The sequence below is a fragment of the Ochotona princeps genome, chromosome 6 (assembly GCF_030435755.1).
Source record: "Ochotona princeps isolate mOchPri1 chromosome 6, mOchPri1.hap1, whole genome shotgun sequence".
Lineage (NCBI taxonomy): Eukaryota > Metazoa > Chordata > Mammalia > Lagomorpha > Ochotonidae > Ochotona > Ochotona princeps.
In genome coordinates, this window is record NC_080837.1 from 44,582,418 (window position 1) to 44,726,596 (window position 144,179).

At 36.3% G+C, this 144,179-nt stretch overlaps 13 protein-coding genes and 1 pseudogene across 13 annotated transcripts; 3 read left to right on the plus strand and 11 right to left on the minus strand.

The window, feature by feature from the left end:
- Window positions 1-14,358: 14,358 nt before the first annotated feature.
- On the plus strand, window positions 14,359-15,297 carry LOC101524002 (olfactory receptor 4F3/4F16/4F29-like). Its single transcript, XM_004584619.2, has one exon. The coding sequence runs from the start codon at window positions 14,359-14,361 to the stop codon at window positions 15,295-15,297; it is 939 nt and encodes a 312-aa protein (XP_004584676.2).
- A 3,701-nt stretch (window positions 15,298-18,998) lies between these two features.
- Window positions 18,999-21,802, plus strand: LOC131480478 (olfactory receptor 4F15-like; annotated as a pseudogene).
- A 1,579-nt stretch (window positions 21,803-23,381) lies between these two features.
- LOC101524236 (olfactory receptor 4K14-like) lies at window positions 23,382-24,323 on the minus strand. Its single transcript, XM_004584620.2, has one exon. It carries the CDS (start codon window positions 24,306-24,308, stop codon window positions 23,382-23,384), a length of 927 nt encoding a protein of 308 aa, XP_004584677.2. The 5' UTR covers window positions 24,309-24,323.
- Window positions 24,324-32,819: 8,496 nt separating this feature from the next.
- Window positions 32,820-33,746, minus strand: LOC105941807 (olfactory receptor 4K3-like). The gene has a single exon (XM_012926879.3). It carries the CDS (start codon window positions 33,741-33,743, stop codon window positions 32,820-32,822), a length of 924 nt encoding a protein of 307 aa, XP_012782333.2. The 5' UTR covers window positions 33,744-33,746.
- Window positions 33,747-41,178: 7,432 nt separating this feature from the next.
- Window positions 41,179-42,120, minus strand: LOC101518381 (olfactory receptor 4F17-like). Its single transcript, XM_036495571.2, has one exon. The coding sequence runs from the start codon at window positions 42,115-42,117 to the stop codon at window positions 41,179-41,181; it is 939 nt and encodes a 312-aa protein (XP_036351464.2). The 5' UTR covers window positions 42,118-42,120.
- A 10,861-nt stretch (window positions 42,121-52,981) lies between these two features.
- Window positions 52,982-53,926, minus strand: LOC101518139 (olfactory receptor 4K14-like). Its single transcript, XM_004584860.2, has one exon. The coding sequence runs from the start codon at window positions 53,924-53,926 to the stop codon at window positions 52,982-52,984; it is 945 nt and encodes a 314-aa protein (XP_004584917.2).
- Window positions 53,927-63,051: 9,125 nt separating this feature from the next.
- Window positions 63,052-63,987, minus strand: LOC101518621 (olfactory receptor 4L1-like). The gene has a single exon (XM_012926808.3). It carries the CDS (start codon window positions 63,985-63,987, stop codon window positions 63,052-63,054), a length of 936 nt encoding a protein of 311 aa, XP_012782262.3.
- A 6,198-nt stretch (window positions 63,988-70,185) lies between these two features.
- LOC101524475 (olfactory receptor 4N5) lies at window positions 70,186-71,137 on the minus strand. Its single transcript, XM_004584621.4, has one exon. It carries the CDS (start codon window positions 71,110-71,112, stop codon window positions 70,186-70,188), a length of 927 nt encoding a protein of 308 aa, XP_004584678.2. The 5' UTR covers window positions 71,113-71,137.
- Window positions 71,138-90,360: 19,223 nt separating this feature from the next.
- LOC101518866 (olfactory receptor 4K17) lies at window positions 90,361-91,308 on the minus strand. The gene has a single exon (XM_004584863.4). It carries the CDS (start codon window positions 91,306-91,308, stop codon window positions 90,361-90,363), a length of 948 nt encoding a protein of 315 aa, XP_004584920.4.
- Window positions 91,309-103,737: 12,429 nt separating this feature from the next.
- On the minus strand, window positions 103,738-104,694 carry LOC101519122 (olfactory receptor 4K13-like). Its single transcript, XM_004584864.3, has one exon. It carries the CDS (start codon window positions 104,689-104,691, stop codon window positions 103,738-103,740), a length of 954 nt encoding a protein of 317 aa, XP_004584921.2. The 5' UTR covers window positions 104,692-104,694.
- Window positions 104,695-111,281: 6,587 nt separating this feature from the next.
- Window positions 111,282-112,208, minus strand: LOC101519357 (olfactory receptor 4N5-like). The gene has a single exon (XM_004584865.2). The coding sequence runs from the start codon at window positions 112,206-112,208 to the stop codon at window positions 111,282-111,284; it is 927 nt and encodes a 308-aa protein (XP_004584922.1).
- Window positions 112,209-122,730: 10,522 nt separating this feature from the next.
- Window positions 122,731-123,669, minus strand: LOC101519604 (olfactory receptor 4L1). The gene has a single exon (XM_012926881.2). The coding sequence runs from the start codon at window positions 123,667-123,669 to the stop codon at window positions 122,731-122,733; it is 939 nt and encodes a 312-aa protein (XP_012782335.2).
- A 7,242-nt stretch (window positions 123,670-130,911) lies between these two features.
- On the minus strand, window positions 130,912-131,850 carry LOC101519855 (olfactory receptor 4K13-like). The gene has a single exon (XM_004584867.2). It carries the CDS (start codon window positions 131,848-131,850, stop codon window positions 130,912-130,914), a length of 939 nt encoding a protein of 312 aa, XP_004584924.2.
- Window positions 131,851-140,199: 8,349 nt separating this feature from the next.
- On the plus strand, window positions 140,200-141,138 carry LOC101520094 (olfactory receptor 4K13). Its single transcript, XM_004584868.2, has one exon. It carries the CDS (start codon window positions 140,200-140,202, stop codon window positions 141,136-141,138), a length of 939 nt encoding a protein of 312 aa, XP_004584925.2.
- The last annotated feature ends 3,041 nt before the right edge of the window (window positions 141,139-144,179 follow it).

Here is a 144,179-nt window from a genome sequence, read left to right on the forward strand (position 1 = left end):
AGCCTTATTATATCATGATATCACTTATTACTATTTCTTGATTACAGATATTCATAACTTCATCATAGCTAAGAATCAGCAAGAAAATATTTTTGTATTTTTCGTTATTCTATATACTTTTCATCAATTTTTATAATTATAATATCAATTAGTTTAATTTTACAACTGAAAAAGACAATTTAGTGAAAGGTGTAAGTCCAACATAGCAGTTAATCACACATCAACTAGAGTCAGGTTCCAGAACCAATGTTGCTCAGAGGAGTTTAGTTTGATTGAGAATATATGTGATTTCCACAAATAATTAAAAAATAGTAAAGTCTTCACTATGAATATATGGTCTAGGAAAAGGTAATTGCTGAAAGAAAAAAGTACAAATGACCAAACAGGTGTCTAAAAATATACTTGTATCTGTAATAATACTATTGCCTTGGTGATAATGACTCTTTTCCACTTACATTGTCTATGTTTCACTGTTGTATATTGTTGAAATTGTTATTGATATACAGAAATGTGGTCAGATACCAAGGATGTAAATAAAACCAAAATTAGTATGTATTAGATATAGCAGGGGACTTTATTTTCTTTTAGTCAAAGCAACAGGAGTTTATTGAACATTTTTTTCCTGGGTTCATTATTCTCTGCTGGGAAGTTCAGATGAAAATTTGATGGGTTCTGAATGCTGTACATTATACCAGAGTAACAAATTCCTATCCCTGTCTTCTCATCTTTTTACTTTGTTTAAAAGTTGCATTACTTTAGTTTAATTACAGAAGAGAGATTATTACTACCATGGCAATTCACATTCATAGCAATATTCATAATATGGTTATAATTAATTTTAAGGATGTCTAAAGGGTGAGAGACAGATATTCAGATTCCAAGAGTATGTGTAAAAGCCAGATGGCTTAAAGTCACACTTGTGAGCATGAGGATGTTCATTATTCATCTTCATCTTCAGTTTTTTGGTTTATTGTTCGGTATTTTAATTCACATTCAGTTAAACAAGTATATTTTGGATCTGTGATTCTAACTCAGCACTGTGTTATGCTTTGTGGGGTAACAGAAGTGGCATATAGGATTTTATATGCCAATAATTTTTTTAAATAAAAAATCTCTTTGGAAGTAGCAAAAACAAAAAAGCAACACATACTGAAGAGAATAACAAGTTAGGAAAATAAATATGAAAAGGAGACCATGCCTATGTTTAGTTTTTGAACTGTTGGATTTCAAGATCCTTTGAAAACCAGTCTGCGTTTTTGTCTTTCTGGATATCTTCCACACACCAGAAACTGTCACTTGCATTCTGTAGTCTTCCTTAGAACCCTGTGAAGTGGTCTTACTGTGAGTTGGACTCTCAGGGTAGCCAGTTAGGAGTGGCAGAGCTGAGACATAGCATGATTATTGCTAGAGTACATCCCAATATTCTCTTCTCCAGTATTCCTCCCTCTCTGATGTTAGCTTGCATTGTTTACAGTTCAGTTTCAAGAGCACAGTTTCATTTCCATGTAAGCACCGAGAGTTAAAACTTTTGAGAGCTTCTGCTCTGTACATTCTATCTGGTTTCTTCTTGCTCTTATCAACAATCAACTTTCTCTTATTGGGAAATTTCTGTTCATTACAGTTACACATTAGTATCCAAAATAGTCCCTTCAGGTGAAAACACCAATCGCTGAATCCACGAGAGCAATTCTTCCTGAACTAGGTCATCTAAGAATATGTAGGACCATAAAGAAAGCATTCCTTTGATGCTTATGAAACCCCAAAGCTCCATGATGTAGCTAGGAGGAAAAAGACCCTTGATATCTATGAGAACTGGAGAGTACTTCACAATGATGCTAATGAGTGTGTGTGAAAACAGCATCACAACTTTTTGGAATTGTTTTAAATATTATAGGTGAAGAAAAATAAGAAACAAGGATTCTAAATAGACTGCATCTTACCAGAGAGACATTGTATCTGAGTAGAGATTTTTCATGGATAAAGCATTGTCCACATTCTAGCTAGAGTCTGAAATGAAACTCATTGTTTGTCATCAAAGTTATCAGAACAAGATAATAATACTTTTCCTGCTGTGGCTGTCGTTCATTGGAGCATGAGGCGTGGGTACATCTGGAGAATGATCCCACAGGCAGGAACTGTTCAAGCTTCTTTTATCATGTTCCTCTGGGACTTTGTAGTTTTCAGTGTTTCTCTGAATTGAGACTATCACCCAGAGTGTGTCTTGTCATAGTCACAGAGAGGTGTGGTGGATAAACTTAGAAAGTCTCTGATGGTGAACATTCAGCACAGTTTGAAAACAAGCATTTTTTTTTTCAAAATTTTAAAAAAGGAAAACCTGGTTCTGCAACTGAGATGCCAATTCACATCCCAACAGAATCCAGATGGCTGTTTGAGTGGACAACAGATGCCCAGTAGTGAGAGACCCATGACAAGACAAAAAGCCTTGAGCTATTGTGTGGTTTTTTTTTTTTTTTTTTTTTTTAGAATCATAATTCCATGGCATTTATTTTCATTAGCAATGGCAACAACAGTTTTTTTTTTATTTTTAATTATTTTGCATTATGTGACAGTTTCATAGGCTCTGGGAATCTCCCCTCCCTCCCTCTCCCCTCCCCCCGGTGGATTCCTTCACCTTGATGCAGTATTACAGTTCAAATTCAATCAAGATTCTTTCATTGCAAACATATACCAAGCATAGAGTCCAGCTACTTATTGTCCAGATTGGTTGAACAGTTTCTTGGGGAGACCTTTTCTGGTCTGAAGTTTGAGCTGGCAGAATATCATCATAGTCAATTAAGAGTCCCAATATAACATCAACAGCAATTTGCAATGTTATGGAATTGACATGGTTTTGAGTAACCAGTGTATTAAAAAGAAAAAAAAAAAAAAAAGGAAAACAAGTCCTAGCCACAACCTATGATTAGCTCATTGACATTTCAATTTTAGTTCATATACAGAACTGGCTGCTCTATACCTTAAAATGGCCATAAGGCACCATTCAGCTGTTTCGTGTCCATTTCATCTTAGTATTTAGCCAGTTGTTGTGTTGAAGTAAAATTTTGCTGATCTTGGCAGATTTTAGGATAATCCAGACTGGCTTGTAACTCTAACAAGATATATGTCAACATTTTAGGTGCAGAACATTTTTTTTTTTGGGGGGGGGTGTGCAGGAAAATCCTCAACACCATGGTGAGGAGTAACTAATCTTTGTGACCCACCCAGCGAGGCATGAGCCAATCCATGCCAGCTCTTTCCTGTCAGATTTCAAGTTCTACTTTCTGTTGTTTATTTAATGGAGAATGGAGAAAACCTCAGGGGCTTGACAGTTTCCAACTCAAACCATGTTCTAGGTTTGAACATGTTAAGTAAAGATGCATTTGTCAATACCTTTCTAAATAATAGAGAAAATATTGCAAGTCTGCTTTTTATTTTCAAATTGTCATGTAAATTCACGTTTACAGTCAATACTATATCACTTTAGATTGTTTGAAAAGATACATAGAATTAAATAATCATGAGCAAACATATTAATAACATGTATGGTTTTAAATATACAAAGTATGGAACGATGTTTCAGTATCCAATTGAACCTATTATTCAATCTAATTTAAAAACACTTAGTTCTTGTTCAAAAGTAAAGAGATTTGGGATGGATTCTTGAGGTTTGAGAAGGTGATGAGGGACACAAATGGGATTATTGTAGTTGGAATTCACCAATTGGATTAGTGATGGGTCCATGGACCATCTAAAGTGAAAAGCAAGTAAAAGAAGGTCCTAGGTATCAAGACACAGCCTAGAAAAATTTCTGTGCAGAAGTATAAGTTGCCTGCATTTGGGCTTGCAAACTTCAAATAAAATGAGAAATAAACCATTTAGATCCCATTTTGTGGATATTCTGGACAATATGAGATTAACATTTATTGAAATATGGTAACTGCTTTGAAAAAAAATCTGTGTAATGTGAAGAGAGGTGTCAGCACATACCTTTACATCAGCTCCATGTATGCTCTTCCAGGAAGTTGGCTGTGAAGGTAGTGCTTCCTTATAGTCATTCCCTTCTGTCCTACTTCTTAAAGAACTTTCACAAAATAGAAATCCCACTACTTCTGAGTAATGGGAGACTGTGCTTTTCCTAAATAGTTGCATAAACTTCATGGTCACTGCCTTTTTGCCTGTATCCATGCATGCATGCATCATGTGTTTCAGGTTTATCAAGAAGAGATAAGACTAGAGGAGTCATAGCTTCAATTACATACCTGGTCAGTTGTAGAAGAGCTTCGTATTGCCCACTGAAGAAGTGGCAGGGAATAGACAATTCAGTAGTGCTTGTTCAAAACTGAAAGCCTCAGACATGCTGATCTGGGAAAACAAGCCATTACTTAGTAAGGGTCACTGGATTTACAATTTTTCTGAAGTCGTTTCAATGAAGTAGATGAAGCAGTTTTGAAGGTTTGCGCAATATGAACTCAGGACAGTTTGGTAAATCAATATTGCTGATGCTACATTGATAAACTCACTTAACAGATACTTTACATCTGCTAGTTGATAGTAACAACTATGAACCTTATCCCTATGTAATAGATAATAACAACTAATAATAATATGGCAGGTCTTATTATAACTAAATGATTACTGTAACTATCTTGAACATTACTTTATAATAATATTACCTTATAATAATATAAGACAGGTCTTATTTTAACTAAATGATTGCTCTACCTATCTTGAACATTACTGGGATAGTGAATTACTTATCTATCATAATGTGGATATTAAGAAACAAGTGGCTAGATCCAGAAGTACTGGGATGTTCTTGGCCAATGGACCAGCCACACTATGTGACTTTGATGATGAAAACATAAAATAATATTATGATGAGGTAGATCAGCTAATCAAGACAAGACAAATGAGGCATGGTAGCTACAACACATAAGCACACTCCAATAATTTGAGGAATTTCCTTCAGGATTTCTAGCATTTTTTAAGTATTTCTGGTGCTTGGCAAATCATAGCAGTGGCAGAGATCCTAGAAGCACAGATCATTAGTGCAAAAATAGGCAAACAGGATTGCATCAAGCTTCTGCATCCAATGGAAACAGTCAACAACGTGAAAAGGCAACTAATAGGGAGAAAATACTTGCAAATTTCCAATGATTGAGGATTAAATATACAGAATGCATAGAGAGATCAAGAAACTGAACAACAGTAAGATAAATAGTTCAGCTCAAAGGATGTGAACAGGCAATTTTCAAAGCATGAAATACAAATTGCCAACAGACACATAAAAAATGCTCAGGATCGTTAGCCATCAGGAAAATGTAAACAATAACACAATACGGTTTTATCTTATCAATTTCTAATTGCTATCATCTGAAAAATAAAGCCTTTAAAAATTATGACCTAATAATCCATTTATTTCTCTTATTTAATCAATTAATTAGTTAATTTTTATTCGATGGGAATATCTATAGAGAGGGGAGACAGAAAGAAAGATCCTCCATCTGCTGGTTCACTCTCCAAGTGGTCGCAATAGCTGGGACTGAGCTGATCTGGAGGCAGGAGCCAGGAGCTTCTTCTGGGTCTCCCACGTGGTTGCAGGGTCCAAAGGTTTTGGATCATTCTCTACTGCTTTCTCAGGCCACAGCAAGTAGCTGGATGGGGAGTGGAGCAGCTGGTATACAAATTGGCACCCATATGTGATCCTGGTGCTTGAAAGGGGAGGATTAGCCAATTGGGTCATCGCACTGAACCCTTAATAATTCTTTTAATGCAAGAATATGTAAAATTGGTAAAAATTTAGAATCAAAATAATAACCTTCATAGATTTGAAGGGATTTATCATATAAAATAATTTTATTGTTTAAGAAAATCTTCCAGGGTCACGATGATAATTAGTAGAAGGAAACCATTTAAAGTTAAACAGCCTGGATCAGAGAATTTGTGACCCTAGACACTATTTTGTGAAGAAAAAGATAAAACAGTAGTAATGAGACCAAGTAGTGGTATGTGGGATTGCTCTGAGAGCCACTAACTGCAATACTGAAATATATCTGAAATCGCAGAAAGATCCTAAATAACTGAAATCATCTTGAGCTAAAAGATAAAGCAGGAACATTACACTATCAAACTTTTTTTTTTATTGGAAAGAGAGATTTACAGAGAGAAGGAGAAACAGAGAAAGATTTTTTTTTAAGATTTATTTATTTTTATTACAAAGTCAGATATACAGAGAGGAGGAGAGACAGAAAGATCTTCCGTCTGATGATTCACTCCCCAAGTGAGCCGCAACGGCCGGTGCGCGCCGATCCGAAGCCGGGAACCAGGAACCTCTTCCAGGTCCCCCACACTGGTGCAGGGTCCCAGTGCTCTTGGCCATTCTCGACTGCTTTCCCAGGCCACAAGCAGGGAGCTGGATGGGAAGTGGCGCTGCCGGGATTAGAACCAGTGCCCATATGGGATCCCGGGGCTTTCAAGGTGAGGACTTTAGCCGCTAGGCCACGCCGCCGGGCCCTACACTGTCAAACTTTAACATGTATTCTAAAGCTGTGAAAACATTGCTGTATGGTTGAAACTATATATTCTGGATTCATATTCTGTACATACCTCTCTGTACACACACACACACACACACACACACACACATACACACGTAATCAATCGAACAGAGGAACAGAGACCATGTATATCCCAAATCTTCCTTATGTACAAAGAATAGAGACCATTGCATCTACAACAATTGATCTTTGACAAAATTGTGAAGGACATGATTTGGATAAAGGACAGTCTTTTAAAAATGGTATTAGGTAAACAAATATCAACATACAGAAGAATGAAAGTAGAGCCCTCTCTCTACAAAGAAAAATCTACATGTAAGACCAGGATCCTTCAAAGTAGCAGAAAATTACAGGGAAAACATTTAGTATGTTGAAATGGGCAAGGATTTTGGGGTTAGACTATAAAATTATAGGAAACAACAACAACAAAAAAAGAAAATGGAATTTCATTCAATTAAAAAGCTTCTGAAAATAAAGGGAAACAATTACCAGACTAAAGACTCGACCTAAAAATGGCAAAATATTTTCAAATCATATGTCTGATAAAGCATTAATATGCAGAAGTGTAAGGAACTAAACACAAAGGCCAAAAAAATTAAAATGGACAATAGATCTAAAAAGATATTTTTCTAGAAGATATTCAAATGACAACAAATATATTAAAAAAGAAGCAAAAGTAATTACCAGGGAAATGAAAGTAAAAACCACAGTGAAATAACAACTCATTTCTGTTAAATCAGGTATTATGAAAAAGACAACAGATAACAAATATTGACAATGATGTGGAGAAAAGAAATCCTTGCACACTGTTGGTGGGCATGCAAATTAGCACAACCATTGTGGAAAACAGTGTGGAGTTTCCTCAAAAAACTAAAGAACTGCCATTATGATTCACTGATCCCTCTGACTGGCATATATCCAAAAGAACTGAAGTAATTGTTAAGGAAACCTCTACTCTCTGTTTAGTGCAGAACTGTTCACACCTGCAGGAAATGAGAACCACCTAAGTATCCATCCACTGATGGATGGTTGAAGAAAAGGAGATAATATATACACAAACACTACTCATTCATGGAAAGGGTAACAGCTTGTGGTTAAAACAGCATGGATCAGACTGGAGGTCAATATGTTGACTGAAACAAGACCAGTATGGATAGGCAATTATCATGTGATCTCACTCATATGTGGAGACTAAGAAAGCAAGTCTCAGAGAAGTTAAAATGTTAAGTGTAGTCACCAGAGGCTGGGAAGAATAGGGGAAGGAACTGAAATAGGAAAGTTGACTAATAGGTACTAGTAAGATGCACAGAAATGACTTCAGTGGTCCAACCATCTAACTGTAAGTGCTGAGGCTGCTAGAAGAAAAAACAACTGAGACGTATGAATGATGATGGATTTGAAAATGACTCTGTATGGATAACACCAACATATAGCAGTTAAATTGGTAGTTAAATTGAACTATCCAAATAAAAAGTGTTTAATAAAAGACACTACATAAAAAAGAGAAAAGACAACCTATAGGATGGAAAGGGATATTTGCAGCAAAATGTCTAATAAAGGTATTATATCTAGAAAACTTTAGGATGTTTTAGAATCAAGAATAAAATGTAAATATTCAGTTAAATATGGGTGTTTCTCCACAGAATATATATGTGCATGTGTACACACACATACATGCATCTATGGTTATTTACCATATGAAACGATGCTCAATAGTGTTAGTCATGAAGGCAATGGAACAAAATACCACAATGTTATTCAAACACATTGAATAACTCTTTTCAAAACAGAGAAAAAAACCCCTCCAAAATGGAAAACAACAACAACAAAAAGAAAAATTGAAATTTTTCTGCACTGCTAGAATAGATGAAATACACATAATGAAACTCAATCTGAAATTTCTTGAAAAATCATCTTATCATCCTTGAACCCTACTGCTAGATATTTACCTAAGACAATTGAAAATGATTGCTTAAATAAGAACATGTATGCAAATGTTCCCAGTGGCAGCTTTCACTACAACGAAGGCAGAAACAAGCAGATGTTCAACAGTTGATGATTGAAAAACAGGGGTAGGGCCCAGCGCGATAGTGTAGCAGTTAAGGTCCTCACCTTGAATGCATCAGGGTCCCATATGGGTGCCAGTTCTAATCCCGGCCGCTCCACTTCCCATCCAGCTCCCTGCTTGTGGCCTGGGAAAGCAGTCGAGGACGGCCCAAAGCCTTGGGACCCTGCACCTGCGTGGGAGACCCGGAAGAGGCTCCTGGTTTCAGATCGGCTATGTTCCGGCTGCTGTGATCACTTGGGGAGTGAATCATCGGACAAAGATCTTCCTTTCTGTCCCTTCTACTCTCTGTACATCTGCCTTTCCAATAAAAAGAAATAAATCTTAAAAAAAAAAAAAAACCACAGGGGTAATGTATCCATTCAGGGGAATATTATTCAACCGTACAAAGGGAACTGATAAAACGAGTGGTGTGGATGAATCTTTTTACTACACACAGAAGAGAGCCAGACACTAAAGTTTACACACTATTTTGATTTCAGTCAAATGAAATATCAAGAGTAGATACATTCATAGAGTCAGAAAAAAGAGTTGTAAATTTCAAAGCCTAGGGAGAGAAAGAACTGGGGCATGACTATTGAGTGAATAAGGGGTAGTGATGAAAAAAATCTTAGAATTTCATGAAGATGATAGTTGAAAAATATTAGGAATGCACTAAATAAAACTGAACTGAATAACATCCTTAAAACCTTGTGAAGATCAACTTGTTATGTGAAATTTAACTTGATAGAAGAAATAATGTTAAAAACAAAAAAGAGGAGATATAGTTTGATAACACGAGTTAAGCTTTTAGTTATTCTAAAAACCTTGGGTTAGCACCTTTTCCATCAAGATCATTAATTTAGTTTTGATTTTTTTCTTTCCTTGATATTATGTAAAATATACTTTTAATTTAAAAAAATAGGTTACTATTAACCTACTAATTTTTCTCTGATATAAAGCCTTTCAGTTTTGGTATCATGTACAATTCAGACTAAAATTCAGTATAATGAAAATAGTTAATGGTGATTAAATTAGCAAAAATACATTTTATTAAACAGCATGTTGAAATTGAGCTCTTTCTTAAAAGATTTTTTTATTTTTATTGGAAAGTCAGATGTACAGAGAGGAGGAGAGACAGAGAGCTCTTCTGTCTGCTGATTCAGGAAATGGCTAGAGCTGAGCTGAGGCAAAGCCAGGATCTAAGAGCCTCTTCCTGGTCTTACATGCAGGTGCAGGGTCCCAAGGCTTTGGCCCGTCTTTGACTGCTTTCCCAGGCCACTGGATGGGAAGTGGAGCACCTGGGACATGAACTGGTGCCCATATGGGATCTAGGTGTGAGCAGATGAGGGCTTTAGCCACTAGGCTATGCCGGGCCCTGAAATTGAGGTCTCATAACATATAATGTTCAATACTAATGGCTAAGGATGTGAGACATTTATTCTACTTGTGTTTTTCATTTTCTAAAGATCTTTCAGGCATTTAGTCCGTTCAGTGTCAGCCATTACTAAATGAAAAGACCCCTGGACTGAATTTATGATTGGGAACAAGAATTGCTAATAATGTTAAATGAGTCACAACTTCATTTCCTCATTTTCTGTAGTAGAATATTGCATTTCCAGTCTTCCTAGTATAAATAAAAATATACCAAAAGATTCGGAAGAGTTAAAAGCTAACCAGCCTTATGAACTCTTATTTCTAACTCATTGCAATTGTTAAGAGGCCGACTGTTCTTGTGGTTACAACTATGGACTTCGAAATCAGAAAGTAACTGGGTATAAATACTTGACAGTATAGTATTCTTTACCAGTATATGTAATTATCATATCAAAGTAGGATTAAATATGGATAAATGAGAAAAAATGTTTTCCTCCGTGTTATATTAACATGCTTTCTGAACAATTCCATTAGGCTCTTATTTAATAAGCTTGTTCATAGCTCTTACTTATATTTCACTAATATTGACGTAAATTATTTTGCCAGTAGATAATAAAATATCAGAAGTTGATTTTCTTTGTCAACATGCTGTTGTTATGGTTTATGAGATGTAGTTCTTCATTCGAAAAACTTCCAATTTTCATTTCTCAACAAAAGTTCCATATTTTGTCTTGGTGAACATGTAATTCAAAAGTATTATTCCCATGGTACATAACCTGGGGACTCAGTTGTTGGCCACGGGCTTTCCTCCAAACCTACTGGTAGGTTGTTTGTTAGAGATGGAGCTGCTGTGAGATGTGTTAGCCATTTGGCATCAAAAAGAGAAGCATCACTGTAGATTCAGTAACATTGACAATACTGCTTTCTGGTATCCTCTGTGTGAGTGTGTGTGTGTGTGTGTGTTCAGGTAAGTGGAGGATAGAATCAAATACAATAGCTTACTGAATTTTTATGAATAAGTATGAATTGCGTAATACCTGTACCACAATATTCTCCGCCTGGTTCCATTTCAATTTCCTTTTCAACAAGCACTTCCTGGACATCCATCCACATAAATATTTCCGCCAAATGTTAACATTTTCATTGCTCCATCTGCTAGAAACGGGCAGTAGATAAGCTTTCAGAATGTTATTATTGTGCTGCATGTCCTGGGCAGAAGCACTAGGGATTGTAGGTAGTGAATAGGCGAGAGAAGCCCCAGGAAATGTGCAAGTTGTACCCAATGTTGCTTCCTTTGGAAGCTTAAAAAATGTTCCTAAGTAAAGGTTTTATTTATTTATCCACATTTTTCATGATATAATTCCATGAGTCTTTACACTAGTCCTCTCGCTTGCTTCTATCCTTCCCTATATTCTCACCTCCCTGCTTTTCTATGTCCCTTTTCTCTTTGGTCTTTTCATTGGGTTTCATTGACCTCTTTACTAGTTACAATCAGCTGGAGAAGAAATGAGTTACCTGTGGACACTTCAGTCTCATGGAATCAAGATATTGATCTTTTAATGAATAATAATGTTCTGATTCACTAATAACAATCCTATTGCATTGTATCAGATGAAGAAATTTTTATTAACAAGAATTTTTAGTTTCAGTATATGTGCTGCCAAAGTGAGCACTACAAGAATTTTTAAACAGTTTGGCTAAAAGAAGGGAAATACACAAGAACCATGCATTCTCTTTCAGGAAAAAAATGTCAGTATTTGCATCTTTTTTTTTGTTTGTTTTAAAACATTTTTGTTCATTTTTGCACAGTTGGATACAGATTGACTTCATTTTTTTCCTCCACAGCATGTTTAAAATGCACACATTTGCACTTTCAAATCATTTAGGAGATTTGGCTATAGGTCCTTCACGGATCACATCCATTGCCATTCACCTTCACCATTGCTCTTTTCTCTCTTGTTTAATAGCCTGTTTTCCTCTTAGGTATTTCTATCCAGCGTCCCTGTTGCAGGACCTTGTAGAATCACCCGTGCGGTGTTTCTTTCAAGCTAAAGCATCTGTTTGATGACTGTAACCCTCAGATGTTCAATCTGATAGATGTTCAATCCTGTATGTGTCCTGAATACCCTTAACATCAATTCTTGTCTTTAATGTTGGTAGTGCACCTGCCAGTCTCTGCTGCTCCTCTGCCGAGCAGGTACATCAGGAACCCAGGCAGGAGTGGAGTGGCATGGCAGGGAGGGGAGTGACAACACAATCACATCAATGGTGAAGGTCTGAAGGAAAATTTCGTGATTGAGTACAGGAGTGGAGAACCATTGTATTCAAGTTAGTTATGACGTAAGGATTAATGCCATTTGGTCAATAAAAAGGAAAGCAGTCTAGAAATTCTATTAAAGTAATCTATGAGCAAAATTTGTAAAGATATTAATATACTGACAGATCCCTGGAATGGATACTTTATTCAATTTTTATCAGTCATGGTATTAATATTATAATGCCATAATATTCAATTCATATGTGGAACAATCATCTATAATGTGTGGGTGAGTGAAGATAAAGCAATCTAGAAAATTACTTCAGGAAAAATAGCAGATTGAACTTGATAAAATTGATGACTTGTTTTGATCTACTGCAAAAAATTCATATAGTTCAATTAATAAATCCATATAAGTGTAATTAAGAATTTAATGATAAGAAATAGCTCCAACTTTCTAGTTCTTTTTCAGACACATTTAAAAAAAATGGGTTTGCTACAGATTTTATATTGCAATCTCTCTCTGTTCCAGTTTATTATATCTTCCATATATTGATTTTAATTTATAAATGAGATTCAGTGATTTCTCAACTTGTGATCAATATATATTTTAATTATTTATTATGGCTATTAATGCCATGTATTATTTTTCTTTTTATGTGAATAATTGCTTTAATCTTTAGTTTATCTATTTTTGATATACAGGTTAAAATTTTTAAGGTAGGATAATTGGAATGAGTAACATTTTTCATCTATGTTGTCTATTTTAAATATCCCCATCTGAAGAGGGGATACTATTTTTCATGAACATTATCAGCTCATTTGAATGTCTATGTTTATAGCCTCATTTACAATAACATTGACATTTTGTTAGGTTGTCAGTGGGAATGCACCTTTTATAATGTCTTTATTCATCCTATTTTAAATTGATTTATCATACTTCTTTCCTATATCTGTAGGGAAAATTTATAGCATATTAAGTATTTAATTTTATCTTATATTTTAACAGTTATTTTATAAGATGTTTATACATTTTTTATAATTCGTACATTTCTGCATAAAGTAACTATACATCTGTATAAATGTGAGCACTATCTTTGTAGCTACCTGTGTAGAATTATTTCTAGCTTAATATTTTGGACATTATCCATGCCTTATTTAATTATGTGTACACTTAGGAAATGCTTAGCTTTGCAACTTAATTTTTGTATGGACATTCCTTTACTTTCCTTCTTCAAAAAAATTTAACACTTAAAAATTTGAGACTTATTTACGTCAAGAGGCAAGCATCACTGTTTTCTTGTTTTACCTGATAAGACTTTACCCCGTTCACTTGATAAAGTTCTTCCTGAAAAGATAGTATAGGCTTTCTTTACTCCATTCTTAATATTGTAACTATTTTGAAAGAAAAAATTATCAGGCTAATGCTGTTAACCTTACAGTTTTTTGGTAAAAAGCAAAATCTCATCATAGACTCTAAGTCTGACCTTGCAATCCAGCCTGTTCTTAGCTGCTCATTGCTTGCTCATTGGCCTTTCTGATTCAGGGTGTTAACAAGCCAATTCCAAAATCTGTACTACTCAGTCTGCACGTCGTTTGTCACTCCCCTTAGTGGAAAGACATAAATTATATCATTACTATAGCACACACTTCCCCCCCTTGATTTAGGACTGTGGTTGAATGACTATACTATTGTAACAATACAGGGGAGATTGGTTGGTGGAAGGGTGAGGGGATGAGGCAAAAGTGAGGGTGAGAGGAAAATCCCTGAGCTTATGGAACTGTATCAGTAAAAATAAAAGTCTGTATATAAAAAAGAGTCATTCTAGTTAAAAACATAAGTTATCAAAATATATCTGTATTTTTGACTATGTGCTTAGCATTGCTCAAAGTCACAATCAATCTTTTACCTCAAAACTTCACATAGTTCCTGGCGAGTCTTAGATGATTGCTAGTGAATTTAGTGGATAACGTGTGCATGACTTTTCACAGCACTCTCTGCTCATATGAGATTTTTAACAAGAATTTGTAAATGATTGAAGTTTTCTTCTTTCAATATTGTTTATAATAAATTCTTTCTGCTATAATTTTGGTTTTGGTCTCGTAGGTGTCATCAGACAAAGCCAATGAAAGCGGTAAATTACACTGAGGTTTCTGAATTTGTGTTCCTGGGACTGTCTGCTTCCAGTCCTGCGCAGCATTTCTTCCTTGCCTTCTCCACTGTGTCTTACGTTGTAATCATTCTGGGGAATCTCCTGGTTGTGTCTGCAGTGATACTTGAGCCTCATTTACATTCTCCCATGTACTTCCTCTTAGGAAACCTCTCATTTATTGATTTATGTCTTTCAACATTAACAGTTCCTAAGATGCTTTCTGACCTTTCCTTTGGGAACAATACCATTTCATTCCAGGGATGTGTCACACAGATATTTGCCCTGCATGTTCTGGGTGGGTCTGAGATGGTGCTACTCATAGCCATGGCCCTGGACAGATATGTGGCCATATGCAAACCCCTCCACTACCTGAGCATCATGAACCCACGGATGTGCACTATGCTTCTGTCTGGAGCTTGGGTTATTGGTCTCCTTCACTCAGTGGCCCAGTTAGCTTTTGTTGTCCATTTACCATTTTGTGGTCCCAATGTGATTGATAGTTTTTACTGTGACCTTCCTCAGTTTATCAGACTTGCTTGTGCAGACACAGATAGAATGGAGTTCATGGTAACTGCCAATAGTGGGTTCATTTCCACTGGCACCTTCTTCTTACTGATTATCTCCTATATTTCCATCCTGGTCACTGTGTGGAAACGCTCCTCAGGTGGTTTGTCCAAGGCCCTCTCAACACTTTCAGCTCACATCATTGTGGTAATTCTGTTCTTTGGACCTTGCATCTTTGTCTACATGCGGCCATTTCCTACAGTGTCGGTGGATAAGTTTCTTGCCATATTGGACTTTATGATTACACCTATCCTGAATCCTGCCATATACACACTGAGGAATAAAGACATGAAGATGGCAATGAAGAGACTGAGCAATCAAGTATTAAGTCTGAGAAGAATCTCCTAAACAACTTGGAAGTTATGAAGTGCTGTGTGCTGAAAGTTATTCTGCAAACACCCATGTTTCAGAGTCATGCTGTCTGGAGATAACTAATACTTGAATTCAAAAACATTTGGTAGTTCATTCCAACTCAGTTACCAAAAATGTAACTAAATACTTCCTTGCTTTGAATAACCTTTATGTAGTTGTATGACTGTAAAATATTGAAAACGTACTTCTTTCATTTGTCCCACATTTTGATTTCTTCATTGACTAAATAGAATAGTTTTAAATTGCAGCCTCAGTGCCATGCTTTGCAGTTACTTTTGGTACATGTGGTTACATATTATCAGTTGTCACAATGTCCCAAAATATTTGAGTAAGGAGAATGATGGGTTCTATACACAGATAAATTTTTGGCAAGCAATATCTTTCACATTCTGGTCTGATCGGTTTGTCATTTTGTTTCCTTACTTTAAGCTATTATTCATTTTAATAACTGAACTCAGTTACATGATTATAAGTTTTGCATGTTTTTTGACTCAATAGGTTAAATATTGCTGATTAGTCACACACACAGAAAATTGAATCATGCAAAGCAGTAGTTTGGCAATTACTAATTACTAGTAATTAGTAAATGGGAAAAGTTAGTATTCCTCTCAAGTTTGAAGTGAACCTTGCTCCTAAATGTGGTATGAAAGGAAAAACTATAGTTTTAGAAATAGCACTCAAAAAAAAAAAAAAAAAAAGAAACATAGAAGCGAGGGACTTGATGGAGAAAAACCTATCTAAAATAAGGTCTTTGAGGTGCTGATCAATTTAAAATGATGCTAGAAACAGATACACTACAAAGATACAAAATGAACACTTTGGCCAAAAGTCCCTGATTATTCAGGAGCAAGTATATATAATGAAGAATACTTAGATGCTGATACTTCTCAAGGTTTTTGAAATATGACCCTAAGCTGTCACTGATTCTGGCCAAAGACAGACAAAACTACCGTATGTGGGGATCTAACGCAACATGCATCCCTGCTTTCAGACGAAAGAAGGATTCCCAATGAAACTGTTGGACAAGTGTAGACAATTGGGTGCTGGACTGTCTGACTTCGTCTGTACCAGCAATGTTGGGGTACACTTAAATAAGAGACTGATGGAATTACAATTCCTTATGAAGGATTATACGACCATAGTAAAATCGGGAAAATCAGTTGGGGGGTGGGAGTTTCGGGGGAAATCCCAGTCTCTATGAAATTGTAACACATAATTCAAAAATTCAAAAAATATATATAAAAAACCATGTGGTAAAATTCCATCCTAAGTTACAGGCCTTTAAACCTGCAAACCAGTATCGGAAAAGAGCACCCTGAGTCAGAAACCCAAAATCCCAAAACAGCAATGATGAAGACTATTGGGCTTAAAACCAAAAAACTCCCTTAACACAGCGCCAGATATGAAAGGACAAAAATCATTTCAGAAAGGAAGAATCAGTTACAAGATTGCCCAAAGAAATGCAATGGTCCACATTGTAATAAAGCCTAAACTTTGAAAAGAACCAAAAAATTTGGACCTAATTAAGGAAGAGGTAAAATGGATTGAGAGTGAAAGTTGCATAGAAGCAGGCAAATGAATAATTTTAAAGTGAGGCAATTTAATAAAACGATTATTTAAAACTTTATTATTGGTTCCAAAATAAAAGAAATTAATCAAAGTCTACATATTCAAGCAAGTTGAAATATACTTGCAAATATTTGAGAAACTGACTTCAGTGGGTCAATTATAAGATATATTCTGATAAAATTATTAGATATTTAAAACAAATATTTTGAGGCTTCTAGAAAATGTTCAAATATCCAGGTTAGAGAGAAAGTCAAGTTCACATCTGATTTTCTGATAATAATGTACAGAAAACAAGAATTAATGAAACCACATTTCAAGAGACTCCAACAAATATGATGAGAGATAAAATTTCACATACAGTCAATATGTTATGCATTTATTCCTGGAGTATAAAAACAGTCTTTCAAGTGTGCAAGCTTCTGTGGAAGCACTACGTAAGGAATCCATTACAGGACAAGCTGGTGCCTACCAAAAGTTATTTAGAAAAGTCGCAAACTGGTGGTCAGAATTTAATTAGACAAACCAAATGTATCTGCACATAAAAAACAGTATTTAACTGTTAATCGACAAACAGAACACATTAAATCTTTTGTTATTACTTATTTATATTGGAAACATAGAAGGAGAGAGCCCGGCGGCGTAGCCTAGTGGCTAAAGTCCTCTCCTTGAACGCCCCGGGATCCCATATGGGCGCCGGTTCTAATCCTGGTGACCCTGCTTCCCATCCAGCTTCCTGCTTGTGGCCTGGGAAAGCAGTCGAGGACGGCCCAATGCATTGGGACCCTGCACCCGCATGGGAGACCCGGAAGAGGTTCCTGGTTCCCGGCTTTGGATCGGGGCAGCACCGGCCATTGTGGCTCACTTGGGGAGTGAATCATCGGATGGAAGATTTTACTCTCTGTCTCTCCTCTTCTCTGTATATCTGACTTTGTAATAAAATAAATCTTAAAAAAAAAAAAAAGAAACATAGAAGGAGAGACAGAGAGAAAAATCTTCCATCTTCTGGTTAGATGGTGAGAACTCCAACGTGGGCCCAGGGTGTCAAGGCTTTGGGCCATCTTCTGCTTTCCAAGGCCACAAGAGGAGAGCTAGATGGGAAATGGAACAGATGGACATTAACTGGCACTCATATGGGATCTCACCACTTGCAAGGTGAGGATTTAGCCATTGAGCTATTGCACTGTCCCTGAATACATCTAATTTTTTTAATGAGAAGTGAGGAAGAGCATGTTTATTTACTAATCAGTAGTAAGTATGTGCTGGAAGATATTTAGAAAAAGATCTGGTAACTTAAATAATGCAAATGTGTGTGTGTGTGTGTTTTCTAAATGGAAACTAAGGGCATTACAGAAAGGTAAATACTTATAAAGATTTAAATGAAACTATGAAACTAATAGCTAAAAATATGGTAAATATTTCATGACATGGGCATAATGTTTACTGCCAATCTTGCCACTTCAAGCATGATGAAATATCTCCAGAATCCATTGGCTGATATAGTCTGCCCTACAGTCTCTGTTTGCCCAGATATTCACTGCCAACGCTTGGTTGGGGTAGATGATCAATTTGTTTTGTCTTCCATCCTCTGTTGTGGTACCAGGTGTCCTATGCAGACTCCAATGTATTGCAATATCCTCCATGTGTATCTGCATATGCTGTCCACTGCACTGTCTAAGCTACTGAGGAGGACCGACTCTGACACATGCATGCAATGGTCAGACCATTGAACCTGCAATTCTCTCCATGTAACTTGGAGTTTTGAGTCCAGCAATTCAGTTGAGGGGATACCCATAGAAACTTCATCTGTTGTGACCCCAGAACTGATTCTTGCATGTGTTTGTCAATACAGGGTCTGGCACAGTCCATCACTCCAATTTTTTCTATGTCTTTGCTATTATAGACTGTGCTGCTGTAAATATAGGATTACAGATCCCCTTCTCATATGCAGATTTCATTTACTTTGAGTGTATTCCTAGGAGCAGGATAGCTGGGTCATATGGCTGTTTTATTTGCAGTTTTCTAAGAACTCTCCACACTGATTTCCATAGAAATTGTACTAGCCTGCACTCCCACTAGCAGTGAAGGAGGGTAACTTTTCCCCCACATCCATGCCAGCAGGTGTTGTAAGTAGAGTTCTGAAGGTAGGCCAGTCTCACTGGAGTTAGGTGGAGCCTCAATATGTTTTTCATTTGTATCTCCCTGATGGTTAGGAGCCTGAGCATCTGAACATCTTTTCGTATGTCATTTAGTCTTTTGAGTTTGTTTTTTTGAAATATGTCAGTTTATTTCCTTCGCCCATTTCCTCACAGATTTGTTTTTTTAACCATCCCTGGATTTCTGAAGCTCTTTGTAAATCCTGGATATTAGTTCCCTATCACTTGTGTAGTGTGCAAAGATTTTCTCCCATTCTGTTGGTTGCTTTTTCACTTTGTTAATTGTTTCCTTTGCTGTACTGAAGCTTTCTAGTTTGCTGTAGTCACAGTAGTTTATTTTGTCTTTGCCTGTTCTTTCGGCGTCTTTTCTAAGAAGTCTTTCCGCACTTCTATTTGTTTAGGAGTGCTTCCTATGTTTTCCTTTAATAGTTTGATGATTTCTGGGTGTACATTTAGATCCCTGATCCATTAAGACCTGATTTTTGTATAATGTGACATTATCAAAATGTCGATATTAGCAGAGATATATACAGATTCAATGCAATCCCAACCAAAATCCCAACAGTATTCTTCTCAGAAATAGATAAGAAGATACAAAAGTTCATCTGGAAACACAAAAGACCACAAATAGCCAAAGCTATCCTGAAGAATAAAAACGAAGCAGTAGAAATCACAATTCCAGACCACAACACATACTACAAGGCAGTGGTCATCAAAACAGTCTGGTACTGGTACAGAAACAGAGAAGAAAATCAATGGAACAGAATAGAAACACCTGAAGGGAGCCCACACATGTATAACCAACTAATGTTTGACAAGAAAACTGAAAACAATTCAGGGAAAAGCCTGGTCTCTTCAACAAATGCTGTTGGGACAATTGGATAGTAGCTTGCAGAATTAAGAAGCAAAGCCCTCATCTGGCATCATTCTATTTTAAAGATTTAGTATTTTGCTGATAACTATGAGCATTATTATTGACTTTTTCTTATTTTGTGCACAGTGTTCATGTTTTTGCTTAAACTGAGCTTATTATTACACCTAACATTTATTTTCATGTTAAGATGTTAATATGTAAGAATTAAATTTTGGGGTCTGAAAATATCATTACTTTTGCGTGAATTATGCATCTGGGTATATGATTACAAAGATCTTTCTCACATAAAGAATTGTCTAAAATTTATCTGTACTTTTTGATTTTCCATTTACTTTTTATTTTCAAAAGATATATTTACTTGAAAGGTAGAGTTACACAGAGAGAAAAAAATTATTTTTTGGGCCCAGTGGTGTGGCCTAGTGGCTAAAGTCATCGCCTTGAACGCCGCAGGATCCCATATGGGTGCCAGTTCTAATCCCGGCTGCTCCAATTCCCATCCATCTCCCTGCTTGTTGCCTGGGAAAGCAGTCTAGGACGGCCCAAAGCTTTGGGACCCTGCACCCGTGTGGGAGACCCGGAAGAGGTTCCTGGTTCCTGGCTTCGGATCGGGGCAGCACCTGCCTTTGGGCTCTCTTGGGGAGTGACTCATCAGACGGAAGATCTTCCTCTTTGTCTCTCCTCTCTGTATATCTGACTTTGTAATAAAAACAAATAAATCTTAAAAAAAAGAAAAAAATCATTTTTATTACTTTTTCTAAGTTAAAAAATTAAATCTAATTTTGTCAATTTTGTTCAGGTGTCAACATCATGTATTGATAAATTTATTCCATGTGGACCTTACAGAATCCTGGCTAATCTCTCTCTACTGGATTATTTTATTACATTCCTCACTTTGAAGATATTATGCATTTGTAAAAGTAGAACTATGATTATTCCACTTTGGTTCCTCAGTGACATGCTATGCTGCAGGATTCTCCCTTGATGGCAGCTGTCCTGGAATCTCCTGGTTGTGTCTGCAGTGATACTTGAGCCTCATTTACATTCTCCCATGTACTTCCTTTTAGGAAACCTCTCATTTATTGATTTATGTCTTTCAACATTAACAGTTCCTAAGATGCTTTCTGATCTTTCCTTTGGGAACAATACCATTTCATTCCAGGGATGTGTCACACAGATATTTGCCCTGCATGTTCTGGGTGGGTCTGAGATGGTGCTACTCATAGCCATGGCCCTGGACAGATATGTGGCCATATGCAAACCCCTCCACTACCTGAGCATCATGAACCCACGGATGTGCACTATGCTTCTGTCTGGAGCTTGGGTTATTGGTCTCCTTCACTCAGTGGCCCAGTTAGCTTTTGTTGTCCATTTGCCATTTTGTGGTCCTAATGAGATTGGTAGTTTTTACTGTGACCTTCCTCAGTTTATCAGACTTGCTTGTGCAGACACAGATAGAATGGAGTTCATGGTAACTGCCAATAGTGGGTTCATTTCCACTGGCACCTTCTTCTTACTGATTATCTCCTATATTTCCATCCTGGTCACTGTATGGAAACATTCGTCAGGTGGTTTGTCCAAGGCCCTCTCAACACTTTCAGCTCACATCATTGTGGTAATTCTGTTCTTTGGACCTTGCATCTTTGTTTATGTGTGGCCATTTCCCGTAACATTGGCAAATAAGTTTCTTGCCATTTTATGATTATGATTTTGACTTTATGATTATGCTCATCCTCAATCCTGCCATTTATACCTTCAGGAACAAAGACATTGAAAAAGACAATGAAGAGACAGAGCAATCAAGTCCTGAGTTTGAGGAAGAACTAAATAATACATGAAAGTGCAAGTCATTCAGTGTATTTTCAAGCTGCTCCAATATCATAGATGATTTTATATTCATATAAATTCAAGAATAAGATGACAGCCACACAAATTGTTTGATATATACACCATCATATGGATTAAGTATATGACTTGTATATGGAAGCTTAGATATTTATAGGGAATCATGAATATTTATATCCAAAATTTGTAATTTATGACATGTTTCAATCTTTATTTTAAAATTATCTTAAATTCTTTATGACATTTCAATACAGCTAGTACACATTGTATATGTATTGTTTATTTTTAGTTGTCCATAGATTCCCTTTAAAATTTATCAGAGTATCAAAGTCACATAATCATAATCAATAGAAATAATTTATTCTATTAACAGATTGAAAGAATTATAACAAAATGATTGCTCATTGCCATACTTTACATGCACAATCTTTATTTATATTATAAATAATTTATTTATTCAAAAGAAAATATCCTTAGGTTCCATGTTGAGTTACCTGTGTTCAGTACTTATGATTTGTTTTGTAAAATATTTTGAACTGTCAATATAAATAATGATTTACATTTTAAGCTTTTTTGCATAGTTAACTTTTTTGTATCATTCAGATTGGAATATTGGTTATGACGTTACTTTGAATTATCGCATTAATCCTATTCACACAATGTTTGGTAAGTGAGTTATAGTCTCACAGCACACCTATAGAAAGGTGGTGCAAAAACATACATTGCTCAAAGTGTGGCCTCAGGTTTTAAGTCATCTAGATTGAAAGTATTAGCTTAGAGGTAATTTACTGCCCAGAATAACTTGGAGCTTACATTAATTTCCTATAGCATTTTTGCTTGCTACAAAGTGAAGAAATGTAATCCAAAGCCAACAGACCTTAACATTATAAGAATGGGAAGGAAAAAAATTTGTGAACATGTAATAAAGTATAATAGTGAGAAGAGTTTCTTCTGCTACTTTATCTTTATTCCAAAGTGTAGGGGATGAAGAGAGCTGAACAGGTATTTTCAATATACCATTCTGTACTCAATAGATCAGCCTCTCCTGGGTGATGACACATGCATTCAAACCACTGAATGCAGTGGTTTGACACTGTTGCTTCATTTATGTTGACATAAAACAAAATTCCTGGTCAGCAGAAATTTGCTACCTAATAACGTAATGGCAAATTAGGCATTATTTAAACTCATGAAAGGTGATGTAACCTGAAGGTACATATGGTTAGTAAAACATCTGCATATTAATAATACACATTTCTATCTTGTTTTCCGGGGAAAGAACCCTTCAACACAGGAAAAAAATATTTTTCTTAAATTGAAAATGAGAACCAGCTATGGTGATTTGGGTTTTCACTTAATGCTATTAAAGACACAGAAGATAATTTTGATGAAACTTCCATAAACAAGCACCATTACTGTTTGGACTTTAGAGAAACATTTCAAATTTTCTTAGTTGATTGGAAATGTCAAAATTCACTGACTTAAAACTAATCCTATTTCTATATATTAAGCCAGGAAAAAAGGTACTTATAAAGCAAGCCCTCTGAATTATCAATTATTTCGTAAGAACAATATACAGGGAATTTGAATCTTACATGCTGGGATCTAGGTGTTAATATTCACTATGATTCCATGTAATAGTTTCTAAATCTATTCATAGCATATTGCATATCTTTATTTCTCAAGGTATAGATGCCTGGATTTAGGAGAGGTGTAATAACTGAATAGAACACAGCAAGAAATTTGTCTACCCAGGTGATACTGAGTGGCCACACATAGATGAAGATGCAGGGTCCAAAGAAGAGCACCACCACAGTGATGTGGGCAGTGCAGGTAGAGAGGGCCTTGGATGCTCCAGTTTTAGAGCTTTTGTAGACAGTGAGAAGAATATATGTGTAGGATATCAGCAATAGAATAAAGCAGGTCATAGCCAGAACTCCACTGTCACCATTCATTAAAATCTCCAAGTTAGAGGAATCCATGCAAGCTAGCTTGATTACCAGTGGTATATCACAGAAGAAGCTATCTATTTCCTTGGGGCCACAGAAAGGCAGCTGCACAATTACAGCCATTTGGCTCAGGGCATGCACAAAGCCAATGGTCCAGGCAATCACCACCAACCCAGTGCACTTTTGCAGGCTCATAATAGTAGCATAATGGAGAGGTTTGCAGATGGCCACGTAACGGTCGTAGGCCATAACTACTAGAAGCACCATCTCACCCCCTCCAACAAAATGCACAAACAGGATCTGGCACATGCAGCCTCCAAAGGAAATGGTCTTGCTCTCCCTGAGGAAGTCTGTGATCATCTTAGGAGTGGTGACTGAGGAAAGCCACATGTCGACAAAGGACAGATTGGCCAACAGGAAGTACATGGGGGAGTGGAGATGTGAGTCAGTGATGATTAAGATTACGATGAAAACATTTCCAGACACGATGAGCAGATAAAGCATCAAAAATATCACAAAGAGTAAGGCTTGAGTGTTCCATGACTGGCAAAGTCCCAGAAGCACGAATTCTGACACTATAGACTGATTTCCTAAATCCATATTAGTTGGTGTGTTCTTTAAAATAACCTAGAAATAAAGATAGATTATTAGTTAGGTGGGACTTAATTTTTAGAGTTTTGCACTAAAAGCTGCATCTAGGAGAGAGAAAAATAAATGGGAAGAGAAACATGGAATACCAATATATAGTATTGTGCTCCAAAGAGATGCTAATTGGTTACGACTGATTTTTCTAGAAATAGAGCTTGAGGTGGGAATGTTAATAAAGTGACTGAGACTTTAGGAAAAAGGAGTGAGGAAGCAGGTAAAAGGCTGAAAAAAAAAAAACCCACAAGTTTGTCAGGAAGTCAGGAAATTAGCTTCAGTTCTGAATCCAGTAAGAATGTGGTGAAGTACCACCAACATTACATTAAATTACAAAAATATAGGTAGGAAGATGATAGTAAGGTGATGTTGAATTCCCCTACAAATGCCCTGATACAATATGACTGTTTTCTTAGCCATGCATAAAGATTTCTGCAAGGTTCAGTTGAATTTTTACTGTAATAAAATCATAAAATTAAATGCTTAGCTTATTCTAAAATATGAGATAATAGATCATACAGTAGCATCATTTTCTTCAAGAAGATTTTTGATTTTCTTCTACATTTCTTCAGTGACACATTAGTCATTCACTAGCATGTTATTTAACTTCATGGTGTTGTTAATTTCTTTTTTCTTCCTGTTGTTGATTTTTAAAATTTCGTTTTATGACAGTTTCATAGGCTCTGGATTTCCCCCAATCCCTCCCAAGCCTTCCCCCCATGTTGTATTCCTCCACATTGTTGTAGTGGAACAGTTCATATCCAGTCATAGTTCCTTCATTGCGGGCGTGTACCGTACATAGAGTCCAGCGTCCTATTGTCAAGATAAATTCAATAGTTTTATTGGGAGACCTTCTCCATTCTGAAAGTAGAGCTGGCAGAATATCATCCCCTCCAATGTAAAGCTACAACACAACATCAATAAGAATTTTTATGGAGTTAATTGACATGGTATTGAGTAACCAATATGTTAGAAAATGCAAGTGGTTTTTCATTTAAGGGGATGTGTAGTAACTGTGTAATGGAGACTTTCTTATCTAGTAACATGTTATTTAACTTCATGGTGTTGTAAATTTCTATTTTTCTTCCTATGGTTGATTTTGTATTGTGGCTTTTCATTTAAGGGGATGTACAGTAACTGTGTAATGGAAGCTATCATATCCACATATGAGGATAAAATGCAGTATGCATCTCTACTTCCAGAATAAAGATGGACATCCAAAGAAATTGTTTACCATATGACAATAGAATGCTGGACTCTGTCATTGTCCATGCCCACAATAATGGACATTTGACTGTGTATGAGGAACTATACTGCAGTAACGATACAGGGGAACTCAGTGGGTGGGGGAGGGAATTGGGGAGGAGATAAGGGAAATCCTACGGTTTATGGAATTGTATCATAAAATAATAATAATAATAATAATAATAATGTAAGCAAACAAAATAAAAAAGAATGATATGAGATAATAATTCAGAAAGAAATTAGGCAGAAGGATATAACATATATGTGATAGAATGAGACAAAGCCTGATGCAGTTTTCTGGTAATTCACTGGTGAGGTAACAGAGCATGAGCTATGTACATGGGTTTCTTTAGCCACATGGAGTCCCTGGCTCCTGACCCCCAACTACAGACTGACCCAGCTTCAGCTTTTGTGGGCATTTGTGAAGCTATTCACCAGATAGCAGCTTGCTCACCTTCTCTTTCTCTCTCCATCTCTGTCTCTCCCTCACTTGCTGGGTCCTGTCTGTCAACTGGATAAGTATGTCTTAGAAAAGCTTAGTTATCATCACTCATTTACATCCGCTTAGATTGATGGTTTTATAAAAGGAGAATTATTCTGAATATTGAAAAGATAATTTCTCGTTTTCATTTCTCTTTTATTAACTATCTCTCTTCTTGTTATTTCACTTTTTAAATCTAGTAAATTGTGTTTTGAAATCTCTAAAGCAGTGCCAAAGACTGTTGGGGATGGAAACAGTTACTACATAATGGACACGACTTTCTTCTTGCTTTATGTTAGAATTCAGAGGTATAGATTATAAACAGAAGCAGTTTTCTTTAAGAAATTAGGTAAAGCATATTTTCTGCAAAAAAGGAGATGTAGGATAAAATTTCAAATATTGAATACATGTCCTCCATATTGAGGACATGCCCAATCTCTTGTTTTCCAAGAAATCAACATTTTTACCCTTTACTTTTAGTTTTGCTCTTGCCAGGAGAGGTTATAAAATTTTAAGAAGAACTACAAGAGGCAATGGGGCATCTCATTTATGCACCTCTGAAATGCTTACTTTTAACTCAAAATTTTTACAAACTTGACTAGTCATTCTGGGATCAATGGAGTTGAAAAGTTAGGGAAATTATATATGTGGAATTTCCATTTTAGGAGATGTAGCACAAGGAATAGTAATATAATGATGCCGCCTATGATCACAAGCTACAAAAAGACAAATATTGCATGGTCTCACTTTATATGTACACATACAAATAGAGGTGGGGGAGGGAATGGGAAGATGTGGGTTCAAGAATCCAAAGTGTCAGGCAGGAGGAATTAAAGTTTTTTGATCTAAGGCACAGCAAGGTGACTCTGTAAATACATAGTATTAAGTACTTTAACATGACTAAGAGTGAAAATTGAAATGTCTCACTAACAGTAAGACATTATGCAAGAGAGACATTTCAAATAGCAAATAAGAGCAAACTCTGCAAAGTTCATAGAAAAATACAATTCATGAAAAATTGCTGAAATTTATGCATAGAATTCAGTAGTAGACATTTCTGTGGACTTTCTGAGGTCCCTCTCAATTATCATAATATTGGATTGTACCCTAGATTATATACAATTATTATGTATCAATTGAGAAGAAACAAACACGACAGCAAAACGTTTTCCCCTTTTAAGTACAGTATCTCCCCGTGAAATTTTTTTTGTAATAATAACTTTAAATGTTTAAAAATTATCTTGAAGACAGTCACAAAGTAATGAAGTGATGTATTCAAACCGTGCTTCTTGAAGATCAGATGCTCTTTCTTGCCTTCTGACGTGTGCTTGAGACCACATTGATTGTGGAGTGCAGACAGGAACTGTGGAAGCACTTCCCCTCAGCCACACATATATTGAACACTTGAAGATGTCCCTTGGGTGAAATTTTCATACTCGATGTTAAGGGAAAAACAAGAATAATGGGATACTTTTACTTCGAATATCTCCTGGAGACTTTGTGAAGAGTGATATCAAATGGGCAACGTACTGGAATACCGAATGCGGAGACAAGAGAAACCTCAATACATCAGTCCAGCTAGAATTACTGTAGTTTAAAAACATGATCACTGTAAGTGATGAGGAGATGTTGTCTGGGATATTAAACTGAAACTTGATCTCTTGCATTCTTAGTCCAGATTTTTTTTTTTTAAAAAGTTCACTTATGTTTTTTGGAAAGGCAGATTTTTTTTTAACCGAGATAAAGAGAGACAGAGAGTAAGAATGTCCAGCGGCTGATTCACTCCCCAAATGGCCACAATGACCAGAGATGAACTGATTTGAAACCAGGGACTAGCAGTTCCTTGGAGTCTCCCACATGGGTTCTGGGTCCCAACATGGGTTTGGGCCATCTTCTGTTGCTTTCTCAGGCCACAAGCAAGGAGCTGGAAGAGGATTAGAGCAGCCGGGCCATGCACTATCCCACCATGAACGGGATATCAACACTTGTAGAGGAGGTTAGCTGATTGAGTCAGTGTGCCAGTCCCTCATTTCAGATTTCTAATTTCAGCTGTGAGCCAAATCATATTCTGGTATGAAACAGGAACATTTGTCAAAATTTGCTCTATAATTATAAAGACTAGTGTATTTTAAGGCTATCTAAATAGATGAATGATATTAGATAACTGATTTTCAAAAATATTATCAGTGTTAAACACTAAGATAAATTTATTAATTTATTTTTTTCTATTTAAAAGCAGGACTTTGGGCCTGGTACAACAACTCAATTGGCTAATAATCCTCGCCTTACACACCCTGTGATCCCATATGGGTGCCAGTTTGTGTCTCAGCTGCTCTACTTCCCGTCCAGCTCCATGCTTGTTGCCTGGGAAAGCAGTTAAGGATGAGCCAAAACTTGGAACCTTGAACCCGTGTGGAAAGTCTGGAAGAAGTTTCTGACTCCTGGCTTTGGATTGGCTCAGCTGAGATTTTTAAGACACTTCTATTATGAAACATTTGACACATAATTAACTGTTCATATTTAAGCGTACACACATATACACCCATGGATTGGCCATCACCAGCAAGACAGTGAGCAAATGCTGCAAACACATTCTCCTTTCCCAACAACTAATTTGTATTGGGTTACTATTACCAATTTGTACATTTTAGAATTTATATAAACTATGTATAGTGGTGTGTGCTCTTACTTCATTGGTTGGGATGGTCTGGCATTTTCACTTTGTATACTAAGATTGATATTTAGCATATTGTGTACATCAGTAACGGTTTTCTTTTTATTGCTGGATAGTATTCCACTGTGTGTTCATGCATATCCACTCATTCACTGAAAGGCCTGAGTTTTGGTGAACACGTATAGATCTGTTGTAGTTGTTATAAACATCTGTTTTCAGATTACTGACCAGGCATTAACTGTTGATTCTTTTAAAATAACACCAAGCAGCACAACAGCTGAACTCTAAACTGAGTGGTATTGTTTTTTTCAAGAAACCATTAACATGTCCTTCAAGATGACATGATTTGGCACTCTCACCAGTAATAAGATTTCTCTATCCTCTATAGAAAGCTCTATATCCTTGCAAGCATTTAATGTTATCAATGATCTAGATTTTTGCTGCTTTAATTTGTTCATAATGGGATCACATTGCTGTTTTGGTTTTCATTTCTACAGTGACAAAGGATGTTCTATTATTTTCATGCACTTATTTTCCAACTGTATATTTCTTTTGGTGCAATATCTAACAAAGTCTGTTTTCTAGTAAGGTTGCTTTCTTATTTTGAAGTTGAGGGGTTCCCTGTGGAATATTTAGGATAACATTTCTTATAATTATTGTGTGTGTGTGTGTGTGTGTGCCCTTTCTCCCTGTCACTGTCTTCTCATGATCTCAGTATTATCTTTTATAGATGGATTATTAAAATTTTGCTGAAGTTCAGCATATAGATCTTTGTTTCATGTATTTTGTGTTTACTGTTGTACCTAAAAAGTTACTACCAAGCTCAAAGCTACATATATTTCTAACATTTTCTAGTTTTAGATTTGTGTTTGTGATTTATTTGAGTTCTTGTGATGGATTTTAAGTCTGGGAGTGTATTCCTTTTTTTTTTGCTTGTGGATGTTTATTTTTTTCAGCATCTTTTGATGAAGAGATTCAACTCTTATATTATATTTGGCCCTTTGTCAAAAAACAGTGTCTGACTGTATTTCTATCTATATATTGGCTCTGTTCCATGCCATTGACTTCTGTATCTGCTCTTTTTCCAGTGTGATATACTAATTATCTAGTGTTATAGTAAGTTTAGAATAGAGTAATGGTTGTCCTTTGACATTTTTTGTTTGTCTCTTTTTATTTATTGTCTTTGTGTGTTTTGATACTTAAAATACACTAATAAATGGATTGCAGTTGGATATATATCTATGAGGGTTGTTTGCTGTATTCTTGCTTTGTTATCTTATGGATTACTTAGATTTTGAGTTAACATTTTTAATTGTAAGACAATACAATCCATGTTTTTCCCTTTTACACCATTTACTCAGAAAATTTGAAAAAGCTATGCAAAAAGCACTAATACTCAAATTGAACTATTGAAGAGGTTCATATAAAGATGCTTAGTATTCTGAGTAGGAACGTTAACCTAAAACGAACGAAGAATAAGACATAATGGTTGAATTTGTGTACACGTGAGGATGAGTTACTTCACAATCAAAGGACAGGCAAACAGTTGATTGCTAGCCTAAAATACTATTAACAAGCAGGTATGCATTTGGGTTTGCACTTAGACTGCACACTCATAAATCTGCACTATATAATCCAGTTAGACTGAAATGTATGCTATTTCTTGCAGTTATTTTTATTTGTAATATAGATACTCCGTTATTTTATCCTGGGTTTGTGGTATTCTTTTACCATAATTGTTAGGAGTTAATTTCCTGTTATGTTGGTCAAAATCACTGAATAGATGAGCAGACTTGGAAATCAAGGTGAACTCCAAGCATTACACAAAGAAAAAAACACAAGTGTGTTACCCTGAAAAAATTTAATTTGTATTTTTGAATCTCATAAAAGCATTTTAGGTAAGACATATAACAGAAGGTTAAGAATTGTAAGTCAAGTGCTGTAATAGCATTGTTTATCCCGCCAATTTTTGTGTTTTTTGATTCCACATTTAAATACATAAAAATCACACATGTGCCATATTTTTGTATTAGAAATTTAATGTTGATTGTTACAACTAAATTGCAATATGCTTAGTAGACTTAATTCTAGAAGAAGAAAAATACATATAATGTGTGGGGACAGACTCTTGCCCTCAGCAGCCCAGGTGCCTTTGTGCTGTATCTGAGTGCCCAAGATCGGCTGCCCAGCTTCCTGCTTCCTGAAAATGTTGACCTTGAAAGCAGCCACAATGACCCAGTGTTGGATTTCTTCCACTCATGTGTGATCCCAGTTTTGCCTCCCAGGTTTGACCTACACACAGGGATTTGAGGAATAACTAGCAAATAGGAGCTTTCTCTATAAGTCTTTGAAAACTTTATTTATGATCTTAAACCTGGAATTTTTTTAATGTTAGAGTTATACAGCATCACCAATTAATTTAATAAAAAGAATTTAGAAATCCATTAGATTGGAGAATACTGTATGATTACTAATGCTAGAATTTCTTTTTTCAAAATATTTCTTTTAATACTTACAAATTTTAAATTTGAAAACATCTCTATATTTAATTATTTGAAAGTCAGAGAAATGGGGACAGAAAGACAACTTTCATGTGCTCCAAATGCTCCAAATGCTTGCAACAGAGGGGCTTGACTATGATTAGGTCAGGATCATAAATTAAGTCTTGGTACAAAAGCGTGTGAGCCCACCTGCTGCCTCCCAGGTTGTACATCATCAGGAAGTTGAATGGGATAGTAGGTCTGACATGTGAATTCAGCACTCCAGTATGGGTTGTAGGTACCCCAAGTATTAACTTCTATGTCAAACACTCACACCACAATCAGCAAAATGTGATGTCTCATTTGAAGCATGGATACAAATGTGTACTGATGAACTCAGAGAAGGTAATACTTGCTTCTCTTCGTCATTATGTTGTGGATGGTGCCTTGAAGCTTCTCTAACATTCCAAATGCATGTACTTTAGTGAACATAGACAAATAAGTGACATGCATGTTTGAACACCAGTATCCACTGACGACTTGTTAAGATATAATATATAATTATTATATAATTATAATATATAATTATTATATTATATATTATATATTATATTATATAATTATAATATATAATTATATAATTATTCACTACGTTTTTTTTGAATTTAGATCTAATGACATAGATATTCTAGTATCATACTTAAACATGTAGTCTTCAATATTTGACCTCAAAAATAATAAATTTCAGGAATTTAGATCCACACAATAGTATTAACTTACAGAGCAAGTTTAGACCTTGAGTCTGAAATAATTACATCATAAGTATTAGGTTTTATATTATTTTTTCCTCTTATTCAGCTAGATCAAAGCTAACGGCCATCTCCGTAGTTATTCCCTGTATAATTTGTCATTTTTATTTCATCATGTTTCAATTACCCCCCTTGCCTATTTCCATTAATATTTGGGTAAGATTAGCTTAATAAGATAAAATACAGGATCCAGTGTGTTGGCTTACTGCTAAATCCTTGCCTTGCATGCACAGGAATTCCATGTGGGCACTGGTTCATGTCGCAGCTGCTTCACTTCCATTCCAGCTCCTGCCTATGGCCTGGGAAAGCAGTAGAGGATGCCCCAAAGCTTTGGGACCTTGTGCCTTCGTGGGAGACCTGGAAAAACTCCTGGCTCCTGGCTCCTGGCGGCAGATCAGCGCAGCTCCAGCCTTTACAGTCACTTGAGGAGGGAGCCAGTGCATGGCAGATCTTTCTGTGTCTTCTTCTCTCTGTGGATCTGCTGTTCTAACAGAAATAGACAGATTTTAAGAAAGCAAAAGTTTTTAAAAAGATAAATTGATTTTTGATGAAATACAAAAGCAAAACTTGAAGGTGATGTCAATGTTACAAAAGTGTTCTCCCTAAGGAACAAGGAAGAAAATTGCAGGAAAATTCACAAGATGCTTTTCAATGGGATGGTTGCATATTTTTGCTAAAATATTTAGATATCATTTAACATGGAATAAGACATGGGAAAGCTGATTGGATAACTTTCAAATAATCAAAGAAACATTAGGTCTCTAGACAGTTGTGTTTTCCCTAGAAATACATGTAGCTTCTGAATCTCTTCATAGCGTTTCTCATCTCTTTATTTCTTAGAGTATAAATAATTGGATTCAAGAGCGGTGTGAACACAGAGTAAAACACAGCAAGAAATTTGTCAATCCAGGTGATGCTGAGTGGCCACACATAAAGGAAGATGCAGGGCCCAAAGAAGAGCACCACCACAGTGATGTGGGCAGTGCAGGTAGAGAGGGCCTTGGATGCTCCAGTTTTAGAGTTTTTGCAGACAGTGAGAAGAATGTATGTGTAGGATATCAACAAAAGGACAAAGGAAGTAATGGCCACAAACCCACAGTTGATATTCATAAAAATGTTTAAATTACGGGTATCCGTGCAGGCAAGCTTGATTACCAGTGGTCTGTCACAGAAAAAGCTATCTATTTCCTTGGGTCCACAGAAGGGTAACTGTACAATAAACACAATTTGACTGAGGGCATGCACAAAGCCAATGGTCCAGGCAGTCACCACCAACCCAGTACACCTTTGCAGACTCATAATGGTAGTGTAATGGAGAGGTTTGCAGATGGCCACATAGCGGTCATAGGCCATAACTACTAGAAGCACCATCTCAAGTGCAGCAATGCATTGGGCAAAGAAGATCTGGCACATGCAGCCTCCAAAGGAAATGGTCTTGCTCTTCTTCAGGAGGCCTGTGATCATCTTAGGAGTGGTGTTAGAAGAAAGCCACATGTCAACGAAGGATAGATTGGCCAACAGGAAGTACATGGGATAGTGGAGATGAGGGTCAGTGATGATTAAGATCACAATGACAATGTTTCCAGATACAATGATGATGTAAAGTGTGGAAAATACCATGAAGAGTAAGGCCTGAATATTCAAGGAATGGAAGAGCCCCAGAAGTACAAATTCTGACACCATGGACTGATTTCGATGATCCATTTGATTTAGCTGTGTCCTCTACAGTCACCTGGATATGACAGATTATCTGTTAGTGGGATGACAAGGAAGCATTAATTTTTAGGGTATAGTGTACACATTGAAAGTTAACATCTATCTAATGAATGTAAAGAATAGCTGTAAACAGAAATTTTGAACAAATGAAAGCTGCACTGCTCTTGATTCCAGGTACCCCAAGTATTAACTTACAATTGCCTATGATTGATTCTAAAAGAAGTCAAGGCTGAGATGAGCTTGCATTGTCCCCTGCACAAACAGGAGATGAAGAAGCCAGGACCATGTAAAAAGGAGGGCTCTTCGATTCATCTGTTTGGAAAACCTGCACAATCTGAACTTTTTCTTAAAGCAGTTTTTCTTACCAACACTCAAAAGCTTCCAATGCCTAATTCTGTACCTGTTGAATAAATGATAGAAAAGAAACTAGTAGTAAAATAAGGACTCCAACTGTGCTTGACATGAATTTGCTCATTGATAATATGTACATTCCTATGGGAAAACTCACAAAAGAATAATGTTAATCAGTTTTCCTTTTGCTAATATTTCATAGTATCAGTGGACTGACTGAGTACACAAAGGAACTTCAAACATAATTGAAATGTTTATGTTAATGGAAAATTTTTGGAATGCACACATGATTCTTTTGTAATGTGCCTTTTCTGTGAGTATTTTGAAATTATACAATTATTCTATTATTTTTAAACCAATATTTAGGAGAATTATGGGATAATCATAAATTTTTATTTGCAAATGCAGGCTGAGAACGTATTCTACTAGTATCTGACCTTGTTATCCCCAGCTAACACTATTTCTGTATTTGTTCTCTCATTTGTAAAAAAGTACATTCAAATCGACAGATGAGAAGGTAAATCAGAACACACAAAAATGCATTTAGAACTCAGTGGATCATAATATTGTTTTCTCCTGGATTAACTATGATTAATTTAAAAGAATACTGTTTTTAAGCTCATTGGAGATAATAGTGTACATCTGAATATTTTTGATCAGCAAGTTTTGTATGACACATTTTCTTTAAAACAGTTACTGGGAGCGTTCCTCTAAATTAACATACACACACTCAGCCATCTTACAGAACGTATGATGCAAGAAGCATGTTGTGCTTGCTGTTTGTTTTCTAAGAAGTTAAAACAACTTTTCCATCTTCCTTTTCTTAAGTAAAGTTACTAATATTTAAATGGGGCCAAAGAGGCCATAGAGCATTCTTTTAAAGAATTGTTGCAATTCTCACTTGTAACACAAAAACTATTCTCTTAGGAGTGTGAAGATGTGAAACAAACATTGCATGTCTTCCACATGCGGTGTGTTTCCATATATACTTTTCTCTTTAAATACCACCAAATTGTCTGAGACCATCCCTATTTGTATTTTACTATGAGATGCACGTTCTCAGATAATTGAACAGATTTATTGAGATATTCATTTGGTGAGGTAAATGGGGAGAAAGTGCCCCACTCACTCAAGCTACCTTCCTTTATTTTTAGGTATGTGTTTTCCTCCCTTGAGCATGTATTTCTATTGTGACTTAGACATGTTCTTCCCCAAAAGAAACACAGAACACAAAGAATATTTTTAGCCAAATGTAATGCAAAATAAAAGCACAGGATTAGCAGAATTAGTATTCTACAGTCTACTTGAAACTCATGCTAGTTTGAATTTGGGAAAATTCTATCACTCTTTCTTAACCTTGCATTCTTCAGATATTAAGTAGAGAGAATGACAAACTGGAAACTCTGCTAATGAACTTCTATTTACTTACCTCATTTAGTTAACTACCAATCTCCATCCCTTCTGTAAAATACGCAAAGTGATGACCAAAAACAATTTTTTGTGATGATATATGCATTTATGCATGGCTTAATGAATTTTTTTAAACTTAGGAAATATGAATATGCAGATAGTTTCCTATAATATTATCAGTTCTTATTATCATGTTTACTCTTCTTTTTTTTCTGTCTATATAGTTTATATTACGTGCAGTGCTCTCCTGATGTGAAAGATTTTTGTCTTAAATGAGAAGACTCGTTTGATCAGGCACCACTTATTTCAGATGGCCACTAAAGGACTCCAGTCTCCCAAGGTGGACCTGAACGAAGTTTTTAGAGAGTGTATTTTGATGGTGATTGCACTGGTGCTGAAGATCATAGAAAATCCAGGAAGAAAAGACAGGAAGAAAAAAAATCTCAGAATATTTTTCTGAAAATGCCAAAACCTAAACAAGTCATTTTTAATGCCATGAAAAATAGACATGTGTGAAATGTATCCATAGAAACATTTTAAAGAATCATCTGAAAGAAGAGAATCAGAGAGGTGGAATGACTTACTAAGCACAAATTTCTTTAAGATCAGATTCCCTTAGTCTGGTCTTGTGGTGTGTGCCTTAGATATGTCCTTTGCTGTGCCCTGTCCCTCAGCCTCACATATATTCACAACCTGAGGTGATCCCTTGGGTCAAATTATCCAACAGGACTGAACAGATATTGCTGAACAGAACAAGAATCATGGAAATAATTATCTTGGTCATCTCTTTGGGACTTCTTTGTTGTTAAGAATAATTCCAATCATTGCATCTTTTGGAAAACTGAATAGGAAAAGAAAATCTCATGTGAATTGTTCCAGCACTAAACAATTGATTAAAAAATTTTTTTTGATGATAGTACTAAAGATACAGCTTCTATAATTCTATATGCATTACCTGATTTTGAGTTACATAATGCAATCAATGAGTATTTCAGTTTTATGTGTGGAAGAAATTGTGTCCTGTTATTGATATAAAATCACCAAGGAACCCTCTGATATTGAGGGAGTATCCTCATGCATGCCTTTGCTGTCCAAGTAGCAGTAAATTCATTTATTGTCTTGTTTCCATATAATTTCTTTTTTAAGCTGATTTTTATTATTTTCCATAATGTAGTTTTGTAAGTATAGGCATTCCCCTTTGCTCTTTCTGTTTCCTTGTTTTCCCCTCACACCATTTATCTCTGATATTATTACAGAAAATATTATTTCTGGTTAACTGGGATTCTGGGTTTTAAATTATTAATGTAACTTTACACTTTAAATAAGAGGAGTGATGGGTATTTATAACATATTTACTATATTTTAATCTGTTCATTGTTTTCTGTAGTGATTGTGCTAATGGACACTTGCAGAAGGATTCCCTCTTCTCCAAATCCTTACCATCACTTCCATAGTTTTGATAATATCCAATCTAACTGTAGTGAGGTGATATCTCATTTGGCTTTTATTTGCATTTCCCTGATTATTAGTGGATGATAGTGAATGATTTTTAAAATATCTTTTTGGCCATTTGTTTGCCATCTTTTGAGAGATTTTTTAAAGTCTACTATCCATTTGTGTGTATTCCTTGGTGCGTGTATGTTTGCTATTGAGTTGCTTAAACCTCTTCTATATCAGTTATTAATCCTTTGTCAGGTATATACCAGGGAAACATCTTGTCCAACTGTATAGGTTGTCTCTCCAGTCTGGTGAATAGCCAGAGCACAGAGAACTTTCAGGGCAGTAAAACCACTTGAATATCACATGATTATATATATGTCCAAACTCATCAGAATGTAAACCCTACTGAAAGTTAGCATCCTTGTTTAAAATAAATCAGGGGGGGAGGCCTTGTGCACAGTGAGTTATGCCATTGTCCTACAATGCCAGCAACCCATCTGTGTAGTTGCTCAAGTGCTGGCAGCTCGAGTTGTAATACAGCTTCTTGCTAATGCAACTGGGAAAGCAGAAGGAGATGGTTCCAAGTACTTGGGCCTCTGCTCCATGTGGCCGATCTGGATCCAGTTCTGGGTGGTTGGTTCATCCTGACCTCTCTATGGTTGCTGATGCCATTTGGAAGTGAATGAATGAATGGAATATCTTTTTTTCTTTTCCTATAAAATTCAAGTGAATAAATGAATTCTTTAAGAAAACAAGATCAGTTGGCTGCACATTTGTGTGTTTACTTCCAGTGACTCTATTCTGTTCTGCCTGTCTATGGATTTTTTTTTTTTTTTGGTCAGTGCCATCCTAAGTAATGTAGCATACTGTATTCTACTTGTTCTTTCTGCTCAGCATTGCTTTGTATATTAGAGTACTTCTGGTTTCATACACAGTTTAGTAGCACTTTTTCTACTGCTGTGAAAATGTCTTTATTGCTTTTATTGGGATTATATTAAATTTGTAATTTGGGGGTTTAATTTTTTTAGGGTGTTGGTTCTTTCATTCAGTGAACACAGATTTTTTTATTTGTTTGTGTTATTTTGACTTTCACCCGTTGATGATTTATAGTCTTCGTTGTTGAAATCTTTCATATCTTTTGATTTTTTGTTTTTACGAATTTTAGTTTATTGGTAGCTGGTAGATGTAAGATTAGATTCCTGACTTCTTTTTTCAAGAGCTCATTGTGGTGTATAACAATGCTGTTGATTTTTTGCATGTTGACTTTATATTTTGTGACAATGACCAATTTACATTTTGTTATTTCTGATCACTTCTTGGTACAGTCTTGGGGGTTTCCTATATATGAAATTATATCATCTAATACCACTGACAATTGTCTTATTTTAAAATTTTTATTTGAAAGGCAGTTTTATAGACAGAAGGAGAAAGAGAGAGAAATCTTCCATCTGCTGCTACACTCCCCAAATTGCTGTGATAGCCAGAGTTGAGTTGAACCTAAGCTGGGAGATAAGAGCTTCACAGGTTTTTCCACAGGGTTGCAAGGTTCCAAGGACTTAGACGACCCTCCAATGCTTTCCCAGGCCATAAGCAGGGTTCTGAATTGGAAGTAGAACTACTGAGACACGTACTGGGGCCAACATGCTTTGCCAGTGCTGCAGACACAGGATTAGCCTGTTGAGTCACTGCACTGCCCCTTCCTCCCAGCCAATAACAGTTACACATTTCCTCTCCTTCCCTTCCCTTCCCTTCCCTTCCCTTCCCTTCCCTTCCCTTCCCTTCCCTTCCCTTCCCTTCCCTTCCCTTCCCTTCCCTTCTTTCTTTCATTATCTCTCTCTCTCTTTTTCTTCTTTCTTCCTTCTCTTTTGTAAAGCCTAGTTGCTAAAGCTAGGACTCCAGTATGTGGTAAAAGTGTTCATCCTTGACTTCTTCAGAACTTAGAAAGATAAAGCTTCATATTTTCCCCATTAAATATAATGTTAACAGTTTTGTAAAATATGGTCTCTATTATGGTGAGGTATGTTCTTTATTCAGGATTTTTTTTTTAATCATGAATTCGTGTTGAATTTCTCAAAATGCTTTTTTTCTGCATGTTTTGATGTGGTATATCACATCTATTATTTTGTGCAGATTGAGCAATTCTTACATTCCTAGAATGAATCCCCTTGATTGCAGTGAATAACTTTAAAGTTATTGCTATTTTATTTACTGGCATTTGTTGAATATTTTCACATCTATGTTCATCAACAATATTAGTCCATGTATTTTTTTAAAAGATTTTTTAAAATTTTTTATTACAAAGTCAGATACACAGAGAGGAGGAGAGACAGAGAGGAAGATCTTCCGTCCGATGATTCACTCCCCAAGTGAGCTGCAACGGGCCGATCCGATGCCGGGAACCAGGAACCTCTTCCAGGTCTCCCACGTGGGTGCAGTGTCCCAATGCATTGGGCCGTCCTAGACTGCTTTCCCAGGCCACAGGCAGGGAGCTGGATGGGAAGTGGAGCTGCCGGGATTAGAACCGGCGCCCATATGGGATCCCGGGGCGTTCAAGGCTAGGACTTTAGCCGCTAGGCCACGCCACCGGGCCCCAGTCCATGTATTTTTAATTGTTGTATACTTGATGGCTTTAACACCAAGGTAAAATGTTTGTCCTCAATGAGTTCAGAAGAATTCTTTCTTCTACTTTTTGAAATAATTTTTTAAAGAATTGGCATCAAATCTTTAAATGTTTGGCAGAATTTGGTGGCTGAACCATCTGGTCTTTAGTCTTTACTCTTTCCTTTGGTAGGAAACTGTTTTTTCAGTCTATTGTTTTTATAATATTAATCATCATGTCTTAATTTTCACCTCTGACTTTAAATATTTGAAATTTTTTCTTGCATTTTACTTAGTTGAACTCAAAGTTCAGTTACCTTTATTCTTGTTTCAGTGAACCAGCTTTTCAGTTTTTTGCTATTTTTTTGCAGTCTTTATGTCATATTTTTGTGCTCATCGTTTTATTAATTCTTTTTTTCTTATCTATTTGGGATTCTATTTGTCCATGTTTTTGTAGTTTTCTGAGTAGAACAATAAATTATTTGTTTGGGAACTTTCTGCGTTTTTGATGCATGCATTGCTTGCTACAGATTTAGTCAGACTAATTATTAATATTAATTTTGCTATATTTCTTATATTTTTATGCTGTATTTACACCTGCATTGATTTTAAGAATTACATATTTATTTCTTGGTTTCTTCCTTGATTCATTGGTTGCTTCATTGATTCATTCACTGGTTGCTCAGTTCATGTGTTTATACAACGTTGCTTTTGGTAAAATAATTTATTGTACAGAAATATAAATGCATTATTGAGTTACAACCAATTAATTCATTTGAGCAAAAACATACCTGATTGTCTAAAACAGCAGGATCTAACAGAATGGTGAAATGGCATGTTGACTATGACTTTTATTAAAAACAAGATTTTCATTCTCTTGATATGGGAGTGAAGATGTAAGAGCTTAAGCTCCTGTTTATGTACCTATTTAAGTACAACAAAGTTTTTGTTTCTCATACCTATAACTTTAAGCTCTATTGTACTGGATGTCTTGTTGCCAAGGAAGGATTTCTTTCATAATAATAAAGATTAACTAGAGCCAGTGAAACTGAGACAACCAAAGGTTTAGCATTAAGTTTCATTTATTTGCTTTTGTACATTTGTTGAATTAATGGAATTCAAGAAGCCTCCACATTTATTGCCTTTGGAGCCTAACATTTTCTTTAATTCTCTTTTCTGTTTATCAGTAGAATAGGATACAAAATTAAAGAAAAAATAATATTGTTGTTTCTTGACAAACTAGATGAAAGTTTTGAGGAGAACTGCTAATGCTAGAGAAATATGTATTTCCAAGATTGTTCTGTGAAAGTTCAAGAGAAATTAAATAAAATGTTTTTCAGCAGGATAGAAGTTTATCTTTATGTATGAAAAAAAACCAGGAAGCATAAAGAAGTTAGAGCCTCCTTTAATTCTGTTGAAAGCATAAAAAGACTAAGGGACAATTTTCCTGTGGAAGACTGATGGATTTCTAGGCAGTAAATATTTCCTTAGAGTCATGTATTAGCATCTAAACCTCTTCATAGGATTTCTAATTTCTTTAGTTCTCAGAGCATAAATAATCAGATATTAACTAACTGAGCTAATTGTAAAATTCTCTTACAAATGATTGCTAGATTTCTTGGCCCTAAGTGTATTCCTTAGAGTCTATGTGACAGCTACTAAATCTCTTCATAGCGCTTCTCATCTCCTTATTTCTCAGAGTGTAAATAATTGGATTCAAGAGCGGTGTAAATACAGAATAAAACACAGCAAGAAATTTGTCAATCCAGGTGATGTTAAGTGGCCACACATAGATGAAGATGCAGGGCCCAAAGAAGAGCACCACCACAGTGATGTGGGCAGTGCAGGTAGAGAGGGCCTTGGATGCTCCAGTTTTAGAGTTTTTGCAGACAGTGAGAAGAATGTATGTGTAGGATATCAACAAAAGGACAAAGGAAGTAATGGCCACAAACCCACAGTTGATATTCATAAAAATGTTTAAATTACGGGTATCCGTGCAGGCAAGCTTGATTACCAGTGGTCTGTCACAGAAAAAGCTATCTATTTCCTTGGGTTCACAGAAGGGTAACTGTACAATAAACACAATTTGACTGAGGGCATGCACAAAGCCAATGGTCCAGGCAGTCACCACCAACCCAGTGCACTTTTGCAGGCTCATAATGGTAGTGTAATGGAGAGGTTTGCAGATGGCCACATAGCGGTCATAGGCCATAACTACTAGAAGCACCATCTCGCCTCCTCCAACAAAATGCACAAACAGGATCTGGCACATGCAGCCTCCAAAGGAAATGGTCTTGCTCTCCCTGAGGAAGTCTGTGATCATCTTAGGAGTGGTGACCGAGGAAAGCCACATGTCGACAAAGGACAGATTGGCCAACAGGAAGTACATGGGGGAGTGGAGATGTGAGTCAGTGATGATTAAGATTACGATGAAAACATTTCCAGACACGATGAGCAGATAAAGCATCAAAAATATCACAAAGAGTAAGGCTTGAGTGTTCCATGACTGGCAAAGTCCCAGAAGCACGAATTCTGACACCATGGACTGATTTCCTAAATCCATTTTATTCAGTTTATCCTCTAATAGTAACTGCGTATGACATTATTAGTGGGCTGAGAAAGAAGACTCAAATTTGGAATTTATGCTTCACAGCGGAATTCAGCAGTCAAATATGAAAGTATCATGAATAATTTTGAAAAGACGTCTTGTTCAATAAAGTTATATAATTATGGTAGAATCTCCAAACAACAGAATGGGAGATAAGATTATTATGTAAATCAAACAAAAATGGAATAATGGAAGCAGGACTATAGGAATATATTAAGAAGACTTTGTACTACCCTAGAGAATAGATTCAGTCCACTCGTGTTTAAATAAGAATCTAGGTGGAACACCAACAGCATCCGCTGTAAGTCGCTTGAATCAGGTCAATTACAGTAGTCCCATGTCGGCAGTGTTTCACATTTCTAGGTGTCAGATACAGGTATTCAATTGCAGCTTGAAAATATTAGTATTTGCTTTGACTGTTTTGATGAGAGAGAAAGAGAAAGAAGAGAGATTATAATTACATAACTTTCATTTTAGTGAGTTTTATTAGTTTTTAAGTTTTTACTATCGGCTAGTATTAATCATCACTGTTCCATTTTATATATGAAATCGTAACAGAGGTATATGGAGAATAAAATATTACTGGTATTGATGGGGATAGTGGGATATAGTCCCAGATAACTGGTATTACTTAGCAAACTGAATGAATATTACAGCACAATACTAATGACATTATATCATTATGATTTCTCTGTGGTGTGCGTAGTCCTTCAACTCTTCATTATCCTCTTCTATGATGCATTTTAAAATCAAACCTTTGTTTTACTCCCTCGATAATATATGACATTGTTTTATGAGAAACTATGAAGAAGGTCATTTAATACATACCTGACATAACTAGTTGGATGAAAACAATATATGTGTATTGATCTAGTAGAGAATGGACATGAGGTTAAAGCTACATGATTTCTAATTATTCAACTTCGGGTATAATAATCATATTGCTCATACTGATCTTGTAATTAAAATTGAAAATTCTTCTTGAGGTAAATATTGGTAAGAAAATTGTTAATTTTTCTGTTTTGACTTTGCCTTTGTTATTTTCCTCTCTTGGCGTTATTTAAATTTTCATTTGTTTCCTTTTTTACTTTGAAATCTCCAGAGTGTCTCCCAGGAGAGCAGACGAACAATGAAGACTATGACTTCATCATGAGCATGGTTTTCCCTTTTCCTTACAATAAGAAATCAGAAGAATTTTTAAGGGCAATAAGAATAAAAGCTCTTTGGAAATACAAGCTTGCTATTGCTAAGGGGATAGACAATATTCCACAATGTACAAATAAACATTCTCCCTAATAGAAAAGATTTACCTAATTTCTAAAGAAAATATTTTGATATTACTCACAATATATCCATGTTTGTATTCATCAGAGCACAGATGTTTACATCAGAATGTTTGCAACAGTGTAATGACAGAACAAAACATTGCAAGAAATCTGTCTACCCAAGTGGTTCTAATCAGGCACACATAAGATGATGAGGCAGGACCTAAAGACTATCAACAGTGCTGTGGGAAGTGCAGGCAGAGAGGAATCTGGGATGGAGGAGTGTGGGAACTTGAGCAATCTAATCTTTGTTTTAAAACTCACTCTTTTTCTTATTAGTACAAACTTCTCTGGGAGAAGATTTTAATAACAACGTCCATATGTATTGAATGGCAGAGTTATTGGAAAGTCGAATTCCTCAAATGTGTTTGAGATAGATTTGGTAAAAGAAGAACATATGCATTCCTAGGAAAAAAATCCACAAAAAAGAAGTTTGGTATTCATTAACACTGCATAATAATAGCTGATTATTACATGACGATGTTTCAAAAAGTTTGTGGCAAATAGAATTAAAATATGAAACCAACCAATTACTCTACTAGTATTAACTATTATTTAGAAGAACTAATATGACCATGAACTTTTAGTTTAAATGTAGGCTGAAAATTTATTGTTGCTAATATTTCACCTGAAAGTAAAGCTATGTCTTCCTCTACTATTTCTTTTATAAAACAGTACATTTGAATGAATGAATTTGAAGGTGAATCAGAACACATAGTACTCACTTAGAATTCTGTGAATAGCAGTTAATATTATGTATTCTCTCTTGCATTAATTAGAGCTTATTTAAAAGGAGCAACTTTTCAAGCTTGCAAAACATAAAATTATATAGCCGAGAACTTTCTCTAAGCAAATGATACACGATAAAACTTTCTTTAAAATCCCTCCAGGCACATTACCGTACATATACGCAATCATACTATGGGATGTATAGTTCAAGCAATATGTCAATACCTGATACTTGCTATCTAGAAAGTTAATAACATTGTCACTCTCTTTGGAAATCCTTTATTTTGGAAAATTGTGTTACTCTTTTAGAGCATGAAAATATGAAGTAAAACATTCACTCTATCCATAGGCAATATGTTTCTGTAAGTTTTTTTTTCTATAACACTCAACCTGAAAATATCCTCATTATTTGTATTTTATAGAGACTCTCCTCAGAGAATATGATAGATTACCCGGGAGATCCAATGGATGGTAAACAGGGAATAGGTGCTAGATTTCTCCCTCCTCACCCATGCTATATTCTTTTGTCTCAGATATGCACTGTAATTGGCACTTATTTGGTAATACACCTTCTCACTCAAAATATAGCCCCTTTTGCTTATATTTTAAAGTTATATTGTACAACATACATTGCTGTCTAGTAGGCAGATGAGATCAAAGTCTTAAATGACAGGGAAAAATTCACAAGTGGAAAGTTGTGCAGGTCGAGTAGCCATCAAAGGACTTGGATTTCCCAAAGTAGACCGTAGAGCATCTCCGAGGCCATGTATTTTTGTGGCATTGCACCAATGTTGGAGATTCAAGAAATTCCATGAGGAAAAGGATAGGAAGAGAAAATCTTAGAACTGTTCATTGGAAATGCCAGAAAGTAAAGAAATCATTCTTAATTACCAAAATATGTGTGAAAAAGATCCATAGAAAGATTTTAAGAATCATTTCAGGGCCCGGCATGGTGGCCTGCTGATTATAGTCCTCACCTTGCATGCACTGGGATCCCATACGGGTGCCGGTTCCTGTCCCGGCTGCTCCACTTCCTTTCCGGCTCCCTGTTTGCGGCTGGGGAAAGCAGTAGAGGATGGCCCAAAAGCCTTGGGACCCTGCACTGCGCGGGAGACCTGGAAGAATCTCTAGGCTCTTGGAATGAAATTGCCTCAGCTGCAGCCAAGGTAGCCACCTGGGAAGTGAACCAGCGGATGGAAGATCTTTCTGTCTCTCCTCTCTGTAAATCTGACTTTCAAATAAAAATAAATAAATGTTTAAGGAAAAAAAGAGAATCATCTGAAAGAAACAAATGTGGAATGTCTTAGTAAGCACAAAGTTTCTTCTTTCATTTTGTCTTCTGATGTGTGCTTGAGACATGTCCCTGCTGAGTGAAGGTAGTGTCTGTGGAAGCACTTTCCTTCAGCCTGAACTATATTCAGCGCCTGAAGAGGTCCCTGGGGTGAAATTACCCAACAGGACTGAATGGATCTTGCTGAACAGAGCAAGGTTCATGGAGAAAATTATCTTGGTCATTTCTCTGGGATTTATTTGTTAAGAATAATTGCAATCATGGCATCTTCTGGAAATCAGAATAGAAAGAGAAGAAAATCTCCTACGAAGCAGTCTAGCATTAAATAATTGTTGTTTTAAAAAACATTCTTCTGATGATAAGTCCCTTAAGCAATTAGATGGGCTAATATGCAGACAGGGCCAGGTCCCTGGGGTGATGAAAAAAAAGGGGAATGTCTTTAATAGTGTGCAAGATACTTGCTCCTCCCAGAAGTTGTCTTTTGGGATGTAAAATAGCAATTCCACTCCTCTGGTTTTCCAGTCTTATCAATATACCAAGGAAGTAGTGATTTCATCCTTTTGAGCTTTGCTCATCATGAGAATAGGTAAAAGTTATTGATGCCACCTTCCAATGGTTTTTGTTTTTTCATGGGCAGACAAGTCAGGATTGCAATTCCACCCTTTTCATGGGGTTTGTCCCTAACTTCAGATTGTTAGCAGCTCTTTTATATCTTTTCCCCCTAAATTTTGGTTAAGAGATTCCTCTTAGACTAAATTTTTCCATCTTTCTCTTTTAAAGACTCCCACTTGCAGACCACTGTGGCAGAAGTCTTCTGAGTCAATGAATCTTGCTTTTGCTCACTACTCTAACAGAAATTCTTTTTTCATGTGAGACAAGAACCAACACAGTCTGTCTCCTTTGAGTTGCTTTCCCCATAAGGGCACTAAGGCTATAGCTTGTGAAAATCAGATGTGTTAAATTATCTTGAGCCACTTAATGAAATTCAGTTGACATTTCAGTTTCAGTTGCAAAAGTAATCAATTGCTGTTGGCGTGGTATAAAACCACCAACAAATCCCCTGAGATTGTTGGAGTATCCCAGTTCATGTCACGGTTGTCCAAATGGATAGAAAATCTTTATTAGTTTACTGTTTTATTTCAGTAAAGTTTCTTATTAAATGGAGTTCCAGACAATTATGCATTAGGTATTCAATGATCAGTATATCTTGATTTTAAAATAACAACACTGATGTTAGTTTATAATATGTTTAAAGTACTTTTTAGTGTAGATTTTTAATACTATGGAAGAATGAAGTATAATTCAGTGTACAATTTGCTCACTCTTGACCTATGTGTGCAACCTTGAAAAGTTCATCACTTTCAAGAGAGTGAAGACATGCCTCTAGCCCTAAGCACACTTTGTTGCTGGGTGTGAGAGAGATCATGCCAGCAAGTCTAGGATGTAGTAAGGAGTCTTTGTTATTACCCAAGCTTGGTGATGCAGCACCCATCACTTTAGGATGTTTAGAGTCACACCCTCTTAATTACTAGCTGTAGGTACTAGGCAACCATACATCTGATGATATAGAAATTAGCAAGTGAAAAGTCACAGTGGCAATCCAGTCTGAATAAGAACCCTGAGAAGAAATCATCATTACTGTGAAATCCATCCATTAAACTGTAGACCTACGTTTCAGCTTCCCCAGCAATATAAAATATCCTAGGATATTTGTGCAGTGAACAATCTGGACATGGAGGAGTGACTTGAACATTGGTCTTGAAGACCCCTGCTGTTTTGGACTTGGTACCATTTTAAATAACTTCTTCCCCTATGTCTCAACTTCCCTAAGATTCATGTACCGTTTAGGTTCAAATTTTGTTGCCTGCCAATCCACTGTAATATCATAACACTGTTCCCACAACTCTGCTGGAACCTCATGGCAGCATACCTGATGCCCTATCCACCAATCCCTTATGGCCCCCTGACACCTGCCCTTGGCCATAAGAAGGCACACTCCCACGTGTGTGTCCCTCTTCTTTTTGCTCCCCCTCCCTTTTCCATTGGATCCCCCTCCTGCCAGGATGATAGAAGATGTGTCTCTTCCTCTCTCTGCCTTAGTTCCCATCCCTGTGGCCTGGCCATCATCCCACAAGTCTTGCTGTGTCTGGTGATTTGGGTTTGTGGAAGCAAACTGAAAAGAGCTAACACTGAAACTGAAAAAAAAAAAAAACCTGAAAAGAGATAAATGCCAAAAAGAGCTAACAGGACACATTTACAAAACTGCAACCATTCCTCTTTCCCTGCATTCTCTGCCCACATTACTCTCTTAGAACTCATGAAATGTACACAAATTGGAAATACAAACCATTTTAGCATTTGCATCTTTGTTGACTTGCCCAAGCAATGAACAGAGGGTGAGGAATATAAAAATACATGATCCATATTCAGGAGTTACCCATGTCCTCAGAGTCTGTTTGAGGAAAGTAAGAGACTAAGTGGTACTGGGGAGACCAAGAGTCAGAATGTGAGAGCAATGGAAGCACAGGACCCTCCCCACCATGGGCCTTTATGGGATTTGAGAGGGGAGTGGTTACACAACAATGTATACTGCCCCCTCTCAGGTTTCAGGTGATGATAGGGAAGCATCATTTGACTCACAGTTGGTCAGAAAGGATTACATAGGTGGGGGAGGTGTGGCTTCCAAACTTGTGACTCTGAACTAGCTGCCTAAATCCATAACAACTTGCCCATTGATAATCATTATTTTCTTTCACAGTCTACCCTTCTGGGACAACCTCTGGTATATTTTTAAATGGTTTTATTTATTTAAAAATCAGAGTTACAGAGGGCAGGGGAGAGTCTGTGTGAGAGACAGAGAGAACTTTCATATGCTAGCTTCATTCCCCAAAGAGCCACTTGGCCAGGGCTGTACCAGGCTGAAGCCAGGAGCCAGAAACTTCATCCAGGACTCCCACCTAGGTGAAGAGCCAAGTAATTGATCCATTCTATGCTGCTTTTCCAGGTGCACTAGCTGAAACATGGACCAGAAATGGGGCAGCCTAGACTGCCCGTAAAGTGATGTTAACATTATAGATGGCAGCTTAATCTGCTACACCATGGTGTTTTTCTAACACTCTAACATTTTGCAATGCCTTCTGTTAGCTGAATTTTCTAGAAACTTACAATAAACAGAATCATTCATATGTGTTTTTCTTTCTTGGTTTCTTGCATAAAAGTATTCAAATTCATCCTTTTAGATACAGTATGTAACAGTGTTCCCATGGTTATATAGATGTACAACTCTCCCATTATTGATACTGTACACTGCAGTGGGCTGTTTTTTATTGATCTTGACACACAACTGTCATTTGATGGTTTTCCTCAGGGTTCTCTCTATTCTATGTCTATGAATTTGGGCAAATATACAATCACATGTCTCCACCATTTTGATATCATATCAAGTTGAACTTGATTAAGACTTCTCTGTGTTTTACCTATCCAGTCCCACTCTTTTGATTGAAAACACCTGGTAAACACTAACATTTCTAATGTCTCAATCATTTTGTTTTATCCACAATAAATAAGGTTGGAATCAAGCTATGTAGCATTCTGACTGACTTCTTCTTTGTAATACACACTTGATATTTCTGTGCCTTTTCATGACATACTTTGTCTTTGTTATTGAAGAATTGTCTGGATGTTCTACACATTTACCCATTCAAACACTAAAGGACATCTACTTGCATCTACTTGCTTTTAGGCAGTTACAAAGAAAGTTTTAAATGTCCATGCATAGCTTTAAATGCATTTTGATAAATATAACAAACTATTATTACTGTAGTATAAGCATAAGGTTACAAAGTTTTCATTCTTCTGTCCTTTCAGAGTAATAAGAAAATTGGCACAAATAGTACTTAACACTCATGTATCCCTTCTATGAATAAATAGTGTTATAAAGATAGTTGTTAGGCACAAAGTGTTTCTTAAGAGTTGGATTTAAGGTGACCATACAAGGAAGACCAAAGCTTCCCTCCTCTTCCATCAAGAAAACTGAAAACAGCTTCCTCTTCATGGGAGTAACTAAGGATGATTACCTAAGGGGATTAAGAGAGCAGTGGGAACACAGTAGGGCACTAGTAGGAGCAAAACAGAATAGAAAGAGAAGAGAACAAAGCCAAGCTAATGGTGTCTGAAATCCAGGACCCATAGCTGGATTGTGGCAGGGAATATGGGATGCATATGAGCAGGAAAGCATCAGCAGAGATTATCTGAATGAGTCTCTTCTCTGGGCAACCCTGGTAAGAAAACCATCATCCATAGTCAAGCCATTCAGCAAGTAGAGCTCCCTGGATAATTAAGAGCACTTTGGCTTCTTAAAGAAGAATCTGTGCTGCTCTGTCCACTTTTCAGAATAAGGGATGCTGTGGTAAAGTGCTGTCATGAGGGGAGTCACTATTTCAATCCACATGATGCCAGGAGACAGAAAGGCTTACCTGTCTTCTTCCCAGGAGCTTTGAGGACACTCCTGCCTGTGAGCTGGGCAAACTGAGTCCCAGAGGCCCAGTTGTACAACAGAGATGTCAGTGGCTCCAGTACCCAAGCCCACAGTGCTCTGCACCTCAATGGACAGTGGGATGAAGTGACTGTGACACACTCCAGGACTATGGAAATAGGGGAGGCTGCCCTGTCAGAATTGGGATCACACTCTTCCCTACTGTTTCATATCCTACTTACTCAAAACATTGCATATTGCTGCTGGAACTTAAGAGTATGACGGCTCAATCTGAATGTGAAGGAAGGAAGATCAACAAAATGTCTAAGAATTTGGAAGAATGACTGTAACTCAAAGAGATATAAATGAATAGAGATAATCAAATAAATGAAATTTGAAAAATCAGTATTTGAAATAGATAACAAATTAATAAATCAGTATATGAAATGCAAAGAGCAAAGAGCAGGGACATTAAAAATGACCCAAACAGAAATATTAGAAATGAAGAGAATACTGTGTCATAAGAAACACAATAAAAAACCTTAACAACAGACTTGATGAAGCAAAGAAGGAATGTCTAATTTAGGAAAAGTGCCTTTTAAAATATTTCTTTATATGCTAAATGAAAATGTAAAAGAAAATGAGAAAAATGAAAATAGTGCTTGGAATTTCCATGATACTGTAAAACCATATGATGTAACAATATTGGGGGTGTTGATTTCGTGAGTTCTGGGAGTGGGGCTTGAGTTGCCTGGCACTGGTTCTTGGGCCCACCTGCAAGAATATGTCCTCTTCGGTAAAAAAAGGCAGAGCAATGGATTCAGACCCTGAAGTCCATGGAGACTATGGCATCCCATTTGGTGCCATAGCATAAGAAGGAGAACAGAACAAATTGGACAACTACTCTAGCTAAATGATGACAAAACAAAAAAATCTGGGGGAATGGGGATTGAGGTTGACTGTGTCAGCCAATGGACCTTGGGAGGGCTGCATCATTCTTGGATTGGCAAAATTGACAGCATTTCAGAACTATTCAAACCACCTGGTCAGAACCCTCGGAACATTCACACATGGGGATCCTGGGTTGATATTGGGTGGAGGTTCCCCATCCCTGGGTACTAGGACAATTGGGAGGCCAGGGGTGGGTGGTTTCTCTCTTTATCTCTTCCATTCCCCCAGAAAAAAGAATAAATAGCAAATTTGGAAGCAACGATTTCACCCACTTTTCCCTAATCCTTGATCCTTCCTACTGTGATCAAATATGTAAGCATCATGAAAAATTAAAAAAAATAAAAATTCTAAGAACTATGTAATGTAACAATATTGGGAATTCCTGAAGGGATAAAAAACTAATGATTTGAAAAATCTACTCAATGAAATAATGGCAGAAAACTTCCCAATTTTTGAGAAATATTTGGACTTTTAAATAGAAGAAGGACATAGAACCCCACATGGCTGTGATCAGAAAAGTTCCTCACTAGGACACAATATGGTCGGGTTGTATATACTACATATAGAAACAGAGAAAGACAGCATTACAAACAATATGAATGTAAAAAATTTACTAGTAAAAGAACAAAAACATAGTTAAAACAAACAGTAGTCATTTTTGTGGAAAAATGACAGCTCCAAGTCATTACCTGCCATAATAACCTTTAGTACCCAAAAGCTAAATTTCCCAATTAAAAGATGCAGACAGATTGAATTAAGAATATAAGACTTAATAAGAACCTATTCGGCCCAGCGACGTGGCCTAGCAGTTAAAGTCCTCGCCTTGTATGCGCCGGGATTCCATATGGATACCGGTTCTAATCCCGGCAGCTCCACTTACCATCCAGTTCCCTGCTTGTGGCTTGGGAAAGCAGTGGGGGATGGCCCAAAGCTTTGGAACCCTGCACCTGCGTGGGAGACCTGGAAGAGGTTCCAGGTTCCCGGCTTTGGATCGGCACAGTACCGGCGGTTGCGGTCACTTGGGGAGTGAATCATCGGATGGAAGATCTTCCTCTCTGTCTCTCCTCCTCTATGTATATCTGACTTTGTAATAAAAATAAACAAATCTTTAAAAAAAAAAGAACCTATTTACTTAAAGCCAGCTAATCTTTAAAAAATGTGCTAAGATAATTCCCTGTTTCTTCAACAAATGGTGTTTGACAAATTGGATTCACACATGCTTGAGTTTTCCTTCTTTTTTCAGTTTAGGAAAGAAATAAACTGTTACATTGGAAAAACTTAATTAGCAATCTTGTGTCTTATTTGCTCATTCACAATTTGGAGCTAACCAAAAAGCACAAAAGAGTTTAGTTAAATAGTTTGGTCAATAAATGGTATGATTATTTGACTAGAATAGTTGATCTCTGGTGTGTATTAGATATAATATTTGATCTTCATTATATACTAATCATTGAAAATGTTAAGTATGACAGCTTCATAGTTAACCATGTGAAAGATGATCTTCATTCTAAGTTAACTATGTAAACTATGGTCTTCACTCTATACTATAGTGTGTAACACAAATAAAAAATCAAAGATTAAATTTTAGTAGTAAGACTGAGACAAACAGAAAAAGTAGCAGATGTTTTAATTTAGTTTTTTACATCTGTTGAATGAATGAACTCCAAGCAAAAGTAGCCTCCATGGTGATTCTGCAGTTCACTGCTTCGATTTATTCTTTCAAAAAATTTTCCACTTGATTGTCCCTAGTATATTTGAAAAACGGGTGACTTTAAAAAAAAAAAAAGAATCCCACTTCCTCTTGAAAACTGATACAGAGGAATTCTGACAGAAGCTGCCAATATTACAGCAACAGTTTCTTCAAAGTTAGATAGAACATTAAAGAGAAATAAAAATGCTATCCTGCAGGTAAGATGCATGCTTTTGTAAAAACAAAACAAATCAGAACAGAACAAAAAGCAACAAGATCACTCAGATTTTTTTGAATCTAATTGAAGGCATAGAAAGACTAACAGAGGGATAATTCCACAGGAAATAAGGATTCTGTTCTCAGCAAGGAGTATTTCCCTTAGGAACCATGTAGTATCTTCTGAACCTCTTCATAGCATTTTTCATCTCCTTATTTCTCAGAGTATAAATAATTGGATTCAAGAGCGGTGTGATAACTGAGTAAAACACAGCCAGGAATTTGTCCATCCAGGTGATGTTGAGTGGCCACACATAGATGAAGAGGCAGGGTCCGAAGAAGAGCACCACCACAGTGATGTGGGCAGTGCAGGTAGAGAGGGCCTTGGATGCTCCAGTCTTAGAGCTTCGGTGAACATTGAGAAGAATATACGTGTAGGATATCAGGAGCAGAATAAAACATGTTACAGCCACAACTCCACAGTCAACATTCATTAAAATTTTCAAGTTAGAGGAATCCATGCAGGCAAGATTGATCACCAATGGTCTATCACAGAAGAAACTGTCTATTTCTCTGGGGCCACAGAAGGGCAGCTGTACAAGTACAATAATTTGACTCATGGCATGCACAAAGCCAACAGTCCAGCCAGTCACCACCAACCCAATGCACTTTTGCAGGTTCATTACAGTGGAGTAGCGGAGTGGTTTACAGATTGCTACATAGCGATCGTAGGCCATTATCACCAGTATTACCATCTCAAGTCCTGCAATGAAGTGTGAAAAGAAGATCTGGGACATGCACCCTCCAAAGGAAATTGTCTTATTTTCTCTGAGAATGTCTGTGATCATCCTGGGTGTGGTGTTTGAGGAGAGCCACATGTCAACAAAAGAAAGGTTGGCCAAAAAGAAGTACATGGGGGAGTGGAGGTGGGAGTCAGTGATGACCAAGGTCATGATGGCAATATTTCCAGATATGATAAATATGTAAATCATCAAAAATATCACAAAGAGTATAATCTGAATGTTCCATGTATGACAAAGTCCCAGAAGCACAAATTCTGACACTGCAGACTGATTACCATGATCCATGTTATATTCAGTGTGTCTGCTGAGTTAACCTAGAGAAAAGGAAATGTACTAGTCAGTGGGATGAAAAAGAGGGCTTACTATTTTTTTAAGATGCATTTATTTGAAAGGCAGCAAAGGGAGAAAAGAAAAGAGAGATAGGAGAGAGATTGCTTTTCCATCTTCTCATTCATTGTCCCAGTGACTGCAACAGGCAGGTGTATGTTTCAGCCGTGCTGAAACGAGAAAGCAGGGATTCAGCCTGTTCTCCCACATGGCTGGCGGGGACCTAATCACGTCCACCATTTGTCTGCTGCCTTCCTAGTTAACAATAGCAGGAAGTTGGATTTGTAGTGGGGTAGCTGGAACTGGAATTGGCACTCTGATGTAGGGTTGCTCTTGTCACATCTGTGGCTGAACCTATTGTTCCACAACACTGCCCCCCAACTTAATTGTTCCTATAATTGACATTTAGCATGTGTTTGTGAGAGAAAACAACAATCATGAAGAGAAGCGCTGCCCAAATGTACTTAGCACTATTTCTCTAATTCTAACAGATTGCCGAATATTGGATTTCAAAGTTTAGACAGCAATATGCATTTTTGCATTTGTATTGGTAGAAATTATTGAAGTGAATAAAGATGAAAGAAAGTCAGCTGAAAATTTTTAATCTTTTTAAAAGATAGAAACCAGTTTCACTTTGCCAATCCAATGAGAAGAATCTGGGGGAGGATTAATAAGCAATAATTATCCCAAATTTAAAAATAGGCAATTTGTTTAGGAAGACAAATATGAAATAACAGATGACATGATACAGCATTAGAGACCCTCTTTACTATATATAAAATAATTTCTTCAGTCCTCATTTGAGCTTCTGTAGTATATCATAAAATGAAATTTTTAGCATTTCCCTGTAAAAGACATAATGGGACTTAAGGAGAGAAACTACATTGTAACTAATATAAAAGATTTAATGGAAAATTCATTCATAGAAGTGCATGGCTTCCAAAAAAGTTGCACCAACTGCCCCTTATATTTAAATCCCCTTTTCTATAAGCTTTTATTAAAAAGACATTTATTTTTATTTGATAATCAGGTTTACAGAGAGAAAGAGAGACAGAGAAAGAGCTACTAATCACTGGTTTACTCCCTGAGTGGCTGCAATGGTCAGAGCTGAGCTGAGCTGAAGCCAGGAGTCCAGTAGTCCAGGAGCTTCTGGATATCCTACACAGGTGCAGAGTCCCAAGGCTTTGGTCCATTCTCTGCTGTTCTTCTGGGTGACAAGCACAGAGCTGGATGGGAAGTGTAGCAGCTCTGACATGTACTGGGGCCCATATGGGATCTCAGCACTTGAAGGGGGAGGATTAGCCAGCTGAGCCAGCATGCCAAGCCCTTCTATGAACTTTTAAAATCACCTTTAAATGACAGGCGTACACCTGATTTTGCATTCAAGTCGTCATGTCAATATATTTATGAAATGGGGGACTTCCAAATGCTCATAAGGAATGGTGTTAAAACACAAGCTTATTAGGTGCATGAAGGGAAATGTCTAGTAATTTGATGCTAAACATTGAGTGTGATACCATACAAACACCAAGTCCTACAGCAGGATGCCAGATATATTACACATTTCTGAGAATATCTTGTGCAATATGATGGAAATAACAGTAAAATATAACAAAACAAAGGGATTAGGGAAAATGTAATGTGTGTGTGTGAAACTGACATCTTGAGATCTGATTATTGTTTATAGTGCTTATCAATATGTCGAGTGACGGTGGTCTTTCTACTTTCTACCTAATGAATTCTTCATTTAGAGGAGGATTAAGCTTGTAATTGAAAGGTAAATTCAAAGTATATGATTGAAAAAATTAATAGAAAAGCAAGAAAGGAAAGAGGAGGATTTATATGAAATATTGTTATTAAAGCTGTATATATATAAAATACACTAAATCTGTTCTTTTTACATAAAATTCTTTTTAAAAAAAGGAGTGACAAGTCATGTGGAAAGAGATGAAGGTAAAACACTATTCAAGCATGGATTTTGATTTGCTGAACTCTGAATGTTATCATCTTAGAATCCAAATTTTTCAATGAAAAATATTTACCTTCATTTAAATGTATGGATTCTGGGAAAGATCCAGGGTTTAGAATAGTTTTAACATATTCTGATCAAACATTATGTGCTTGTCTATTTATCTATTATTATTCTGTTTTCAAGATAAGAATAGATTACATACCTGGGTAGGCAAAGTACATCTTGGAGTGCTACTGCTGAGATTAAGTAGAAAAGAAATGCTCACGCTTTATGGAAAAGATCCTGATGTGACCATCAATATGTTCTTGTTCCTTGAGAAACTGGAACAACTTGACTTTTTTTGGAACTTCTTCCCAGAATTGTAAGTTTTTCTAGGAGAAGTTATCAATGACTAATTTTATACCTGTTGAACCACAGACAGAGGATAGCTAATAGGTAAACAGGGGCTTCAGCTGTGGCTGGGAATGGAATTTATTAAAGAATGAATTCATATATTTCCAGGAGGAACTAACCAATAAGAAATGAAAATGCTTTCTTATTAGTTTTGAAATTGTTAATATTTGACATATTAGCTGCCCAATGATATCACACTCTCAATGTTAAACAATACTAGGACAACTAAGGATAACAACCCAGATTTTAAATTATTTACATGTAGGTTGGAATCTTACTTTGTGCTTATTGACCCTGTGTCCTCAAGAATATCTTACAGCATCCATATCCTTACTAATAGATGTACTGTGAAAGTGAGTTAAGCATACAGGGAGAAAAGCGTATATGGGTCTAATGTTGTGCCAGTAGCTAAGTTGTTGTCTGGAATGATGACATTTCATATAGGAGTGTTGATTTGAGATCTGGCTGTTTTGCTTCTGATTCAGCTGCTGGCCAATATGCATGAGAAGACAACAGAAGATGGTCCAGGCACTTGGACCACTGTCACTCACACAGGCACTCTGGATGAAATTCCCAGCTTCAATCTGTAGCCCGGATCAGAAATAGTAAGCTACTATGGTCATTTGGGGAATGAGCCAGCTCCTTCAGTACTCAGTGGGTAGTAACAAATGCTAATTTTCTTCTTTTCGTCAAATGAAATCTTGCAGCATTAGGCTTTATGAAGCTTATTGGAAACAGTTTTATAGAAAAACTGAGAGCTTTGCCTGCAAGATAAATACAATTAACTTTATTTAAAATACCCATTAGTATTTTCTCTAAATCAACATACACCTACTTAGAGATCTATAAGATGTACAAATGCAAACATCACATTAGATGTGATGCTTACTTTACAGGAGTTTAACATTTTCACCTGTCATATTGTCCTTCTCAGGGGGAGTTATTAATATTTTAAGAGAATCTACAAGAAACATTAGGACAATCAATCAAAGCACATTCAGAATCCTCAAGCAATCAATGGGAGAATTATCACAAAAGGACTAATGTTCATTCTCCGATTGGGGAAACTGAAAGATTAGAGAAGACAGGTTGAGCTACTAAATGTGTTCATCTCACGCTACATGCAGAAAATGATAAAATGTGTTCATCTCACGCTACATGCAGTGATCTCCAGCATATTGTTTTTATAATAGGCCTAATATTATAAGTGATTCTCAACATTAATGTTTTTACACAGATAAATTTTGACTCATACTTTTTAATACATTGCCTAAGGGAAATTCTCAAAGGTACACAGAAAGTACAAATTACTCTCACTAACTTGTTCTGTCTTGCTTTGTTTTCAGATATATTTTTTAATCCCAATTCTGTAGTAATATTACTTCCTATTCAGTAGCAAATCGTTTTACTTGTTCTCATATGGCAAAAGTTTTTTTTTTTTTGCTGTGCAATTTTGATTCTGAAAGCATCTCTGAGGCAATGCATTCATTTCATAAGTGTACTGTTATTAATAAGATAGAAATGCCAGGAGGAATAAGAGAGGAGAGAAAAAATACTAATAGTTTTGCTTGAAATACTAAACAAACATATTGTATATATGTACAATAGTCCAGAGACATATTCTAAAAATTTGTTCAAGAATAGTATGAGAGTGGTGAGATGACTTACTAAACATTAAATTTCTTGAAGAGCAGATTTTCGCTTAGTCTTCTCTTGTGATATGTTCTTGAAACATGCCCATTTTTGGATGGAGACAGTGTCTGTGAAAGAACTTTCCCTTAGCCTGACTTATATTCACCATCTGAAGAGGTCCCTAGGGTGGAATTTTTCCTATGCTGTTCTCTGAAAAGAGCAAGAATTGTGGAAATAATTAGCCTTGGACATCTCATGGGGATTTTCTTAAGGATAACATAAAATGTTCATATTCGGAAAATTGGATCAGGGAAATAAGAAACTTCATATGTATCAGGCAGACATTGAACATTGAGGAAAGTTATGTTATTTGGTGATCAGCACATATCAGGGGATATGTATTCTGCAATATTGATCTTTGATCTTGATTTATATAATCAGATTAATTAATATTTTGAGTTACATAGGAAGGGATATTGTGATTGGTGAGAATTGAAGACACCATCAAAACCCTGGTAGTAGTGTTGGAGTGTGTTAATGCATGTCATGACCATCCAAAGAGGCAAGAGATCTTGGCCAGTTCCCTGACTTACTTCCATATAGCTTGTGATTAACCGAGGACCCAGAAATTAAGCACCATATGTTAAAATTATTTTCTTTAGATAATCACAAGAACAAGAATCTTGATGTTAGCTTAAAATAAATTTGCTATTTTTGAAATCTTAGGTTTTAAAATACCTCTATTGTGGCACAGCCCACAAGTGCTAAATTTTCTGTATTTAATTATTTGCTTAGTTAGTTTTGATCTATGTATGCATGTGTAAAAGGTTCACAGCCAAGAGAGTTAACACTGGTTTCAGCCCTAAGGCCACTTGTCCCTAAATCAACACTCTTTCCCTTCCCTCTACACATCTACTTTCCTACACAACTGATTTTTGGCATTATTTTCTATTTGTCACATTTACTAGTTTTATGCAAATAGAACTAAGTATCTTTGCTATTTTTTGAACTTTTTTCTTTCATTCAATTGCAAATATTTTTTTAAAGTTTTTTTTCATGGTATAATTCCATAGGCTCAGTTATTTCCCCTACCATCCTCCCCATTTACCATTCCCCCCACTGTTTCCCCCTATATTATTACATTAGCATAGTCCTTAAGCAATAGTCACATACTCATCATTCTATTTTAGTGTATCATGACATAGTAGTTATAAACAATGGTACAGAGTGCAGCATCCTATTGTCAAGATATATTTGACAGTTTCATTGGGAATCCCTCTTTCATTCAGGAGTAGAGATGAATATTTTACTGTTATCTTCACTTCTTGGTATGCTATAAGTTCTCTCTGATATAAGGCAACCTTCATGCAAAATATAAAACCAATCTTTCTCTCTTTCTCTCTCTCTATATATATGCATGTATATATATATATATTCATCTAGAAGAACTATATAGAGGAGGGAAGAATAGAATAGTTTCATATTTATCATGCTGCTAGTATCAATGATGCATTCCTTTATATTCCTCAGGGTATTACATTGTATGTGCATAATCAGTTATGTTACCCATTTATCTACTGAGAGACATTTGAACTGATTCCAGATTTTTACTATTAGAAATAAAGATACATTCACATTTGTGTACCAATCTCTGTATGAACTTATATTTAAATGTATTAACACTTATTTGTGCTCAAGAATATGATATTTCTAGGTATATAAATTTTCTGTATACCCTTATGAAACTAGAATAACTGCTGTTTTTTTTTTAAGGTTGATCATACCAAACTGGTTAAAGAAGGTCCTAAAGTTTGGTGTAATTTATTTCTTATTAGTTCTTGAGGGAAGATAGTGAAGTTTTCTTTGAGCTAACTTTATAATATTAAACAGATATGCTAAGCTATTAAGAATTTTTGCAATGAAGAAATGTTGGATGCTGTTGAATATATTATGCACAGATGACATTATGAATTTTGTTATTTACTATGTTGGTGTGATTTATGATATTTATTTATCTGAAAACATTGAAACATCTTTCCACTTGATCATAATTTATGATATTTTTGGTGTGTTACTCAGTTCAGTCATTGAAAAGCTTGCATTCATAAGATGATAAATGCATGTGCTTACTTTTTGCATCCATTTCCCTTGTTTTTCTTGTTTGAGCACTGTTAGGTTGCCATGTTGAATAAAAGCAGCTCTTTATCCCTGCTACTGGTACATAAGAAAGCAATATTTCAGTAATTGTGATTTGTAAGTACTTACTTTCCTTAGCTAACTTGATAATATCAAACAGACTTATATTGAAAACTCATTAAAATTTGTCATTTATTGAGCTGAATGAAAACAGTCACTTGTTCTATGTTATTCAGATTATTGTCTTCACTGAATGAATACAGATGATTAGTTTTGTATTTCATTTTCTTTCAGCCACAACTTCTAAAATTTCTCTTAAAATCTTAAGATATTTCTTGATTATTAACTACTAGTTTGTGATTATGATCAAAAGTTATACATTATGGACTGATCTTCTCTTATTCACTTTCCTTCACGGTGACCACATAGTCTTGTTAAAAAAAATCAGTGGCAGATATTTTTGCCCACTGGTTAAAATAAAAGCATCCAATATTCGTGTGCCTGGATTCTACTCATTACACCAGCTTCTAATGTTCATTTTCTGTCTTTACAGGCTTTTGGAGCATGTGGTGGCTCAGACAGTTGGACCCCTGCCATCCAATGGGATGTTTGGATTGACTTCCTGCCTCCTGGTTTTGGTTCCACAGTAGCCACAGCCAACCTCTGACACCTGTGACTATTTCGGGAGTTAACCAACAGAAGGGCGTACAGTGTCTTTTCTCTCTCTCCTTCCCTCTCTCTCTCTCTCTCTCTCTCTCTCTCTCTCTCTCTCTCTCTCTCTCTGTCATCCTCTCTCATCTTTCCATGGAGATCAACAGCGTCGCCTCTAATCCAACAAGTAAAATAGGTTCAAAGACCATTTGGAAACACCCAGCAAAGTTCACAGTCGTTTTAGGAATGACAAAGACAAAAGGGTCCCAGTGTTGGGATGCCTGGGTTATATGGAATTCTAATTTCAATCCCATGTCCCATAGAGAAAGACACAGCACAAGTGGCAATTCTCACATTAGATTCAATTTGTCATTGTAAAGTTGACATCATTGAATTTATTAAATTTTACAACTACATATTAGCTACAGTTTTCACTAGATGTCCATGTATGATCCACTAAAATCATTGGTTTTGTCAATGTTTGACTTGCTTTGGCTGCTGCTAATGCTATTCTGATTACTTGGTGAAGTTGTAATTGGTAGATCACTGCAATTAACCTGGAAAAGGATGATTTTTTCCTTTCTATATGTCGTAAGAGAGACGGATCATGTCAAAAAAAACCCTTGAATAGGAGGTAGAAACACTATTCACACAGAAAAGGAAGTCAAGTTGAAAGTCACTAATTATGTGCATCAGTGAAGTTGATGTGCAAAGGGTCAACATGATATTTGGAAAGAAAACTGACATAATGATGGGGGATTGAGAAGAAGTGGAGACTCCAAAAATCAATTCATTTTTCACTCTGAATTCCAGTTTATTTTTAAGTTATGATGGCTAGGTTTCTTTTCAATCTTTTAGTGTTGTTCAATCACAATGCAGATGGATTTTTCTCTTACTGTACCTGTTCATAGCCTTTGTGTATTTATCATTCCAGACCCAGTTCAAGGTGTTTTTTGCTTACTAGTTACATTGATGTTTGGATCAACTCAAATAAAAGCATCAGACAAAGCAAGTATGATAAAAGTTTCTTTGTGTTATAGTTTCTCCTAGTACTTTGTGTGGTATGATTCTTCTGGGTTGTGTGAGTCTTTGTGCAAGGTTCTTATTATAATTATACTCCTAAATGCTTGTAATACTGGTAATTCCTCTATACTGGTTCTTGTGCAAAAAGCACTTCTGCTCTGTTCTACTGTGAATACTCTGTTTTGAAGCTTTAAATTGCACAAAAACTTTTGAGACAGATTGGTTTCTTAGAATTAATCACAGAGAAATTGTTATACGGGTTCTGTAAAATCCTCATAGTAATTTCTCTGTGTACAAAAATTCAAAGCAGTGAAAAGTCCTGCAGTTAGCTTGGCTTTTGTAAATGTATTATAAGACATTTCAGGATATAATATTACACCTTCAATGTATATTGTTTGAAAAATTTATTATACACATAAGCAATAGATGTCACATTGTATTTATTATTAAAGATTTATTTATGTATTCCTGGAAAGTCAGATCTATAGCAAGAAGGAAAGACAGAGTGAAAGATCTTCTGTCTGCTGGTTTCCTCCCCAAGTGGCTGCAATGGCTGGGGCTGAGCTGATCCGAAGCCAGGGGCCAGGGGTCTTACAAATTTACGTGCTGTTCCAGGGTCCCAAAGGTTTTGGGTCATGCTCTTACTGCCTTCTCAGACCACAAGGAGGGAGCTGGATGAGATGTGGAGCAGTCAAGACATGAACTAGTGTAATTATGGGATCCAGGGCACACAAGGTGAGCACTTTGGGCACTAGGCTAACACCCTGTGCCTGATATGATATTATTTTAAGACAAAATAGCAAAGTTATGTACAGTAAAAAGCAGTTCATAAATAAGAAGTATATGTGGAAATATGTGAATATCAAATGTATGTATTTTTTATTGTTGGGCACCATTTCAAGTACCAATGGAGATCTATTTTTATATATTGTATTTGAACTGTAGCAAAAAAACATGAGTTTATAATATAATTTGATATGATGCTCAGGGGTCCTAAACGTATTGATGGTCAGATTTAAAAGTCTGGGCTTTTTCTCTAGTTAGCACAGGATTCATATTTCATGTAAAACAGTGATGGAGAAGATTTAGAAAGAAATTTATCCTTTAAAAACAAACATAAAAATACCATGGAGGGACAGTGATGGAAACATAATCATTATAATTTCAATGTACAATATGATTGCTTATAAAAATCAACAATAGGACAAATGTAACCTGACTTCGCCTGGCATATCACTTGGGTGAGTTTGCATGAAATTATTTATCATTACATTTGTCAGAAGAACTGCCAGGAGCTGACATGTCGGCTCCTCAGTCGACCCATGGCAGCATTCATCTCCCGATTCCTCAGGGTGTAAATAATGGGATTCAATAAGGGTGTAACAACTGAGTAAAACACAGAAAGAAACTTATCAACTGAAAAGCTGTTAAAAGGCCAAGCATAAATGAAGATGCACGGTCCAAAGAAAAGTGTGACCACCGTGATATGAGCAGACAGTGTGGACAAAGCCTTGGAGAGTCCAGCAGAGGATCGACGCCACACGGTCCCCAGAATGATAGTGTAGGATATGAGTAAGAGAATGAAGCAAATGAAGGACAGTAGTCCACTGTCAGCAATCACCAGCAACTCCAACACATAGGTCTCAGTGCAGGCCAGCTTTAGAACGAGAGGAAGGTCACAAAATACATCATCTATCACATTGGGGCCACAGAAGGGCAAGGTGACAGTGAAGACCATCTGGCTCATAGTATGCACAAAGCCAACAGTCCATGACAGCAGCAGAGATCCCTTGAGCACTCGGCGGTTCATGATGGCTGTGTAGTGGAGGGGTTTGCATATTGCAATGTACCGATCCACGGCCATAGCAATCAGAAGAGTCATCTCCGTGCCCCCTAAAAAGTGAAGGAAGAACATCTGAGCCATACATCCCCCCAAGGAGATGGTTTTGTGCTCCTTGAAGAAATCCATGATCATCTTAGGGGTTGTGACTGTGGAAATAAACATATCGAGGAAGGAGAGATTTCCAAGAAGGAAGTACATGGGTATTGAATGCAGGTGCGAGTCAAAAGTAACGATGACCACAATGAGGATGTTTCCTGCTAAGATTGCTGTGTAGGCCAACAAAAATATGAAGAAAAAGCAAATTGCCAGTTCCCAAGTGCTGGTGAGTCCCAACAAAACAAACTCAGATATCATTGAGCTATTGCTCATGCTTGTCTAGTAGGAGTTCACGGCAAGTTGTAAAAACGAAGATAATCTGGAGAAAGTGATGAACCTGTGACAGTTTGAAGATATGGACATACAGAAAGTGAATATTTGATTCAACAGATTTGATAAGATGTGTATTTATATGCTGGAGACCAGCTCCAGCCAAGTTCGGAGCTCTGGAAGGGTGCGTGGAGTTGGAGATAAAGACAGACATTGTCACTTGATGACCTCTTGCAACAGTTCAAGAAGCTGTCCTTTTTTATGTATTCAGGCACTTCACAAGCTTCTATACAAACAACTAATTGTTCTATTTTTACTTCAAGACTAAGGGAGCATGTATAGACATTTGGTCATTCTGTCTGCACTTCAGAGCTAAGCAGGTGCCCCTAAAGATAATTCTGCAAAATGTTGTATTCATATTCTTCAAAGCAAGCTATTATTCATTCTTCAGTAGTAATCATGGAGTGACAGCCAGTACTCCAAGGCCAAGGCACATGCGGTTACCTGCTTCAGTAATACATTCCTACCACATTTCTGTTTCTACAATTTATCCATTATTTAATGGGAAAAATAGGTTACAAGGGAAAAAATGTAAAAATCCAAGGCAAAAGTTTCTAAACCCCATAAACAATGAAACAATAATTAAAAGCATAGTTCTTTAATAAAAGCATCCTTAATTCCTCTAGCTAAAAATTATAAGAGCGGCTAAAACAATTACATTTTCTATGTTCCAAAGAAATTGCAAAGACAGGCTAGCCTTTGATATAGCAATAACTATATTTATTGCCATAGTAGTTTCAGCTCTTACTCCCATCACTTGCATTACTATTTAGGATCTTATCAAGCCCTTTCCCAGAAGGTGTGCTACATGTCTGGGCCAGATTCTGAGGCAATGGTTAAGTATCCAATAAGGTGTCCAAAAATGGCATGGGTTTAATTGTGCTCCCGTGTGTAAATTGTCAAAGGCCCACTCACCAAGACAGTATCAGCAACATTAACATCGGTTGCAAAAAACATCTCACAGGGGCAAGCAACAATGCCTCAATAGATTACAGAATTCTAAGTGGGGTGCTTGAGTGTCCATGCAACCAGGAGTGAAACAGCATCAAGGCAGTCCGAGAGAAATCTGCCAGGCCCTGCCAAAAAGCTGGAAGCTCCCCTTGGCTCTGCCAAACAGGGGAGCTGTTCTCTTCATAACTTCATGTCATCTACACCTACTGCAGAGACCCCAGCATTTATGAAAGACATATTTTATCTGTTTAATGAAAGTGACATTGACAACACTACATTTTTTTCAGTTATAAAAGCACAAAGTGAGAAACTCTTTACGAGAGTATTCATGTATAATTTGCAGGCATAAATTGTGCCATCACATGTATTCTTCTTCCACTTTGAGTTCATGAAATTAAGAACCATAAACTTGACTTGCTGAAAAGGTAAAATGAGTTAAATCAATACTGCTAGTGAAATCATTCTGTTCAAGTGACTAAAAACATGTTTACTGAAATTGTTATTGCCTAGTATTTGTTATTTTCTTTTTCCAACATTTCACGTACTCAGAGATACTTGTGTAAGTTAAATTATACATTCAGCTCAGAAAATTAACAATGCTTTTCTTCTGTCAGTTATATTCTTACCACCATTGTCACCCCTAAAGACTATTTACCAATTTCACTTACTCCTGAAATTTTTAACTTGCCTGTTGTCATACGTTCTTACCCTCCTTGTCACAAATGATAGGGAGATGAAGCTCCCCGGAAGTGTTTGGTGATAACACAAGTGTGTGCTTTTGTGTGTATGTGGGGGGTGGTGGGGGTGGCTGGGAGGAGGAGCAGTGCTGTGTTGTGAATGGTGCTTTGGTTCCTGAGTGCCTGACTTCCGTTGTGGAGTCATTGGTTATGTTCCAGAATCTCTTGCTCCTGGGAGCCTGGCTAGATTTCTTTCTTTGGCCATAATTACAATTTATAATTACAATCTTTACAATTCAGCAGGTAAAATGTATAATTTGAGTAGCACACCATAGTTGTTATTTGTGTTTTTAAGATATTATATGAGCATATTTCTTCATGTTAAAAGTATTCTTAATCAAAATCTGTATGTTTAATTAAAAAGCATATTTCAAAAGAGTGTAACTATGTATACTTAATTCTACAATGAGGTGCATTGGAATCTGGCATACTAGATATAACCATTCATTCTGACAACACTCATGTACCATCAAAACGAACAATGTTTTTACATGTGCATTTTTCCATAGGCAGAGCTAAAGCTGTTGGACTAACAAGAGTTATCGGGGCCAATCTTGTGCCTGACCAAGAAATATTTTTGCCTGCAGTGTCGGCATCCCACATGGAGGTGTTTGTATCCTGGGAGTTCCACTCCCCATCCAGCTCTCTGTTCATGATTTGGAAAAGCATTAATGACCTTGAACCCTTATACTCATGTGGGGTCTCAGATAAAGTGTTGACTTTGGATCGACTTTGGACCAGCTCAACAGTGGCTATTGTGGCCATTGGGGGAGTTATCAATGGATATATTGCATTCTCTCTCTCTTTCATTCTTTCTTTGTCTCTTCTTCAGTGTGTAAGTCTGCATTTCAAATACAAATAAATAGTTCTTTTAAAAACAGAGTTCTTTATAACTGAAGCCAGTATTGATTTCCTAATGGAATCTGAAAGGCATATACTAAATGGCTCTGAATTTAGATGCACAATACTAGTTAATAGAAATGGATTTCATCATGTGTGGTTTACTCTAACAGGTGGTGCATAGTTTTAAATAGGATTAATGGCTTGTGACTGTGGATATAGTTAAAGATAAGAATTATTCCACTAGTTAAATTCTGGTTGTTGCTTGTGAAATAAATAACCAGTCATATGTCTAATCTTGTGTATTTATATCCAGTAACCAATACATTTTACATTTCCACAGATAATCAAATATATATGGCAATGTATAGCATATATATGCCATATATTCATATATACACATATACATACTTATTATATATACATAAATACATAAACACATGTAAATAACAATATATGAGGTAAACAACATAAATATATGTTTATATATATGACATGCCAGTTTATGTATGTGGAAATCAATGCACAACAGAAATTTTCTAAAGTTAAAAAATGTGCAGTTACTATTTAACCATGAATTTTCACTGTGTTTTCTTCAATGAAAGTGAGGCATATATTGATTTGATAATTGAAATATAAAGTTTAGGTTGCACTAAGGAAATTTTCCAAAGAGCCAAGAAACTAACATAAACATTTGCTTAATTGAAATAATACAGCTGTGCAATTAATATCAGTGCTATGAGTGGTTTCTTCTACTATGTAATTAAAATTAATAAAATGGAAGTTGTTTTTGATGGAGAGAAAAGGATCAATTTAGTAAAAGAGGAATTAGTAGCGTTAAAGGGCTATAAAACTTATCAGCACAATACAGATTTGTACTGAAAAACAATTCAGGACTGCTTTGCTGAAAAGAAGTTTAAAAGAAGTTAAAGGAAATAATTTTGATTAATCAGTTATCTCACAGGGCATTCCATATTTTATGCATTAATGTACTCAATATAGGATAATATAAGCTGATGAAAGAAATTAATATTTAAAGAAAATAAGTAATGCCTTCCCTTCCCCAAACCTGAGAATTTATTAGACTAATGTCAGAGGTATCACAGATGCTAATGTAGCTAAGGAGAAAGCAAATGTCCACCAATTCACCATCTTCTAAACAATTCTTTATTTCTCTGCCTGTTGGTTGAATCATACCTTTGGCCCAGGAACGTGGATGGCATTTACTTAAACTTCACAGGTAGCTCTTGTTTTTTTTTTTTTTTTATTTTTTGCTGCAGCCAGATACATAGGTCCACATTCTAAATTGTCTTTACACTTTATCTCATCCTCAGAAAAATGTAATTTTAATCCAGTGAAAAGTTATATATGAAACATCTTATCATTAACTAAAGCACACCATTATATCACACCCTAAGTACCCTCTTTGAACTTACCAGTTCTGGTTGAGGAGTCATCTCTCAAAGACACATAGACACAATGAGATTCTGAATATAAAATGGTGATCTTTAGGAAAACCCCTAGTGGTCAGTGGCAGGTGAGAAAAAAAGAAAGAAAAAAGTGGAGCCACAAAAATATACATGCCGTTCAGGATGGTGATCCACTCCAGGGGAATCATTAAAATGAATGCGTTGGTTTTCCCTCGAGTTCAGAACAAGGACTTACTCTCTCATTATTTGAGCAGATCAAGGATTCACCAAGTGTATCAGCTAAGTGAACTTTCTCTGGAATGTCATTGCTCTGGAAAGTGCCAGCTGAAGTCGTCTACTTGGTGGGCCCTTCTACAGGAAATAAACATATCATGGGTGGTGGACTAGAGGAAATTATGCTTCTCTCTTTTTATTGCAAGAATATTAATATAGCCAATATGTTGTTAATGGCTGTTTGATTCAAGTAAAGGTAGTATAAATGCTTTCTTCATTGAGCAAAGTTTTCAAGAAAGTTCACTGATTACTTCACGATTGCCCTCAACAGGCAGGGCTGGGCACGATGACTTCAGAATCCCAGAACCACACTGTGATCTGTCACACAGATGGTAGGGACCCAAGTACTTGAGCCATCAGCTGCTGCCTTCCACGTCCTGCCTCACAAGGAAACTGGATCGGAAGCAGAGCAGTCAGGACTTAAGACAGGCTTTGCAACATAGGATGCCTGAATTCATCAAGGACACAATGAACGCCTTGCCTCATTTAGAAATGGCAAAGTTGCATGAAAGTGATAATGTTGAGTAGCTATTTGGTCAAAATTCTGCGATGAGGCTGACATGGTGGTTAATTATGCCCCTATTTTCCTCAAATCCCATGATTTGGGGAGTCTAATTGGGAAGAGAAAGAACACAGTCATCAATCTGCAGAATGTCTGACTCACGCGTACAGGGAACGCTAGGATTACCCATGGCTGGAAGACATGACCTTGTCTAGAGGGACAAAAGAAGTCATGGTCTTATGGCAGACCAGGTATGGGGTCGATATTAGTTATATTTTCTCCGTTAATGAAGTTACCACAACCATGGAGGCTTCTTTGGCAAGTGTTTTTTCAGACCATTCTGTAGGTGCACTGAAGCCAGTACTCTTCTTATTCAGTTGGCATGAGAAGAGCATTCTTTGTTTTTAGGTGTGTGAGTGTGGTGCATTTGATTTGGGTCTTTGTAGGTTGTGGGGTGAGTTCAGTTCAGTCTGGGTCTAGCATTGACTTCTCTGTCCTCTCCTGGCTGCAGCTGAAAGGTGCTGGCTGTTATGGATCCTGTGTTCTTTGGTCTTGGTTCCCAGCCATTTCAAACATGGAACTGCAAGATGAAAGTGTTGCTTTACTTGATGTACCCTGTTGTCTTTTTGCTCTTGTATGCTTTTACAAAAAGCATTTTTGAAAAAGCATTTCACCTAACTGCAGTGAGATCAACCTATAATCAGATATCTGCTAACAATACCTGCTGGTGTAAACAGACATCCTCTTTCACTATTGGTGGGAGTGAAGGCTAGTGTAGCCACCATGGAAGTCAGTACATAGAGTGCTAAGACGATTGAAAAAGCCATCTTCTGTATGATCCAGCTACCCTAATTCTGGGAATATATCCAAAGAAAGTGAAATCTTCATATGAGAAGGTGACCTGTGACTTTCCATACTCATTAAATAAACCAACAGGTACTACTCTTCCTTTTGGTCATCCCGGGTATCAACACATAATATCTTTGAGGCCTTGTTCAAATCTTCCTTTGTCTTGTATTTTTATGCTTAGATAATTGCATTGTTCCTTCAAATCATCTTGGCATCAGCTGACCATTACTGAACAAGACATATCTTGGTCACCAACAATAGCTTCTCTTTTCTCAATTGATCTCTACCATATCACAATTTCGAATGGATTTACAACACTATCTTTATCTGAAATTAAGGGTTTTTAACTAACAATTTAACTTGCTTTATTCATTTAAATGTAATCCTTAGCAAAGTATAGTCTTACCTGTCTCCTCATATAATAGTGCTTCAAAATGAGAAAATACTTGATAAATACAGCACCTGACAAATCATTGTTTTGGTGTTTGAATGACAAAATTATGTAATGGATTCCAAAAGGGCTTTCTTTTTTCTTTACTTATTGATTTGTTTTTCTCATTCAGAAAACTATATGCTGACTCAAAAACTTCCTCATGGAGACTTTCACTTCATGGTTGCGAAGTGTATATATCACAGGATTCATTAAAGGAAAGATGACTGTGTGGAAAAGAGAAACCACTTTGTCAGCTGGGAAAGCCCGGAAGGGGCGAGTGTAGATAAAAATGGCAGGACCAAACATGAGGAACACGATGATGATGTGTGTGGTGCATGTGGAGACAGCCTTGCTTTTCCCTTCAGAGGAGTGGCCCTTCACACGGCACAGGATGACAGCGTAGGAAGCCAGAAGCCCCAGGAAGCACAGGAGGGTGAGCAGCCCACTGTTGGAGACCATCAGTAGCTCCACTACAAAGGTATCCGTGCAGGCCAGCTTGATGACCTGTGGGACGTCACAGAAGAAGTTATCCAGCCTGTTGGGGCCACAGAAAGGCAAGTGCAGGATTAGGGCCACTTGCACAATGGAGTGGGCAAAGCCCCCAATCCATAGGGCCAACAGTAATGCATAACAGACGCTGGGCTTCATGAGGGTCGAATAGTGTAACGGCCGGCAGATGGCGATGTAGCGGTCGAAGGCCATCACCACAAGAAGAAACATCTCTCCAGCTCCCAGGAAGTGCAGGAAAAAGAGCTGAGTGATGCAGCCTCTGTAGGAGATGACCTTCTTCTCAGAGAGGAAGTCCACCAGCATCCTGGGAGCCACGATGAAGGAGTAGGACGCATCCAGGAAGGCCAAGTTGCCCAGGAAGAAGTAAAGGGGGGCAGAGAGTCCTGGGTCCGATCTTATGGTGAGGATGATGAGGAAATTCCCAGGAAGGATAATGAGGTAGAAAATGAAGACCAGCACAAAGACGAGGAGTTGAATATCGTGAGACTGCGTCAGACCAAGGAGGATGAACTCTGTCACCATTGTGCTGTTCTCTGCCTCCATCACTTCTCAATCTACTGAAAATAAAAGCAAACATTAGACTTTGCAATTATCTTTCTACCAGTTTCATAACTCCAACTCAAATAAAAGCAGTATTTGCTACAATCAATGCTAAGAAAAAATAGCTGATAGCCCAAACTCTGCTGTATCTGAGTTATCTCTTTTTATTATCTCCTCTCCTTATTCCTCACCAAGGCAATGTTCTTTCAGCTACATTTTTATTTAACTATCTGCTTCTGTATAACTATATAAGTTTCTTAGCTTCTGTAGGACTTTGAATTGTTTTATTTGTGATTTATTAGATGTTTTCCAGTCTGGCAAACTGTAAACATTTATCACAATTGAGATTTCATATTTGTGCGTTGAGTACCAACTCACTCTAATTGTTTGATTAAGAGTGGTGGTTTTGTTCAGCTCTCCATCTTCATAGAAAAAAAGTTTCTGTAATTGCCTCTGTGCTTTGATTCTTATGTAATCGTTAGTTCTTAGCTGTTTCGTGTTTGTTAATATGTACATTGTGAGTTGACCATCACATTCTTTTACTTTGTTACACTTGTACATTTCCATTACAATCTGGTCACTAAAATCTTAAGCAAGATCTACATATTTCAATTAGCTTACAGATCGCTAGTTACATATCTGGCTGGATCACAATTTTTTAAACTGTTCTATATCCTGTTCTTGCTTTCAAATTAATACCCACTGTTAATTATTCATTATATATTGTTAACATATTTGATTCCTAAATCTCAGAATTTTAGTCAAGTTAACCCTCCCCGTCAATACTTTTATGTGACACAAAACTTACCACAGCACACAAAATGTTTTGAGTGTCTCAAGTACAAAGGGGAGCAGTATAAATAATAAATTTGACATATAGAACATAATACTTTGTTACATTCGTTTGAGAACTAGGAGAATAGGGTAGCTGTAATTAATTTTCAAATTTGCCTTTTTTTCTTCTAGGTTCTTGTTAGAGAAAAACAGGTATATATTTCTCCACTGAAGTTGATTAGGAAATTATTAATTAGTGTTTTATCAATTGGAGGTACTTTAGGCACTCTAGCTACTAATCATGACTTTTTTGTACAAATATTTATCTCTTTTGGCTAAACTTTTTCTAAGTAATAGTTTTCTTCATATTGAAGGAATTACAAGTTAAATGTTAGTCTGCATACTAATCACCATAGCAGGATGTGCTTCCTCTAAGCTCTTCTTAGGCGATGTGCATGTTGATAATCTATTAGGAAGCAAGACAATAGTTGCTCTTCTGTAATTCTGAATAATGTTTAAAATTTTTCTGTTTTATTGTTTAATTTTATACTAATTGTGCATTTATTAATAAATACCCATGCATTGTGAAATAGAGCTTGTTTATGTATTAGAGCAATTCAAATGATGAAATACTTTTAATGAGCACAAGTTATTAAAGTATGTCACATAAATATCACCCTTAATTTTTGATTACATGTGATACCGATTTATTACGTGTCCTTTGCATACAGTGAAATTTATTTTGGCAATGTAAAGTAATAAAGTACTGATACCTGTAACAACAGGAATGAAACTGAAAAACATTATCCTTGAAAAGAGGATAGTCACAAAATACTACATAACACATGACTGTTTATGCAGCATGTTCTAAAAAAGTTAATATATACAACCAAAAAGAATGGTGCTGATTGCTTAGACCTAGATGTGAGATCTAGACTGATATGCAAATGAGATCTTTTTACCTTGATAAAAACTTCTAGAATTATAACGTCTCTATTCTTGCTAACATCTGTAAGTATGTGTAAGACCATTGAATTGTGATCTATATTGTATGACTTTCCTACCCATATCTATATCTAAACTGGATCTACATTTTAAATAATTGTACTAAGTATGGATGAGGGATATTAGAGGAAAATAAATTCCCTATTGAAAATTGACAAAAATTATGACCAGCATCATATAAAAGAAGAGCTAAGAAGAAATAAAGAAAACCAGGTTTAAGGTCCTTAAAGAGGTCATGTCAAATTCAGGCAATGCTATGACAGTTTGTTGCTTATCAGTGAGAACATCACAACATTTGTTTTTTTGTGGATACTAATGTTTGTATCTAGAGGCCAATTGTTATGGAGGGAGTACTTGCAATACATGAGTACAGAATTGTACAGATACATTGTACATTTTACACAGTCACATGTATGAATATGGGCATAATGAGTCTAAGCAAAGTAAAATGGGAAAAATATTTTTGATGCCTTTAAAATTAGCTTAAGAGATTCACTCTAATTTTGTCTATTTAGACAAATATTGGCCTTCAAATTCCTATCTTGTCCTGCCCAAACAAACGTTTGCTCCCTCTCTTGCTACATTTTGTGCATTCCAGATACTCACCTGCAGTTAATTATCTTACATGTCTTTAGGTTTACAAGTCCAAGACAGAATGAGAACCTCGTCCACTCTTCCTTTTACTTTCTATTGTCCATCTCTATTCTCAGTACATAACACATGGAGTCCCATTCTCTTTATGGTCTCTGATTTATTTCCCTCTCTCTCCTATTCTCATTACTGTGTTTTCTTTTCCAGTTATTCTGACATTGTGCTCATCATAGAGGCAGATGGGCATTAGATGGATATTCCCTCATACAAAGAGAGCTCCTGTAGAAAAGGCCCCAAATTGTGTATCACAAGCACAAAGATCTGTTACAACTGAGAAGACAGAGAAGTACTGTTAGTGTATGCTGCACGAGGAACCCAAGTGTTTCTCCATCAATAATTTTCCTTACTGTTCCATGCAATGCCAGACTGGCACTGAAGGTGCACAGTTCAAGAGGGTTCCCTTGTCCCTCCTGTTTGTTAGAGCATGGATACGCAAGCACCTGCAGTAAACCTGCATGATTGGAGTGTAGCTTGCTACCAAATCAGTTCTGGAAGTCTTTGTCCAGCCTGATAACCATCCTAGCAACTTTCATAACACTTGATTCTTTCTATTAATTCCCAGAGAATAAATAACTTACTTGTTCTAAGGTAAAATGAGGACAGTAGGTGCTTACCAAGTGTTTTCTGCCAATGAGGTTTTCAGCATACTGAAAATGCTTTCCTCACCATTGGTGGTAACTTTCTTCCTAAGTACTATCTTCTAAGAATTTAATATCTGAACCATTTATTAATTACTTCATGTACTTTATTTATTTCCAGCTCATTTTGATACAAAGTGATGTGTCATTGCACTCTGTAATAGATAAATGATTTGGAAATTATTATACCTAGTTAAGTTATTGTAATACATCAGTAATTAGGTCATCATATAAACTAAAACAAATCATTTAATCATTTAAAATATGTATTTTCATCTATGAAAGAGAAACAGCAGTCTTATTCTTCATAATTTATGGTATTGAGATAAAATAAGGAGCAAATGAGATGACTAGCAACTAATCCATGCCAACTTCAACTAAACTAAGAAAGAATACAAGACTGAAAATGACATCCAGACACTGTATCACTGCTTTGTTGTTTATTCCAGGAGAAATAACAATTGATTCAGATGAGAGGTAAGAACTCATGGATACCATCAGAACAGTCCCTGTAAAGGTTTTCTTATTATGTAAATCAGGCAGAGTTTGAGAATTAAGTTCTCCTTACCTAAAAATTGTTACCTGTAGGTCTTAGATTGCTATATGCAAGCATCACATGCAAGAGAAGAAACTCAAGCTAGCTGAGTGTACAGTTCAGATCTGCAAGCCTGGGAAGCTGATGAACTTTGTCTCGGAAACTCAGTCCTCACTTTCGGACTTGCAGATTCTGATTTCTTCTTTCCATTTCCCAAAATAGGCTCAGGCCTGGGAGAAAAATCAGTTACTGGCTTAAGCTGCAGGTTAAAATCCAGATGATCAAGTTCCCAAAATAATGAATGTTTGAGCTTTTAAAAAAATAATAATGGGATTAAAATTTCAGCATTTAAGGAATAACTCTAGACATCAGACCTGGTGCGGGATTCATTTGATAGACAGGGTTGAAGATGCTATATATCATTACTGGGTGTAAAACTTACCTTTCTTCTTTTTCTGAAACATTATTTATTAACTCTTTTCATGAATTTCAAGGCATCAGAAATCCCAATACAAATAGGATGATTTTTAAAATTTTACCTCTTTTTTTCTCTCTATTTTAAAAAAGAATGATCAAAATTTCACCTTGCCAAAAGTCCGATACTGCTTTTGAACTAGTGGCTATCTTGTTTTTTTCTTATGCAAATAACTAATCATTTTATTATTGCGCCTCAAATATATGGTCTCAGGTTGGGATGTCACAGACTATGGAATTTGCTCTATTAATTAGTGGTTCAGTAGAGAATGTGCTTTGGGGATTTTTAACTACACTAAACCTGCTGAATACTGCCTATGGGAATTAGTGTAATGTCCACTAGCATTAGACAAGCAAAAGGACAAGAATATTTTAAGGGTTTGATAATGAAAGCATGTGCCAGCCAAGGTCCCATTGAGCCATGCTAGCTAGGGTTGTCGCTTGACATTTTATAGGGACGCTTGTGAGTGACAGGTTTATTAGGCAAAATGAGAGTATCAAATCTGAGAAAGTTATTTTAGATCTTGTTATACATTAATATCAATGAAGAGAAGTTACTTATGTTTAATAGGAAGTTAAATAGTGAGAGTAATCAACAGTAAGCATATGTTGATGCATAAGTAAGGAATATATTATTTCAGGAAAAGATTATTCAGGAAGAGTTTTAATTACTTTGAGATTTTTGTGTTATATTTTAGATCATTTGCTTTAGAAATTTGTCCTAAATAAAATGAGATACTCATGTGAACTTTGTAATTATAGCTACTGACTTTTTGCATACTTGGTTCCTGTTTCCTGCTGTAGCAAAATGAAGACTTTGCATTTTTACTTAAAGAATAATTAACAGAAGAAAAATATTTATGCAAGAAGAATCCACACAAATTTGCTTTTGTTTATACCTTAAAAAGGTACCACTCCTTCATGTTAAAATTAAAATAATAAAATTGAATCCTACAAAAGAAATACAATGCAGAGACAAGTAGATTTTTATTCAAGTAGATGTCCCAGTAAAGTTGAATGTATGTTGGTTGTTCTACGTGAATGTATTTGCACAATAAATTCCCAGAGAGACAGTTAGAAATAAAGATAACTGGTAAGGAGATAACAGAATAAACAAAAGGAAAGGCCCATATTAAAAAGTCGGAGGAAATATGAAGAGAAAGCAGAGTGATGGCCACAGAAACACACGTTTCAAAGCGTCTTGTAGACAGGCACAGCAGAAACAGGGAAGGGAAGAAGAGACCAACCTATGGAAATGAAGATTGGTTTTGATTTTGTTCGTGTTCATTTTCGTGCACAGTTGAGACTTTCAAGATGTCACTTCTTGAAATACCTCAGTGTTTTAGAATCAGTTGAAAGTGATTTTGAGATTTGCAGTAGCCCACAGTGAGTCTCTGCCTTCTGGTAAGAAAGCATTTTCATCTTAGCTAATTATACAGCATTGAAATGAGAGACAAGACTGAAAGAGGAAAGGGATGCTATTTTAGTTTAGATGGTTATTAGATTTCTTTCTGAGGTTATAAGAGACTGAGGTTTCAGTGACTAGGGAACTCCTAGGAGGGAATATAAAGAATGAGAACAAAAATCCTGGAAAAGGACAGAGCTGGTGCATTAAAGACGAGAAAGGAGGTCTGGTGTTGAAGGAATGGAGGGCTTTAACGAGAAAAAGCATTAGACCACATCGGAGAGATAGGAAGATGTTGTGTGGAGTATGACATTTGGTCATGATTCACAATGTACCATTTGTAACAATGGGGTTGCATCAGAAGGTCACTCCAACCACTGGAAAGACAATGGATATGAGGGAGGAAAGCACAGAAATAAGAAGAGCTTGGAAATTTTATGGTACCAGGCACAAAAAATGTTGGGAGCTTTCCTGGTGAGATTGGGAGAAGAATAAGCTAGCAGGAATAGAAAAGAGAACTTGAAATATTCCTGAGACACTTGGATTTCATGATTGACACGATGTTTGACCAGCAGAATCAAGAATAACTCCTAAGATTTTAGATAAAATAGCTACATATAGTAGTGTAATTTAAGTACAACATCATGACATAGACAAGGTGAAGTGAGTAGAAAGCAACTTCTACTTCAAATACGCATTTAATTTCTCATAGAAAATCAGTTTTAAGAGTTAGGCATATTTAAATAATAAATATATATATTCAATATACATATTGAATATCTTCCTAAGTGATCTTCCCATGACCTGTATGACAAAAATAGGAACTAGAAATTATTTTGAATTTTAAGAGCACAAAATTTATATGTGTTCAACCTTTTTAAATTTTTACTGAATAATAACATCAAATATTTTTATTGGGTAGATTAATCAGTTCTGAAGTATCTATTTCTCTTGGTATATTTAAATCTAGCTAATTAACACATACATTGCTTCACATAATTATCTCCATGGTGTTGTCATTGTGGTTCAATATATTAAGCCAGTGTTTGCAACATCATCATCCCATACTTGAATGCCAACTCCAGTCTTGGCTGCTCTTTGATTATCCAGCTTCTTGCTAATGCTCTAGGGAAGGGAGGGCAAGATGATCCCAGTATTTGGACTAAAATGCCTTTCCTGGTTCATGACTTCATCCTGGGTTATTCCTGGCTGTTGTAATCATCAACAGAGTGAATTAGCAAATGTAAAACTCTCTCTGTGTGTCTTTCTCTTCCTTTTTTGTCATTCATCCTTTCAAATAAATGAATATATTTTTAAAGTATATAATTTTTGGCCAGCATGGTGACATACCAAGCTAATCCCTGCTTGCAGCATTCCATATGGATTCCAAAACATGTCCTGGCTGCTCCAAGTCTGAACAAGCTTCCTGCCTATGGCCCTGGAGAGCAAAGGAGGATGGTTCAAATCCTTAGTCCTCTGTACCCACATGGGAAACCTGGAGGATGCACCTGCTCCTGGCTTCATTAGATCAGCTCCAGGTGCTACAGCCATTTGGGTAGTGAACCAGCAGATGTGATATTCTCTCTCTCTCTCTCTCTCTCTTTCTCGCTCCCTCTCTCTCTCTCTCCATCCCTACCTTTGTAACTTTGACTTTCAATAAATCCATCTTGTGAAAAAAAATGTATAATTTGCCAATATTTAGTCCAATTCTGTAGACTACCTCTTCACTGTGCTTTTATTTCTGCTGTGTGGACATTTTAATTTGACATATCATTTGTCCATTTTGACTTTATTGTTTGTGCTGTTGATGTCTTACCTTCTAAATTCTTGTCCAGACCAATGCTATTAAACATTTCCTCTATATTTTCCTTTAGTAGCTATATCACATTAAATAAAAGGGAAAAAAACGACATGAACATTTCAGTAGAAAGAAAAAGTATTTTTGTCCACTTCACAGCTCACACTTGAAATATACCGTATTTGGGTATATTTGGCTTGGCTGGGTCTCCTCAGAAACAGTGGTGCTACCTTCAGCAGCTCCTCCAGCACAGCGGCTTTCATTATGTAGGTGATCCAGAAAGCAGCGAGATATGTGGGTCCAAAGTTCAAGCCCAGTAGATACAGAAAAAGTATTTTTGTCCACTTCACAGCTCACACTTGAAGTATACCTTATGTAATGTGTTGCACCTCATTTCTACATTGTTTCTTGGAAAAATTATCATGTTAAGCTCTGTTATCATTGCACAGTAAGGTAACCCTCTTCCTATAGTGCTGGCATCCCAAATGGGCACTGATTCACATTCTGGATGCTCCACCTTCCATCCAACTTCCTGCTGATGAACTGGGAAAGCAGCTGAGGGTGATTTAAGTATTTGGGTATCTGCACGCGTGTGGGAGACCTGGAGAAGGCTCCAAGCTCCTGCTTTATGATTGGCTTGTTCCTACCATTGCAACCATTAATGGATGGAAGATGCCTCTCTCTCTCTCTCCTTCTCTCTGTAACTCTGTATTTCAAAAAAACAATTAAAGCCTAAGCATTTGTTATATTAATATTTAAAGTTTTCCCACTTCTTTATTTTCTTCTTACTATTTGATTTGTGAAAATATCAGTTGAAAATCTTTATCCTAATTAGAAACATTACAGCCTGTATAAATTTTAATGTTTCAATCTATTCTACAATAAATAAATCTAAATATGTGCATTTGTATCTGAAGGTAAATTTCCAGAAAGGAAAGTCAAGGGTCAATGTTAGTTTCTATGACAGCATGCACATGGTATTTCTCCTGTATGCTGCTCATAGTTTTTTGCAATAAAATGAGCAAACCTTACCTAAAAAGCTTACATGGAGGTGTTTTTTCAGACATGTATGGACCTACTGACCACCATAAAGATAAAGATGTCTATGTGCACCTCATCAGGACATTCTCTTGAAACTCTTTCAGCCAGCTACAGCCCTAGAAGTGATCACTACTCTTACCCTTGTCAACATTGACTGGATTGCGTATTTCTGAAAGCAAAGTAAATAAGAATATGTGTTGTGCTTGGCTTTTTAAATTAAGTATCACACTTTTCAGATTCATCTATGCTTAATTCTCAAAATACTCCATTGTAAGCATGTGAAGCAATTGATAAGTCTGCCATCCTCCCATTAACATGAATAAAGCTAACAAGAACATTTTAAAAAGATTTTTTAATTTACATTTATTGGAAAGGTGAATTTTACAGAGGGAGAAGGAGACACAGAGACAGAGGTCTTCCATCCACTGGTATACTCCCCAAATTGCAACAATGGCCAGAACCAACATGATGCAAAGCTGGGAGCCAGGAGCTTCTTCCGGGTCTTCTACGTGGGTGCAGGACCCGAGGCCTTGGGCCATTTTCCTCTGCATTCCTAGGTCATAAGCAGAAAGCTGGACAGGAAGAGGAGCAGCCAGGATGTGAAATGGTGCCCATATGTGATGCCAGCTTTGCAGGCAGACGATTAATGAACCATCATCCAGACTCCAACAACAACATTCTAACTCATTTTCAGAGGACATTTTCTGCCAAATTTCTTATGATCACAAAAGTTAAATAGTTAGAACATATAGTAAGAACATATTTAAGTGTTTGGGAAATGACTGTATTATTTGATAGTGATTGTAATATTTTGCATGCTTACTACCAAAAAAAGAATCGGCAGATAATAATTATGCAAATTTATGGGGAATCATGGAGCATTTCAATGAATGTGTACAGCGTGTGGTGATCAAAGCAATAACATTTCCTCTTTTTTGATATTACTGTTTTATTGGAGCCTTAGGATTCTTTAATTTGTTCACAAATTATATAAATTATATGGCACTATGGTCACCTCAGTGTTGTGTAATACAAGAAATTTACGCTCTAATTTTGTACCCGTTATCCAAACTCCCCCTTATAGTACCCTGAATGCATTTGGGATGGCTGTCTCAAAGCAACATTTAACTTCCCTTATAATATCTGATTCCCTCTCTTGCTCAGACCTGTAACCAGTCTGTGCATTCCCCCCACCTTTTTACCACATTCACCAATTCCAACACCAGATTTATAGCCAACACCACACGAATTTCCTGTCTTCCACCAAAACTGACCATTTTTCCTGGATCCATAATCTTACTGCTCTCATTCACTATCATTTCCAAAAATTTTAGTATTTTTATATTTACCATCACTCCAGTTGTTTTTAAAACCAAAACTACCTCTTTCACAGTAACTGTCACAACCTCTTCCTCCACCTGGGATTGTGTACTTTAGCCTATTGCCACTATATATATATTTTAAAGGTTTATGTATTTGTTTGGAATTCAGAGTTATGGTGATGACTGGAGAGAGAGAAGGAAAGGGAGAAAGCAAAATGTTTTCCTCTGCAATGTTCTCCCAGTCACCTCTCTCTGCCAGACTTGTTTTCACATAAAAAAAAGTAAGTCCTACTCTCTCTCTTTCTGGCATTGGGGACAGCGGATCAAGTTGCCACCTGTGACACCAGCAACACACTTGGGTGTCGGCTTGAGTCCCAGCCGCTCCACTTCTGATTCAGCTCCCTGCCTACATTCCTGGGAAGACAACAGAGGGTGTCCCAGGCATTGATCTCCAGCTCCCAATGTGGGAGATCTAGGTAAAGTTTCATTCTCTTGGCTTTAACCTGGCTCAAATCTGGCTGCTACAGACATTTGAGTCGTGAACCACTGGATAGAAAATCTCTCTCTCTCTCTCTCTCTCTCTCTCTCTCTCTCTCTCCTTCACTTGAGGAAAGAAAAATTCAGCTTCATGGGCCCAGCATGGCAGCACAGTGGCTAAAGTCCTCGCCTTGCATACATCAGGATCCCATATGGACATCGGTTCTATTCCTGGTAATCCTGCTTCCCATCCAGCTTCCTGCTTGTGGCTGGGAAAGCAGTCGAGGATGGTCCAAGGCCTTGGGACCCTGCATCCACGTGGGAGACCTGGAAGAGGCTCCTGGCTCCTGGCTTCAGATTGGCTCAGCTCTGGCCATTGTGGTCGCTTGTGGAGTGAACCATCGGATGGAAGATCTTCCTCTCTCTCTCTTCTCCTCTCTGTATATCTGACTTTGCGACAAAAATACAATAACTCTACGAAAAAGAATATAGCTCTACACAGTCATAATGAAACATTTCTTTCTATGATGAATACATTTTTCAGTTCAGTGGGAGCATTGATACTTGTAGAGAAAGACAGGTATTCTACACTGTGCTCCAAATTATAGAAAGGACATTTGTTGAAATTTAGTAACAATAAAGAAGAAAGGATTAAGTAGTAAGGACTTTATTATACATCATAATTTATTTCATGAACATAGTAAATGTAAAATGCTATTAATTACAGTGCATTTTTAACATGAGGCCAAATTAAATATACGACAACAAAGATTCAATGGAGAAGAGAATATTAAAAATATAAAAACAAATAGCAAGACACTAATTAAGCTCAGCCTGACTAGAATTTTTCCCCTTAGGCCATCTTTGACCTTGGAGAATATAATTACACAGTGGCTATAAGAACTTGTGGCTTACATGAAATTCCTCTTGAGAATAATAGAAGTGTTAAAGAAACAAAGAGAGATGCTGCTCCTTAATAATTAGTATCATTTCAACATTTTGCTATTTTTTCTCATATTGTCAGTGCTGTTGAGAGGACACCATCCCTAATACTATTTTACATCACTGTGGGTTTTTTTGTTTTGTACCAACCTGCTTTTAATTCTTTTCATTGGGTGAGAAATGATTTACAAAGGTTAAGAAACACAAGTCTCAAATGCTCTGTGACAAAATCATTATTAAGAAACAAAATATATTTTTCAAATTATAAAGTTTCCTTGAACTCCTTTGCAGTGCCTATCATCAGAATCATTATTCTCATAATTATTATAATTATTACTATTCTCATAATTCTCATTTCTATCACAAAATGCTAATCTTATCAATTCCTGAATTTTATGCTAATAAAAATTCACATTTACTCTGCCCTTCCCTGAAGAGTTACTTACATGATAAGAAGACTAAGAAGAGACAAGAGATATTCAATTAAGTTACTGTTGGATGCTTTACCTGTAACAAAGGAACAATTATGATGAACAGGATAATGTTATGTCTAGGACTGGTTAAACTGAAAAGTTAGGGAAAGAGACTAAGAGTATGAAACTCCTTCCACCAGTTCACATCATCTTGTCACCTTAGGTAATGGGTACAAATCTTTTTTCTACTGTAATGCAACTTATCACTTGGTGTGTAACTCTTTTAACTTGTATATATTAAAAATTGTACATAGTTCTGTCTCCCGTATGAGAAACAGTACTTCTTAAATGAGAGGTGCTTTTTCAAAATCACTTATTTTATTTGAATGGGAAAAAGAGTTAGAGAAAGAGAGAGAGAAAGAGAGAGAGAGAGAAAGAGAGAGAGAGAGAGATCCCCCTTGGTAGCGGCAAGGAACAGCATGCTTGAGGCCCTATCTGCAGCCCATTCCTGCAGCAGGCAGACACTTAAGCAGGGCAGTGGAATGCTAAACACAGCCTGGATGACCCAGGCACTCTGAAAAGGGAGGGAGCTGGAGTTGGGTATTCCACGCAGTGTATATAGAGCTGTGCTAAGAGCTTATCCTGAGAAGTACCATTTTAAGAAGGGCAACTGGAGAACATTTAGAAAATTGTTAGTTCCCTAAGCAGTGTGTTATGGTGGTTGATTGCATTGTTATTATTAAGATTGAAGAAACTCCAGTAGAAATAAGACTGATGAGCTGAAATGACTTCTGAAGAAATAAAAAATGAAAAATCCATCTTCAACTTCAAATTGGTGAGTCTCCACGAAACATTTCAAGAATTTTATTCTATGAAATATTTTTTAAGAATCACCCTAAAGAAGAGATTCCGAGAGGTGAGATGACTTACTAAATACAACGTTCCTCTGAGATCAGCTTCTCCTTTGATTTCGCCTTCTGATGTGTGTTTGAGATGATCCACGATTGGGTGGTGATGGTCTGTGGACCTGCTTTCCCTCAGGTGTGTATACGCCCCACCTGAAGTGATCCCACGGCGACATTAACCCAGGCAGCCTATCTTCTGAACAGAACGAGGGCAATGGGAATAACCTGCCTTGACCATCTCTTGGGAAGTTCTCAGGGTGACATCGTCTGTTACATAGGAAGCAAAAACTTTGGATAAATCAACCAGAATTAAATATTTGTGAAATATTTGTAAGACTTAAAGTATTATTCTCTATTTGACATGTAACAGCATGCTTTGTGCAACCTTCAATTGTAACTTGTCTTATAAAATCAGATTCAATTAAGGATTTAATCCTGGTTACAAGAAAAATCGTATTCTACCAGTGTAAAACAAATTTATGAATGGGTATCAAGTTTATCTAAGTAGGTAGATATTCTTGGTGACCTTACCTATTTTTTCAACATTATATATTATAATCTGAAGTATCAACAGGTGCGCATTGTGTATAAATAATCAAAAAAGTCTCCGATTTTTAAAAGAGTAATATTTATAGAATTATTTTGATTTCTTAGTTTGATTTAGTTGTTCTGCAAATGACTTATAATAAAATGCCCATTATTTAGAATATATACATAATAAATTTGATACATGTATGTAACCATATAAGGATCATCATAATAAGTATTTAGCATATGCATGTGTCCTCAAAGTTCCCATGTTCTTTGAAACTCACTCTTTCCAGCTGGCATGGATTGGCTCATGCCTCGCTGGGTGGGTCACAAAGATTAGTTACTCCTCACCATGGTGTTGAGGATTTTCCTGCACACCCCGCCCCCCCCAAAAAAATGTTCTGCACCTAAAATGTTGACATATATCTTGTTAGAGTTACAAGCCAGTCTGGATTATCCTAAAATCTGCCAAGATCAGCAAAATTTTACTTCAACACAACAACTGGCTAAATACCAAGATGAAATGGACACGAAACAGCTGAATGGTGCCTTATGGCCATTTTAAGGTACAGAGCAGCCGGTCCTGTATATGAACTAAAATTGAAATGTCAATGAGCTAATCATAGGTGGTGGCTAGGACTTGTTTTCCTTTTTTTTTTTTTTTTCTTTTTAATACACTGGTTACTCAAAACCATGTCAATTCCATAACATTGCAAATTGCTGTTGATGTTATATTGGGACTCTTAATTGACTGTGATGATATTCTGCCAGCTCAAACTTCAGACCAGAAAAGGTCTCCCCAAGAAACTGTTCAACCCATCTGGACAATAAGTAGCTGGACTCTATGCTTGGTATATGTTTGCAATGAAAGAATCTTGATTGAATTTGAACTGTAATACTGCATCAAGGTGGAGGAATCCACCGGGGGGAGGGGAGAGGGAGGGAGGGGGGGATTCCCAGAGCCTATGAAACTGTCACATAATGCAAAATAATTAACAATAAAAAAAAAAAAAGAAACTCACTCTTTCCTTTCCCACCACACATTCTTCCCACCTTCATAGCAGCTAGTTTCTTTTCTGTTACAGTTTATTAGTTCACACAATTTAGAATTTTACATGAAGCCAATCAAGTAGTGCTCTCTCCCTCTCTCCATTAGTTGGCTTCTTCTACCACATAATTATTTTGATACCTGCTGTACTTTGTGCATTTCTTCTAACTGGGGAGTAGTATTCTATTGTATGTGTGTAGCCCAGGTGAGTAATGTAATGAGGGATATGTGGTTTATTAGTTTGGGACTAATACAAATATTTGTGAACATTCATGCGCACAGACACCTGTTTGAATTTAAATTTATTGAAACTTTTTTTGGCCCAAAATATGCTCTAATTTTGCAAAATTCTTATGTGTGCCTAAAAGGAATATTTTGACATTTATCTGTTTTCTACAAATGTCAATTATATCAAACTGGATTTTAGTATACTTCCTGGTTGTTACATCTTTGATGATATTTTTGATGTACTTTCATCAGTTATTGAGAGTGATATATTGAAGACTTGGATTACATTTTGTCTGTTTTTCATGTATTTTTATTTCAGATCATCACAGCTGTGATATTAAGGATACAGGTAATAACTAAAATGGTCATAGCCTCCTGATTTTTGATTTCTTTTTCCAGTGTGGAATTGCCTTCTTTATCTCTGGTAGTATTATTTTCCTTGTGGCATATTTTACTTTAAATATAATTAGTATAATTTATATTATTTTTTATCTCATGAGAGATTTTTGAATTTTCACAGATTTCTACTTTTTGAAAAAATAAATATGAATTTCAAAATGTTGTTTTTAGATGTTTTAATTTTTATTGGAAAGGCAGATATACAGAGAGGAGGAGAGCCAGAGAGGAAGATCTTCCATTTGATGGTTCACTCCCCAAGTGGCTGCAATGGCTGGAGTTGAGCTGATCCGAAGCCAGGAGCCAGGAGCCTCTTCCATGTCTCCCACACCAGTGCAGGTACCCAAAGTTTTGGGCCATCTTCCACTGCTTTCCCAGGCCACCAACAGGGAGCTGGATGGGAAGCAGGGCAGCCAGGAATAGAACCGGCACCCATATGGGATCCAGGTATGTTCAAGGTGAAGACTTTTGCTACTAGGCTACTGTGCCGGGCCCCTCAAGATGCTTTGAATCACAATTAAGTTACCATTTAACTGGATTTTTTATGAATTTTTTAAAATACTTGAATACAGTATCACTAAGCAATTAATTTGGAGTTCAATAACATAGGTAACCAGGATCTATACAACTTTAGAAACAATTCATATTTAACTTTTTGTAAGACAGATGTGAACACATGTTAAAATGAAAAAGAAATGTAAACTAAATAATAAAATCTGCCATAAACTCTTAAAATAAGAGATCAAGCCAACACAGCAGGATTCATGATCAGTATACAAAAGACCATCACTTTTGCATCAGTGACCATGAATATTCAGAATTTGACATTATAAACATAATATCATTTACAGTGGCCTTCATTTACAATGTTTTACATATATAATATATCTGATGAATGATTATTTCCAAAATACACAAAAAACTCAACACTCAGCAATCCAAAAATAAGTCACTTGGTTTTAAAATGAATAAAAGATGACAGGCAGTGCAATGCAGCTGTTATGACCCTGCTTGGTCATAAATTGTTGCTTCTGATTCCAGTTCCTGCTGATTTACATACTGAGAGATAGGAGTTGATGTTTCAAGCATTGGAGTCCCAGTCACCCATTTTGGTGACTTTTTTTTTTTTTAATTCTGGGATTCTGCCTTTGGCCTGATCCAGCGTTAGCTGTTGAGGGGCTAATGCTAAGTGAACAGTAGGAAAATGATCCTTAGTTCTGTCTATATTTTTTCTCTCTCTTTTTCTCTCTACCTTTCAAATATAATAAGATTTCAAAAAGAAAAGACTTTAAAGAGAATGAAGAAAAGACCTTAAAAGAATGCTCCACAAAATAAACACACTTATGGAAACGGAACTTATGAAAATATGTTCTATGTTTTAAATAATCATGAAAATACAAATAAAAATGAGATGCCTTGTACATCTACTGGAATGATCAAAATCCAAAATGGTGAAAACACCAGATGCTTGCTGAGAATGTGAGGAAACAGAAAAACCGACTTTTGGCCGATGAGAATGAACAAAGATCAATCACGTTGGAGGACAGTTTGTCAGCTTCTTACAAAATTAAAGGTAATCTTACTTTAAGACCAAGCCATTGTGCTTCACTCAAGTTCACATGAAAACCTTCCCATTGTTATGTAAAGTAGCTTGTTTATAGTTGTAAAACAAAAAAATAAGATATCTTTATTTGATGAATTAATAAGTAAACTGAAGATGTGTAAAAACTGTACTATAATTTTGCATCTTCTCGTTTTTCTTCACTGGCAGTCTTAAGCACAGCAATCTGTTGTGATGCTGGACAGCAGCAGATACACGCAGCTCACAGCCAACCAAATGAGCATGAGCTCACAGCCAACCAAGTGAATGTGAGCTCACAGCCAACCAAGTGAACTTGAGCTCACGGCCAACCAAGTGAGCATTAGCTCACGGCCAACCAAGTAAGTGTGAGCTCACAGCCAACCAAATGAGCATGAGTTCACAGCCAACCAAGTGAACGTGAGCTCACAGCCAACCAAGTAAGTGTGAGCTCACAGCCAAAAGTGAGCGTTAGCTCACGGCCAACCAAGTAAGTGTGAGCTCACTTGGTTGACTGAGCGTGAGCTCACAGCCAACCAAGTGAGCATGAACTCACAGCCAACCAAGTGAACATGAGCTCACAGCCAACCAAGTGAGCGTGAACTCACAGCTGAGTGAGCATGAGTTTAGCCAGTCAATGCTTCAATGCACTGTACTGTGAAGCTATAATGTCCAGTACTATAGTTGCATTAGATAAATTTGAATTTGTGCTGCTTTTAATTTTTACAATGGATTGATGGCATGTAGCCTAAATGTAAGTTGAAGGGCATCCATATAAGACACCTGTTCTTTTGCTTTCATGAGTTAATGGGTTGTTTCTGTATCTTAGCAATTTAAATAGTAAACATGGGCTTGAGCACATCTCTTTGTTTTTCTGATTTAGTTCTCTTTAGAAATATCTAGTGATTGCGTAATCTACACCATCTATCATAAGTTGGGTCATGTTCTACACTTCAATCCGTAAAACTGGAGCTCAGAAACAGCATTATGTCATGACCAGATGATACAGAAGAGGATAAAGGAGAGAGGAGAAGGAGGGTTGATCCCTTATGCTTCCAAATCTATATTGTGAAAAATTAGAAATACACTCATTTTATATAAATTGAAAGAATAAACAATAAAGCAAAGATAATGTTATCTCAAAAATTTAAAAGGACATGAAGAAGAATTAAAAGAAAAAAGAAAAGGAGGAAAAGAACAGAAAATAGGGAGACAGATTGTGGAGGCAAAGGGAGGAAGAAGAAAGAAGGAAGGGAATCTCATTGTATTCTTAGAATTGTATCTGTGAATTACATTGAATTTGTGAAAAACTAACATTTACTGAGTGTCTATATTTTACATTCTATTTTAAAATTTTTGATTATGTGTAATGCTTGCATGGTTTAGGGGTGCAATGCCATGTCTCAATATCTACGCATAATTTAAAGCAGTAACTCCAGGCAATGAACCATTCCATTCCTTATCAGCCCTTTCTTACAGTTCTTTATATAGACTATAATACTTCGTTGTGAATCATTGTCACACTAAGATGCTGGAAACACCAGAACCTGTTATGGTCCCTCTTCCATGCCTTGGAACCCATTATCCAATCTTATGCCTTTCACTTTCCTCCACATTTCCCAGATTCTGGCAATCACCATTTTGAATTCAATAGATAACAAACACTAATATTGTTTTAAGCTTCCTAATATGAGAGGTAGCATGTATTATTTGTTCTGCTGTGTTAAGTGTGGCTGCAGTGTCCAAAGGCTTTTAGCCGTCCTCTACTGCTTTCCCAAGCCACAAGCAGGGAGCTAGATGGGAAGTGGAGCAGCTGGGACATGAACTGGTGCCCTTATGGGATCTGCACTTGGAGATGGAGGATTAGCCAACTGAGCAATCAAGTCAAGCCCTAATCCAGCATTTACTCCTGTGTAGTTAATTACTTTATATTTGATTTTAACTCATTTTCCCCATTAGCATTTGAGTGGAAAACTATACCAAAGGTATGGCTATTGATTAATTTTAAATACCATTATGAATTGTATCAGATATGTGTATCTGTAGCCTGGACCACCTTTTAAAATTAAAGGCTCTATGTCAACTATCACATAACTAGGAAAACATACAATTTGGAGGGTGTCTGCTGATATAGAATAGGAAAAATTATATAGAAATGAAACATATCTTGTAATTTATTGTTTTAGTTCTTGCTTATACTCCTCAGGAGTGTTATCTTTTATAGATTTTTTGTTGGATACTATGGTTAGAGAAGTAGTAAACCTTTGATTATGGAGTGAATTGAAATTATATTTTTTGTAAAACTAAAGAAAAAAGGAAGGAAGGAGGGGTATTGAGGGAATGAAAGTGGGAGAGAGGTATGGCTATCTTATAATATCACTTATAAGAAACATTAGATCTGTTAATTTTGTATTAATGAAAAATAAAAGATAAACCAATGCTCTGATGTGTCGACCTATTTTGTAGGATTGAAAATGAAGTGAGGCTTTTGGACCATAAGAATGTCCATTAACATCCATGCACAAGCTTCTAAATCACTTCCTAGCATTTTTCATCTCTTTATTTCTCAGGGTAAGGATGGCTAGATTTAGAAAATATGTTGAAACAGAGTAAAACATGGTGAGACATTTGTCTGCCCAAGTGATGTGGAAAGCCCACATATACATGGAGATACATGGCACAAAGTAGAGCATCACCACATGATGCGGGCAGCGCAGGTAGAGAGGGCCTTGGTGCACCAGCTTTAGGGCTTTGTCAGACAGTGAGAAGTACCCATGTGTAGTATATTAGGAGCAGAATAAAATATGTTATAGCAGCAACCTCACTGTCAGAATTTGTTAAAATGTCCAAATTGCAGGAATCCATGCAAACCAGCTTGACTGCCAGTAGTAAATTGTTTCCACATTTGTTTCAAAATGTTTATTTTTTTAAAAAGTATTTTGAAATAGCTAAGGTACTGTTTAATATTGGACTTCTACCGTCTTGACGAATTTTGTTTGACTTCCTCTGCATTGATCCAACCACCCTTTTTGGAAAGGATACTTAAAAGTTTTTTAAGTATCCTGTGTTTCTCAATGACCTTTTTAAGCCTAAGTATCACTTCTAGGCTTCACGAAGGCTCTCCACAGTTTCCTCATGGCTATCTTCATTTCTTTGTTTCGCAGACTGTAAATAAGAGGATTCAAAATAGGGGTGATGACAGTGTAAAAAACAGACAGGAACTTATCCACAGAGTGGTTGCCGGAGGGCCATATATAAATGATGATACATGGGCCGAAGAAGAGAATCACTACTGTGATGTGAGCAGCCAGTGTTGAACGGGCTTTGGAGTGCCCAGCAGAAGAGTGCCTCCTAATGGTTGTGAAGATTCGACTGTAAGAAACAAGCAAAACGAAGAAGCAGCTCAGGGATATCACTCCACTGTTTGCAACAATGACTATCCGCACACTATAGGTGTCTACGCAGGCAAGTCTGGAAAGCAGAGGGAGATCACAGAAAATGCTGTCCATCACATTGGGACCACAGAAAGGCAAATTCACAGCAAAGGGTATCTGAAGGCCCGAGTGAAGAAAACCTAAGAACCATGAAATCAATACAAGGAAAACACACACTTTCTTGTTCATGATGACTGTGTAGTGCAGAGGCTTACAGATGGCCACATATCTGTCATAAGCCATGGAAACCAGCAGTATCATTTCAACTACACCCAGTAAGTGAAGAAGAAATATCTGAGTGAAACAGCCAGCAAAAGAAATTGTCTTATGATTTTTGACTAAGTTTGCAATCATCTTAGGGGTGGCGAAGGAAGCAAGGGTCATATCCACAAATGAGAGATTAGCAAGGAGAAAATACATGGGAGTGTGCAGATTTGGGGTGCAAGTCACTGTGATCACAATGAAAAGGTTTCCAACAATTGTAGCCACATAGATAACCAAAAAGAGTGCAAAGAGAAGAAATTGAGTATCTTGGGAGTTACTGAATCCCAGTAAGATGAATTCTGATACTTGAGACTGATTTAGTACTTCTGTGAACTCCATCGTAGGTTTGTTCTCAGATCCCTATGGAAAGAATACAGAGATCATTCATATAAGATATTAAGGAGCTTTCTCATTACTTTGGCTCACACAATAATTTTCTTAAACGTTGAAATTCAGTGATAGCCTGCATTACTTCTTTTTTTAATATTTATTTTTATTGGAAAGGCAGATGTACAGAGAAGAGAAGAAACAGAGAGGAAGATCTTTGCTCTACTGATTCACTTCTCCAGTGGCTGCAACGGCTGGAGCTGTGCCGATCTGAAGCCAGGAGCCAGGAGCCTCTTCTGGGTCTCCCACGCAGGTGCAGGGTCCCAAGGCTTTGGGCCGTCCTCCACTGCTTTCCTAGGCCACAAGCAGGGAGCTGGATGGGAAGCGGGCTGCTGGATTAGAACTGGTGCCCATATGGGATCCCAGTGCATTCAAGGCGAGGACTTTAGACACTAGACCATGGCACTGGGAATGCCTTCATTACATCTAAGAAGGAATCAGATAGTTCATAGGGGACTTCTAACCCTAGTTTTTAAATAACAGCCTACTCACATGTCAAGTTTCTCTCAAGCCAAACATGAGCTCAAGAGGGGCATTTGCCTCATCTTCATAGGTCAAAAGAGACCCTATGATCTTTAGGTGGTTTGTGTTTTTGTGGGCTGCAATGTGGCTTAATTTGAAATCCTTGGAGAGCAAAAGGGGTTGGCAGAAACTCCTTAAAACAGTGACGCTTGCAGCGAGTGGTCTTCCTAACTGTAATCCCCAGAGTTTTGAAAAGTGCTGCATCTTAGCAGACATAGAGATGCATGTGGATAAGAGTGTGTGAACTTGAGAGTGAAGCAGACTGCTCTCTACCAGAACTAGAGTGGATGTCTGCTCCTCCCTCTTAGACTTTCCTACCTTTCTTCCAGATGTGAGTGTCAGTGCCAACCGCCTTCTGTGACTGAAGTCCACATTGCTACTGTAGTTTCATAGGCCTCTAAAATGCAGACAATGCAGAAGTGATTGGCTCAGCTGTCAAAAGGTCACTTAGGGCATCTGCAACCCATATTACAGTGCCTGATTTTGAGTACTTATCTGTTCCCGATTTCAGCTTCTTACTACGAGCACACCAGAAGGCAGTGGATATTGGCTCACAAAGTTGGTTCTTAGCCACCACGTGTTAGACCGGGATGGAGTTTCTGGGATCCTAGGGTAAGCCTGGCTCAGTCCTGCCTGCTGCATGCCATAATGGATGGAAGTGCTCACTGTCTCTGCCTTTCAAATAAATGAAAATATATTTTTAAGATTACAAAAATTTGAAGTCAGTCAAGATTAAATAGCATGGATGTATATTCTGAATATTCTGAATCTTAGGGTCCTTGAAATAACAGTAAAAATTATTCTAACAAGGACACATATAGTGGAAGAAAAAAGAAACATCTGTGAACTTAAGTGACATCATTTGTGATATCGCAAAGCCTTTATCCCCACTTTCAGCTCACATGTCACTTTTTAGTTGTAGTTATAAAATTATATCCCATCAACATATCATAGATTGCCATTCATATGCTGGTCATAGTCTTCACTAGGCCTCCATTCATATTCTTGTACAGCATCACAGACCTGTACTTGATGAAAGACAGCTTTGCTGACTCTCCCAAGCTTAGGCTGCTGTTCGAAGAGGTAGAATGCTGTGTTCCAATATGGGGAATGATACTGTGTGTGTGTGTGTGTGTGTGTGTGTGTGTGTGAGTGACAGAGAGAGGACTCAAAAAACCAATATGAATCAACATTACACACAAAAAAACCAGGTTGGAGGTCATGAATTCTGTGTTTCTGTTACTGAAGATGGGAGGAGTGAGTGTGATGTTTGGAAACACTGTTGAATAGGGTTGGGAGCCTGAACATAAAAGTCAATGCTGCCTCCAATAACGGGCACATCTTTGCTTCTGGCTATTATCTTCACAGTCGGCAAGACAAGGTGGTCGTGCCCAAGCTCCTTTCAAGTCCAAACTTACTGAGTCTATTAATAATTGATTTGTTATTATAGTTTGAGTATATTTATTCTAGCCATGTTTCAAGTTTTTTCCTTATATTCTAGCTACCTTGATTTTAACCTTGATTAAATACAAATATCAGATACAACTTTCTGACAGATTATCTTGAAAGAGTTCTGTAATATCTTTCCTATATGCCCTTGCACCATTTTGTGTGCAGATGCTTATATCATTTGGTGGTTAATTGTGCTGGTTCTCCCTGTCTATGTTTCAGAAACTTTAAAATGTATAGAGCCTTTAAGACAGTTTTACTTTTGAGAATTTACCATAAAGACATGATTATGTGTGTACAATAAAATAGTCACAATAACAACACATGAAAATCCGGAGTGTTCTAAATGTCACACAATTTAGGCTTACTTTCTCAAATAACTTGCAGGAAATAATAGAGTGTAATTTTGCACCTTTGAGAAGCAGTATTTAAACATATAGATAGGATTGTGTTATGTCTCAGTGAATCAACCTCCTGCTGTAATAGCAGCAGCTCAAACGAGAGCCAATGTGAGTCCATGCTGCTCTGTTTCCAATACAGCTTTCTGCTAATGTGCTTTGCAGGCAGCAGAGGGTTGCCCAAGTGTCTGTGTCCCTGCTATAGTAGACCTGCTGAACTAGCCCTGGCCATTGCTGTGTTTAGGATAGTGATTCAGCTGATGAAAAATCTGCCCCTCTAATTGTACCTCTTTCAAATAAATAAATGAATGAATAAATAAATAAGAACAAGAAAGAATTCACATTTTCAAATGGAAATAAATTTATTACATTACATTATTAATTATCTGATTTTATAAACATTAAGTGCACATATTGATATGTACCATGTCAAATTTTCATATTTTTACAAATATTGGGCAATGGTTCAGGTAAATGTTATATCAATGGTCTTTACCACTAACTCCTATTTTTTTCTTATGCAATCACTTTACTGAATTATAATTTAGGAATCAATTTCAGTGTTTTTAGAGAAACTGAAATCGTGAGTGAGACGATTGAGGATGTTTCAGGGTGAAAGGATAAGATAGCACATTGGGCACAGCAGGAACAGAATTAAGATTCTCATAACAATGAAAATGCAAGTGCATAATACATTGATGTAATATCAGAATAAACTAAACAGAAACAAAGTCCTTTTCAATGAAGTATGAAGTAAAAATTAGATATGTGAAACAATCAAGTTTATAACTTCTAAAAGAGTATCTACAAAGTTGACTAAATCTAAATGTAACACATAAAACCTAATTTTCTAGAGAAAAATGGTAAAAACATATACTTGAATTTGCATTAGGTGAGTACTTTAAAACACAACTCCCAAAGCTTCTTTCACTTCTTCCGTACCATCAGACTGTGAGGGAGGCATAAACTGAGACAGCTGATGTTTTAGAACACTTAGGGAAAAAAACTATGAAAAATATATCATTTGTAGAATAGCCATGCAATTTACTGCAAAATAGTGCTGTGTTAGAACCAAATCATAGTATATAACTCTGAAATTTTTCAACTACAGAATTTGTCATTTTTAAAGTCTTCCTGTTACACTGAGTTTGTTTTTGCAAGTATGGGCAAATGTAGTTGTGCAAAATAAGCTCAGGGACTTATATTTACACATCTAACTTTCTGATAAATACAGAAATTCATTTTTCACCTGTGAAAAATATGTCAGCATTATTTTCCTGTTTTACTCAGATTCAGAAGGACAATTGGCAATTAATAAAGAATTACTGGAAAGCCATGGATCTTGTCATTTAAGCTTTTGATATTAAGTTTTTGTCACTAAGTTTCATTATCTGGAGGGTTTAACGACAATAATAATAAAAAGGGAGATGGACACAAGAACTTTTGTACTGATAACTACTTTTTATGTTAGTCTTCCAAATAGCTATGTTGTGTTACAAAAACTAATGATTATGACTTGAAGTTGAACAATTTGCTTGCAATGGTTTGTGGAAATATTTAACACAACATCCAACATAAGGAAGGCACACAATTAATTTTAGGTTTATTGTTAATTATCTCACTACTATCTTACTGAAGTTCACACAAGTAAAGTGTTGGCATTCAAACTTAGGACTTCATAAAATCAGAATTAAGTGATTAAATTCTCATAAGCCTGGTGTTAATTTCAGCATCTTCTTGGGCACCACTATACTTTCTTAAATTCTATAAGCTTTAAGAGTAAAATTAGTAATGAATAGAATTATTAATTAATGGCTATATGACTAGACAAAAATGTTGAATAATTGAATAAGTTGCACTATTGTCCTTCTCATGCTGAGTCATTCTTTAATACTGCTTGTTACTCTGAGGCAAATTATTGCATGACTTAACATGTGATTTCTCTTTCATGTGAGATGGATATTATGCCATATTCCTTTCCCCTTTACTCACAAAAATTATACTCTACTCTGACAGCGATTACAATGACAAAGTGGATTGAAAACGTAACTTTTAACATTTAACTGAATTTGACAACAGCAGAATAACACAGTCAACCACTGAGAACACATACCAGGTCTAGAACACTTACGCATAATGGAGCTAAATGATGCTTTCTTTATTCTTTTACAGTACTCATATTTTTAGCCATGAACTTGGAAATTAAATACATTTCTATTCTATCTAATCATTTGAACTTTTGGGGAAAAAAGCTCTCAGAGTTAGGATGTTGCCCACAGTTTTTACACATTTCTTGTACAACTGCAAATTCACCTCTACTTTCCTGCTGTGCCACAGCAGAAGTACTAGGGCATCTGAGATGTTTATGAAAAAGTCATGCTGTCAAAAACCATGTGTGGCTTTAAAAACTTTGGAATAAAGTAAATTTATTTTTAGATTATATTTTTGGTGAAATTTTAAAAACACCATTCATAGCCAGTTTTTAAAGTCTCGAGTTGCTATCATCTCACGTCGATTGAATCTCTAACTTATATTAATACTGGTTAGAATTAAAATGCTGAATTTGCTCTGCTCTCCTTCCTCTGCTATGGTACCAGTTGTCTTTAGGCTCCAATGGACTGCCACATATTCCGTGTTCATCTGGTATCCTGTGCACTCTGCATCCAAGCCATTGAGTCCCAGTTCTGACACATGCCCTCCACAGTCAGAACACAGATCCTGTGATTCTCCCCATGGTTGGATTCTGAGTGCAGTGGTTTAGATCACTCTGTTTGAAGTGATCCCAGACATGAATCTTTTGTGCACTAACTAACACAGGATTTGGCTCTGTATGTTTCCCACATCAGCCTACGCACATACTAATAGCTTCAATTGCTGGGTCAATTCTGTCTCCAGCCCCATCTCTCATGTAAATCAATAGATACTGTGGCCCAGCCCAGCCTAACCATGCTTACCACACACCTCATGTACACCAGTGGGTGTGCAGCCTAGTTCGAGCGACCCCCCCATTCAACTCCACTAGGCCTGCCCTCATACCCATCCACATGTGCTTGCCAATTTGTACAGCAACCCTGTCTAGTCTGTCTCAAGTCCTATTCTGCTCTTGTACATGTCAATGAGTGTTGAACCCTAGCTTACCCCAACCAACTCCACTATCCAGGCTACATTCATGCTGGTAAGTGTCACCACCTGTCTAAATAGGCCTGCCCATGTCCTGGTTTTCATGCTCACCGGTGGAAGTTGCAACCCATCAGAGAGGACCACAGTTTGTCTTTTGATGACCGATTTATTTCACTTAATATAATGTTTTACAGTTTCATCCATTTTGCTCCTAATGATGGCCCTTCATTGTGCTATGCCTGAGTAATATTTCCTTGTGTATGTATATCGCATTTTTCTTATCCATTCATTTGGTGATGAATAATGCCTTGTTTGATTCACTATCTTGGCTACTGTGAACAGTACTGCAATAAACAGGTATCAATTTGATAACATTGATTCTATCCCTTTTGGACATAAATTCAGGAGTGAAATTCCTAGATCAAATGACAGTTGAGTTTCCAGCTTTTAGAGAAATTTCCATACTATTTTTCATAATAGCTGTGTTTATTTATATTCCCAGAAATTGTGTATAAGAATTCTTTCTCAGCATCCTTGCTAGCATTTGTCATTGTTGTTCTGACAACAACCACTCTAAAAGGCATGTAGTGACATCTTATTGTGGTACTGACAGTGATATTTTTGCATTTTGGCCACCTATGTTAAGAACTGTCTGTTCAGATCATTTTCTGTGACTGCATTGGTTTGTTGTTGTTTCTGTTTCACTGAACTTTTTGAAGTCACCTGATGTTTTGCAAACCTCTGGAGAAGCATTCACACATTTTAGGTTTAAGAACTTGAAGCTGGTGCTCCTGTTTCTTTCAATTTAGGTTGTTGACTATACATTTTCTTTAGTTGCTAGTCCAGATGCTAAGGCTTAATCTATATATTTTCTTTGAAAATACCAGTGCTTTCCAGGTCTACAACCCTATCATTATTATATGATTCTGAACACAGTATTTTGCGCTGACTAGAAACATCTGTGGATTTTTGACTCCGTTCTAGTAACATGCCTTTAGAGTCTCAATCCTCTGTTAACCCTGAACTACGACAACATCTCTTCTCACTGGAGAGAAGAACTAGACATGGTTGTATTTTCTAAATTCTTTATTCTTCCAAGCTTCTTAGCAAAACTCTAAAATCAGTAATTCGATTTATAGCACTTTATCATCTGGAGTAATTAAAGCTGAATCAACAACAAACAATAAATACACATTTCAACAAGTAGTAAATGGGTCATTTTTATTTTTAAGATGTTGTATTAGCATGAAAAACTAGTACATTTTTTGTGACCCAGAGTGAAATATTTAAACACACATAGAATAAATCTATCAAATCAAGCAACTACCTTTGCATTTTCACATCATTTCTTTTTGATTAGAGCATAATATCTCTGGAAACCATGGCATAGATGTACAATTGAATATTCTTATGCTTACAATGAATGAAAACCTGCTTTAGTAACAAAGCAGATGCAACTATATAATAAATGAATTAAAGCAGACATAGGGGCAAGAATATTCGTTTACTTTCACATGTGAAAATTTCAAAAAAAATCTGAACTTGTAATGGAGATTACTAGGGGCTTTTAAGGATGTGGGAAAGAAGGTGTTTAAGGAGGTAGGGGGAGGGATAATGGGTACCAAACCTCAATGCCTATTTTAATGGAATTATTTAGCAAATTCTAGGTCACCACAGAAAACTTCTAGAAATAATGGTTTTAGAAAATGTAAATCTGTATTAAAAAGAAGTGCGTATGTTCAGATCAGTGAATCATCCTCTTTCAACTTTCCTTCAATATCTATTTGAATGCAATCTCTTTGGAGCCTCTTCTAACAACTGGATTCAGAAAGAGGATTTTGGTGCTCCTATGGAGCTGCACACATAATATATGCTGCAATTTCTATCTATTTCCAAGATTGTGAATTACTTACTTATTATTGTCATCTAAGCATCCAGCATACCTCATGATCCAGAACGGAGATCTCTTTATGAAAAAAATCACTAATTGAGACTGTTGCTTGTCACATCTCATAGTAGTATATTCATGAAAAGAATTTGTTATTCTCAAAGCTGTAAGCTTAAATCATTTTTGGCACAATTTCACATCTTTTAATATTTTCCTCAACTTTAGCCCGCAGCACTGCTACATGGCTGATTACACCAATTTTATCTTCAGATTTGCCAGATTGTGTGATCTGTAACATACAAATGCAGTGAGCTGTTAGAATAATAGTATCTTCTTACCTGTTTAGAAAAAGCAAAAGCAAGGAGTTTCAGTGTGGACATATCTAGATGAGCGCATGCCTTCTGAATTCATAGTTCTGCATCAAAGAACATGTCACTAACGTATATGAATTCCAGCCTGAGGATCTCCTTATATAGTCGCTCTTAGAATTAGGTAGTGTCCAATATGTGTCAGAAAACTGGAAATTCTAAATAAGTGGTTATCATGGGAATTCTGTCTGGTGAGGGAATAAAGCTTCAGGTTTGCAAAGTATTGGTGTGATGTGTCAGCATCCATGATACATCCAACACGACAGGTGAATTCCTCCCATTAGGGAGATCACAGAGGTCCTCACAGCTCACATGTTGCCTTCTTTTTATCCCATCTTGTCTCACATATATCACATACCTAGATATCACATGGCACCTTTTAATTGTTTAAATTTTTTCTATGTCGGTTATCAATAAAAAACAAGAGTAGGGGTTTATCCTAGCGATCCAGGTACCAGCTAGGATGCTCCAGTTCCGTATCAGAACACCTTGCTCAATGTCGCCAAAACATGTGATTCAAGCTTTTTGTTCATTCAGATCATGCAAGACAGCAATAATACAACTAATTGAGTTTTTGTGATCCAAGTAGGAAACTTGCACTGAGTTTCCAAATGCTGACTTTGGTCTTGTCTCAGCCGTTGTGGACATTTGCAAATGTATCAGAGAATGGGAATTTGTTATATTACACTGTGTCTGTCTCTATTTCTCTGTATGTCTGTTTCACTGTGTTTGTATCTCAAATTAGAAAATTAAAAATAAGGATTTTTCCATGAACTTTCTGAAGTTTTCTCACAGATATACTCATACAAGCTTTTATTTTTCCTTTTCTCTGTCCTCTGTGTGGACTTAGGAGCAATGATAAAGTAAAAGTAGCCTCAACTAATTCCAAAGTTTTGATATCAAATAATGGTTATCCATTGCCAGGAACCAGTAATTTTAAGAGAAATGGCTAAGTTTAGGCTAGAATGAGGGAAGTAAAAAGAAGTTTACAGCATCTTTTCATCTGAGAAAGTAAATTTCTGGATTAAAATAAGACTTTTGACATGCCAAACTGAAGGACGCACACTATGTAAATGTAGAGCAATCTGAATAAAACATTAATCATGGAGACTTTTTCTAAACTATTTATTTACATATTCAAAAGAGTTACAGAGAGAGGGAAAGTGAAGGAGGAGAGAGAGAGATAGAAAGAGAGATGAATATTATATATATATATATATATATATATATATATATATATATATATGGAGAGAGAGAGAGAGAGAGAGAGAGAGAGAGAGAAAGGGAGAGAGAGAGAGGAGAGAGAGAGCTTTCAACTCCTGGTTCACTCCACAAATAGCCAGAATGGCTTAGCCTGTATGAGACCAAAATCAGGTGTCTGGAATTCCATCCATGTCTCCCATATGGGTGGCAGGGGCCAAGTTCTTGGGCCATTATCTGCTGCTTTTCCAGGAATATAAACAAACAGCAGGATGAGAAGTGGAGTAGCTGAGGCTTGAACTAGTGCTTATATGGAATGCTTGTATTATAGGCAGGGCTTAACCCATGGAGCCACAAAACTGGGTATTTATGAATTTCAGTGCATTCTGTAACAGATGAACCTACTCGTTAATTCCACTTTCTATGAGCTTTTATTAGTCCCCCTGCATGTATGTGTGTACATGATCTAGGATATAGCCACAGATGAAGTGAGATAAATAGGCAGACATAGACTAGAAATATAATTATCAAACAAAACAATGGCAAAAGGGCAGATTAAAGTGGGGATGTTGCCAGGAACAATAGTTATTTCTTCTTTTCCTCCTCCTCCTCCTCCTTCTTCTTTTACTTCGTCTCCTCATCCTCTTCCTCCTCCTCCTGTTTTAGCAAATATTCCTCCTTCATTCAAAAGAGAGTTTTCTTCTTCTTTTTTTTTTTAACTTAAAGGAAAACTGTTTGATAAGCAGTTATTACTTGGCAGTTCACATAGAATGAGACAAGCAGAACCTGGCATGGAAAGGAGAGTCCTGTCATGGGCAGCCGAGCCTCTTCTGGGTCCTGTGAGTGGAGCCAAAGCCTCCGAATCTGCAATGCACAACCTGGGACGAGCGGCTAATGCTGACGATCTGAACATGGTCACACCACATACGGACAAAACAGGGATGGTCTTGGGCACCCACAGTGCTGTGTACCATGTCAGAGGGCAGGTATTCTCTTAGTGACTTGTCAACCCTTAAACAGCCTTTGATGACAAACTAGCAGTGCCAATAAAAACAATATCTTTAAAAGAATTCTTTACTGAAGTTATTTATGCCATAATATGCCTCATTGTTTTCTTAAATGTAGAAGTTAAAAATATAATATGTGCATTTTTATGCCAGATTTGATAAGCATGGCTTGCACAAAACTTTCCAGAATGAAGTAGCCATGCTATAAAAGACATGATCTAAGATCAAATTAAAGTAGGATCACAATACTGAGAAAGGGTGAGGAAGATAGGAAGGGAACTAACACAAGTAGGTTTTGTTTTTTCATTGTTATTCTTTTTTAAAAGACTTTATTTTATTTATTTGCCAGGCAAGATTACATAAAGAGGGAGAAAGAATAGGCACAGAGATAGATCTTTCATCCTTTGGTTCATTTCCAGAATGGCCACAATAGCTGGAGTTTGGCCAGACTGAAGCCAGGAGCTGGAAACTTAATCTATGCATCCAGAGTCCCAAGGATTTGAATCATTTCTGCTCTTTTCCTGGCAGGTTATCAGGGAGGTGGCCAGAAATGGAGCAGCCAGCACGTGAACTTATGCCCATGTGGGATGCTGCCATTGTAGGCAGCTTAACTTGTTAGACACAAATCCGTCCCTTTGATTATAGGTTTTGTATTTGCCTTAAGGAATGATTCATTGTGAAGGTTTTTGTTTTTTCTCTTGATTTTAAGATTTGCTTATCTGAAAGGCAAGGGTTGCAGAGAGAGAAGTAATGACAGATTCGTTCATCCTCTAATTCACTCTCACATAGATGGCCACAATGACCAGAGCTGGGCTGTGACAAAGCCAGGAGACAGGCGCTTAGTCTCCCATGTGGGTAGCTGGACCACAGGGACTTGGTCTTTCTTTTATTGCTTTCCCAGATCATTAAGCAGGACCTGAATTGGAAGTGGGGCAGCCAGGACTTGAATTTGCCAAATTTCACTGAACTCACTACGTATTTAATAAGTCCAGAAGACCTGAAACAATGAACTAAATTCCTTTGTTTTCACTTTAGACACAATTTACAGGTATTGTCACCTGAAGAGAATAGAACTGTATCAAACTCTAAATATATGAATCTCATCCTTTCTATGCTCAACTTTCTTTAATGGTTTGAGGCTTGTGACTTCTAGTATCTTTTCTTCTGTAAAAATATCAGCATTAAACTTGCTCCTTTTAATTCATTGGTCTCCTTCATAAATTGTTGATTTTCTTGTCCTACAGTTTCATTTCCACAGCTTTGTTTGTAAAACCTCATATGCATTAACTTTATCAGTAAGTGACAATTTTATGAAGATTTTTCAATGGTATTGGAAATTAGGATTTGTGAAACATTTTAAACTTAGTAACCTCAATGGACTAATCATTCCTTTACTTGTAAATAAGTATTTCATATGTTTCCATTAGTATCCAAATAGGTTTCTCAGAATTCAAAACCTATTAACATATTAAAAATAAAAAGATTCAGTGGGGTAGGTATTGTAGTACTGTAGGTTAAGCCACTGGTTGTAAAGTGCCCCCTGAAGTTTTGGTTGTTTCCTTTCCATCCTACTTTTTGCTATGCATCCAGGGAAGAAGCAGATGATGGCTCAACTGTTCAGACCCCTGCCACTCAAATGAAAGATCCAAATGAAACTCCTTCCTGGCTTTGGCCTGGCCCAGCCCTTATTGTCGAGGATATTTGGGGAGCAAGCTACAGGAGGAAGTTGTCTCTCTCTTTTAGTTTCTTTCTTTTCTCTCCATTCAAATATTTTGCCTTTCAAGTAGATGAAAAAAAAATTATTAGAAAAAATGCGCCCTTGTTAATTGATTTTCCCATACCAAACAGCGTGGTTTGGTCAATGCTCTTATAAGTGAACTCAGTCATTCACCAATAATCTTTTTAAAATAGCTGCTAGGTACCAGATTCTTTTTCAAAGTACATTATACATTGGGCAGGAGAATCAGTTTCTACAGAAATTATGGAGGGAGAAAGGGACTATAGTTCCTTCTATTGCCTTTGTCTGAACTGAAATCCTAATCTAAAAGTCCCAGATATTCTGAATCAATACACCTTAGCTGAAACATAAGTTTAGAAAAAAAACATTTCTGCTAAACACCATCTTCTGTTTTGTCATATTTTCCTGTTTTCCTTTGTAATAGAGTAGAATATTATATAAATTTTACACAAAAGCATGTCTATATATTTAAGGTATAATATAGCAGGATACATAATATATACATCCATTTTTAGACATTTTATCTGTGCTACATGTAATTTACATTAAATGTTAAATTAAAAATTCTTAATAACTCCAAATATTTCAGGAAATAACATTTATATTTATTTTAACATTTTAATTTTTAATTATGTAAACAAATATTGACTCCAATCTAAAAATAACAGAATATACAAACAAAAAGATGAAATTACAAGCAGTATTTAAGAGACCATCCAGAACCAACATGCTGGCTGCTGAGTCTCTTTATGGCTGACTTCATTTCCTGATTCCTTAGTGTATAAATAATTGGATTAAGGAGAGGAGTGAGTATGGAGTAAAAAACAGAAAGAAACTTATTTATGGAATAACTACTGAATGGAAAAGCATAAATGAGGATAGCTGGGCCAAAGAAGAGAGTGACTACTGTAATGTGGGCAGACAGAGTGGACACAGCCTTGGAGGATGCGCTGGAGGAATGCTGCCAAATGGTGGCCAGCATGAAGATGTAGGATACGAGCAACAGAACAAAGCAGATTAGGGACAGGAGCCCACTGTCCGCAATCACCAGGAGCTCCAGGATGTAGGTCTCAGTGCATGCAAGCTTGATGACCAGAGGAAGGTCACAGAAAATGCTGTCCACAACATTGGGGCCACAGAAAGGCAAACCCACTGTGAAAACCATTTGACTTGTAGTGTGAATGAACCCAATTGTCCAGGAGAGCAGTAGAAGCACAAGAAGCACTCTGCGGTTCATGATGGTCTTGTAGTGCAAGGGCTTACATATGGCAACATACCTGTCAATGGCCATAGCAATCAGGAGAGACATCTCACCGCCTCCGAAGAAATGCATAAAAAACATCTGGGCCATGCAGCCCCAGAAGGAGACGGATTTGAGTGTTTTAAGGAAATCTGCAATCACTTTGGGAGTTGCTACAGAGGAAAGGCATAAGTCAAAAAAGGATAAATTTGCCAGGAGGAAATACATGGGAGAATGAAGATGGTTATCAAACAGCACAGAAATCACAATGAGGAGGTTTCCCACTACAATGGCAACATACACCACAAAAAAGACTGCAAAAAAGATTATCTGAACTTCTTGAGAACTAGAAAGTCCTAACAGGATGAATTCAGAAACAGTTGAGTTTTTATGTAGAATATCCATTAGAAGAATTCCTCAGAAGGTGTCTAAAGGAGGAAAAGGCAGAGGAAATTATAAGAGAATAACATGATAGTGAAATCAATCATTGCTTATGTATTCTATTCTTTATTCATGGTGCCAACTCTTTGGCAATGTGATATTTTGATAGGATTTTACAGCTTACAATATTTCGGAGGACATTGAAGAACCTCAGTGTTTTCTGCTTTTGGGGTTACTGCCTTACTTGCCTGGCTGGGGGCTGACAGCCTACCTGACACCCGGCAGGACACCTGGCAGGTCACATAGGCAGAGCACTCCTCAGGAAGGAGGCCACTGGTGTTAGGTAAGACCCACTGTCTTATAGCCCACCAGCTTGTACGTTTTGAAAGTTGCTTGCTTCAAACCCACCAGCAGAAGCCTGCCAATTTGCTCTTTTTAGAAGTTAACAGATAAACTGACCAATCATGACTGTATAATTATATGGAATTGGCCTGCAATGTGTAATAACCCTGTGCTGTTGGACCTCAGGACCTTCTTCTGCTCCTTCTGCGGCAGCTTTTCCTGCTTTGGCCGCCGTGGTGGCTGCTACTGCTTCCCTGTCCTGCTGTGCTGGGAGGCTAGGTTAGTTTGAAAAAACTGCTTTTATGCTTTTGTATTGACTTTCGATTGCTGATGGTTTTCTGGGGATCGCAAAATCTGGGCACAACAACACAAAGTCTACAGTAACTACATTGGATGTAGAATAAATTTGATCAAATATGTCTCTTGGTTAAGAGGTTAGGCGAGTAGTATGTGGGAGTTTATTTTCAGCTCCAGATCACACTGTGAACGAACTTTGGTTTGTTAGAAAGACAAGGAAATGGCGTAGGCATGGTGGAGTATCAGACTAAGCCTCCACCTGTGGTGCTGCTATCCCATGTAGGCTGCAGTTCTAGTCCTGGCTAGTACACTTGTAATCCAGCTCCCATGATGTGACTTAGGAAAGCAATGGAAGCTGCACCAATGTGGGAGACCTGGAAAAAGCTCCTGGATTCTGGTTTAGATCAGCACAGGTCTGGCTATTGCAGCCAGCAACAGACTGAAGGTCTGTTTCCCTTTTCCCAACTCTGTCTTTCCAACAAAAATGAATACTTTTTAAAAAAAATTGAAAAGAAAGATAAGGAAAAACATCAAGGGGTAGAGTTTCTTTTCTTTCTTTTTTTTTTTTTTTTTCCTCTCAGAATGTGCACTGACAGATGTTTATCCCAAATCTTCAAGTGCATTAAAAAGTGTATGTACCGGACAACAAGATGCTGGACTCTATGCTTGGTATATGCTTGCAATGAAAGAATCTCAACTGAACTTGAACTGTGGTTATGCAACAAGGTGGAGGAATCCATCGTGGGGGAGGGTTAGGGGAGGAGTGGGGGGAATCCCAGTGCCTATGAAACTGTGTCACATAATACAATGTAATTAATAAAAAGTTCTACTAGTAAAAAAAAAAAAAGAAATAAAAAAAACTGTGAGAAAAAGTGTGTGTACTTTGCCATGTTTGGAAGCATTGCTCAAATAACAATGTGTGCATTGTGCTCTCCTGAAGGGATTTAGGATACACAAATAAGCAACCTTGACCGTGTTGCTGAGATAAAATTGATAGTAGAAGTGGACATGTTGTCATTTAGCACACAATTCAACTAGTGAGTAAAGATTAAGGTTTTAGACTTGGGGAGTCTTCTGGATGTTCTCTTCAGAGGCCTATCCCTTACTTTGAGTCTTCCCTTAGCGTACTTGACAAACTAAGTGTGTGCTGTCCATTTTTATGCCACCACCATGAAACTGGATTAGAACACCACTTGTGTCTGATACTCATGTTTAATCATGTTTGGACATCTAATATTTGCCTAAAAAATTCCCAAACCCCTGTTATGAAGATTAAGATAGAGTGGAATTAACAATGTCATCTTATTCAAATTATTTCCCTTAAATAAGTGGAAAGAGTGAAATGAATCCCAAAGCTTTTTTGGTCTGGTAAAAAAAAAAACAAAAAAAACAAAAAAAACCCCCTCTGCTTTCACCCGGAAGGTAGACATACCTTATGAAGATTATCTTTACAGAAATAGTTTATTGTTTTTGGACCTTTGTTTCACCACAGCAATTGTCTTCCGCAGTTCATTTCACCTTAACTTTTCCAACAATGTATATAAATTAGAGTAGGGCACTGAAAGAAGTTGATTCAGTCAAGCTAATCTTCAAAATAAATACTTAGGTTAAGTGAGGTCAAAAAGCTATTGCCCTATTGCACTTAGTTCAGACCTTCCCTTTTGGCTTCCTATAGATCTGTAATCTTATGCTTGTTACAGATGTTGCTCGTCTCCAAATCTGAGGTTGATTCTGAAGGAATATATATATACACACACATGTCAGCATGTGATGTTTCTCTGTGTGTTTTAGCCCTTGAATCACATAGCTTAAATTTAATGGAATATACTTTAAAAAACAAGCCATCAGCAATTGCTAAAGACACACCCACACACACCCACACACATGCGCGCACACACATACTTGTTTCTGTGTATGAACACTACCACTAAGACAAATATTCAATCATATGGGACTCATATCTAAACCATGTTGGTCTCCACCATAGCGAGTAATATAAAAATTCACCTATTTGACAAGGTATAGGATTTGAAAGTGGAAGTGTTTGATAATTGTCACTCAACTTGTCATTCTTCATTTCTTCATCATGTATGTACTGGTGTTATAGACAATGTGCACAGCTACAGCCTCTAGGTATTGTGCATTTCTACAGTTTACAAATAAGTAAATATACACACAGGACCGTAGGAACCTGCCAAGATAGAGTCTCAGACTCTGGTTTCTCTAAGTTCTTTCTAGTTGAATGAGTGCTTAAATATTTACCCACTTTAAATTATTTCCATAGAATTATTAATTCTTCTCATATGTTCCTCCCATAGATCCTAGAAATTATAAGGGCATGAATAGTTTCTAAGAAATTAATGTCCCATGATTTTCTAATGTTGTTACTTGCAATGTTATTTTGCAACTTTATTGTTTATCCCTCAGTAAAAATAATTAAATCACTAAAAGAAATCACTAAAAATCCTCTATAGTATGCAATTATTCAAAATGTAAAACCATTCAACCTAATCGGTACTGACTGACTTAAAAACATCCTTTACCGATGGCTTGTTTATGCCTTTTTCCCCACTAGTTCTACCAAAGTCTAACTGATTTCAGTTTAGTTTTCCTCTTACCAATCCTCTCATCAGTTCTGATCTTAATATTTACAGTTCATTACTTTTGGTACTATGTAATATAGTAAATTAAAAATGATATTAAAGATTTTATGTATAGGTAGAATAACATACCAGTTTTCACTTGGACTTTTAAAGTAACACCATCATGGAATTCTGGAATTTAATCTTAAATATCCAGTGATTTTGTTTCTACTCTGAATTCAAAAGTCAGCAGTATTTAAATGCATCCCTTGCTAAGCATCATGAAGAGGAAAATTAATTTTATTGCTGTGAGATTCCTCAGAGACCAGCAGCGAAAAAAAAAAGTAATGGTGGTTATTTTCTACCTTCTGTCTTCACAGGATATGGGATGCCATTTTCCATCTATCAAACTAGTGAAATTTAAAGGGAAAAATCTTTAATCAGAAAGTACAGAACAATAAAAAGATTATTAATTATGGATTTTTGCATAATGTTTACTTTTGGAGCAATTATTTTCTAACAATAAATATTGATGTTATCCTATTAAGGTAAAATACAAAATCCATCTAGATTTTTATATTTTACTTTTGTGACAGATAAAATGCACGTATCCATTGTATGCAGCATCATCTTTGGGTACATCTACAGATTATGGAATGTCTAAAGCAGATTAATAACTCCAGTCCCCTCACATTAGTATGATCTTTTTCATAACAAAATGTTTTAGATATATTCACTTTTAAAATTTTAAGAACAGCTTTTTGAAAAAGAAAACAACTTTTTATTATTTGAAGGAGTTGCAGTAGAGATGCCAGGGTGAGGACAGGCTTAAGCTGGTGGAGAATAATTAGCCAGGGTGAAGCAGAGAGGACAGATTTCAGGAAATAGGACAGGCCAATGGCAGAGGAGCAGCTGGAGACCCACTGACATGGGAAAGCAGCAGAGACAAAAGAGTGGTGTTGAGGTGACCAGATATGCCATTGGCAGTGGAGCTACCTGTGATCAGTGATTGGAGCTCTACTGACAACCAGGTGGGAAAGGCAGCTCACCAGGATATCAGGAGGTAACCAAGGCAAAGACATGCCTTGTGCTGCTGAGTTGTTTGATCTGACCATGAGCAGAGGTGGAGCTAACTGAAGATGTGGAAGACTTCTGTAATGAAAATAACAAAACATTTTTAAAAATAGAAGAAGACATTAAAATATGGAGAAATCTGCTATGTTCCTGGATCACCAGCATCGACATCATCAAGATGTCCATATTACCCAAAGTAATATACAGATTCAATATGATCCCAATCCAAATCCCAACATTCTTCTCAGAAACAGAAATATGATACAAAAGTTCTTCTGGAAATGTAAGAGGCTATGAACAGCCAAAGCTATCCTGAAGAATAAAAATCAAGTGGGAGGAATCATAATTCCAGACCTCAAGACATGCTACAGGGTAGTGGTCATCAAAATAGCCTGGTATTGATACAAAAACAGAGAAGATCAATGGAACACCATGGAAATCCCAGAAGGGAGCCCAATCCAGGAAAAAAGGCTGGTCCCTTGTAAAAAAAAATGCTGCTTGGACAATTGGGTAGCAGCCTGCAAAATAGGAAGCAAGACCCCCATCTGTCACCTTATTAAAAAATCAGTTCTAAATGGATCAAGGACATAAATCTGCACCTAGAAACCATCAAACTATTGGATGGAAAGATAGGAAGCACTCTCCAAGATATAGGTACTGCGAAAGATTTCTTAGAAAAGTCACCAAAAACATGAGCTGTCAAACCCAAAATAAATAAATGGGATTATATCAACATAAAAGCTTCTGTACAGCAAAGGAAATGATCAACACAGTGAAAAAGCCACCAACAGAATGAGAGAAAATCTTTGCACACTACACAAGTGACAGGGAATTAATATCTAGGATTACGAAGAGCTTCAGAGTCTCACCGAGAGCAAAACAAGCAACCCTGTGAAGAAATGGGCAAAGGAAATGGACATTTCCTTCTTAGGAGCATATTTTTAAGATTTATTTATTGTTGTTGGAAAGGAAGAATTTTAGAGAGAGAAGGAGAGACAGAAAGCTCATCAATCCACTAGATCACTCTCCTGATAACCACAACTGCCGGGGGTAAGCTGATCGGATGCTGAGAGCCAGGGGCTTCAGTGGGTCTCCCTCATGGGTCCAGGAACTCAACCAGTTGGACCATGCTCTAGTGCTTTCCCACACTCATTTGCAAGGAGCTGGACCAGAAATGGCGCAGCCAAGACTGGAGCTGCTGCTCATATTTGATCCTGACACTTGCAGATGGAGGATTAACTCCCTAGCCCCCTTCAAAAAAATAGGTACTTTTTTCTTTTTTTTTTTCTGAAAGGCTGATTTTTACAGAGAAAGGAGAAACAGAGAGAAAAGTGAAGTGCTTTTAATATGTAAATATTTTAACTATAACAGCTGAGGGGATGCTCCTGTTGCCTAGTGAGAAGTGAGAGATAAAGCTAGACAATTTATTCTGCATAGCTCAGGCCCTCACAAAAAAATTATTAAGCATAAAATGTCAGCTATTTTTTATGAAACTTGCCTTGATCTTAGTAGAGATTCATTGGGTTGAAGTAGACTTACATTCTTCATAGCTCTCAATCCACTTCTGACTCATTCATATACCTCCAGAATTAAAATCAGATCATGACGTATTCTCACAACTTCCAATTCATGAATTTAATACATAAGTTTAGAAATGATGTGATTGTGTAGAGACAGCACAGAATTTAGCAGTTCTGTTTTATGTGGTGATAGTAAATAACACTAGAAAAGCTCCGAATGTACCAAGACCTAAGATCTCTAGTGTTTGTGCTAGTTATAATTTCCTTTTTTCTTTTCAAAAAAGATTTATTTATTTTTATTGGCAAGGAGGATATATAAAATGGAGATACAGAGAGAAAGATCTTCTGTCCGCTGGTTCATTCCCCAAGTGGCAGCAATGGCTGGAGCTGAGCAATTCAAAGCCAGGAGACAGGAACTTCCTCCAGGTCTTCCATTAGGGTACAGGGTCCCAAGGCTTTGGGCCATCCTTCACTGCTTTTCTAGGCCACAAGCAGGGAGCTGGATGGCAAGTGGAGCAGCTGGGATATGGACTGGTGCGCATTTGGTATCCTGGCACATGCAATGCAAGGACTTTACCCTTTAGGCTATCATGCCAGGCCCCATATCTGCTTCGCTGTTTTCCCACAAATAATTGCCCATTCTGTGTATATTCTATAAACTTAGAATTGTGCATGAAAAATGGAAGAACTTAATAAAAGCAAACATTAAGTAATCACACAATTCAGCAGGAGAATAATAGATAACGTCTTCAAGCCAACTGTAGTTTTCAGTTCTTATTTTTGTCACCCTGCAATTAATTCATAAAACTATGTGCCGATATAGCATTTTCCTCATGGAGACTTTCACTTCATGGTTGCGAAGTGTATATATCACAGGATTCATTAAAGGAAAGATGACTGTGTGGAAAAGAGAAACCACTTTGTCAGCTGGGAAAGCCCGGAAGGGGCGAGTGTAGATAAAAATGGCAGGACCAAACATGAGGAACACGATGATGATGTGTGTGGTGCATGTGGAGACAGCCTTGCTTTTCCCTTCAGAGGAGTGGCCCTTCACACGGCACAGGATGACAGCGTAGGAAGCCAGAAGCCCCAGGAAGCACAGGAGGGTGAGCAGCCCGCTGTTGGAGACCATCAGTAGCTCCACTACAAAGGTATCCGTGCAGGCCAGCTTGATGACCTGTGGGACGTCACAGAAGAAGTTATCCAGCCTGTTGGGGCCACAGAAAGGCAAGTGCAGGATTAGGGCCACTTGCACAATGGAGTGGGCAAAGCCCCCAATCCATAGGGCCAACAGTAATGCATAGCAGACGCTGGGCTTCATGAGGGTCGAATAGTGTAAAGGCCGGCAGATGGCGATGTAGCGGTCGAAGGCCATCACCACAAGAAGAAACATCTCTCCTACTCCCAGGAAGTGCAGGAAAAAGAGCTGAGTGATGCAGCCTCTGTAGGAGATGACCTTCTTCTCAGAGAAGAAGTCCACCAGCATCCTGGGAGCCACGATGAAGGAGTAGGACACATCCAGGAAGGCCAAGTTGCCCAGGAAGAAGTAAAGGGGGGCAGAGAGTCCTGGGTCCGATCTTATGGTGAGGATGATGAGAAAATTCCCAGGAAGGATAATGAGGTAGAAAATGAAGACCAGCACAAAGACAAGGAGTTGAACATCGTGAGACTGCGTCAGACCAAGGAGGATGAACTCTGTCACCATTGTGCTGTTCTCTGCCTCCATCACTTCTCAATCTACTGAAAATAAAAGCGAAGTGTGAACTTTTGTAATTATCCTTTTTATTTGTGTCATAGCTCCACTCCAGAGAAGAACAGTATTTGTTGCATTCCACCATAGTCTCTGAAAGCAATTTATGCAGCATATTGTAATGCACAGGAAATCATGGATCTAGTTTTACTTAATTATTCATTAAGACATTATTATTCTGAGCACATGTTAGTTTCTAGTTAATTATACTCTTTGATATAACTTACCTCTCTATTGGACCATAAGGCAGTTTTCTCACGCTATGCTAGGAATTTGTTGATCAAGAAAAATCAGCCACGATCACAATTTTCTATTTTTGATTCCTACATTTTGCTGCTCCTTGTGGTAAATAGCTGCTTGATTTCGATCCCTTCTCTTATCCTCACATAATCAAGCACTTTGGCATTTATTTTTTTCCCCTTCGTTTCCTATAGAAATTTTTTATCTACTGTTAAACAATTGCATGTTTGAATATATACACATATTAATTCAAGTATATGAGTTAGTTGGTTACTCTGCTTTGGTGTTTCTATACAGACTTTCTCTGTATTCGAAAGTCATGAAGGTTCCAAACAGAATTCTACATTGCACCTTAGAGATGATCACATAGTTGCACCCCGGCTGGATCTCTTTATGCCCTCTTTTTTCATGAATTATTCTTAAATTACAACTAATACAAATTAATTCTCATTTGGTCATTATATGTCCATAATCTGCTTCTTCTTCACAGGCAAGAATTATAGTTACTAGTATAATGGCTTAAAGGTACCTACGGCTCATTCCTCCCACACAAGAAGTAATCAGCAACAAGAGCATTTGAAAGGAAGAGCTTGAGTAGGTGAGATCTGTGCAACACAGAAACCTTGAATGGCTGCAGAGAAAAACAAAGTGTTCACTGGCTGGAGAGACCCTCTCCCCAGCCTGGATGATCTAGAACTTTAGGGATTTTCTCCTGTATGGAAAAATAAGCAGGAAATTTACCACACCTCCAATCAATTCCAAGAAAACTGACAGTTTTGATGCTGGGGAATACTGTAGCCCTTACAGGTTTCAAGTCCTGTCTGAGGTTGTTAGGAGTTTATACTGGCTTTGATTCTCCCATGGAAGGTGCCCATATTGCACCACTGATATCAGTACTATTGAATGAACCATTTCAGAAAGGAAGTTAGCACTAGAATGTGTCCTGCTCTGGGGGCAAGCAGGCATTATAATTCTGCCTCTGTGGTTCTTGCATCATTTCACCATTCCTATTATCCCTGAAGACACCAGCCACCCCCAACCTGAGACAAAGCCACCCCCAGAGATGTGTCATACAGAGTCATTGGAACCGACCCTCTACACCTTCCTCCATTGCCACACACGTCTCAAGCAAAGCAACATACAGGGTTTCCAGCTGGTCAGGTCTGCAGGTCCTTTCTTGGCCTTAGTGGCAGACTATTGCACCTCCCTCAGGCTCATATCAGGTGTCTTTGCTGATCACAGTGAAATAAACCTAAAAGTAAATAACAAAAGAAACAGATTTTTGGATAAAATTCAACATCTCATGACAAGAGCACTCAACAACTGAGGTATAGAAGGAATAAATTTGAACTGAATAAAGTCAATGAACAACAACCCCCCTCCCCAACATCACTTGCAAGGAGAAAAAGCTAACGCTTGTCTTGAATGTCTAGAACAAGAGAGGGATATGCATTTTCACCACTCACTGTCAACTACGTAATGGGAATAAAAGCCAGGTAATTTAAGCAAGAGAAAGAAATGAAAGACAAACAAATTGGAAAGGGGAAAGTTGATTTGTCACTGTTATCAGGCATATTGATCTTGTATATAGAAAGCACTGAAGACTCCACCATAATAATGGTTACAACTAATGAATAAGTTCAATAAAGTTACAGGTATAAAATCCATAAAAATTATCTTAAAATAATAATAAAAAATTGTTTAATATAGCACATTAATCAGTCAGGTAAAAATAGTTCAATACAATCTATAATGCATTTAGAAAATGAAGAAGCTATAAATTAATAGTAAGATACTCATAGTTGTAGATTGCAATAATTAACATTCCATGTAATCCCTAAGTACCAATGACATTCTTCTCAGTAATAAAAAAAGACAATCATAAAATTCATATAGAACTACAAAAGACTACCTTTACACATAAACTTAAGCAATAAAATAAAGCTTGAAGAATCATACTAACCCAGCTCAAAATATGAATTCAAAATACACCTACACCCTCATAAACAGTGTAATGGAGCCTACAGTACTGAGGCATAAAAAAGTCCTTCAGTATGTATTTCTACTCAAGAATAAAAGAAAGAGCAAAATGAAACTGTTAAATATTCCTTGACAGCAAGAACTAGATTCCCTACCCTACATAACAGGTAATAAGAGAACAATGCCATATATCCCATAGATATACACAGCTATTGAAAACAAAAATTGAAAACAAAAATTAAAGTAAAAAGAATACAATTACATAGAAAAATGACATTTTAACCATATTTTATTTGCTATTTTTGAGATGACATTTTTAATTTCCATTACACTCAAAGGCTTAATGCTCCACTAAATTAAAAGCTCAACAAATAAAAAAGACCATGGTTCAAGAGAAATATAGCAAGGTCTGTAAGCAATAATCAAAGGGAAAGATGTTCAACTTCACTCATACATAGTAAATTTTAAAATAGTCACAGGTCGTTAAAACTATATGATAGTCTGTAATGTCCTTTCCACAAATATTCTTACGTAATGCAAATCTTCATATTAATTAAATTACATTGATTATTCAATAAACAAAGTTAAAGAAAAAACTGGAATTAGCCATGTAAAATATAGGATATGAGAAAATAAAATGTTTACAGTTAAGTTGCTTATATTTGCAATGAGTTTTCCTCCTTATTCACACTAGCAAGTGGTAAGAAGAAATGAATATTGACAACTCATAAATTGATGCTATTTTATTTAGGCACTTAAATATTCATGGTATTGTTTGTCTCAAAGTTTTAGTTTATAGACATTAGTGTTATCTAAGTATTAACAATTATTGCCTTCCTGGAGAAATCCAAAATTAGAGCCAGTTTTACATAGTTTTCTCCAAGTGATATGTACTAATCCCGGCCTGTGCATAATAACCCCATGGGTTTGTAGAAATAGTGGAACTTCTCCATACATCATGTAAGCTGTGCTTAAAAGTATTTTCATATTTTAATTATTTCTAATTTTATTACACAAATACATTTTACAAATAGAAACTTAGGTTTGACACTTTTGCCTGTTTTAATATTGGAATGGGTGATTTTAATACTTAATTTCAAACTGCTATAGATACATGGGGATGTAACTCATACCTGCAACAATGTACATGAGACCCAAATACACTATGCTAGGTGACATGTTCAAAACACAGACGCTCATAAATCAAGGATTAAATTTGTAGAAAAATCTGTAGAAACGACAAATCGACAGAGACAGAAAACAGCACGGCATGTTGCCTTCTGTGCTCATAAGTAGCAAAAGCTGTGCCTGCTGATGGGTAAGGTCCCTGCCAGGCAGGGAGATGGTATGGCAGGCCTGTGGGCTGCATACAATTTTATTATTTTTCAGCCAAAATGAATAAACTTAAGATAAGTTTGAAAATGAGAGTTATTTTAAAATACTATAGTAACTAAAAATAAATAAATAAATAAATAAATAAATAAATAAAAATAAAAAAAAATACTGTAGTAACTCCACACTTTTAGTTAAGATGTACCAAATTTGAAAAATGGGAATCAAACACAAAATGAATGCAGTCAATACAGATCTTGAGGGCATTATACAAAGCTTTATTGAAGATTAGGATTCCTACATAAATATTTACCCAGGAATTACTTAATGGTCAATTTACATGATAGAAATTTTATAGTGCCAAGTAGTATAAGATTTTTGGAGGTTATAAAAAGAGCTTGATTTGGCATTTATTCTCCATTTTTAATATATTCAATTAATTGTATGAATTTGGGTAAATTCTTCAGTCCTTTAAAAGCAATTTTTAAAACCTATGCATGAGAAATAATATTTAAAATTTTAATCCATGTAGTTAATATGAAGACCAAAGAAGTATATGGGTAGCCAATTCATCTATTTAAACTGGATTAATATAGAAAACATTCAGTAATTAGAAAAATTTGAGTAAGAAATGTTAGGTGATCTTTTGTCACTGTCCTTCACTGCATGGAAGACAGTGACTGTTAAAATCGAAGTGAATTTCACAGTAGCAACAGTTGAGCATTCAAAGGAAGGCCCCGGGTAAAGATTGCTTGGTTAGCCAGAATTGAGGAGTAAAGTCTATCTTATGTTGGAGGCCCATTCTTTGCTGGATTATAAGACTCTATGTCAGACAAGAAATCATGTTTTAAAAAAAGAAAAAAAAAGAAATTATGTTAAACGAGTATTGGAGCTGAGAGGCTTGCACACTTACAAAGTCAGTGAAATCTGTGTCAGTCTGTACTTACTGATTTCTTCTTTTCTGATGATTTCTAATGGGAAAAGACAATCATTTATATCACACCGATATTTAAGATAAGATGGTTGAATTTTTCAAAGCTCTTAGCTGTTTAGTTTTATAATTTCTAACAGTAGTGTTACAGTTTGGGCTTCTTTAAATTAATTCTTGGCATCAGACTTTGAAGGAGGTTTATTTGAATGATAGGGTAGAAAGTACAATGCATCTATTTCAGAGCTCTCACTATTTTCTGTCAAAATATTGTTATGAATTTCAAAATAACAGATGTCTGATATGAATAGTACTATTTTTTCTCTTTCTTTTAAATAAGAATGACCAAAGTGTTCACCTTTTCAGAAGTCCAGTGCTACTCTGAAGCAAGTGCCTATCCTCCTTCATGTGATGAAAGGGAAACCAGCTGATCATTCCAGAGCTACTCCTTAAATAGAAATGCTCACGCTGCCACCCTCTTGATTCTGTGCTCTGCTCAACTCATTTGTGATGCAATCTAGAAAATATGCTCTGGGGTGTTACAACTACTCTAAACCTGGGAAAACTAATGGGAATTTTAAAACTCTCACTCAGAATCAGGCAAAAAAATGCAAAAACATTCTAAGGTTTAAGTAAGCTAACCATGTGGCAGCTCCAGCCTCGCTGGATCATGTTAAAGTTTAGAATCATTCCATTGATGACACTATGAATGAAACTTCACAATGAACATCATTAATGTGGGAAGGTTATTTTAGATATTGTTATACTCACTTATGGAAGTGATGAGAAGCCATTAATGTTTTGTAAAAAGTGAAGTAAAACAAGCTAATAGTAAATATATTGTTACATGGTTTGGTATGTAAGAGGTAGAGAGATAATAGCTTATACTCAAAGATTCTCAGAAATAGCTGTCCTTAAAAACTGGTATTGTCCAGGCCAGTCTTTTTGTGGGAATGTTCATCTCAACAAAAGAATAAATTATTCATTTATTTGAAGATATAGTTCCTGTGTTCCTTCAAACTTTTAATTTTTTAAGTTTTCCTTAAGATTTGTTTTGTTTGAAACGCAGAGTTTGGAGGGCCAGGGAGTAGAGAGAGAAATCTTCCACCCACTGATTCACTGCCCAAATGTCTATAAGAGCTTTAGCTAGTCTCCAAGAGCTCCATCCAGGTCTCCACGTGGGTGGCAGGGCCAATGACTTGGACCATGTTTTTACCAGACACTTTAACTGAGTCTCAAACCAGTGCTCATATGCGATGTTGGTATTGCAGGTGGAGACTTAACTCACTGTACCACAGTGCAGACTACACACAATTAAAGAGTAATGGGTAGAAGTGAAATTTTTTATCATGAAATAATTTACTTTCATTTTATTTTGTATTAAAAAGAAAAATGAGATAAATTTAAATCATTTTAAAATACAAATTTTAAATTTACAAAATAAGTGTAATATACATCTATGTTTTCAATCAAGTTTATACCTAGTTTGGCCAGAGATAATCAATGAAGTATTTAAACACTGAGGACAAGGGTAAAGAGAGAGTAGGGAGGAGGGAGACAGCTGTTGTTTGTCATTTTTCCCTCCTTTCATCTGCAGGCTTCTCATGTCAGTGACCATTTTCCCCTATAGGAAATCTTTGGAAAGTGTTCTTGCTTGAAAATGTTATGTTTTGCTTCATAGTTTGAAACTATGAGGTTGTGATCTCTTTTCCAGATTTCAATTTAAAAATTAATATAGTGAGAATGTATCTCAGGTATTCCATAGGTACAATCCCAAGAAGTTAACAACACTTCCTTAATGCCCCCAAGCATCCCTCCCTCCCTCCCCTCTCTTCATCAGTTTTTGTAAAGACATAGTTTTAATCCACTCTATTGTCAAAGGCTTAATTAACCACTAACCACAATATTTAACAAGTAAAATGTAAGGAGACCGTAGTTTCACAGGAATATAAACAATGGCTAAAATCAACAATCACATCATACAAATGACCATTTCATTCCTATCCATGTTTTGCATAATATATAGATTGACACACACAGAGAATACTTGATATTTGTTTTTCTTTGGAACGGGCTTGTTTTATGAAAGATTGTAGTTTTCAATTGTATCAATATTGTCTCAAAAGACAGGATTTTATTATTTTCATGGCTGTATAGTACATAGGACTTTTCTAATCTAGTCATCAGTTGATGGGTTAATTCCATAAACTAGCTATGGGGAATTAATCTACAATAAACGTGGGGAACAAATAACTTTTTTATATGCTAACTTCTTTTCATTTAAGGAAATTCCCAGGAATGAGATGGCTCTATGATGGATCTATGTGTAGATTTCTGAGCAATCTCTGCACTGTATCCCACAGTGATTGCACTGGTTCACGTGCTCACAAATAATGGATTAAGGCACATTTTCCCTTACAGCCTCACCAGAATTTGTTGTTGCATTGAGTTTTGGATGGTAGCCTTTCTAACTGGGGTGAGGTGAAGCCCTATTACTGTTCTTATTTGCACTATTTTTCATGTGTCTGTTGGTCATTTGCTTTTTATCCTAAGAAATGCCTAGAACTGTAAACGTAGTTATTGGTTTATTTTTAAAACATAAGGCAAATTAAGGGCATATATAGCACAGAAAAACATGAAAGAAAATATGAGAAAAATAAAAAACAACATGTCTATTAGGCACAGCCAACTAAGACTATCTTTCCCTGAGGCCTTCTTTGACCCTGGAGAATACAATTGAGCACTGGCTATAAGAATTTATCACTGGCTCTCCCATGGGAATAACATGAAGGGATTTGATGAAAAAAATAAAGAAAGGTACTGTCCCTTCATAATTAAAATCATTTCCACAATAGGACAACATTTTTCTTTTCTTGCTAGTAATGTAGAAATGCTGTCCACAATGCTGTTTTCTACCATTTTGGTGTTGTTCTTCTTAAACTAACATTTTATTTATTTATAAAAATAAATAATGCATGGTAAGATGTACAAGTACGGAAGGTACACATCAAAGTTTATTTCTACACGTATAAACCTTTGAAATCACTGTTTCACCAAAGTACAAAGCACTTCTTTTAGAATCAGTTTCTTTGGCTCCCTTGCAGCCAATATCATTAAAGATAATACCTATTATCATTTCTATTATTAAACATGACTTTGTCTATTCCTGAATTTCATTCAGATACAACCTCATAAGACTTAATCTTTCGCTTTAAACACCTTCTGCTTTAGAGGTGTCTGTATGCTGTTTCCTGTGATTTGTTTGTATTTGTAATGTTTTGCTATATGAGCACTCTCTATCTTGGTGTCTACTTAGAAAATCTGAGATAACACAATTGGTGTAGATTTGAGAGAGCAGGTGATACATAAGGATTTGTGGTTGAGTCATGCTCAGTCTAATGGATGAGGGAAATTCAATTCCAAGTGGAAGCCCTGACACAAAATAAACTTCTGGCTCCTGAGTGTTTTTACCATTGATGATCCGGAAAAAAATTGTTCTGTTGGATAAGAATATCATTGCAGATGAATGATTTAGTCATTTGAATGATACAGGCTGAAAGCTCCTGGAAAACCCTAAGTTGGAGTTGTCTGCTCATGCAGATTTGCACTGAGGCATAGTAAGGAGGAGGCCATCAGCAATTGCTGAAAGGGTAAAACCCCGAGAAGCACTGCAGCGTGTGCAGAGAGCCATTCCTTCAGGCAGGGGAGGCACATGAACACTAGGCTGGATGCCTGGTGGAGTTAGGCTGCTTCAGAAATACACAAATGCTTAGCCAAGACACAAGTGTTAGGCTCAGGTCTGAACACGAAACATTCTCTGACTCACTTTCCCCAATTCTGACCTCAGAAAGGCCTGTGTCAGTGTGAAGCCAGGAATTGCAAACTCAACTTTGTGAGTGATAGGGACCCAAGTGTCTGACCCACCATCTGCTTCCTCCTAGGGTACATGTCAGCAGAGGGTTGGAATGGAATGCAGACATTCTCCTATGAATGCAGGTGCCTCAAGCCCTGTCTTGATGGCTGTACCAAAGCACCTGTCTCTTTTCATACTTTTTATTTTGTGCTTTTGGTTTTTTTTGAAACTTACTAAATGTGAGACTGTCATACTTGCTCTCCAAAGATTACCATTTTTAGTATATGTAACATGATTTTCTGACTTCGTTGTGTGTTAGATTTTTATTTTTCCTCTTCTTGTAAATTTTTTTGAGTAACCAACATGTTTTAAAATAAATGCAAGTTCTTTACCACATCCTGTGACATAAATTTTTTTTTATTGTGAGTTCTTCTAAAATCTTTCTCTTAGGGATCAGTGTGACATATTTGAAAGTATTTTTTTGGAACAGTGAATTCTTGTGTTTACTTCTGATGAAGGGTTGTGCCTACAATCCCAGTGTTCAATTACATTAAAATGCAATGATCAGACAAACTCACCTGAGGGAAACCTTTATTTTAATTTCCACAGAACAAAGTTGAAATAGACTTCTTAAAAAATATTTCTCCCTTCTTCTCCCTGATACTTTCTTACCTTTTGTTTTTCCTTTTTGTTTTTCTTCTGTGAGAGTCTGATGCCTCATGCTGGTCTGCACTGTCTCTCTCTCCCTGAGCCCAGTTGCTTTCTAATTCTGTTTGTAGGAGCCCTGGAGAATGGTATTCTGGAGATTCTTAGAGTAGGCAAAGAAAGATTCAGGGCTGGTTTACCTTCCTGAAAAGGAATTTAAGATCTCTACTGGATCTTAGGGTTAGTTATCTTTTATTCTCTATCATTGATACTTGATATAAAACATGAAGAAATTCTAGAAAGTTTTGAAAAAGTCAAGGTTTGATGTTGTTGATGATGATTTATCTTACAGCAACATATTTATGTAAGTACACATCATTTAATGAGGCAATATTGTAAGCCATAGGAATATCCCCACATCTGTAAATGTTGATAAGAAGCACCACAATGAAGTGAGATTTTATTGATGTTAAAAATAATACATTTTGATTATGATTTCTCAAAGTGGTCATGTATTTTTCTCTTGATCCACAATACATTTTGGAACTAGGCTTTTCTGTTACATTTTCTCATACTCAGTTAAAATCTGAAAGTATCTTACTAACTTGCTTTTTAGCATTCTCTTAGTATACCTAACCGAGCAAGGGTTTTAACAGCTCTGCTGTTGTGAAGAAATAAGACTCTTACACTTTGTCAGGTGCAGCGTAATTTTATCCATGGGTATAGGGATATTTTAACTATATAAGTGTTTGAAATTTTCTTAATATTAAGGATGCTATAATGTAAGCCTGTAAGAGAGCTACTTGTCAAAGCAGTAGAAATTTGCGTAATTCCTAGTAGAAAGCATTCTAAATTTGCTTTATCTCATTCATTCGTTTTAGAATTATTATGTGCCGCTTTTATGAAAATGCCCTGGAAGGTAAAACCGTGTGATATTTTCAAAAATAAAGATGTATGCTTATGCTTTTATTTATATTTATTTAGATTTGCAAGTCAGCTATGCATGCTCATATACAGAGCATCAGATCTCACAGGGTGTTTTCCTCACTGTGTTGAAATGGTCTTTTTATTGGTTTTCTTAGCTGACATCTTATACCTGCTATACTTTTGACTTTGCCAATTTAGTATTAATTTACATCATTGATTCAAAAAATTAAAGTCTATTTCCCCATCATTAACATTATCTTAATCATGATATCTTCATGGCATCTAATAATTGCTGGATAGATTTATGAATGCTTCTAGTTTTCCATTTCAATTAAAATTATTTTTATAATATACACATGCTCTTTTACAGTTAATTCTTCACTAGAATATATATAAAATGTTTATGAGAATATTTTATATTTCTGTGTTACCACAGATCTTAAATTGTCCCTATTAGAGGTGTTACAATAGCTTTAACTGATTTAAAGTAATGATTGAAAGTAATTTAAAGTAATGATGTTCATGACAAAATACATATTCATATTACTCTAACAAAGTATTTGAAAATTATGTTAATTATAGAGTGCTGAAATCTAGAAGTTTTGTGAGGAACTAACATGTTGAAACCGCAACTTTCTCATGGCCACTTGCATTTTCTGATTTCTCAAGGTATAAATAATAGGATTCAATAAAGGTGTCATAACAGTGTAAAAGACAGCCAGGGTTTTATTGCTTGCAAAGCTACCAAATGGCCAGGCATAGATAAAGATACAAGGTCCAAAGAACAAAGTGACCACAATGATGTGGGCAGACAATGTGGACAGAGCCTTGGAAAGTCCTGCAGAGGATCTTTTCCGTACAGTGACCAGGATGACAGTGTAGGAGAAAAGCAACAAGATGAAGCAGATGAAAGAGAGTAGTCCACTGTCAGCGATGACAAATAATTCCAGGGTATATGTTTCAACACAAGCAAGCTTGATCACTAGGGGAAGGTCACAAAATATGTTGTCTATGACATTGTGGTCACAAAAAGGCAAGTTCACAGTTAATATCATCTGGCTCATAGTGTGTATAAACCCAATTACCCATGAAAGCATCACAAATCCATTCAACAACCTGTGGTTCATGATTGTCCTGTAGTGCAACGGTTTGCATATCGCAACATACCTATCAAACGCCATGGCTATCAAAAGAGTCATCTCTGCACCCCCAAAGAAGTGCATAAAGAACATTTGAGCCATGCAGCCCCATAAGGAGATGGTCTTGTACTCAGTGAGCAAATCTGCGATCATCTTGGGTGTTGTGGCTGTGGAGAGACACATGTCCAGAAAAGAGAGATTTCCCAGGAGAAAATACATAGGAGAATGCAGGATGGAACTGAATGTCACTGTGACCATAATGAGGATGTTCCCAACAACAGTAGCACTGTAGATCAAGGTAAATGTCACAAAGAAGAAAATTTGAAGTTCCCATTGTATAGAAAATCCCAGTAAGATAAATTCAGTCACCACAGTTCCATTTATATGCTCCATTTACTCAATGCAAAAGATTCTGGAAATTCTTCATTATACAAAGGGGAAAAAACATAGTTAGCACCAATGTTTCCCTGTTATTAGTTGGTGGTAATAATTGATGGCATGAGTGCTTACGATTTTGTTAGTTGTGTAATTTGGAATTACACAATAAGGTTCATTTTGGTGTAAAAAATTTGAAAATCATTCATGATTTTATCTTTCTTTTTTATAGTTTAAGAAAAATTAACTGACATTAAAACATATGCATTTAAAGGATATGGGATATTTCGATACATGCTTGCATTGCATAATGTTCAGTTAAGGTAAATATTCCTATATTCTTAAGCTTTAATATTTCTTTATTGTGAAACACTCAAAATTCATGCAGCTTCTTCTCTTTTGTGAGAAGCAGACAGTATCCATAGTCACCTCCTCTGCAATACAACTTTATAACTTCTACTAATATCTAACAATAACTTAGTGCCTGGTGATCAATCATTTCTCATCCTTCCTGCTCCAATCATTATACTTTCAAATTTTGTGATATCAATGGTTTGAAATTCAAGATGCAGGTGAGGTCTTGGAGTATTTAATTTCTGTGCTTGGCGTAAAATACTTTTAGAGAAAATTCTATTTATTTATTTAAAGTAGTAATCATACACGGAGAGACTTTGCATCTATTGATTCACTCTCCAAAAGTCCCCAGCATCCAGAGTTGGGCAAGATGAAGTCAGGAGCCAGGAACTCCACTTCAGTTTGCTGTGTGACCAGTAGGGACTCAAGTACTAGAGCAATCACCGGCACCTCCCAGGATATGCATTAGCAGGAAGTTGAATTGGTAGCCAACTCAGGACTTGAACATAAATACTCTAATGTGGAATGCTGTTGTCCCAACCAGCAGGTTGGCCATTATGCCACTAGGACCACTGTTATTTCACTTTTAAATATATAAACTCCCAAATGTTTATATTTTTATATTAATCCATATATAATGTGACTTACACGATAATTATAAAGCAAGTGAGGGAACAAAGTTTCATTTCTTATTGATTTAGTCTACCCAATGATAGACTAGCAATTTGTTGACATACACAAAGTAATGGGAATTACTATTTATTTTCTTTTGTTACTATAGATTCATATACCCATCTGTTGGGATTATGGTGCTCTGTGTGGAAGGAATGAAAGATTTTAAAAATGAGGGAATTTCTTTATTCAATGTCAATGAAATAATTTAGAAAGGTTACTCCATAATTCTAAAACAAACTAACCGATATAAACACACTAATCAGGAGACACTTTCGATATGAGAGAAAGTTCTTTAATTCATTGAAAGTAATTCTGTTTTATAACTTCTATGATGTGCTATTCTAAGAATTTTGGAAACCTGCAGATCTTTTCTAATCTGCCCATTCATTTGTATTACAACTATCCACAGCACTGAGCTTGTGTGGTAGAAATGTGTGTTTGTTTATAGTTAAGTAGTAAAGTGATTCCGTCTTGAAGTTTAAATTCTATTTATGTTAGAAAATACAACACCAAATTGTCTTTTTTGAGATTTGCAGATAATTTCTGTAAGACACAGGGTGATTACTGTTTACATACTGAATTCTAAATATTCCATGTATCTGAATATAGTTAATGCTTGCAACAGCCATATAATATAAGTATTATTATTATCCTCATGTTGCATATTAGGAAACTGGTGCTAAAAATATGTAATAACTGGGTCCGGCGGTGTGGCCTAGTGGCTCAAGTCCTCACCTTGAAAGCCCCAAGATCCCATATGTACGCGGGTTCTAATCCCAGCAGCTCCACTTCCCTTCCAGCTCCCTGCTTATGGCCTGGGAAAGCAGTGGGGGGTGGCCCCAAAGCTTTGGGACCCTGCACCCGCGTGGGAGACCTGAAGACGTTCCTGGTTCCCGGCTTTGGATAGGCGCAGCACCGGTCGTTGCGCTCACTTGGGGAAGATATTCCTGTCTGTTTCTCCTCCTCTTTCTGTATATCTGACTTTGCAATAAAACTAAATAAATCTTTAAAAAAATATGTAATAACTTATTCATGGTCACACAGTTAACAAAGCTTAAAACTAGTATTCAAGTTCAGTCAATCTATTATGAGAACTGGGGTTAGAACAACACACTACATTTCTATCCTCCCCCCCATTAAAGGCATATATATTTACAGTCAAATTATTCAGTATTCATTGAATTCACACATTTCATATGAATTGTGTTGGGGATATAATTCAGTTAACACATTTGAATCCTTCTCTGTTATAATTAACTGCACTGCTTATGTGAAAGTATCAGTGTCTAACAGAGAAAGTTTACAATCTCAACAAACACAGTTATCTAATCAGAAACAGGAATAAGTCAGGTACATTTACTTTCCTGCAGGATATATGTAATATGAATAACTGGAAGGAATGGAGATCAGTTCCAAGAGACACTTTCAGTTATGTTATTATCCTCAAAACTCATCAACTACTTTTGTAGCCAGTAAGTAAAAATAAGGTGAGTCATGGAGAATGTAGAGGCATGTATGGGGAAAAAGAATTTATAGTGAAGAGCAGGAAGAGTGGTGATTCAGAAAATAGTGAAAGTACTGAATTAAGAAATGAAGGTGGGATAGGCAGTACTGTTCTTTCCTACCCGATGACCTGCAATTCTCTCCTTCTTTTCGCTTCTACTCAGTTTCGTTTCACCTATCATCATTATCCAACTATCACTATTATCCAACTTTAACTCCCTGTCTATTTTTTTTTTGCCTCAGATAATTTTAAGAAATGGATGATACTTACAAATTAAGGGAATGAAAGATGAAAACAAATCTGTCTTCGTAGATCGATCTAGGAGCATATGGATGGTTATTGAATGATGGGCTTTGCCATGGAGGAGCATTCTGGAAGAGCCATTGCATCACACCTTTAACAGGGTTTGTTACATGCTTATGTGAGTGAGCAAGAATTTTGCTCCCCATAATTTCAATAAGATAAACTTTGGAAAACTGAAAGTGAACAATTATTAGGCCAAATGAATATACCTGGTATTGTTAGAGAATACATACATAGCTTACATGGAATTTTGTGTCCTGGGATATGATATTATAAAACCTTAAACAAAAAGTTAACATAATTTAGCACAAATTGATTAAGAGGTGATGATCATGTAGGTATAAGCACCTATGCAGGTAGAGAACAAACAGGAGAGAACAAACAGTTGGTTCTAAGACAGTCATGTATAGTCAAGATTATACTACTGAGAACTTTTCATGAATATCCGTTTTAGGAGAAATGAAACAAAACCTGTTTTTATTAGATAGTCAGAGATAAAATTTTGCATATGCCACATATACTAATTGAAAATATTTTTTCAAATGAATATTTTATTCTACTATCATTGTTGCTTTTTGAAGAACAAATATAGTTTTATCCTTTATTCTGTTACTCAAAGTCATACATATTTGTGCTAAAACAGTATGAATCTCAAAAACATTATGCTTAGTAAAATAAGCCTGACATGAAGGATAACTTGCATAATTCTATCATGTGAAATTTAAACAAAGACCCAGTGAGACAATTCAACATACTTGGACAATATGATACTAGATTTTCTATCATTGTCTGTACCTACAATTTTATGATGTACTTAAATAGTAGAATGTTGAACTTGCAACTCAGTAAAGGAATATACTACCACAATAATACAGAAGGAAAAGGATGGGAAGGGAAATGGGGCAGGGAAAAGAGAAGGATAATAGGAAAATCGCTATAGCTACAAAACTTTATCACAGAAAATAATAAAAATAATTTTAAAAAGGATGAAAAAGTAAATATAAGCAAAGACAAACCCACAATGAAATTCTACACATGATTAACTGAGGCTGGGGAGACCATGTAAATGGTTGATGTTTTCTTCTTGACATAGTGGAAATGATTGAAAATAAGACTGTGTTGATGGTTGTGCAACCATGTCAATATGTAGCAATGATCACTGGTGTGTGTACTAAAATCAGAAAATTTTACAGATGTATTATACTCAATAAAACAATTATACTTTTATGGCTTCCCTTGAGATTCTTTTTAATAAATTTAGTATTTTAAAATCTAGTTTTCTAGTACTAGACAGCTTCTTGAATCAAATATATTTCACTCTGAAAAAAAATCAAGACAATATTATTGATCCAGTTCAATGTAGTTTGAAAATTTCTTCAAGTAGGCAGTTTATATGTACATGTCTTCCTTGTGTAATTTGAAACTTGGTATTCTACTTCTCCAACTATTTAGAATAATGAGATTTAGAATATGAACTTCTTCTAAGGGATTGTCTTTCTTTACTCTTACAAAAACTTAGTTGTATTTATGGTCTTATGATAACTTTTATATAAAGAGATATAAGTACATAAGAGATGTAACTATAGCATTATGATAATTAATTCTCTCTTAACAGCTCCTTCCTCAGCTATAAATATGATATTCATTTTTACATGTTCTGTCACAGCCTGAAACTTAAGGAAAAGAAAAATCTCTCTCATCTGTAAAAATAGTGTGAGTTACTGGTTTTTATATTATTCTAAATAAGGGTGTGACCTTTCAGAATAAGAATTTATATCCTTCAATTGTATTCATTTTAAATTTAATCCCTCTCAAGCATCAAAATTTACTCTGCAATATTGTTCTGAATAAAGTATATTTTCTTTCAATTCCATAGAAATTCTTGATTGCGACTCATTGTGAAATTTAATTCCATAGTCTCCCATTATGTGTGATTTTGTTCCTCCAAAGCCAAAACTTTCTACTTCCAACCAACATAACATTTTTCAAAAGGGACACTAAATTTTTAATTAGCTCTCTATAGTATTTTAACTTACCTTTTCTAAAAGCACAGTAGGATGAACTTATGCAAAGGAATACTGCAATTTTAAGGCTTGATTGTTATTTTCTATGTTCTGTATGTGTCATTTTTCACAGTATACTATACCTCTTTTTAAAAGATGTGAACCACTTTAGGGTTGGGTTTGATGGGGTGAGCTCTGGGAATCCAAATTTCAGTGGGAATTTTTAAAACCCTGAACTGTTGTTCTAGTATGATCAGGAAAAATGTTTACACTGACTGTAAGACCCTAAAATATGCTGTGGTTCTCTTGGTTGCGGCTTAGTGAGAACAGCCATGGGAGTATTGTTTGATGGATTGTGCTATAACATGCATAGACCACTTAAGTTTAATGGAGTTTCTCTTTCCTCACATCGATTTTATACTTTTTTCTAACAATTTTAAAGGTAATTTTTAGATATATATCTGGAAGTCAGAGATACAGAGAGAGAGAAAGAAAAACAGATAAGTATTGAGATATCTTTCATTTGCTAGTTCATTCCCGAAGGTGGCTCCTACAGCCAGGCAGGAAGGGGCCATAGCAAAGCCAGTAGCCAGGAGCTGGGAGCTTCTGGTGGGTGTTCCACATGAGTAGGTTCCAAAAACTTGAGCCATCTTCTGCTGCTTTTCCGAGACTGTTAAAAGGGAACTGTATTGGAAGTAGAGCAGCCTTGACCATCTCAAGGACAGCTTAAAGTAGACAGTTAGGTAGCTTTAGACCATTGGCCAACTGTTGACCCTTGGCCTCAGGCCTTGACCTTGGTCTGGGACTGTTGCCCATCTATGGACCGCTGCCCCTGGTTTGTGACCCTGGACTCCAGCAGTCTATGAACTCAAGATTTCAAACAGTCTACCCTGTTCTTCCTCAAGTCACACTATTATGTTTTACAATCAGTTTATGGCAGCTATGGAGGAACTGGAATATCTATATATCTTGGTGGCAGCGTTAAATGCTACAAACACTATACAAAACATTTTTGCTGTTTCTTAAAAAGTTAGGCTCCAACTTACCAAATCAGTTGGTCAGTTCATTCCAAGATATAAATAAAAGCATGTGCACATATAGAATCTTGCCTAAAACTTCTCACAAAACTTCATTGATGATAGATAAAATTACGAAGCATCTAGATGTGCATCAACCAGTAAATGATTAGATGGTCAAACAAAAAATTACTAAATAAATATTTTATAAAAATCCTAAGTTAATGCTCACACCTCCTTGACTTTATTCGGGCTGCATTTTTCCTTTGTCTTCACCAAGATTTCTAATGACAGTAATTGTTTGCATGGTAAAAGCAATCCAATTTTTTAAAGTTAGGTTATGTAATGCTGACTTCTACTACTGGTTTGCAAATACTTTGAAGTATTACAGCGAATCACTTTTGTTTCAGACATGGTCTTTCCTATGCTATTAGAAAACAACAGCTTAGTAAGCTAAGCCTCCACTTGCAGCCTGTTCATGTCCCAGCAGCTCCACTTCTGATCCAGCTCCTGGCCTGAATAAGGAGCAGAGAATGACTCCACCCACCGAGAGACAAGAAGAAGCTCCCGATTCCTGGCTCTTGGCTTCCAATCACCTCAGCTAGGCTGTTTACATCTAGGCATGAAAGATTTCCTTTCTGTCTCTCCTTCTCTCTGTTATTTGTGCCTTTCAAACAAAAATAAACAAATATTTTAATACAGATATTAAAACCATTGATGCTTTTTAGCATCTAGTATTAACACACAATACTAATTAAACTAATATTTAATTTTAATGTTTGATAATAAATGCTAAAAAGAACAAAAGTCCTAATGTACCTGGTTAATTGTGATCAATAATCTCATCCAAGACAAAAGAATGCAAAATGCATAGGTGGTTATTTTTATTTCCAGATTAACAGAAAACTCTTTTACCTTCTTGTTGGAAAGATTTATTTGTCTGGAGAATTATTTTGTGATGGAGGGCACAGAAAACAAACAAAAAGCAATGTAATTAAAGCATGCATGATAAATGTCTTTCATTTGAAAAGCATATACTTTATAGTTATGTCTAGTGTGTGATTTTGAAATCTCCAATGCTTAGTTTATTTTCTATTGACAATAATATGTCTTTTTCATTGGTGTCCCTTAATATCGTTGAAACACAATGAATTACCTTTAAAATAAAACTAAAATTTGTAGAAAATCTTAAAAGTGCAATATAAAAATTGTGTATTACTGCAGTTTGCACTTTTATGGACAAATCATGATAGTGTATTGCATATTTCCATATGAAATACGACTATCATTTGCCAAAATGTGACTTTTGCTGGACTCAAAATCACACTACATCAATATTTTTGGATGATAACTATGTAGATGATGAAGGCAATATAATTCTGTTTTTGATACAATAACATATAACTTAAAAACTCGATCTGGAACTTACATACTTTATATTTATTTTTCTCAATGCTTTCTTCATATCTTTATTCCTAAATGTGTAGATGATTGGATTTAAAAGGGGAGTAAAAATTGTGTAAAATACAGAGAGGACCTTATCAGCAGAAACACTGCTGAATGGCCAAATGTAGATAAAGATGCAAGGTCCAAAGAACAGTACAACCACTGTAATGTGAGCTGACAGAGTAGACAGAGCCTTAGACGACCCCCTGGAGGAGCGGTGCTGCACAGTCACCAGGATGATGCTGTAGGAGATGAACAGAAAGACGAAGCAGAACAAGGAGAGTAGTCCACTGTCCGCAATTACTAGCAGCTCCAGCACGTAAGTGTCAGTGCAGGCAAGTTTGATCACGCGCGGCAGATCACAAAAAAAACTATCCACAACGTTAGGACCACAGAATGGCAAAGTCACTGTGAAAACCATTTGACTCATGGTGTGCACAAAACCCGTACTCCAGGAGAGAAGCGCAAGGCTGAGGCAAGCACGAGAGCTCATAATATTTTTGTAGTGGAGGGGCTTGCATATGGCAATGTATCTATCAATTGCCATGGCTACAAGCAACATCATCTCACTTCCGCCTAAAAGGTGAAGGAAAAACATCTGTGTCATGCAGCCATCATAAGAGATCGTCTTATATTGACTAATTAAGTTATAGAGCATCTTAGGAGTGGCAAAGGAGGCCAGAGACATGTCAATAAAGGAAAGGTTGGCCAGTAGGAAGTACATGGGAGAATGCAACTTAGGATCCAACTTCACTACCAAAATAACTACAAGGTTACCTAGCACGATGAATATGTAAATGAGAGAAAAAAATACGAAAAAGAAAGTCTGTAACTCATGAGACTCTGTGAGTCCTAACAAAATAAACTCAGACACCTTGGAGTAGTTTTGTCTTTCCATCTGTTTGGCTGGTAGTAAAGGTTACCTAAAATAAAATGGAAATTTCTTAAATTCTATGGAAAAAAAATGAGAAATGAAGCATATTTTCACTCCAGCTTCCTAAAACTTCATGAACATGTAAAAAAGAATTAAAAATGATTAATAATAATACATACATGCAAATACATATAAATATATAAAGATATGCAAATAATAATAAACACAGAACTCTCCCATTAACATAGATTTCAGAAGAGACTATAAACAGCATCAGGCATAAGCCAAGATGTTAGGAAAGCAGTCGCCATCAGCACCTTACTCCCATCTGTAGTCATCTTGAGGAAGGTGAATAGCTCAGATTGAAAGAGGGTGTAGATGTTCTCCACCACCTTTCTGAATTTGAAAGATCTATTGGTTTTCCCTAGACAAAGAGAACACTTACGTTGCGAATCATTTTCTACACTGTACAATATTTAAGGGATTTGCAAGTGAATTAGAAGCCAAAGTTTTTCAAATGAAGTAGAAGGACCAAGAAAAGCTAAAAAAAAATTGGCTGGATTGTGAAAGGCTGACAATTGAGGTGAACCACCTGGGCTGCTCCGGGATTTTCAGCTAAGGAGACTCCTCTTGATGCCATAACTCCTCAACGTGAAACACTACCAGCACTTGGCTTTATCACATCCTTCTAAAAATGCACCTTCAGAATCCATATTACTTAGCTTTTAAGGTTTTATACTTGAGTATTTTCCTCCCAATTTGTTCTTGAGAAGAGGAACTTTCCAAATTTGTATGTTGAGGTTTCCTCAATAAATCTTGCTCTTTTAACATGATTATTCTTTCATGCACTTACTCCTTAACACTGTACAGTTGAAAAGCATTTCAAAAGGAATCCAGATCAGAAAGAACAACTTAGCAAAATACAGCAAAGATTATTGTCCGGATGTAGATACAAGTATATGTGAAAATGTGATAGGAACAGGATAAAGAGGAAAGTACAAAGAATAACACAATCAACCGTCAGTGGAGAGAAGGGTCATAATCCAACATTCTTACCTGCAGGCAAATTTCAGAGAGATAAAAGATTTACAGCTCTAAAAGTAAAAGAATACTCTTAGTAAGAGAAATATCATTAAACATTATTTTAGCATAAGAGAACTGACCAAAAACATTCTAATATAAAGGTAGGATGAATCCAGAAAAAGACCCACAATTTTGACTATGAAAGTAAAAAAAAGGTATGAACGCAAGAAAAACGATGAGAATTATTCTGAGCCATGATTTACAAACAAAATTTAATGAATCATGGGAAAGTGGTAAAGCCATATGGGCAGTCAGTTCACAGAAGTAAAAGTTTGGGCCCGGTGGCGTGGCCTAGCGGCTAAAGTCCTCTCCTTGAACACGCCGGGATCCCATATGGGCGCTGGTTGTAATCCCAGCAGCTCCACTTCCCATCCAGCTCCCTGCTTGTGTCCTGGGAAAGCAGTCGAGGACATCCCAAAGTTTGGGACCCTACACTTACGTGGGAGACCAGGAAGAGGTTCCTGGTTCCCGGCTTTGGATAGGCGCGCAGAACCGGGATGGAAGATCTTCCTCTCTGTCTCTCCTTTTCCATGTATATCTGACTTTGTAATAAAAAATAAATAAATCTTTAAAAAAAAGGAAGTAAAAGTTTGAATTTATCTAAATGCCTTCCAACCTTATTCATAATTTAATAAATTCATGTTAAGGTTGAAAGGTACATACTTTATAGACCACATGAAAATATACATTCCATTTTGGTGTAGATATGAGAGATACGGGTATAAAATAGCTCATATATAAGTACTGTCTTTGCACACTGGCACCATACTTTGCAGAAAAAATTGGAATTTTTGCAGTAGTTAGAAATGAAGAAATAGTTTAATGGAGAAACACCTTGTGGAATTTACAACTTAAATCTCTGAAGCAAAGCTAACAATAATGTTCATTTTAATGTTGTCTTTAATAGCCAAACATTGGAAAACATCTCAGAATCCACATTTATGGATGATTGCAATGTGGAACTTTCTATTTGCTTGATCAATAGATATATGGGTAAACATGTATATACATATATTTGTCTAGAGGAGCTGTATAATGGAGGCAAGTATACCGTGAAGTGAAGATACTTTACAACATGCAGCTCTACTTCCAAATAAAAGATGGACTCCCAATGAAACTGTTAAGTATATGTGGGATTTTCTATAATAGTCTATATCTATCATGTCATGATACACTTAAACAGAAGAATGATGAATTTATCACTGTTATTGAAGGACTATTCTGTTGTTATAATATAGGGGAGAACACTTGGGGGGTTGGGTGGGGAGGGGGGAAATCCCTGAGCCTAACAAATTGTATTATGAAAAGTAAAAATTAAAAAAATGTGTAAGATATATTATGAACATTTTAAATGTTACTCTATTTTTTGTAACACTTAAAATTCAAAGTATTGAATGTATATATTAATTTATACTTAAGTGAGAGACATAAATTCATTGAACTATAAATAGTATTTATCTTTTTTACATGGACCTATAGGGTTTAATTCAATTTCTAACTTTTATGAGTTTAGAGTATATAAAATTTAGGATCAAGTTACTTTGTAGACCTGGGCAAACACTTCCCTTATGTAGGTGGCATTTAGCTGTTAAGGATTTCAAATGAGATACAGCTAAAAAGAAATTTTGAAACTAATCTGAGGTTTTTGACAGCTTAAATGGTTATCGTACATCACAGAATCTTAGCAGCACTTAAAATGGTGAGTGTTGAATTGACTATTAGTTACAAATAGTGTGAACCGGAAATAGATTCTAAATTGTATGTCAACTGTCAACAAAGTGACTTTACCAGGGAGACAGTGGCATGTCTTCTACCCATTCTTGTTTCAGCCCTTCCAAGGCATAATCTGAGTATTACCATAAAAAGCTTAAAAATAAAAATAATGGATTCAGGCTTAGTAGGCATACTGTAAATCCAGAATACTTGACAACAGACCTCAGTTTCTACAGAACACACAGAATGATGATTTTTTGGAAGAATCAGCGGTCAAAAAAAAAAAAAACAAAAAAAACCAGATTCATATAATAAAAATGTGCTCTTAAGGATAAAGGTGACTTCCAAAATACTGGAAAGTAATTTGGAAATAAGAATGGTTAGCTCTCTGAGATATCATTAAACTTCATTCCAATGCTACCGACATTTAAATCATAATTAAATAATAAAATATATATGCATAATTTAATATATATAATTTTATACAGCCTTAGTGAAAAGCATCAGAGGACTATGATTATGGCAGAAAACACAGAAGTAAAGATTAATAGATATTACTCAATAAAGTTGAGCAACATCTCTATTAAAAAGTATAATATTTCAAGAGGCAGAAGCTGAATTTGGAGCATTCAATCATATATACTATATACAAATATATATTTAATTTAAGATCATTACAAACCAGCAAGGATAATTTCAGGAGCTCCATGCTTTAACAGTCAAGGTGAAATAAAAAAATGTTTAAGAGGCCATACAAATGATATTTAAGCAAGTGAAGACCAGTTTGTGCAGGTACAAAAGTAGTTTAATATTCTTCATATCAAAATATTTTAATGACTTACTTTGGAGAGCAAAATTACATATTTCATTTTGTTTTCTTCTACCTCTTGATACCTGAAAAACATTCTATAATATATGTGATTTATTACAGAAATTAGAAAAAATAGAAAAGGATATTTTACTTAATAGAACAAAAATAGAGAAACACCTTCAAAATTTTCTTCATACCTTTGACTCAATATAGAGGTTATGACTGAAAGTCACTGAGATTCTTTTTGGAATTTTTCTTCTTACTTCTCCCACTTCCTTCTGTCTTCTTTTCTATGTTTCAATTCTATTGACCAGAGAAATGTCTTTTATTTTGAAATTGTGTGAAACACCATGAGACATATATCAATTAATGACCCTGAGAAACCTTATCATGTGAATGAATTCCCTCAGCAATTAAAAGGTCATGCACATGGCACAGTAGAAACTTTGGAAGCTCTCATTAGTGTGTAGTTTTCCACAACAAGATCGAGACAAGAATGTTGTATTAAGGTATAAATAGTAAAACAAGTTTCCTAGTACATATATGATTACAAAACTCAGCGTCTTTTTAGTTTTAAAGCACAAAAATTTCAAAGTTCCTAAATAGAAGAGTTTAGGAACATAACATTTAGTCACGGTTAATTGTATTATTATATTTCACCTTGTTACAGAAATCTCTTAGAAAACATTGATGGTCATAACAATCAGTCTGAGTAAACACAGACTATCTATTTAATTGGAAAGAACCATTTCCTAAGAGTCACATCCCTCTGCTACTCAACCTAACTACCTTTGTAATTTTCCTTTGTAATTAGTTCCTCTTGGATTTAGTAGCTCTGCTGGCACTGAATCAGGCCAAAACAGTCCATTGCTAAAATGACAGAACAGTGCTTTTCCATATTACGTGGTATCTTCTATTGCAAACAGCTAATCTTAAATTTCCCACCTTCGTCTGTATTTATGTCAATGAACGGCTTATAGAACCATCTTTTCTAATTATGTTGAGATTTCAGGGGAAAGCCTGGTCAGGAATATCCAAAAATATGTTTGTAACTGTTGTCTGTGATTTGAAAACATTTCATACACATAGAACATCTGTTAAAGTAGCTTTAAAATGGAATCATCAACCCTGTTCTAATCTTGTATCTCTACTACAACTGCTGAACATTATTGGATAGTTTCATTTGGGAATGTCTGTGGCTATAGATCTTTCTTTCAGTAGAACAGGTAGACTCACACTATTTTTTAAAAAGATTTATTTTATTTTTATTAGAAAGTCAGATATACAGAGAGGAGGAGAGACAAAGAAGATCTTCCGTCTGATGATTCACTCCCTGAGCAACCATAAAGGCTGGAGCTAAGCCGATCAGAAGTCAGTAACCAGGAGATTCTTTCAGGTCTCCCACATATGTGCAGGGTTCCAAGGCTTTGGGCTGTCCTAGACTGCTTCCCCAGGCCACAAGCAGGGAGCTGGATGGAAAGCAGGGCTGCCAGAATTAGAACCAGTGCCCATATGGGATCCCAGTGTGTGCAAGGTGAGGACTTTAGCCACTGGGCTGGGCCCTCACAATACTTTAAAAATAAACAAAGTTTATCCATTTTTATTGGAAAGGCAGATTTACAGAGTGAAGGAGATACAGAGAAGAACTTCCATCTGCTGATTCACTCCCCAAGTGGCCTCTACTGCTGGAGCTGAGCCAATCCAAGAACCTCCTTTAGGTGTCCCATGCAGTTGCAGGGTCCTAAGGCTTTGGGTCATCTGCTACTGCTTTCCCAGGACACAAAAAGGTAGTTGGGTGGGAAGTGGAACATCTGGGACATGAACTGGTGTCCAAATGGGATCCGGCACATGCAAAAGGAGGATTTAAGCTACTGGGCTATCACGCCGAATCCTGTATTAAAATGTGTTTTAAAATGATTTTCAAATTAAGCACCCTTTTCCTAACCATTTTGGAAAAAAAAGTCAAGTTTTTAACAATAAAAGGAGAGTTTCAGAACGTTGCTTGTGCAGGAAGAAAGAATGTTAATCTGATGTGCAAAATTACTATTTGGAAAATAAAGCAACCTTGCTTTCCCCTCTGTCTTTATACCCCCAACTTGTTCATGTCCTCCTAGAAAGTGTGTCAGTTTGTGTATGTGTGTAGATTTTACAATTGAAATTTTGAGTGTAAAAATGACCTGCATAGATTAGTTTTATTTACATGTTTTATTTATGTGATCAAAAAGGAATAAAAAGTTGAAAACACTTTCAGTGTATAATGTATTTGTCTATTCTACATTTAAGTATCTTCAAATGTGCCAATTAAAAGGTAAAATAAAACTTTCAGGAAGATGTCTTCTCTCACTTACTGTAGCAGCAACTGTATGCGTTAACTATGTGCTGTCTATTATGAGGAGCATAAGGTCTTTATTACAATACTTGTGAATGATTTTGGGAGAGAAGAATCACAACACTAAGAAATGGGGGATGTAGAAGCAAAGATTCAAAAAAATGTGGATCTCTCGTTCTAGTATTTCTCCAGCTTTAGAAAATTGATATCTAGTACACACTCTTTAGCTGGGAAATAATTTCATGATACAGTCTGTGGGACACAATGTAGATAAAATGGAAAATGTAGTAGGTTTTATGACTAAGAAAAGTATTATTACATATGAGGGAAGGCTTGAGGGTTCCTGGAGAATTTGTCCATGTAGATAGAACTTGGTTAATTGAAAAGAGGGAATTAGGGATAGTAGAATAAATATGAAGAAGGCAGAAAACCACGAGGTTGTTTTACTGAAAAAGAACAGGAATTTTCAGTAGCAGAAAAAATACTGTATTTTTAGAGTGAGTAATTCATTGATTATGAAGGGCTGAAAGAATTCTAGAATTGATAAAGTACTATAATTATAAGTTTTCAAGATGAAAATAATATGGACACAGAATTGTCATAATCTATGTTTGGTCAGAGGATTGCAATACACAAATCAAAATAGAATTATGTATAGTATAGATTTTGTTCAGTTTTATTAAGGATACAACTGTGTTTTAATACAATATTTGAAAACTCAATGAAAATATATTGTGTATAAAATGAAAACCCAAGTATTTTTTAAGTTTCTTTAGTTATTTATTTTATTTGAAAGGCAAAGAAAGAGAAAGGGATTTTGCATTCATTAATTCTCACCTGAAATGCCAATAGCCAGGACTGTGTTGTATCAAACCAGGTGCCAGGAACTCTACTGGTCATTCCCTTATGGATGGCTGGGAACTACAGATTATCTATTATCTGTTGCCTACTAGCATTTGTATTAGTAGGATGCTACTTCAGCAGCAAAAATGGGGCTTCATTCCAGTTACTTTAATAAGAAGTGGGATATTCCAAGCAATGACTTAACTTGTAATTTAATATTTTACATTAATCCAAATTTTCAGAGTATAAATTGATTAAGGGAGAAAATCCAGCCCCATAGGATAGATATTCCCATGGGATTATCTCAAAGGCTCAGAGTACGAAGCCTATGACTCCTTTCTGTTACTGATGATTGGGAGAGAAGTTGCAATAAATTGACAGGCATAAAGGAAGAGCAGTGGTGAGGCTTTCCCTGAGTTTCACAAAAGGCATCTTTTCATGAAGTTCCCCTTTGTCTGGTAAGTAATTATGGGTCAAAAGGTAACTATACCTTAAATACCAAAACCAGTTTGTATAAATCTAGATACTCTGAAGTTATTAGAAGTGAAAACACTTTTTAAAAAGTTGAGCCTGTATAACAAATTTTGCAGTAAGCATGGGGCAAAAAGAAATCTGTCACTAAACAAACTCTGCTTCACCAATATAAATTAGTTACCTTAAGCTCTTTCAAGTCAAGCACTTTTAAAGACTATGATAAATTACTAGCCAGAATAATCATCTATTCAGCAATTCAAAAATAAGTGAATAAGTGAATGTCATTGAGCAAGGCAAATCTGTTTACATTTGGATGTGAGCTTTCAACTACCTTTTGTACTCCTTGTCTAAAGGGGAAATAATTGATGTGATTAATGAAAAACTGATGAATAAACTGTGCATGTGTATAAATTTAATTACTTGGGATATTTTCAACTGTTTCACTGAGAATCCATCTTTGGTCTCGACTGTTCAAGAAGAACCACCCATTGTAATACTGCAAGTGAAATCAATAGGGAAAAGGAGATTTGGGGAGGGTGACAGGAAATCCCAGAGTTTATGGAACTGTATAATGAAACAATAATAAATGATAATTTTAAAAATTACCCAGGCTGGGATTCACATTTCTTTATCAATGTTTGTTTCAAAATGTGGTTCTTGAAAATTTTGGCTGTATTTTCTTGTTATTTAAAAATCGTAACCTGTGAGACCATAGAATCTGCTATGATTGTTATCTTGTTCACAGAGATGATTATAACACAAAGAGGCATTGGCTATGTTGTTCAGTTGCTTGCCCAACGTTGCATAATGCATAGATAGCTCAGTCAGCTGTTGTATGGAGGACTTCTAATTCCAAGATCACAAGCCACACACGTGTGTCTTCATACACTCTTTTTAAAAATTTTCTTTGTCTTTCAGAAACATACAGCTTGAATTCTATTGATCTACTCAAGAAATCACTGATTTACAAAATTCTGCAAGAAATAATAAGTGCTTATAAGTTCAAATATCTTCATCTAGTAGCCAAAAAAGGACAGTGTGACCCTTTCTTTACAGTAACCACAATTTGCTTGCTCCTTATTTTCTCTCATTTTGGAAATTATGGAATAAAGCTGGCAATATGGAAAGAGCAAATCATTCAGTGGTATCTGAATTTATCTTGCTTGGACTTTCCAAGTCTCAGAATCTTCAGATTTTATTCTTCCTGGGATTCTTTCTGGTGTACGTGGGGATTGTGCTGGGAAACCTTCTCATCTTGGTCACTGTGGCCTTTGACTCACGCCTTCATACACCAATGTATTTTCTGCTCATCAATCTGTCCTGTATTGATATGATCCTGGCTTCTTTTGCTACTCCAAAGATGATTGTAGATTTCCTCCGAAAACAGAAGACCATCTCCTGGTGGGGGTGTTACTCTCAGATGTTCTTCATGCACCTTCTGGGTGGCAGTGAGATGATGCTGCTGGTAGCCATGGCAATAGACAGGTATGTGGCCATATGCAAACCTCTCCATTACAGGACCATTATGAACCCACGGGTGCTCGTGGGGCTGTTACTATCCTCCTATGCAGTGGGATTTGTCCATTCATCTAGTCAGATGGCCTTCATGTTAAATTTGCCCTTTTGCGGCCCCAATGTTGTAGACAGCTTTTTCTGTGATCTTCCCCTTGTAATCAAACTTGCCTGCAAGAACACCTATGTCCTCCAACTGCTGGTCGTTGCTGACAGTGGCCTCTTGTCCCTGGTCTGCTTCATCCTCTTGCTTATCTCCTACACGGTCATCATATTCTCGGTCAAGCACCGGGCTGCGAGTGGGTCCTCGAAGGCCTTCTCCACTCTCTCTGCCCACATCACTGTTGTGACGCTCTTCTTCGCTCCCTGTGTCTTCATCTACGTGTGGCCCTTCAGTAGGTACTCTGTGGACAAAATACTTTCTGTGTTTTACACAATTTTTACACCTCTTCTAAATCCTATTATTTATACATTAAGAAATAAAGAAGTAAAATCAGCCATTAAGAAAATAAGGTCTCGGCATATAAATTCAAAGCACACTTTTTAGGTGACATTTCCGTACAAACACAGTCTATTGCTTGGACATCGTTGAGAGAGTCACTGCTGTCTTTCAAGTTCTGTATAATGAAACAGTTGGTACAATGTTCAAAAAGTGAATCTCTCTTCATATGTGTGAATTTTAAAGGCTAAATTTTTACAGTCAGGCTGATATACAACTAAATTCTACCATAATCACTTTTATGCAAATTACAAATATAAATAAATCTCCTGTGATTTAATTTCTTCATCTGTGGAGCCTTATTTATATGCTTCTTTTATTAATATTTAAATGTGTCTTTAATTCTTGAAGATGAATGATGCTATTTTTGTTCTTAATAGAAATATGCATTTGGAATACATACAGAGATGATATAGCTCACATATTATTTGCCCCAATGATTGGTTAATGAGTGCTTTGAGCTAGAAAAGTCTATTTTCTGAGTAAGCACTGATAAATGCATATTAGATTTTACTGACTGATTTGCCATAGGCACAGTACCTACGACCTTTCTTTATGTCTTTTGTGGGCTTCAAAGTTAGTACTGTATATAACCAAGGAGTGAGAAAATGTATGGATGAACAAAATGAATCCGATTTACCACTGTGTTGTGACATTAATAGGACTATCTTACAGGATGTGAAGATACTTCAAGAGCTCAGAGGACAGGCATCTAGAACAGGGTGAGAACTGAGACTACTGAAATTTGGAAGAGACCAGACTTGTGGCCTTCAGCATTTTATGGGGTTGTTTCAGAGTAGGAACTCCCTTCAGGCTAGAACCTACCTAGTAGGGGCAGGCTTGGCAATGCATTTTAAACCTCCTCCCAGGGATTCTTCACTTCCGGGGCCACGTATACTTTAGAGTCACCCTTGGCTCTGCCAGGGAAGTCTTTGTTCTGCAGCGTGTCTCTCGGGATGGGTGGTAGGGTCAAAATCCAGGGGAAGGACTGCAAATGTCTTCTGTTTCCTGACTGTGCATAAATTGGTTCAGATCTTCCAAGAAGAAGGGAAAGGGTGACACTTAAGGAAATCCTGCAATCAATTTTTTGCATCATGTCAAGTATACTTTTTAACTTGAAAAATATTCCCTGTAGTCCACACATCTGCAAATTTTGCCAAATGTGTTTAGTTTTGTAACCATCGCAATTATGACTTTAAGAGCTTTATCACTCAGATTCCCCTTGTATCACGTTGTAGTCATGCTATCCTTCAAATCTCAGGCTTCTAACTCTAGTAATGTGGTGTTTGTTCTTGGAGTTTCTCTTGTCATTTAAGTAGTCATGTGATAAATAGTCTTTTGTAAATATCTTCATTCATTTTGTATAATGATTCTGAGATTTACCCAAGAGAAAGTTGCTGTAATTAATGTGTCTGTTATATTTTAAAAACTACATGCATAGGTACAATCATTTTTTTCTCAAAATATCTTGATTTCTCTCATTCAGGTATTCATTTATGTTAAAAAGAAGTAACTTACCAAACATTATGGGCCCTAAGTGGTTATAGTTATATAGTTATATCAGTGGCTATATCCTTTATAAAGTATTTTAAGGAGAAATATTATTTTGACTATATAGTACTATTGCATGCTATAATTTATTTGAATCCATTGTATACAATTATGTTTCAGTTTTTTTACTGCATACTAAAATGCACAAAACATGTGAATTGTTCTTAGTTTTGGTGAGTCCATTTTCTATTGTATTACTTTTTGTTATTTCTGAAATGCAAAAACCTTGTAACTTACGTATTTTGGTCACTATGCAAAAATCTAAATAATTAGTTTTAATTGATTATCTTTGGCTTTCCTTATAATGTTTCATCTAGGATAAGCTTATGTTTTCTCTTATTTTTATACATCTTAATTTATATTTACCTCAGGACAAGTTTAGGACCTATTTTTCTGAAATTTATTTTCATGAAAGATAAAGAAAAAAATCAATACATACCGTAAAAGCTCTGAAACAATTATCTCAAGCAAGGAAACCTATACTTTTATATATTTAAACAGTAGAAAATGGCAATTTTTCAGAAAAATGAAGCTTAGTATTTATAATGGTAAAATCTGCATTTATTGGCTCATTTGGAATAGAAAGATTACTTGATTTTGATGGAGACATTATTAGCATTTCCAATTGTAGAAGTGAATTTATCAGTTGGTATAACAAATCTAAAAAATGAATCTGGGGTGGATGTTTGAGACCACCACTTGGCATGATGGTATTCCATCCTTTCTCTGCTTCTCATCTAGCTTCCTGATGATGTGCACTCTAGCTCAATTGCTGGACCTTGGCACTCATGTGCGGGACCTGAACAGAGTTCCTGTCTCCTGGATACAACCTGGCCCAGAAGATCAAAGATACTCGTGTGTGTGTGTGTGTGAATGTGTGTGTGTTTCTCTCTCTTTAACCCGCTCTCTTCATTTTAAATAAATAAAAAATAAGCTAAACTTCAAAACAAACCAATCAACCTGATACAAGTATACAAGTGGGGTCATACGCCACCTAGTGATAATAATTTTCCTCCCTTTCTCTTCGTTATTTCAAATAAGACAGTAAACACTAGGAACATGAATTGACTCAGGTGAGCCAGAGTCTTCCCAATTCCATTCATGCTAAGTGGTCTTAAGTTATGTGTCTTCGAAAGAGTTATTCAAGTTAACAATTTTTCTACCACTACCAAAGCAAATTCTCACCACTACTTTCTACCAGTACCCATAACTAATTTCAGACTTTTAGTGAACATGACAACATACTAATCATTAAGAACTAAACTCTTCCATAAAAAGCAAGACAGACTGGTTAAAAATAAATGACATTTTTTTATAAAAAAATAATTGTTCATGATTTAAAATCCATGATCAACAACAGACTTTAAAATCTAAGTCTTTAACTTCCTTAAAAATATGGATTATCTTTCCAAATTTCAAGAGTTAAAGAAACAACATATAAAATGTTGTTAATTCACAGAAGTGTGACACCTCTCTGAGAGTTGCTTTCCCAAAACATTCCATATTGATCACAATTGGGAAAATAGGCTGATATGTTT

Excerpts from the sequence above, each read along its gene's own strand:
- LOC101524236 (XM_004584620.2), bottom strand. The coding sequence starts at position 24,308 with ATGGATTTAGGAAATCAGTCTATAGTGTCAGAATTCGTGCTTCTGGGA.
- LOC101519855 (XM_004584867.2), bottom strand. The coding sequence starts at position 131,850 with ATGGAAAGACAAAACTACTCCAAGGTGTCTGAGTTTATTTTGTTAGGA.
- LOC101518866 (XM_004584863.4), bottom strand. The coding sequence starts at position 91,308 with ATGGAGTTCACAGAAGTACTAAATCAGTCTCAAGTATCAGAATTCATC.
- LOC101518381 (XM_036495571.2), bottom strand. The coding sequence starts at position 42,117 with ATGGATTTAGGAAATCAGTCCATGGTGTCAGAATTCGTGCTTCTGGGA.
- LOC101524002 (XM_004584619.2), top strand. The coding sequence starts at position 14,359 with ATGAAAGCGGTAAATTACACTGAGGTTTCTGAATTTGTGTTCCTGGGA.
- LOC101524475 (XM_004584621.4), bottom strand. The coding sequence starts at position 71,112 with ATGGAGGCAGAGAACAGCACAATGGTGACAGAGTTCATCCTCCTTGGT.
- LOC101519604 (XM_012926881.2), bottom strand. The coding sequence starts at position 123,669 with ATGGAGCATATAAATGGAACTGTGGTGACTGAATTTATCTTACTGGGA.
- LOC105941807 (XM_012926879.3), bottom strand. The coding sequence starts at position 33,743 with ATGGATCATCGAAATCAGTCCATGGTGTCAGAATTTGTACTTCTGGGG.
- LOC101519357 (XM_004584865.2), bottom strand. The coding sequence starts at position 112,208 with ATGGAGGCAGAGAACAGCACAATGGTGACAGAGTTCATCCTCCTTGGT.
- LOC101520094 (XM_004584868.2), top strand. The coding sequence starts at position 140,200 with ATGGAAAGAGCAAATCATTCAGTGGTATCTGAATTTATCTTGCTTGGA.
- LOC101518621 (XM_012926808.3), bottom strand. The coding sequence starts at position 63,987 with ATGAGCAATAGCTCAATGATATCTGAGTTTGTTTTGTTGGGACTCACC.
- LOC101518139 (XM_004584860.2), bottom strand. The coding sequence starts at position 53,926 with ATGGATCATGGTAATCAGTCTGCAGTGTCAGAATTTGTGCTTCTGGGA.
- LOC101519122 (XM_004584864.3), bottom strand. The coding sequence starts at position 104,691 with ATGGATATTCTACATAAAAACTCAACTGTTTCTGAATTCATCCTGTTA.